General features: G+C 47.2%; 3 protein-coding genes across 39 annotated transcripts; all 3 read right to left on the minus strand.

Annotated features, from left to right (window-relative positions):
• Positions 1–8060: 8060 nt before the first annotated feature.
• GRAMD2A (GRAM domain containing 2A) lies at positions 8061–46074 on the minus strand. 5 transcript variants are annotated; one of them, XM_016927112.3, is made up of 12 exons: positions 45986–46074; positions 18098–18190; positions 17190–17247; positions 16742–16817; positions 15986–16089; positions 15244–15342; positions 14882–14953; positions 13589–13645; positions 11859–12003; positions 11512–11722; positions 10519–10623; positions 8061–10258 (listed from the first exon to the last, which is right to left on the minus strand). In XM_016927112.3, exons 1-12 carry the CDS (start codon positions 46042–46044, stop codon positions 10255–10257), a joined length of 1083 nt encoding a protein of 360 aa, XP_016782601.1. In that variant the 5' UTR covers positions 46045–46074; the 3' UTR covers positions 8061–10254. The 5 variants fall into 5 exon arrangements, with proteins under 5 accessions (XP_016782601.1, XP_016782605.1, XP_063651303.1 ...); XM_016927116.3 differs by having other exon boundaries at positions 17190–17372; XM_063795233.1 differs by lacking the exon at positions 45986–46074 and adding an exon at positions 21669–26947.
• A 1204-nt stretch (positions 46075–47278) lies between these two features.
• On the minus strand, positions 47279–79925 carry PKM (pyruvate kinase M1/2). 14 transcript variants are annotated; one of them, XR_010151781.1, is made up of 12 exons: positions 79119–79225; positions 69390–69506; positions 67165–67331; positions 65632–65723; positions 58561–58692; positions 57887–58073; positions 56891–57161; positions 55391–55541; positions 54992–55144; positions 50703–51437; positions 48723–48904; positions 47279–48004 (listed from the first exon to the last, which is right to left on the minus strand). XR_010151781.1 is itself a non-coding variant. In XM_009429480.4 (12 exons), the coding sequence occupies exons 1-12, from the start codon at positions 79208–79210 to the stop codon at positions 47898–47900; spliced, it is 1818 nt and encodes a 605-aa protein (XP_009427755.1). In that variant the 5' UTR covers positions 79211–79413; the 3' UTR covers positions 47279–47897. The 14 variants fall into 14 exon arrangements, 12 of the variants coding, with proteins under 12 accessions (XP_009427755.1, XP_003314790.1, XP_003952738.1 ...); XR_010151782.1 differs by lacking the exon at positions 79119–79225 and adding an exon at positions 76793–76950; XM_009429480.4 differs by having other exon boundaries at positions 50703–50869; positions 79119–79413.
• Positions 79926–89359: 9434 nt separating this feature from the next.
• PARP6 (poly(ADP-ribose) polymerase family member 6) lies at positions 89360–120971 on the minus strand. Of its 20 annotated transcripts, none has more exons than XM_016927132.4 (24): positions 120677–120860; positions 119197–119461; positions 115656–115852; positions 114925–115002; positions 114077–114171; positions 113593–113653; positions 113261–113351; positions 112735–112801; positions 109734–109883; positions 108714–108864; positions 107784–107837; positions 106230–106325; positions 105542–105634; positions 104659–104784; positions 102652–102717; positions 101633–101700; positions 99400–99448; positions 99038–99147; positions 98219–98291; positions 97443–97512; positions 90799–90878; positions 90336–90399; positions 90080–90164; positions 89360–89736 (listed from the first exon to the last, which is right to left on the minus strand). In XM_016927132.4, the coding sequence occupies exons 3-24, from the start codon at positions 115656–115658 to the stop codon at positions 89634–89636; spliced, it is 1833 nt and encodes a 610-aa protein (XP_016782621.1). In that variant the 5' UTR covers positions 115659–115852; positions 119197–119461; positions 120677–120860; the 3' UTR covers positions 89360–89633. The 20 variants fall into 20 exon arrangements, 12 of the variants coding, with proteins under 12 accessions (XP_016782621.1, XP_016782617.1, XP_016782614.1 ...); XM_016927128.3 differs by having other exon boundaries at positions 99038–99150; XM_016927125.4 differs by having other exon boundaries at positions 108654–108864.
• Between the last annotated feature and the right edge of the window lie 10499 nt (positions 120972–131470).

A 131470-nucleotide genomic window follows, 5' to 3' on the forward strand; every position in this document is an offset into this window, starting at 1 on the left:
AATTCTCCTGCCTCATTCTCCCAAGTAGCTGGGATTACAGGAGTGTGCCACTACCGCCCAGCTAATTTTTGTATTTTTAGTAGAGACGGGGTTTCTACTCTTGACTTCAAACGATCCACCCGCCTCGGCCTCCCAAAGTGCTGGGATTACAGACATGTGCCACCGTGCCCAGCCCTACTGTCTCATTTCTTATAAGTCTACTTAAATATCAACTTCTCTGTTGGACCTTCCCTGATAATCATCTAATGTGATGCCCTATAAGCATTTCCAATCTCCCTTTTCTTGTTCTATATTTGTTCTTTTTTCTTTATCTCTTATCACCTTCTAACAGACTATATTTATTTATTTATTTATTTATTTTATTTATTTTGAGACAGAGTCTCACTCTGTCACCTAGGCTGGAGTGGAGTGGCACCATCTCAGCTTACTGCAACCTCCACCACCCGGGTTCAAGCGATTCTCCTGCCTCAGCCTCCTGAGTAGCTGGGATTACAGGTGCCTGCCACCACGCCCAGCTAATTTTTGTGTTTTTAGTAGACACAGGGTTTCACCATGTTGGTCAGGTTGGTCTGAACTCCTGACCTCAGGTGATCCACCCACCTTGGCCTCCCAAAATGCTGGGATTATAGGCATAAGCCACCATACCCAGCCTATAATTTATTATCTTAGTTGCTTATTGTCTCTCTCCCCTCATCACTAGAATATATAGACTTCACGAAGGCAGAGACCTGTATTTGCTTTGTTCACTAATATATTCCAAGCTCTTAACACAGTGCCTAGCCCATTGTAGACACTCAATGATAATTATTTTGATGAAAAAATAAATGAAAATCTGGCCTGGAAAATCTGTAATCCCAGCACTTTGGGAGGCCAGGATGGTCGGATCACTTGAGATCAGGAGTCCGAAACCAGTCTGGCCAACATGGTAAACTCCATCTCTACTAAAAATACAAAAATTAGCCAGGCATGGTGGTGAGCATCTGGAATCCCAGCTACTCAGGAGGCTGACACAGGAGAATCACTTGAACCCAGGAGGCAGAGATTGCAGTGAGCTGAAATCACACCACTGCACTCCACCCTGGGTGACAGAGCAAGACTCCATCTCAAAAAAAAAAAAAAAAAAAGGCCGGGCGTGTAATCCCAGCACTTTGGGAGGCCGAGGTGGGAATCCAGACTAGCCTGGCCAAGACGGTGAAACCCCGTCTCTACTAAAAATACAAAAATTAGCTGGGTGCAGTGGCAGGCACCTGTAATCCCAGCTACTCAGGAGGCTGAGGCAGGAGAATCACTTGAACCTGGGGGCCAGAGGTTGCAGTGAGCCGAGGTCACGCCACTGCACTCCAGCCTGGGCAACAGAGTGAGACTCCATCTCAAAAAAAAATACAAAAATTAGCTGGGTGTGGTGGTGGGCACCTGTAATCCCAGCTACTCGGAGGCTGAGGCAAGAGAATCACTTGAACCCAGGAGGCAGAGGTTGCAGTGAGCCGAGATCACGCCACTGCACTCTAGCCTGGGCGACAGAACAAGGCTCCGTTATAAAAAAAAAAAAAAAAATCACCCCTAGGAGTCTAAAAGCATTTTTATTTAGGCCAGGGATCAGCAAACTTTTCCTTAAAGGGACAGATATGGTCAGATGATCTTTGTCATAACTACTCAACCCTGCCATTGGAGCTCTAGAGCAGCCAGAGACAATACATAAACAAAGGGGCATGGCTGAGTTCCAGTAAAACTGTATTTACAAAAAGCTGGCCAGGCTGTACAGCAGTCTGTACTTAGCTGATTCCTGCTTTAGACAAAGACACATCTTGGTAAATCAGCTTTCTTCATTGATAGGCCAGTGTCTATTCATCCCCTCTCCCAGTTGCCAAAAACAAAATTCTAGAAGGGTGAATGCAAACCTAGCAAAATTATAGATCATTAGCTTCTCTGCCTGCATGCACATTGGGGGCATTCCTTACTCAATGTGGCCCTTGAGTAAGCTGTGATTTGCGGGATGAGGTAGAGAGAGAAATCCTGCTATCAGGCACTGTCTTGCTAATGAGTCTTGAGCACATTATCTGAAGCTTTGGAGTATCCTCTAGAGGTTTCTAATAGGCAGAATGATCTACTTCTGAAGCCTCTTTTCTCTATGCCATTAAGTTCTTTGGCACTGATGATGAATTTCCTGCGGCAAGGAAACCATTTTTTACTTTTATCAGCTATTCTGAAAGTCAATAGACTGACGCAGTTATCAAAATAACTGCCAATATTATAAGGTCCAGGCCCTAACTTCCTGCCATCTAAAGCAATGATACTCAATTAGGGGCAGTTTGCCTGCTCTGGAGACACTTAGCTGTCATAACCAGGGGTGGGGGTGCTACTGGCATCAGGTAAGCAGAGACCAAGGATGTGGCCCAGAATCTTTCAATACACAAGATAACCCCCTATAACAAAGAATTAGCCAGTCCAAAATATCAGTAGTGCTGAGGTTGAGAAACCATGATCTAGACTTTTCTACTGAACTTTTAATCCACCTTGTACTCTACTGAGAAACCAATATCGCCAAACCATCACTTTTCTCCTTCACTCCTAAACTGCAGTAGCTCCTCAGCCCGGGGAGACTAAGTCTGTCCTTGTCATCCTGGCACTTAGATCCTGGGGATTCTGCCCACATACATATTCAGACTCTGCTTCTTTCAGATTTTTATCTGCACCGCCCTCAGCACTACCATACTTTAACTGATGTTACCCCGCAAACACACATTTTGGGAAGATCCTCCCCACCTCTCTCCTCAGATCCAAATCTTACTCATTCTTTGAGGCCCACGCATGCTGCATGCCCCTGTAACATTAAGTCTGCCCATACCACTGCCTTTTGCACTTACACGGATTCACCCGTCTTACACTGTTACATTGCTATTCTGTCTACCTCGCCTCCTCAGCTACTCCCTGAAGGAGTCCATATTGTATTTCTGGCCTATTGATCTCAGTTTACACAGCGTGAAGTGTGAAAACTGTATTAGTGTATTGAGATTCTCTTCAATGAGATAATGAGTATAAAAAGCACTCTATATAGTGCCTGGTACACAATTAAGTGCTCAGAAAATTATAGTGTCATAGTATCTATAGAAGCATGCATTCAGGAGCCCATAGAAGGTGCTTAATAAATTGTTTAAATGTGGTTATATATTGGGGAGAGCATGCCACACAGACTAGTCTGGTATTTGGAACTAACAGCAAATAAAAACTTGCATAGAAATCCTACACCAATTAACACGCCTTCATGCTAGACTGAATCCAGGAGCAGGGGTGTCATGTTTTCCCAGAGTGGTGCCCAACCCAACCTTTTTGCATTTAGCAAGTTAATGAACACCTTGTGAATAACACTTTGCCAACTCTGGCCCAGTTTAGAAGGCTGCCAATAGGATATCAGTATGCCACACCGTCTGCTTTCCTGGGGACCCTGCTGTCCTCTCCCTAAGTGCTTCTGCTTTCAGCCGGTGGAGAGTCTGATGTGCCTAGAGAAGTTGCGCAGTGGGATGAGGCTGCAGCGAGAGCCTGGCCTTTCCCCAGGCGGAAGAGAGCCTTGTCTCAGATCCTGAGAGAGAAGTGAGTGGGGGCATGGCATTCCGAGCAGCCCAGGTTTGGCTTTGGGCCAGGCACTGAGTGGCAAACAAGAAGGAACACATTCCGGGAAGGCAAGGAGCCTTGCCAGCACGAAGGCAGCAGCGAAAGCAGGGCTCTGCTGGGTACCAGGTGTTCCTTGGCTCTGTGGAGGTCAGGCACGCAGGCGGATGAACTCAGGTTTCTCTAGAATATCATTTCAGAGGCTTAAATGCCTCCCACCCTCTCGCTGTCAGCGGACAGGGCATGTGGAACTGTTAAACGTTAAAACTCTCTGCTCTGGGGCCCAGCCCGTGCTCTCTAAATAAAGGTAGGAGCGGAAAGAGTGTTGTTGCCATCATGAAATCACACTTCACAGGAGCCAGATTTCGGTGATTCTGTGTCTAAGAGAAAATGCTAATCCAAACAAGGGCAGGTTGGAGAAGAGCCTGGGATTTCTATGCCCTAGAAACTGCACTCTCCACCCTTGCAGCCCAGAAACACAAACACACACACACACTTGTTCTCCACGCCTGCCTTCCGAGTGGCCAGAGCTGGGGGAAGTCTGGAGAGCCCTCGGAAACGCCGTCCTTTCAGAATCAGCGCTGGCCCTTCCCCAGGTGATGAGAGAAGAGAGCGAGGAGGACCAAAGCGGAAGCGGATAGAGCCATTCTTTTCGGGGCAAATGGCCACACAAGCATTCCTGAAGATTCCCTTCTTACTTTGGATAGGTAGGTGACCGGGACTGGAAGGGCCCTGGGCCCGTTTTCCCCAGCAAGGGGACAGGGGTAGCTTTTTCTGAAGGAGGAGAACGAAGTCTTTACTCACCCCTCTGCCTCTGCGTCTTTTTGCTGGACTTTGCTGCCGCCTAGTGGCTCAGTTGTCATCACTTCCTTCTCTGAGAGAGAGACAACCAGCCTTGGATTGAGTTTGAGGATCTAGCCTCTCAGTCTAGTCCTGAGGCAACCTGGAGATCCTTCTCTGAGAAGTTTCTCTGCTCTAGGACTCCCTGGTTCTGTGGCCCAGCAGCTAGGAGAGAGGAGCACCATGGGCTTCTAGGCCTCACTCAGTCTGGCAGTCAGGTAGAGGGGCCATGGCTGGCTGGCTGGGCACCTGGGAGAGGGGGTGGGGGTAGTTTCTTATTCCCAGGACATCTCAGTGGGATGAAGTTGTCCCTGAGTCCCCCTCATTCCTGAATGCCTTTTTCGCTAATAATACTGCCCCTCCCATGACCCTTCCTTTCTGCTAAGGCCCATGCTGCAAAACTGAGGCTCTGGCATAATGTATATTTCCCTTCTGTTTCCCCAAATTTAAGGCAGCTATTTCTCCCTGATAAAGTTAGCTCATTGCCATGATAAATATATGATTATATGCCTTCTCTGTGATGCTGCTGCTATGAATCAGTCCCTGGGAATAGTGAGGAGTGGGCATACTTTAAAGAATTTTATTGGATTGGTTTCTCTAAGTCCCTGAAAAGCCTATAGACTATAAGCTATATTTTTCTGTGTATTATATCCAGGTGTTTATTTCCTCTAGCAAAGGAAAGCACTTGGTTTCAACAACCACTGATCTGCCCTACCAAACTTTCCGATCTGAGCTGTAATACCCAGGGAATATATAAAATCCAAACTCTTCTGCTTACCCCACCAAACTCTTTTCTTTTAACTTTTAAAAAATTGTGGTAAAATGACATAAAATTTACCATCTTAACCATATTTAGCATATAGTTCAGTAGTGTTAAGTACATTACACTATTGTGCAACCAATCTCCAGAATTCTTCATCTTGCAAAACTGCAACTCTATACCCATTAAACAATAGTTCTCCACTTCCCCCTTCCCTCAGCCCCTGGCAGCCACCATTCTACTTTCTGTCTCTATGAATTTGACTACTCCACATACCACCTATAAGCCAAATCATACAGTATTTGTCTTTGTTTTTTAAGAGATGGGGTCTCGCTGTGTTGCCCAGGCTGGTCTCAAACTCCTGGCCTCAAGTGATCCTCCCTCGTATGTAGCTGGAATTACAGGCATAAGCCAGCCACTGCACCCTGCCCAGTATTTGTGTGGGGTTTTGTTTTTATTTTTTTTTCTTTTTACAAGCCTGGATTCCAGAAATTTTTTTTTTTGACTGGATTATTTCACTTAGCTTAATGTCCACAAGGTTCATCAATGTTATAGCATGTGTCAGACTTTTTTTCCTTCTCAAGGCTGAATATCTTTTCGTGTATATATATATATATATATTTACATATCCATGAGTAGATGAATATACATATTTCATTGTGTGTGTGTATATATATATATAGAATATATAAACATATCTATATAGAATATATAAACATATATATATATATGTTTATTCATCCATGGGTGGACACTTGAGTTGCTTCTACTTTTCGGTTATTGTACATAATGCTGCTATGAACATGTGTGTTCAAATATTTCTTCAGTTTGGGCCCTGGAGGTCGAGGCTGCAGTAAGCTGTGATCACACCACTGTACTTCAGTCTGGGTGACTGAGTGACAGAGTGAGACCCTGTCTTTAAAGAAAAAAAAAGAAAAATTTCTTCGAGATTATTCTCTCAGTTCTTTTGGCTATATACTTAGAATTGCTGGATCATATGGTAATTCTGTTTTTAATTTTTTGAGCAGCTGCTGTCCTGTTTTACACAGTAGTTAAACCACTTTACATTCCCACCAACAGTACAGTTCTCCATATCTTCACCAACCCAGCCGAAGTCATTCCCAGGGTTACTAATTCTCCACATCTTCACCAACACTTGTTATATTCTGTTTCTTTTCTGTTCTTTGAGAGTAGCCATTCTAATGAGTGTGAAGTGGTACTTCACTGTGGTTTTGACTGGCATTTCCCTAATGATTAGTGATGTTGAAGATCTTTTCATTGGTTATTGGCCATCTGTGTATCTTCTTTAGAGAAATGTCTATTCAAATCCTTTGCCTTTTTTTTTTAAGACAGTCTTGCTCTGTTACCCAGGCTGGAGTGCAGTGGCATGATCTCGGCTCACTGCAACCTCTGCCTCCTGGGTTCCAGCAATTCTCCCACCTCAACCTCCTGAGTAGCTGGAACTATAGGTGCATACCACCATGCCTGGCTTTTTTTTTTTTTTTTTTTTTTTTTTTTGAGACGGAATCTTGCTCTGTCGCCCAGGCTGGAGTGCAGTGGCGCGATCTCGGCTCACTGCAACCTCCGCCTCCCGGGTTCAAGCGATTCTCCTGCCTCAGCCTCCTGAGTAGCTAGGATTACAGGCACCCGCCACCACACCCGGCTAATTTTTGTATTTTTAGTAGAGACGGGGTTTCACCATGTTGGTCAGGCTGGTCTTGAACTCCTGACCTCGTGATCCACCCACCTCGGCCTCCCAAAGTGCTGGGATTACAGGAGTGAGCCACAACACCTGGCCTAATTTTTGTATTTTTAGTGGAGACAGGGTTTCCCCATGTTGGCCAGGCTGGTCTCGAACTTCTGGGCTCAAAGCGATCCACCTGCCTCAGCCTCCCAAAGTGTTGGGATTATAGGCATGAGTCACTGGGCCCAGCCTTTTGCCCATTTTTCAATCGGGTTTTTTTGTTGTGTTGACCTCTATAACCTCTTTTCATGTCACTCTCCCACTTAGCATCCTAGGATACTAACATGCAGCTAGTCTCTCTGCTCCTCAGAGACAAACATGTCCTTTCCTACCTTTTGCAGTTGCTGATCCCTCTTCCAGGAATGTGTTGTTCCCAGCTCCTCTCATGACTGACTTCTCATCCTTTAAGCACCAGCTTGTCACTTTGGAGAACTTTCTTAACCATGTCATCTAAAGCCATCTCCCTCTTTACCACTGTTTATCACACTTCATCATGTCACTGTTTCTTCTTGAAAATCACTATCTGCAATTATCTTGTTTGTTTACATATTTACTTGGAATCTACCTGTACATGGAATGTCAGTTAAGTTCCATGGACACAGATATGTTTGCCATGTTCATGGCTCCAGTGCCCAGCTTAGTACCTGGCATGTAGTCTTGGCTCAATAATATTTATTGAATGAATGAATCACTACTAGAGGGGGCATCACAGGGAGAAAGAAGGAAGGTGATATGGCCCAAATTGGAATTTTACCTCCTTACATAGGCTCTGGGTCATAGAAAAGGCCACACGAGCTTTCTGGCTCTGAACTCCGTATGTTAATTCCTGGATCAGAGGCATAGTCCTGTTTGAGCCAGGGACATTGCTTTGGAGTTGCTCAGAGAAAATGGGTAAGTATTCCCGGTGTCCACCCAACAGAGGCAGAGGGCTGTGGGGGTTTGCTGTGGCCACCCTCACTCTTCCCCATATGCCAAGTCCTTTGAGATTTGCAGAGTACTTGGGATTATAGGAATGACTTGGGCTCCATCAGTCTCCTGGGGGCTGAGTATGTCAGTAAGAGTACCTGTAGTGAGTAGTCAGAGGATAAAAATGAACTTTCTATACCATAATACACCAGAAAAATCAAGTTTTTTATTTTAAAATATTTTCAAAGGCTAAGGCCATAGCAAAACAACCCAAGGGTGGTTGAATCAAACTCAGGGAATTAGAGGAGCATCAGCCAATGCAAGCAGGTCTATATAAAATACACATCATTTATAAATGCACATAGCAGAAAGCACAGTGGCCCCAGAGGACCAGGCAGGGGGACAACAGGGAGAAACAGAGCACCATCTGGAAGGACAGGCACACCCGCAACACTCAAAGCCCTGGGCCCCAAGTGCACCTCCAAAGTCACCTACGCTGCAGCATGGCTCTTGCCCTTTCTGAGCCTGGGTATAGCTGAAGACCAAGTTCGCCAGCATCTTGGCACATCCACCTATAACTGGCACCTCTCATGGCCTCTGACAACCAAGCAAGGCTCAGAGAATGGATTTTTATCTGTCTTTCAGCAAGGACCAGGGAGAAGTGCTGAAGCAAGAAGGGTTATTTTCCTAAAAAAAAAGACGGATGAAAGGGTGAAAGGGGCTGGTTCCAAAAAAAAAAAAAGGATGACCATTCATGGAACAGTGAGTTTCACCTGAGACATACAGATTTGGTGCAAGCAACACAAAAGGCCAGGCTCTAAATTTCATCCTAAAAACTGGGATGGGGAGAGCATGAAGAGACCACTTACCGGTAGTCCCTCCAGTTCTCATTTGGGTTTGTCATAAACAGGACAGACAGTCGTCTGCTCCACAATAAATAATTTCCACCTGGATTTCATTCCCTGATTAATCTCTCAGTGTCTGAAGAGGGGAAAACAGTGGCTGCTTCTGACACCGCCCACCCCATCACCAGCAACTTTCCCTGATACTTCTGGCCTCCTCACTAAGGCCCTTCCAGAACCTCCAAAGCCACTATCTTAGCAGATGGGAGTCCCAGGGCGATGAGGCCAGAGTTGTGGGACACAGAGAAGAAGAGAAGGCCTTGATAGAGGAAGAGGAATATCCAAGGCAAAGCCACCACCACGTCCAACCTCCTCATCCTCTACCTTTCCTGTCCCCAGAGGTATGAGATAGACCCCCTGGCCTGGTTCCTGCACTGTGCTAGGCCCACAGTGGACACTTCCACCTTAATGGAGAATAGGCCCCATGGAGTGGAGGTCCCTCCTCCATGGCCTGCAACCCAATGACTATGGGGGTGACACAAGTGACCTCTGCCCTGTGATGGCTCAACACCATCACACGCACCTGTCCAGACAAGCCCCCCTCAACGGGCTGCTGTTGGCCATGCCTGAGATGCGGGCAGGCAGGCAGAGAGTGGACAGCAAGACCTCAGATCCAAGCCTCCACCCTTCCCTTCCCTATTTCCAGGGCTTGGGACACCTTAGAAATGTTTGAACACACAAGGGCAAAACCCAGTACCAGGTCTGTGACCACAGTGATCAAAGGCCCTGCTCCACCTGTCTCACCGGAAAGTGACAGCTGAGGACACAGAATTCGGGTACCTCTGTTCTTCACAGCCACTGCCACCATCTCTGCCGTGGGCAGCATCTCCCCATAATGCAGCCAGCCACCTCATGAGGGGCCGGCACAGAGCCCTGGCCCAGAGCATGGAAATTCATCTCTGGCTGGAATCCTGGCCATGAGCCCTCCCTCTGCATTCACAGATTCTCAGCAGGCCCCTGCCCAAGCCTGACAGGTGCCTGGCTGCCCGCAGAGAAGCCCTGTGGGAACACAGAGTGTTGGGAGGGAGCAGAGCCCACATGGGTGGTTTGTGTTCTGACCTCTGACCCCACCATAGGAGTGAGCTGTGTGGCAGAGCCACATTCCAAATGCGAAAGCATGGCCTCTGTCCCTTGAGGTGGCCTCCAGTGTTCTGCCTGTGTGCCAGAACTGTTTCCAAGGACCCAGTTTGTTTGTTTGTTTGTTTTCTCTAAGTGTTTGCTGAAGCTTTGTGTACAGAATTCCTCAGTTGGTTCCAAAAAATCTGGCTTTTTGCTTGAGTCCAAAAATTGTAGAAGCCAGTTACTTTGTAAACACGTACTTCAGATCTCTCATAGAGGGAAGAGAAGAGCTGCGGGGAGGAGGAGGGATCTGGAATATTTTCCTTCATAGGCAGTCTTAGCACAGCAGCAGCATAAACCACAGGGATCATTGGTGGAGACTTAGCACCCAGAACATTCTTCTTGGAGAAGGAATGGGGACAAAGGCCAAGTGGCTGTTACCTGCACACAGGAAAGATGTCCACATCAGGAAAAGGGCCCAGAATGCAGACGGACGTGGGCAGAAGGGCCAGTGATAACTTTACTTCCCTCAAGAGTGGGCCAGGGTGGGACTGGTATACCCTGCATGCTGCCCAACCTTGCTTAGGGTCAGAAGCCAGCTCAAAACAGGACCAAGTCCAGCCAGCCAGCCTGGCCTGAGGTTCTTGGCTCCTGTCCTCAACCCTCAATATCAAAGGCATTAGAAAGAGAAAAGGCCTCACCTGTGCCCAGGGACTGGGCCGTCCCAACTCAAGGAGCATAACTGCTGCTCTAGCCGAGAAATACGGAACGCCAGGTAGGATGAGGACATGACCAGGAAGCAGATCCTGAAGAAAGGGGCAATACGGAGTTAAATATTTCTTCCACAGAAAGAGCATTTCTGGAAGTTCACCGGAAATAGTGGGGACCAAGCTACCCCTGCAGTTGGAAGAATTAAAGAGCCCTTTGTCCTGCAGCCAGTTCAGGCCTCAGCATCTTTCTTCCCAGACACCATGTAGGGGTCTTCAGACTTCTCCCCATGGAAGTGTCCTTACAGCCCAGCTAGAGCTCTGGGCCCTTCAGCTGAGCTCTGGGGGGAGCTCTGGCCAGACAGCCAGATCAGTCATCCTACCCTCCCTCTCACCAGCCATGGTGGTCCTTCCTGTGCCTCCTCTGGGAGGTCATGATGATGACCCCCTAGGCGGTGGGCCCATTCCCCCAGCAGGTGCTGATGTTGATGGTCAAAACCCGGCCAGCCAAGCCAGAGGAGGCTGATGAGCTAAGGTGAGGGAAAGCAGGGGCTGGCTGTTCATGTCACTTCCCACGATGCTCCCTGCTCTACTGGTCCTTAGACAGAGGTAGAGACAAGTCAGGGGTTCCCGAAGCTGCCCTAGTGGTGGGCAGTGGCGAGGCCAAGCTTTTCCTCTCTCTCTCCAATTTTCCTGGCCCTCCTTCTCCCAAATCCTTTTCCTCTTCTCAACATCTCCATATCCTGCCCCTCTCCACCAAATAGTCTTAACCCTAAATTACAGGGTTTCAAGAATAAAAACTGGAGATCCTTTCTCTTGCTACAGAAGGGCGTGCCACATGGCCTTCAGATACCACCCAAGAGCTTGAATTTGACTCAGAAACTTCCCCCTGGTTCTGAATAGTGAATTCCCCACACTCCAAGGCCCTTGTTCCAAGCACCTAGACATGCAGGTGGGTCTGTCCCCCTCCCCAGTATAGTCACTTACAGCACAAAGAAGACCTTGAGGAGCCGGTAATCCCAGAGCCTCAGCTCCCCAGTGCTCCTGGGCTCCTCCTCCAGCTCATCCTCCTCATAGACAGCATTCTTTGCAGTGGGAGAGCAGTTCGGCATCTTCTTAGGGCAGGCAGGACCCCAGCCTGGCATGGGCCATGCCCACCTCCCACCATTTTCTGAAGCTACTTGGGCTCTTGACTTTTCTTTATGGATTGGGAGAAAAAAAAAATCAGCTCTCAGAAGCCCTGCTGGCTGTGGTGAGCCCTTTTTATGGAACTGGGAAGACAGAAAGTCTGGCCTTTGCAAGTAGTTGCCATGGACAAGCCCTCCCGAACTTACCAGACATTGGAGGCTTCCTGGAGGGGAAGAAACTGTCTGTGGAGTCCACGGATGATGGAGGGACACAAGGGATGTTGTCTGGGAGAGACAGGGACCTGGAGGAAGGGCATACCTTTCTCCACTTCATCTCAGGGATGAGGACTTCCTGCAGTAAGACAGGAGAAGCTATCTTACCTTGTGATCTCACTTGCCCTAAGGAGCCCACACCAGGTTTATCAGAGTTTTCTCCAGATATTACCAAATATAGATGCCTAGCCAGGGATGGAAGCAGGTACAAGCGAGGAGGGCAGTTGCTATAGCAACCATATGCCTCTCCTCTCTGCTCCCTTGCTGTGACTAGCTATTCTGCCAGCAAACGATGTCTTTGAACACTGCTAGTGTAGAACCACAGTGGGATCTTAGATGTGAGCCAACCCAGATACATGCTCAGATCTGAGGCCAAGAAAGCTCGGCACAACATGTCTTAGGTAGGATAAGTTCCGGCTCCTATCCCAAGCCCTAACCTTGGCAGGGAGGACTTAGGGTCCCCATCCACAAAAATGGGAACTTCACCTTCTATCCGGCACATGGTATTATGCATATCACATGCTTGGCTAAACACTAATAGTTACTAAAGGAGCCTTCAAACACCCCAGGGTCATTTCTACGCCATCCCTGCCCTAGAAACTCAGTTCTGCCTACCCAGGGCCCCAGCTGCCAAAGGAAACTTCTGGAACTTTGGCAAATCTAAAATAAGTCTGTCTGGGTTCTTCAGGGATAGTCTTTGGAGTTCTTCCCTAGGGACATCTTTTATTTTTTATTTTTTTGACAGGGTCTCCCTCTGTTGCCCAGGCTGGAATACAGTGTTGTGATCTTGGCTCACTGCAGCCTTAACCTCCCAGGCTCAAGTGATCCTCCCATCTCAGCCTCCTGCGTAGCTGGGACTACAGTTACGTGCCAACATGCCCTGCTAATTTTTGTATTTTTATTGAGACAGGGTCTCACTATGTTGCCCAGGCCAATCTCGAACTCCTGGGCTCAAGCCATTCTCCTGCTTTGGCCTCCCAAAGTGCTGGGATTACAGGCGTGAGCCACCACACTCGGCTCCCAGGGTCATCTTTATCCCCTTGAAGGCCCTCTTGACTCAGCTGAAGAAAAGAGGATGGGCCACTGGTCCTGCATCTGTACAGGTGTGCAGCCTGTACAGATGTTTTGGTGCTTGGACTTCTGTTCTACTCAGAAAGTCAGCCTATCGGCTGGGCACGGTGGCTCACGCCTATAATCCCAGCACTTTGGGAGGCGGAGGCCAGTGGATCACTTGAGGCCATGAGTTCGAGATCAGCTTGGCCAACGTGGTGAAACCCCATCTCTACTAAAAATACAAAAATTAGCTGAGTGTGATGGCAAGTGTCTGTAATCCCAGCTACTTGGGAGGGTGAGGCAGGAGAATCACTTGAACCCAGCAGGTGGAAATTGCAGTGAGATGAGATGGTGCCACTGCACTGCAGCATGGGCAACATAGCAAGACTCTGTCATCCAAAAAAGAAAGAAAAGAAAGCCTATCTGCTGAGGCCCTGGTGGCTCTGCATTATGGTGTGGCAGGTTTAGGAGATGCCCTGGCATAGCATGGCCACTGACTCTTGAGCCTGGTGCCCCAGTTCTGCATTGTGGGCCCCCCTAGGAGGCCCAGAAGCCTCAGAGCTCCAGGCACTGTCAGTCCAGCAGTCTTTGCTCCCAGCTTCAGCTCTCACCAGAGACTCAGGTTCCCCTGAAAATTCTCTTACACTCAGACTCTTCTTGCTGGAAGGCTGAGGAGGAAAGGGAACAGCAGTCACTTGTCCATCTGGAACAGGCAAGGTCAGGCAGGGGGAAGCATCAGCCCTCTCCAAGAGAGCTTTACCTCCAAATAAGCCACTTTGTGTCAGGTGAAGCCCAGCTCCCAGAGTCTATAGGGGGCCCCCTATTTAATGCTGGAGCAGAGAGGCAAACCCCAGGAAACTTACTCTCCCACCTGCTGCCCCACCCCTCCCCTCTTCCTCACCATAGGCAGAGAGAGTCATAGGGCATGTTGGGGAGCAGCTATGCGCTCCTATCTGTGCATTAAGGAAGCACAAGTGAGGGCCTGGACATAGAGACGGTCCCTGACCTACGATGGTTCCACTTAGGATTTTTCAACTTTATGGTGGTGCAAAAGTGATAGGCTTTCTGTAGAAACTGTACTTCAAGTACCTATACAGCCATTCCAGTTTTTGGTTTTTGTTTTTGGTTTTTTGTTTTGTTTTGTTTTGTTTTTTTTGAGATGGAGTCTTGCTCTTGTCACCCAGGCTGGAGGGCAATGGTGCAATCTTGGCTCACTACAACCTCCTCCTCCCGGGTTCAAGTGATTCTCCTGCCTCATCCTCCCAAGTAGCTGGGATTACAGGTGCCTGCCACCACACCCAGCTAATTTTTGTATTTTTAGTAAAGACAGGGTTTCACTACGTTGGCCAGGCTGGTCTCGAACTCTTGACCTCAGGCGATCCACCTGCCTCGGCCTCCCAAAGTGCTGGGACCATACAGCCATTCTGTTTTTCACATTCAGTACAGGATTCAATAAGTTATATAAGATGTTCCACACTTTATTATAAAACAGGCTTTGCCTGAGATGATTTTGCCCAGCTCTAGGCTAATGAAAGCATTCTGAGATGTTTAAGGGAGGTGAGGCTAAGCTACGATGTTCCATAGGTGATGTGTACCTCTATTAAACACATTTTTGACTTACGATATTTTCAACTTTTGATGGGTTCATGGGACATAAGCCCATGAACAAGGAGCATCTGTATATGGGGACACACAGGGGCCCACTGGCCTCAAAGACATGCTTGCAAGCATAGACACACAATCCAAGTACTGTCTCTTGTACATTGAGCCTGAGCCTTTAACTCCCCTCTCCCTGCCCTGTTCCCTGTGCTGGAGAGATGGGCGACCTCCCCCAACACCCTTGTGCAAGACCTGCATCCAGGCCTGAGCGACTTCCCTGGCCTTCCTGCTCCCAAGCTCCATACCTGTAGGTGGGTGCAGACTCTCCTCAGCAGGTCATATACACTGTCCCGGGAGAGCAGTGACACAAAGATATACTGGGACATGGAAAGAAAACAGACAGGGGTAGGGTGAGATGAGACTCCTTGCTGTGCCAGCCAGCCCCCTTGTGGATTGGGCACAGGCCCACAGGGGTATCAGGCCGTGAGAGCCAACAGAAGCTCTGCCTAGGAACTTCTCTTCCAGCTTGTTGTACGGCCTGAAATACGTACTGGAGAGCTGCAGGGTGGGGTGAAATAAAGACCTGGGAATGTGCCCGAGTCAGACTGTAGGCTGTCAGGGCTGGGAGCGGGAGATTGACAAGGGAGCATGGGCCCAGTGCACTGACCTTCTGGCTGGTGTTGGTGGTGATGGCCAGTCCATTGGGAAGGAGCCGTGCCATCTTGTGTTTTTTGATCATTTGCACAGACACCACAGGAATGACCACCTGAGAGGGAGAGGGATGCTTCTCTCAGGACTAACCCCCAAGGACGTGGTCCCTTTGCTCCCTGCCTAGGGACCCAGCTGTGAGCCCAGCATGGCCACCATGGAGAAGCCTGGCCCCATGTGGGGAAGTCTCTGAACCTTCTACCTTTTCATCCAGGCTCCCCTTCCAGTTGTCCCTGCCACCCTGCCCCAGCCTTGGCAGGATGTGTCACTCTTGGCTGTCACGTAGGTATGATCCCTGTTTTCCAGGAGGCCAAGGATGGTGGCTCTGGTAAATCTCATACTCTAGTAATGGAGCTCCCTAGGCTACTTCTTGGCCACAGCTAGGGCTCCTCCTAAATGTGATATCCCACTCTGATTCTCAAAGCATTTCTGAAATACCCAGAGGCAGAATGATTTGGCTGTGAACTGTTCAGGCCAGCTCAGGCCAGATGTGGGGTCCAGATTGGGCCCCTGTTTTTGAAGGGGCAGGACTACTTTCCTGGACACTGGATGGGATGCCTTGAAGCTGCGCATCCAACCAGCAAGGGGCTTCACCCGGGGCCCAGCACACAGAGAGATAGGCATGACTTTGAGGCATGCCCGTGGGGCAGGAGGCTGGCTCCCCTCACAGGGTCATGGCAGCCCTCACCACTCATTACTACCTTGACATCCTTGCCAAAGAGGCTGGCATGGAAGCAGAGCCAGTTGGGGGAGATGTAGAGCCGGCCCTGGAGGAGGAGGTCCCTCTGGAGGGCACAGGAACACACTAGGATGTCACAGGAGAGAAAATGGCCATAAGCAAGGTCAGCCCAGGAAGCCCCAGGACCTGGGTCCTCACGCTCTGGAGTCCAGAGTCCAGCCTCAGGACCTGTCTTCCTCAGACTCCCCCTTCCCCACCGCAGGCCCCAAACCCCAAACAGTCCATTCCCCAGCATCGAAGCGTCCTTCTCCTGACTGCTCCTCCACTCCACCAGCCTGCTGGATGTTTCTTCCTTCTCCACCCTTGCTCCAGAGGGTCCAGGCAAGTTCCTGCCCTGATCTCCAAGCCTGCATTCTCACAACCTCAGGCAGAAACCCTGACCTTTCCCTGCTCTGCTCTGCCCCAAGGGCCTTGATTGTGCAAATGCCCCCACCTGCTCAGTGAGAGGCCAGAGCAGGTAAGAAGTCACCAGTAAGAGCAGGACACAAGATTCCAAAGCCCTGACGTTTCCCCAAGAAAACCTTCAAAAATGCAATGCTATGTCCAAACCAGCCCAGTCTTCTCACCAGCCCAGTCTTCTCACATTCTAGGGGAGTGGTCCACATCTAAAGGACAGCCAGTTCCCATTTCTAAGTCGTGCTTTGGAGGCTCCAGAGCAGAGGCCCCTGGCCCCAGGCACTCTGGATGCCTAACCAGCTATACCAGGGAGACAGCTCACCTTTGAGAACCACTTCCTCCAAGGGAACATCCTTAAACAGCTTGTGGTATTGCTGGTTGTATTTATTCAGTGTTATCTGCAAACACACAGGCTGCGTCTGAGAAGCCCTGGGAGATGAGATCGCCAAAGGGGCCCTGCTCCAGCCAACAGGAAATGCCACAGCCCCCCGGCCCATGCTGGGGACTTAGCATGAGGCAGCTAGTAAGCAGCCAGTGAGTATGGAGGGCTGTGTGCCAAGCACAGCTTGTCTCCTGGTGCTGCTAGGTCCTGACAGGCAGCTTGTACTAGCAGAGGGGGACACACTACTCCCACCCAGGAAGGGATACACACTCAGGTCTCCTGATTTCCTGATGACAGGCCTGGTGGCCAAGGAGCCAAAAGTCACTGAATTCTGGCAGCCCAGGACCCCTTCCTGGGTGAATAGTGAGAAGTCAGCCTCCAGACTTACCCCTTCTCGGCCACACTTCTTTATCTCTTCACCCTTCAAGCCTTCTGGCCAGTGCAGACTGCAAAGGAGACATTCCATTTCGGGAACAAGGAACCCCAGTCCTGCCCATGCGTCCTCAGTGCCAATTCTGCCCTGGCCTTGAGCCAGAAGCTTGAGGCAGAGATCAGAGACTAGGACCCTTCTCTAGGGGACACAGCAAAATGACAAGTACAGCGAGCACACAGCTAAACTATACAGCTCATCCCTGGGGGAGGGCACTGCGGGAGGTAGGGAGGGGTCGCCAAGGGCCCACCTTCCCCAGTGCGGGTGAGCAGCATCTCCTGGAGGTGCGCCTGGTCTCCCAGAGATGCTGAGGAGCTTCCCACCTGGGTGTCAAAGACCCTGTCCCATTTCTCTGGCCAAGGGGTAAGCAGGGGAGCAGGCAGTGCTGGAATAGGGACAGTTTGGGGTGTGGGTGAGGTGAAGGTGTCAGACTCACAGCGCCGGGGCCTGGCCACAGGCCATGATGCCAGCAGGACTGCCCTCCCTGCCACCTCCTTCCTGTGGCCTGAGCTCTGCTGCGGGGAGCTTGGCACAGACTCACCTGACCTGGCTGAGGCTACCACACTGGGAGAGGGGGATGGCACTGAGAAAAAAAGGTAAACCTTTGCCTTGGCCAGGTTGGCCCAGAGCACAGGTGAGCAGGGAGGAGGCCGGAAACCCGAGAAGCATGGACTCTGCTAGGTCCCAGTGCACTGGGACAGTCCTGAGGGGCGGAAGGAAGAAGCCTGGGGCAGCTTGTGCCTGACCTCACAGACCTGCAAAGGGGCCCCGGCTCTGCCTTGAGGTCCTCTTACAAACAGGTCACTTCCTGGGGGCTTCCCACCCTCTAGTCTGTGTGTATCTCTGACTGGGAAAGGGGTCCTCACCTGTAGTCCGGGGGCTCCTCAACTCTGTCTGGTTTCTCTTTGCAGGACACAGGACTGTTCAGAGAAGCTGTCTTTCCGTGCATTTGTTGGTTGCTAGGGAAAAACAGGCCCATATCAGGAAGGGGACTTCATGAGGACACCTTTCCCTAACAGCCCCACCATGCCCATGGCCGCTGCCTCTGTCCCCCACCCAAGACTGGCCCTGATATTGAGGGTGACACTGAAAATGTCACAGTTCAGAGGCAGCAGCGCAGGCAGAGGTTCTGGGATGGCTGACGGAGTAGGCGGGTCTCACACAGCGTCTTTCCCGAAAGCCAGAAGTTCTGCTTATGCCTAGGCTGGGAGGAAAATCAACCTGTCTACCTCATCTCCAGTGCCAGGCAGCTCGTAGGCCAGGCTGGGTGAGGCCTCTAGCCCCACCTTTGAGGAGGCACACTGAGAGGGAGGACCCTGAGACTCGCTTATGCCGAGAACAAAAGTGTCCAAAGTACCCGCGCAGCATGACTGTAAACCATCAGGTTCCGGGAAAGTAGGCTGAGCACAGGAGGCCTTATCAAAGCTCAGGAGCTGATGCGCTGAAGGTGTGGGAGGTGGACGCCCATCAGCCTACAGGTGAGTGTGGCCAGGAGGGGAGGAGCCGTCTTATACCAGGAAGTGGCCTCAGCCACCTCGGACAGTCAGGCCAGCTTGATGATGAGAGCCAAACCATCTAAAAAATGTCCCTGAGGGACAGCGTAGGAGGGAACAGATCCTCTCTCCCTGGGCAGGTCGGGCTCTCCAATGGCCTTTGAGTTCCTGCCTCCACTAATCGCTCCAAAGAATCATTACCCTGTTCCTGCTCCTCCAGGCTACACATCAATAAAGCCTGAGCCGTCAAACCAGCCCCAACCAAGTGGGCCCAGGGGCTGACCAAGAAAGAGATGGTGGCCAAGAAGCAGGGCCATGCTGGGGCAGTGTGGTGGTCAGGAACAGGTAACAAGGTCGCGTGCAGTGGTCCTGCTGCGGATTAGGAGCTGGAGCCTGGAACCTACAAATCTCAATGCTCAGTCACCCTCCGCTCTGTGACTGAGGCCAGCCAAAGTTCTCTTCGTCAAGAACAGAGTTTTCGCCTCAGCCCAAGATCTGCCAGGACCCTCAGAGATTGATTCAGCCTCACCCGCTCCCACCATACCATTGTACAGATTACGAAACTGAGACCTGCCAAGGGACAGGCTGTGTCCGGTCCTACAGTGAACAGCCAGTGACCTCACCCACAAAATCAGCCCAGCCATGGCCATGTGGCCTGGTTACCTCTGTCCTCAACCTTAGAGAGGATTTTGCCACACATATCAACATATACCTACAACAGTCTTGTGAAGTGACAGATTTTGCTAGAGATTTGACTCTCAAAGTTGATTTCTGGATATATTTGGTTCTATCATGTCACATTTCACAGAGGTTTTTTTTTCCCCCTTGATTTTTAAAGATTATAGAAAATATGAAAAATATATATAAGATCAAAATCACCTAAAGATTCCCCAAAAATCACCCAAAGAAAAAATGTATGATAAACATATAACCTATGTAAATGGTTATATAATCTATAATTTGTATACCCTACTTCTGTGGCTTAACCTGATTTCATGAGAAATTTCCCATGTCACTCACTGTCCATTCCTAGGATAGATTCTCAGAAGTGAAATTAGTGGATTGAGAATGAACAGATGCTGTTCCAGTTAACCCAGCCATCAGCACGATATGAAGGTGCCTGTTTCCCCATATTCATGCCCTTCTCTGGATATTGTCTCTCGCTCACCTTTGCAAATCTGATAGGTGAAAATACGTTGTCTTCATTTGTATTTCTGCTTACTGGTAGGTTGAACAGTTTTTTCCAAATAATTATTAACCACTGGAATTTCATTGTCTTATAGACAATTCACAGGTGAAATTCTTTCTTCATTTGTATTGAAGTTCTTTCCTCATTTGTATAAATTTTTTCTGGCTTTTTTATTTTTTATTTTTTGAGATGGAGTCTCTCTCTGTCGCCCAGGCTGGAGTCCAGTGGCGTGATCTTGGCTCACTGAAACCTCCGCCTCCTGGGTTCCAGCAATTCTCCTGCCTCAGCCTCCCAAGTAGCTGGGACTACAGGCGTGTGTCACTGTGCCTAATTTTTGTATTTTTTAGTAGAGACGGGGTTTCACCATATTGGCCAAGCTAGTCTCGAACTCCTGACCTTATAATCCCCCTGCCTTGGCCTCCCAGAGTGCTGGGATTACAGGCATGAGCCACCACGCCCGGCCTTTTTTTTTTTTTTTTTTTTTTTGAGACAGGGTTTCACTCTGTCGCCCAGGCTACAGTACAGTGGCGCAATCTTGGTTCACTGCAGCCTCAACCTCCCGAGCTCATGTGATCCTCCCACCTCAGCTTCCCAAGTAGCTGGGACTACAGGAATGCGCCACCATGCCAGGCTAAGGTTTTCATTTTTTTTGTAGACAGCAGGGGTCTCACTGTGTTGTCCAGGCTGGTCCTAAACTCCTGAGCTCAATCGTCCCACCTCAGCTTCCCAAAGTGCTGGGATTACAGGTGTGAGCCACCATGCCTAGCCTTTTTTTTTTTTTTTTGGAGACAGAGTCTTGCTCTGTCACCCAAGCTGGAGTGCAGTGGTGTGATCTCAGCTCACTGCAACCTCTGCCTCCCAGGTTCAAGTGATTCTCATGCCTCAGCCTCCCGAGTAGCTGGGATTACAGGTACCTGCCATCACAGCTGGCTAATTTATTTATATATATATAAATTTTTTAGTAGAGATGGGGTTTCATCATGTTGACCAGTCTGGTCTTGAACTCCTGATCTCAGGTGATTCACCTGCCTTGGCCTCTCCAAAGTGCTGGGATTACAGGTGTGAGCCACCATGCCTGGCCTGTAAATTCTTTATTGAGAATGTTAATCCTTAGTTTATCATTTTTGTGATGTTTTCCCCAGTTTGTCGTTTCTCTTTTGTCTGTGGTATTTCTGCTGTGCCTGTGTGTAATTACTGCATGGGAGATTCCATCTATTTCTTCCATGTATGTTTCTCACTTGGTCTCAGTCCTCTCACAGGACAGGCCTGGGGGGAGTAGCATATGCAAGTCAGACCACTGAGCCATTACAGCATGAGCCTGGCAGTGAATCCATGGGGCCACCAGGGAAAAATTCTGTGGGCTCAGCTCTGAAGAACCTGCATCCCAGACTGAAGGATGGATGAGGGATAGAACGGGATGACAATGGGAAGGAGCTTGGACAGTGCTTTCAGAGGCAGGGAGCCTGTTGCTTGAGAATGTGACTCAAATTGTCAGGACTGCAGGAGCTCAGAGGATGCACAGATCCCTGGGAACTGAAATACAGTGGGGTTCCTAGAGAAAAGGAAGCTGAGCCTTAGAAACTGGGTATAATTATAATCTTGCATGGATTATCTAATCTTGCATAGATAACCATGTCTTTGCATGGATTCTAAACCAAACACATCCTTAGGTTCAAATGTGACTGTCTCAGGGAGAGAAGCCTTCCCTCAGCCCTCCCCCAGCCTAGGTGAGTAGTCCCTGCTTCAGATACTCACTCACAGCACCCTGATCGGAAGTCTCTGCTCAGCATCTGTCACACTGTGTCTGTGTGCCATGACTGTGCATCTCCGGGGGCTCACAGACTCTGCCTGGTCCTTCATTGAATCCCCTGAGTCCAGTGCTGAGCATGCAGCAGGCGCTCACGACAACTCCGGGGAGGAGCTTTCCTGCCTTCAGACCAGGCTCAGCCACCAAACCCGGCCAACTTTCAAGTCTCTTTAAATTAAAAGCCAACTCCTGGCCAGGTGTAGTGGCTTATGCCTGTAAGCCCAGCACTTTGGGAGGCTGAGGCAGGTGGATCACCCGAGGTCAGGAGTTCAAGACCAGCCTGGCCAACATGGTGAAACCCCATCTCTACTAAAAATATATAAATTAGCTGGGCATGGTGGCGGGCACCTGTAATCCCAGCTACTCAAGGGGCTGAGGCAGCAAAATCGCTTGAACCCGGGAGGTGGAGGTTTCAGTGAGCCGAGATCACACCATTGCACTCCAGTCCAGCCTGGGCGACAAGAGTGAAATTCTGTCTTAAAAAAAAAAAAAAAAGCCAACTCCTTTACACATGATCAAGAGGATGGTTGCAAGCCATTCCTTTCTGTTTGCCCACTGAAGCCAGTTCCTCCTGTCTCTCTGCTGATAATGCTCTTGGCTCAGAGACCCTGCCTATGGCCAAAATGAGTAAACCTGCCACGCTCTCAAAACGATCTTCAGTTCACTTTCCACTCAATAGTGGTGTCTTCTCCCCTGTAGTGTTTATTTTGACGAATGAAAATAAAAAAATGGGAGTAGTGCCAACTGAAGAAGTACAGGGCAGACTGGTCACTGAGCACTCACCAGCAGAACCAGTCAGGCAGGGGACACCCAGTGACCAGCTGGGCCCCAACCCAGAGGGCCAAGAAGGAGGCTTCAAGAGCACAGGGCTCAGCCTGGTCCCCCACCCTGCAGGCAGCCGCTGTAGACTCTACTCACAGACTTTTTCTTGCGCTAGGTGTTCATGCCCTGTGGGTTGTGAACCACATCTCTTCCCGCTCTGTCCCATCCAGTCCCGTCCCATCCCCATGCCCCAGCTGTGGAATTCATGTCAGGAGTCCTGGAAGCCATAAAAAACTACCTAATTTATGTCAGGAGAGGTATGGAGCAGGGGAGTGGCAGTGTTTTGACATTAAAGGAGGTACAAAAGATTGGAAATCCTCCGATGAGGCCCTTCCCCTGGCTGAGCATGGTCTGAAGGCAGGAAGGCCCCTCCCTAGAGGGCACAGGAGGTGTCTGCCTGCTCTCCAGCCCCATGCAGCAAAAAATACTCCCTGAGCTTTTCACATCATGAGGCAGGTAGGGAGCTCCCCAGCCTGAGAAGCTGCCAGAGGGCAGGGATGGCACCAGCACAGGGAGATGTCAAGAATGGGGAGACAGGGCAGGAGAGGAGGGGGCAGTGAGTGGGAGCCCAGATACACAGGAGTCTAGGGGCCTCGTGGTGCACCTGACACAGGCACTCTGCTCTGCACACCTCCCCCAGGCTCCAAATACCCACACCAGGCAGTCACTCCCAAGTCTACCTCTGTAACCTTGACACCCACACCCTCCCGAGCTTCACACCCTGCCATCCAGACGTGTCCATGCATGTAATCTCAGTAGCGGCCCCCCAAACCCGCTTCCTCCTTGGCATCCAATGTCTGTGAAAGGCTCTCATCTCCCCACAGTTACCCAGGCCAGAATACTCCACTCATTCTTCTCCTCACCTCCACAGCCAATCAAGCCCTCAGGTCCCCCCCGAGATAACCCATAAAACCATCTCTTTTCTCATTCCCACTACACCATGCAAGCCCAGGCCACAATCCTTTTCCCAGATGCTGGCAACAGCTCCCTGACCAAAACTGCCTCCGGCTGTGTGGGTACACACTGCCTCTCTCCCACATGCACACTGCCCAGAGGGCCAGCTGGGGCCCGGGTCTGATCCTGCCACTCTCCTGCTGATGCTCCTTCTTCACTTCCCGTCACTTCTTCAGCTGGCCTCCCAGACCTTCCTGCTTTCCAGCCTCATCGCCCGTCATTCCCTCCCCTGCAGTACAGCCCAGCACCTTCACTTCTATGCCACAGCAGCCCTTCACACCTGCGTGCTTTGCCTGCATACCTGCTTACCCTTCTCATGCTTATCTACCTGGGGAGTTCCGGTCATCCTTCAAGCCCCAGGTGAAACGTCACCACCTCTGTGAAGCCTTCCTCAGTTTCCCCCAGCAGAGGGGCTCATCCCTCTTCTGTGGTCCACTGTCGCTTCTTGCAGGCTGCTGCCCCAGCACTTACCACACCAGAGTGTGCTTGTCTGTTTACACATCTGTGTCCCCCAGTTGACTCTGAGCTCCAGCAAGGGCGTGTCCCGTACATCTCTGTATCCCCAGCATACAGCCAGCACCCAGTGTTTGCTGAATGAATGAAGGAGAGACAGGGAAAAAGAGATAACACCCCAAAAGGGAGAAGGAGAGGAAAAAGCAAGGCAGTAAGAGTGAGGGGGTGCAGAGAATGACACACCCAGAAGGAAAGGAGGGGACAGGCTGGACAGGAGCTGATGGGGTCCCCCACAGCAGGGCCCTTTCCTCCAGGAGCTCTGGTTCGGTACCTCAAGGCACTCAGCCCAGGGTGGCTGACTGATCAAAGAGGAACTCAGGTGGGAGGTAGGAGGCCCAAGCAAAGAATAAAGGGTCTGGGCAGGATAGGGTATTTGGGTGAAAGCACAGGCTGGGCCCCTCCTGTCTCCAGTGGGCTGCAGGCCCCTGGGCGGGCCATGCCCTGGCAACACTCCCCCAGCCTTCCCAGCCCTTCCTAACCACAGGGCAAACCTCCCTCCAGTACTCATCCAAGCCTCTGGCAGTGGCCAAGCCTGTGGCTGATGCTGAAGCACAAATCTCAGCCGGGCCTGCGTGGTCACAGGCAGGGCCTTCCCCACAGCTGGGGTGGGGTGGTCTCCTTGGGCATCTCCTCCTCCAAGGAGGTGACCGCACTCTCCCAAGCTGACTTCTTGTGGACCCTGTGGGTCCTGCCAACTCTTCTCAAGGCCAGGCCAAAGACAGCTCCACCCTTTTGTGCAGCCAGCCAGGACGCTCAGCCCCAGTGAGCTCCAAGCAGAGACCTGAAAACACCACTGTTCTCTTCCAAACAAAAACACATCATGGCAACAGGCCCCAACAGTACAAACCCAGAAACCAGGGAAATAGCCATCCAAGGACAGGAAGCTTCGTGGACATCTGTCCTGGATAAAACTTCGCAAACTGGGGCTCAATAGGCTGGACCTGGGACTCTTCCCCCCAGTGGCTGCTCCAGATCCCCCGACAAGGTCTCTTCACTCCACCCGCACTTCTCACTCAGCTCACCTCCTACTTCGGGGGAAAGGACACTCTCCTTTTAACTCTAAAGTGTAGCCGCTGGGTGCACATTAGAATCACCTGCGGTGCTTTTTTTTTTTTTTTTTTTTTTTAAGAGATGGAGTCTTGCTCTGTTGCCCAGGCTGGAACACAGTGGTGCAATCATAGCTCACCACAGCCTCAACTTCCTGGGGCTCAAGTGATCCTCCTGCCTAAGCCTCCCAAAGTAGGTGAAACTACAGGTGTATGCCACCATGCCCAGCTATTTTTTTTTAAATTTTTTTATAGAGATAAGGTCTTGCTCTGTTGCCCAGGCTGGTCCTGGCCTCAAGCAATTCTCCCACCTCGGCTTTCTAAAGTGCTCGGATTACAGGCATGAGCCACTGTGCTCAGCCTGCAGTCCTTTAAAAAAAAAAAAAAATGATGCCTGAGCTCTGTCTCAAACCAGTTAAATCAGAATATCTGGGAATAGCATTTAAATAACTATAGATTTCTTAAATTGTTGTTGAAGTATTATTTACATATAGAAAAGCACATGTTAAGTAAATGTACAATTCAATGCATTTCACAAACGAGTACACACCTGGGAACCAGGCCCCCAGAACTACCCGCTGCTTCCTCTAGTTTCACTGGCCACACCCTCCTGGCCATGGATAGCCATCATCCCGACTTCCAGCACCACAGAGTGCTTTTGCTGCTTTTGGGACTTTAAATGAACAGAATCATACCATACATACTCGTGTATGTGTCTGCTTTTACTCAGCAATGCGTTTGAAATATGGATAGACCACAATTTATTTATTCGTTTTACTACTGATGGACATTTAGGCAGTTTCCAGTTTTTGCCTCTTATGAAAGTGCTATGAAAATTCTAGTACCAGTCTTGTGCACGCAAGTATTCACTTCCGTGGGTAAACACTTAGGATTAGAAGCGCTAGGTCATAAGGCAGGTGTATGTTCAGCTTCTTTTTTTCTTTTTGAGACAGAGTCTCACTCTTTCACCCAGGTTGGAGGGCAGTGGCATAATCTCAGCTCACTGCAGCCTCGACCTCCCAGGTTCAAGAGATTCTCATGTCTCAGCCCCCTGAGTAGCTGGGATTACAGGCATGTGCCAACACGCCCAGCTAATTGTTGTATTTTTAGCAGAGACGGGGTTTCACCATGTTGGCCAGGCTGGTCTCGAACTCCTCACTTCAAGTGATCCACCCACCTCGGCCTCCCAAAGTGCTGGGATTATAGGCGTGAGCAACCGCAACTGGCCGGCTTTAGCTTTTAAAGGCTCCCAGGTGATTGTAAACCCCCAGCCAACTAAGAAACCATGGGAAGAATCCTGCCCCCACCCCTCCTTACTTTGTGGCTTCTCTCCAAGGCCAGTCCGCCTGCCTGGGCTCTGAAACTGGGGTCCTGACCCTCCTGAGCCTTCTTCACCCTGGCCCTCTTGAGTTTCAGGAACTTCCTTGGCAAGGCAGGGAACCCCACTGTCAGTAAGATTTCCTTCATCTGTTTAAGGCCTGGGGGCCCATTTCCTAGGTTGTACCACAGAAGTCACAAGACCAGCTTTTCCAGGTGGCAGAGGCCGGCTCTGAACCACACTGTGTCCTTCCCGAGAGACTCCCTATGTGCTCTCAGGGCCACAGTCCTCACACACAGTCAGAAACTGGGTGACAAGACCTTTCCTGATGGCAAACTAGGATTCTGTGGAGAGAGGCAGGCTTATTATCATCAATGTGCTGAAACGTGAAGATAAAAGGTAATTTCCTTCTTTTGCAAAAATAATGTCATTATTGCTGTCTTGCACTTTCTTTTTTTTTTTTTTTTTTTTGAGATGGAGTCTCGCTCCGTCGCCCAGGCTGGAGTGCAGTGGCGCAATCTCGGCTCACTGCCAGCTCTGCCTCTGGGTTCGTGCCGTTCTCCTGCCTCAGCCTCCGGAGTAGCTGGGACTACAGGCACCCGCCACCACGCCCGGCTAATTTTTTGTATTTTTAGTAGAGATGGGGTTTCACCGTGTTAGCCAGGATGGTCTTGATCTCCTGACCTTGTGATCCGCCTGCCTCGGCCTCCCAAAGTGCTGGGATTACAGGTGTGAGCCACCGGGCCCGGCTGTCTTGCACTTTCATAGAAGCTGTACCTCCCTTTTTATTTTCTCAGATGACATTCCATATCTAGGACAACTGCTTTGTCCTTTCCACTGACTGGAGGAGGGGAGAAAAATCCAATAATCGAGTCTCATACTGAGTGTAAGGGGGTGAGGCTTAGTGAGTTGGGGTCCCACTCAGCTCCCCTGGCAGCGGGCTCCAGAGGGGTGGGAACTCAACCTCATCACAATCCCTTCTTCTAGGAAGGGTTCTGAGAACACCCAGGCCGGGAAAGGGCTTGCTCTCCCATCACTGCCTGTAGCAGCTTTGAGATGAAGGGGGGATGTGGAGGGCCAGAGGCCTATCTTCCCAAGACCTACCAAGTGACCCTGGCCACAGCCAGCGGAACCATGGTGTGCTCCAGGCCCAGGAAAAGCCATCACAAGCTGACCAGCAGCCTCTTTAGAGTGAAAAGATGAGCCGGCCTGTCAGATTCCCTTCCTAAGGAATCCTAACTGGGAAATCCAAGATGTGGAGGTATGCAGCCAGGAGGGAACAGGCGAGAGAGAGCCGGGCAGGTGCGAGCTGCAGCTACACTAGAGCAGAACCTCTGGGTGCCCCCGGAGACTGGCTCTAGAGCGAGGGAAGAGGGGGCAGGAGGCAGAGAGAAGCAGGGGGCCATGGGCCAGGCCTCCAGTCTAGGAGAGCACGAACTGGCTCCCCTAAGATGCCCATTAACTCCTGCATTTGTGTCTCCACAAAATGGCAAACAGAGAAAAAAATTATCCCCTCTGTGACCTGCAGATCGTCAGGGCTACTGTGAGGATCTGCAAGAGGTCTTGACTCAGTCTGGGGTGGGGCTGGGGACACCCATAACCCTGCCCATTGAGCAGGACGTCCCCGACTAGCGCTGGTGAGCGCTGTGTTAGCCTCTGTCCCATCACATCCTTGAAGGATACCTAGAGGGGCATCTACCCACGGCAAGTGAAGACGGGGGTACCACTGGGCCTCAAAGGCACCCAGAAAGCTCCATACATGTCCTCCATGCCTGAATCTTTCCACTGGGACTACAGTCCAAGGAACCAGCCGCGGCAAGGCCCTCTCTACACCTGGGCCACACCCAGTGACTGCCTCCCACCACCATGGGCTCGGAGGCACGACCCGACTTCAGCTCAGGCCCAGCCTCCCTTTCTTCTCCTCCCTCCACCAGAGGTTAGAGGCCAGCAATTGCTGCCCCCTCCTGCCCAGAGCTCAAAGGCCTGTGCAGTGAGAACAGTCGCCACGGAGACAGACAGGGACAAACAGCTAAAACCGGGAAGCTTTCCTCCTGGGGATATCCAGGATTTCCTACAAAGCATAGGCCAAATCACAGAGCCGGCTCTGCAAAGAGTGCCCTGCCGGCTGCTGGCTTCGTCCCATCATGCCCGCTGCTGGAGCGGCATCTATTTGAGCTGGCACCCCCGGGTCTGCTCATAGACCACTTTTTCTTGGCAGGCCACTTGGGGCTTGGCCATTTCCAGACAAAAAGCTGGTCATTCAGGTCTAAAAACAGACTTGCATTCATTAAGGAACAGAGCGCCCCTGTGCTCTTGGGGGCCGCCCTCCGGCCAGGCCTGCTAAGTGGGGGGGCCCGCAGACAGGCTGAGCCGCTCAGACGCCCCCACTCAGGGCTGCCAGGGGCTGTGGCTACTCTGGGGACAAGTCAGTTCTGTCCATCCATGGATACTGTCCAGACAGCCCACCCCAACCACCCTGGGATACCCACCTCAGAATTACTCTGGCTTTGTGGATCCATCAGGCTCTTCTCAGGACCACAGGCAAGTGTGAAGGGTCTTGGGGTCCTGAAAGAGCCTGGAGTTGGGGACAGGAAGACAGAAATGCAGGCCTGGAACTGCTTCTCACTGCTGAGGGGCTTTGAGTAAGCCACTCTTCCTTTCTGGGCCTCAGTGACTCCTCTGCAAAGGGGCGAGAAAGTCACAGCCCAGAAGGGACAACAAATGTTGTCTGAGGGAAAAAAGCAGAGGCCACGAACTGTATAAACTGCAGATGGCCACTGGCCCTCTGAGGTCAGATGAACCCTCATCCCAGGAGGGACCTCTATTAGGGCATCCTGACTCAACCATGGAGGGCAAGGAAGACTTTTCTGAAGACGTACAGCATTGGAGCTCATCTCCAAGGGATGCTAGCCAAATGGAGAAGGGGGATTCTGGGCGGACAGGGTCACTGTAGAGGGGTTGCCATATACAAAGGCCCCAAGGCCAGAAGTGTGCAGCATGTGTGAGAAAGCTAAATAGAGCCTTTGAGTCTGGAGGGCAGAGGTGAGCAGCGAAGTGGTAAGCAACAAGGCTGGAGGGGTTGGCAGGGCCAGATCATGCAGGGCCCATGGGCCTCTATAATGGTTTTGGTCATTATCTTAAAAGCAATGGGGAACCAATGTAGAGATTTAAACAGGAAAGTATACTATCAACTTTGTGTGTTAATAATTTGTTTCAAAGTAATCCCATGGAAGTGGGGCAGGGGAGTGGAGGGTGAATATTGGTGAAACAGGAATGACTCGTGTTGTTGGTTATTGTAGCTGGGTGATACATACGTGGGGATCCACTGGACAACTCTCTCGTCCTTTGTTATGTTTACAATTTTCCGTGGAGAGAGATCAGGTGAAAGGCTGTAGCTCAGCAGAGAGATGATGTCTTGGACTGGGTGGCAGTGGTGATGGAGGGCCAGGGATGGATTCGGAATATGTATTTCCAAATATAATAGATCTGACATGGTGATGAATTGGATGAGAGGTAAAAACAAGAAGGTGTCAAGTATGACTCCAGATTTCTGGCTTAAGCGAGTAGGATAGTGGGCTCTTTTGCTGAGACTAAATGAGGTAAAAATGGACTAGAAGAAAAGCCTAGTTGGAAGAAACAGTCACGAGTTCAGCCTTGAACATGTGTGAGAGACATTTAAGTGGAGATGTCAAACTATATATGACTAAGAAGCTCAGAAGAAAGGTTTAGGCAGGAGGGATAAATTTCTGAGTTACTGGCCCATAAGTGAGAAGAGGAGCTAGTAAGACTGTGCCAGGGAAAGTGGGTACACAAGGAACAGAAGCTATCGACAAGAATGCCAAGACTTAGGGGGAAATAAAAGTCTTTTCAACAAATCATGCTGGGACAAACTGAATATCCACATGGAAAAGAATAACATGACCTTTAGCTCACACTGTATACAAAAATTAGCCAAAATTCGGCCAGGCGCAGCGGCTCATGCCTGTAATCCCAACACTTTGGGAGGCCGAGGAGGGTGGATCACTTGAGGTCAGGAGTTTGAGACTAGCCTGGCCAACATGGTGAAACCCTGTCTCTACTAAAAATACAAAAATTAGCTGGGCGTGGTGGTGCATGTCTATAATCCCAGCTACTCAGGAGGCTGAGGCAAGAGAATTGTTTGAGCCCGGGAGGCGGAGGTTGCAGTGAGCCAAGATCACGCCACTGTACTCCAGCCTGGGCGACAGAGTGAGACTGTCTCAAAAAAAAAAAAAAAAAAAAAAAAAATTAGCCAAAATTTGCTAAAACTATGAAACTCTTAAAGAAAACATAGGTGTAAATCTTTATGACCTATCAGGCAATGATCTCTTAGATATGACACCGAAAGCATAAGAAACAGAAGAAAAAAACAGATAAATTGGATCTCATCAAAATTAGAAATGTTTATGCTGTTAATATCATCAAGAAAGTGAAAAGACAATCCACAGAATGGGAGAGAATATTTGCAAATCATCTGATAAGGATTTAGTATCCCAAATATATAGAGAACCCTTATAATCTTGAGGACATTATGTTAAGTGAAATAAGACAGTCACAAAAACACAAACACATATGAATCCACTTAAATTGGGTATCTAGAGTAGTTGAATTCATAGAAACAAAGTAGAATGGTGGTTGCCAGGGCCTGGGGGCAGAGGGGATAATGAGTTGTTCTTTGGGTATAGAGTTTCAGTTTTGCAAGAAGAAAAGTTCTGAAGATTGCACAACAACGTGAATATACTTAACACTACTGAACTGTGCACTCTGTTGCCCAGGTTAGAGTACAGTGGCGCAATCATGGCTCGCTGCAGCCTCAACCTCCCTGGGCTTAGGTGATCCTCCCACCTCAGCCTCCTGAGTAGCTGGCACTACAAGCACATGCCACCATGCCCAGCTAATTTTGGTATTTTATGTAGAGACAGGGTCTCTCTATGTTATCCAGGCTGGTCTCAAACTTCTGGCCTCAAGGGATCCTTCTGCCTCAGCCTCCCAAAGTGTTGGGATTACAGGTGTGAGCCACTGTGCCCAGATGGTAGGGTTTTGTTGTTTTTTTTTTTTCTTAACTACAATTTAAAACTGTTCTAAAAGAACTCTTGGCCGGGCGCGGTGGCTCACGCCTGTAATCCCAGCACTTTGGGAGCCGAGGTGGGCAGATCACAAGGTCAGGAGATCGAGACCAGCCTGGCCAATAGGGTGAAATCCCATCTCTACTAAAAATACAAAAATTAGCCAGACATGGCGATATGTGCCTGTCGTCCCAGCTACTCAGGAAGCTGAGGCAGGAGAATGGCGTGAACACGGGAGGTGGAGCTTGCAGTGAGCTGAGATCGCGCCACTGCACTCCAGCCTGGGCGACAGAGCGAGACCATGTCTCCATTAAAAACAACAACAACAACAACAACAAACCTGGGCATGGTGGCTCACGCCTGTAATCCCAGCAGTTTGGGAGGCCGAGGCAGGTGAATCACCTGAGATCGGCAGTTTGAGACCAGCCTGGCCAACATGGTGAAATCCTGTCTCTACTAAAAAAAATAAACAAATACAAAACAACAAAAAGTAGAAAACCAGGTGTAAGGCTGTCATGGAAGCCAAAGGAGGGTTTCAAAAGATGGAGGAGAACGCAATGCTGAAGTCTGCTGAAAGGCCAAGTAAGAGCAGGACGCAAAGGCAGTCCCTGAATTTAACACTGCAGATGAGTAACTTTGGTCAGGACAACTTTGGTGCAGTAGTGGGGTCTGCTCCTCCTCCTTTTCTCCTGGGCCGGTGACTGCATCCCAGGGATGGATGGTGAGGACAGGTCTCTGTCCACCAGCAAGGATGCTGCTGAGCACAGCTAGAAACCCAGTCCCAGTCCAGCTCAGCGCCACATCCCCTCTGAACCTGCCCTCCGCCCTCCCTCGCGGGAAAAGACCACGGAGATACTGGGAACGGGTAGATAGGATTGCATCTTTCTCTCCTGGTTCCCCGAGGGGGTTGTTTGCAGTCGGGGAGGGAGAGGGACTGCCCTCGCCCCACGGCCTCACTGCCCTGTTCCCCAGTTCCCCAAGCCACCTTCACCTGCAGCACCTCCACCCCTCGGCTAGCACAGGCAAGAGCCACAAGCCTATTTTCTGCGCCTGCCTTGGAAAGGGCTGGGAAGCTGGTGAGGCAGCCGCACCCAGCATTCCACAGCCACACTCAGTGGCTCCAAAGCGGCGCCCGCGGCGGCACTGATCCCGCCCGGCTGGCCCCAGCTGACCCTTTGCAGGAGGCTGGTGGTCACAGCCAGAGCTTGCGCAGGCCGGGGAGCTGTCAGGAGTGCCGCAGCCGTGCCCCCACCTGCTGGGCTCCCGGGAAAAGGAGCGCGCGCCCCTCTGAGCCCCTTCCTGGTGCAGTGCGTGTACCACGCGTGGTAACTAGCCTGGCTGAGGACGCCCGCGTGGGGACTGGCTGCGCGCCCTGCCCAGGCTCCTGCCAACTCGGCTCCCCCAGGCTGGGCTCGGCCGAGGGCTCAGATTCCTGACCAATGACCTCGTCTTGAGGAGCTTGCTGGGTCCTGGGACCTCCTCCTCCAGGGAGAATCCCAGATTGTCTAACTGCGGGAACGCTCCTTAGGAATGCCTGCTCTCGCCACTGTTATTCAACCTTGTCCTGGAGGTTCCAGCCACCGCACACAGGAGAGAAAAACAAATAAAAGGTTCACTTACATGTTAAAGAGGGACAATTATTGTTTGAAGATGGTCAATAAACTACCTAAACAACACATAATCAACCGACAAATCACAAAAACGTGGCGCAGATATTTTCATATTTGGGCACCAAAGTAGGCAGAACTGTGATGGGGTAGACACATAATTAACTCATGGAATTAATTACTACTTTAACGGTTACAAGATCAATAGATCTTGTCCAATAAATGGTATTGGGGCAATTGGCTACCTCCCAAACGACTGATTTTTTAACTTGTAAAAATCAATCGTTTTCCTGTAGACCTACAATACAGTTATAAAGTATATGTGGGAAAATACCTATATTCATATGACAACAAAAATATATTTTGTTCCAGTTTTTGTTTTTGTTTTTGTTTTTGAGACGGAGTCTTGCTCTGTTGCCCAGGCTAGAGTGCAATGGCACCATCTCGGCTCACTGCAACCTCTACCTCCCAGGTTCAAGCAATTCTCCTGCCTCAGCCTCCTGAGTAGCTAGGACTACAGGCACGTGCCACCATACCTGGCTAATTTTTGTATTTTTAATAGAGACAGGATTTCACCATGTTGGCCAGGCAGGTCTTCAACTCCCAACCTCAGGTGATCCACCTGCCTCAGCCTCCCAAAGTGCTGGGATTACAGGCGTAAGCCACCATTCCTGGCCTGAGTCAAAGTTTTAAAGGAGCAAATTTACCCCAAATTAATTTGTAAATGTTCCAACAGGGTGCACGTGCATGTGCACACATGTGAAAGAGAGCAAGAAAATTTTGAAAAAGAAAATGATGTAAAGGCTTTGCCTTACCAGATGTCAGAACAAATTACAAAGGTAGGATAATTAAGTAGTGAGGTATTAACTGGCCTAGGAAAGATTACTAGATCAATGGAGCATAAGACAGTCCAGAAAATGACCTATGAGTATATGAGAATTTAGTATAGCATGAAGAATGTGTTTCACACAAGTAAGGAAAGAATGAGTTGTCCAATAAATGATATTGGGGCAATTTGGCTACCTCCCACCATTCACAAAAAGATAACCCAGGGAGATAAAACACCTAAATATTTTCTAAATCTATAAATAGCTAGAATAAAAGAGAATATTTTTAAATATCAGGAAAAGTTTTTCTAAGAAAGATATAAAACCCAGAACACATACAAGATTTAATTGCATAAAGATTTAAAACTTCTGTATATCAAAATTTAAGTGGACAAAGGATTGGTATTCTTCATATGTAGGGAGCTCATCCAAGTCAATAAAAATAGGTAAATAACCTAATGGAAAAGTGAGCAAAGAATATGAACAAGCAATTTACAAAACAATCTATCTTACCTATTTTATCAGTAAACACTAAAATTATAGTGCTCAGTATTACCAAGGATGTGAAAAATAGTCATTCATTATTCCCCATTATAAGACTAAAGACTGAGTTAACCTTTCTAATATACATCAAATGCCTTAAGAAATACAAATTCTTTTTTTTCTTTTATTTATTTATTTAATTTTTTTTTTTTTGAGACAGAGTCTCGCTCTATCACCCAGGCTGGAGTACAGTGGCGCCATCTCGGCTCACTGCAACCTCCACCTCCTGGGTTCAAGCGATTCTCCCGCCTCAGCCTCCCGAGTAGCTGGGACTACAGAAGCATGCCACCACGCCCGGCTAATTTTTGTATTTTTAGTAGAGACAGGGTTTCACTGTGTTAGCCAGGTTGGTCTCAATCTCCTGACCTCGTGATCTGTCTGCCTTGGCCTCCCAAAGTGCTGGGATTACGGGCGTGAACCACTGTGCCCAGCCAAGAAATACAAATTCTTTAACCCAACAATTCCCTTTAAGACACTTGATGTAAGGAAATAAATGGACAAAAATGTATATTCATATGATTAACAATTATGGGGAAAAATGTAGAAATACCATAATGGTATTTTATCAGTATAATGGATTCCTATGCAATTGATAAAAAAGAGTAAGTTAGAGCTCCTATATGTGCTAATATGGAAAAAAAGTCCAACATGTATTGTAACTGATAAGTAGGTACAGACTGAATGCAGTGGCTCATGTCTGTAATACCAGCACTTTGAGAAGCCGAGGCAGGTGGATCACCTGAGCTCAGGAGTTCGAGACCAGCCTGGCCAACATAGTGAAACCCCATCTCTACTAATAAAAATACAAAAAAAAAAAAAAATTAGCTGGGTGTGGTGGTAGGCTCCTGTGATCCCAGCTACTTGGGAGACTGAGGCAGGAAAATCACTTGAACCCCAGAGGTAGAGGTAGAGTGAGCTGAGATAGCGCCACTGCATTCCAGCCTGGGCAACAAGAGCAAAACTCTGTCTCAAAAGAAAAAAAAAAGAAAAGAAAAGTAGATACAGATCAGTATGATATAATCTATAACATAAAAAAACTATACTTAAGGGTATATATCAATCATGACTACATCCAGGAGAATAAAGGGATGATGTTCACTCTTTATACACTGTTTTGTTTGAACTTATACTAACAGGTATAAGTTCCCATCTGCTACTTGGGAGGCTGAGGTGGGAGGATCACTTGAGCCTGGGATGTTGAGGCTGCAGTGAACTATGATCATGTCACTGCACTCCAGCCTGGGCAACAGAGCAAGACCCTGTCTCAAAAAAGAAAAAACAAAAAAGAAAACTAAAAAAAAAAAAAAAACAGTAAATTAAAGATATAAGTTATATATATATTTTGAGACAGGGTATCACTCTGTTACCCAGGCTGGAGTGCAGTGGTGTGATATAAACTCACTACAACCTCTGCCTGCTGGGCTCAAGCAATTCTCCCACTCAGCCTCCAAAGTAGCTGGGACTGCAGGCATGTGCCATCAAGCCTGGCTACTTTTTGCATTTTTTATAGAAACGGGGTTCTCGCCATGTTGGCCAGGCTAGTCTCAAATTCCTGGGCTCAAGTGATCTGCCAGCCTCAGCCAGCCTCTGAAAGTGCTGGGATTACAGGTGTGAGTGAGTCACTGTGCCTGGCCATAATATCTTTTTTCCCTAACTTTTTAGATTTTAAAGCCTTAAAGTTAATACTATCTAATGTTCATCAACATATTGTGAATGAACAGTCTCACATACTTGTATGTTACAACAGTATGAAAAAGGTACATAAATTTTATATGTAGACACCTGTCACACCTGTAAATTCCATTTCTAACAATTTATTGCTAGGAAATAATTGAGCACAAATTACAATGTATAATAAGAATGCTCACTGGCTGGGCGTGGTGGCTCATGGCTGTAATCCTAGCACTTTGGGAGGCCAAAGCAGGCAGATCACGAGGTTAGGAGTTCAGACCAGCCTGACCAATGTGGTGAAACCCCATCTCTACTAAAAATACAAAAATTAGCTGGGTATGGTAGTATGCAGCTGTAATCCCAGCTACTCAGGAGGCTAAGGCAGGAGAATCACTTGAACCCAGGAGGCGGAAATTACAGTGAGCTGAGATCCTCCTACTGCACTCCAGCCTGTGCAACAGAGCTAGACTTCGTCTCAAAGAAAAAAAAAAAAAAAAGAATGCTCATTAAAGTGTAGTTAGAGGAGAAGAAAAGGAAGTACTATAAATGTCCATCAATAAGGCACAAATTATGTTTTATTTGTAGACTAGAAGGCTATGTAACCATTAAAAATATCAATATTTATTAAAACTTATTAAAAAGTCTATATGAACATGAAAGATAGCATTATATAACATTGGAAAAGCATTCTGTAGAACAGTGTGCCTAATAATATATGTAGAAAGATGCTCACTAAAATTCTAACATTTTCCTCCAGGAATTGGGATTTTTACATGTTTTTTTGTTTTCTTCTTTATACTTTTCTGTATTTTTGGTATACTTTGCCTCAATTTTTTTTTTTGAGACAGAGTCTTGCTCTGTCGCCCAAGGTGGAGTGCAGTGGCATGATCTTGGCTCACTGCAACCTCCGACCCCCAGGTTCAAGTGATTCTCCTGCCTCAGCCTCCCAAGTAGCTGGGATTACAGGTGCCCGCCACCTCAGCCAGCTAAATTTTTGTATATTTAGTAGAGATGGGGTTTTGCCATGTTGGCCAGGCTGGTCTCGAACTGTTGACCTCAGGTGATCTGCCCACCTCAGCTCCTGAAGTGCTGGGATTACAGGTGTGGGCCACCATGCCCAGCCTTTAAGAGCTTTATTGGTTTTGATCTTAAAAGTATTATACACCTGTTAGAATAAGTTCAAACAAAACAAAGTATTCAGGCCACTTTGCCTGAATTTTATAATTAGAGTAAACATACTATTTTCATTTAGTAAAAGAATTTTTAAAAAGGAGGAGAAGGAGAAGGCAGGAAAAAGAATTGTTCCAAAGGCACTGCGATATTATTAATGAATAGACACCTCTGAAATTCAAAATTCCTAAAATCTCATTCTTCACCACATGGAAACTTTCAGAACCAACAGAAAAATAAAGCTTGGTTTTAAAAATGAACTTTGCCAAATCTACATGTGATAAAAATCACACAAGACTAAATATAGGTCCACACACATGCAGAGACACAAATGAGTGCATGTAAAACTAGTGAAATCTGACTAAGGTAGATGGATTATATTGTCAATTTTCTGGTTGTGATACTGTTCTATTGCTATTCAGGATGTTACCATTGGGGGAAACTGGGTGAAGAATACATGAGATCTCTCTGTGGTATTTTATAAAATTGAATGTGAATTTACAATTCTCTCAAAACAAAAAGTGTATTTTAAAAAGTGAACTTTGTGCCTGGAAAAGTAAAACAGAGGTAGCTTTTCTTAGAGCTGTAGCTGAATTTTCACTAAGAAGTCCCATTTTAGGTTCTCAAAGTTAGAGGCACTGAAAGGAAAGTACGTTTTAGTGAGCACCTACTGTGTACTAGGCCATTACACAGCCAGAGTACCTATGAAGCAGGTTAGATGTGAGTCTGTTTTATAGAAGGATAACGGGAGGCTCAGAGCCAGTAGAAACTCAGCAGTAACTTGTGGAGCAAGAATTTGAACCCAGGTCTGTCTGAAAGCTTAGGCTGTCCTATCACATCACATTGACTACATGGCTGGAATGGCTTAAAAGGCAAAACCGAACCAAACCCTTATTCAGTGTTATCCATATCAAGAAACTCTATGTAAAGAAATAAATATTTGAGTGGGTGGGGAAAAAAAGGTGCATTGTAACTAGGCAACAGGAATTTCAAAATGTATGCCTATACATGAATATCATCTATTAGATCTGTCACTGCAGTCCTGACTATTAGAAAGTTCTAATAGTCAATTAGCTGGGCGTGGTGGCTCACGCCTGTAATCCCAGCACTCTGGGAGGCCAAGGCGGGAGGATCACAAGGTCAGGAGATCGAGACCATCCTGGCTAACATGGTGAAACCCCGTGTCTACTAAAAAAAATACAAAAAAATAGCCGGGCGTGGTGGCGGGCGCCTGTAGTCGCAGCTACTCAGGAGGCTGAGGCAGGAGAATGGCGTGAACCTGGGAGGCAGAGCTTGCAGTGAGCCGAGATTGCACCACTGCACTCCAGCCTGGGCGACAGAGTGAGATTCTGTCTAAAAAAAAAAGGTTCTTCCCAATACCTAAATGGACCACCTTCTAGCTAATAGTCCTTCACCAAGGAACAAACCTTTGTCCTCATGTTCCTTCCTTAATAAAACTGGATCTCCACTGCTGGTGTGACCAGGGCAAAGTCTGCTCCACAACTCTCTGTTCTCTTGTGTCTTCTTATATTGCAAGACTCATTAACTTTTCCAGTTTCTGTTTTCACATGGGGACACTTGGTTATTTCCCATTCTCCCAAGTCTTCCATCATTATGGACGCAGATTGACAATCTAATGTAAATTACATGCCTCTGAGGTCCAGGCAAGAGTTGGAGGGTGGATCTGTGAACTCCCGGAACTTTGGGCAAAATTGTTGGGTCTGAACAAAGGAGTATGTTTCTGGGAAGAGAGCATTTCACTCTTATTAGACTCTCAACGTAGCCTATGACCCCCAAATGATAGAAAATACTCCTCTAATTAAGCAGCTCCTTGGGGAAATGGCTGATTCCGGATCTGAGGAAATGCAAAAAGGAGCCTAAAACGTCTAATCATACCAGAAACTAAGGAAGTCATTGAAGCCTGGAGTCATGGCTCAAGAACTCAGGAACCAACTTAAAGATGGGACCATTTGAGCATCAATAAGAATGGATTAGAACACATCAAATATGTTTAAATCCATGAGATTATAATACACCGAAATGACTCATTGGCCACCTTTGGTGGCTACTAGAGCCCATACCACGATTTTGAAAACTAAGAAATAAGAGTCAAGTATTTATTCTGCCTTTCTAGTACTGGCTACACCTCAGGATAAGCAAATAGTTGAAGAGGGAACACATCTTTTTTTTTTTTAAATGGAGTTTCATTCTTGTTGCCCAGGCTGGAGTGCAATGGTGTGATCTCAGCTCAATGCAACCTCCGCCTCCCGAGTTCAAGCGATTCTCCTGCCTCAGCCTCCTGAGTAGCTGGGATTACAGGTGCCCGCCACCATGCCCAGCTAATTTTTGTATTTTTTTTAGTAGAGACAGGGTTTCACCATGTTGGCCAGGCTGGTCTCAAACTCCTGACCTCAGGTGATCCACCTGCCTTGGCCTCCCAAAGTGCTGGGATTACAGGCAGGACCCACCGTGCCCAGCTGGGAACACATCTTTTTATAGAAAGAGTCTCCTAATAAATGATGAAAAACTGGTAGGATTAGACTAATACCATTTTTCAGTCCCTAATTAAATAATGGGTCTGCATGAAATAATCATCAATGGCTGATAACATTCTTCAAAGAGAAATAACTGATATTATATACTTCTTGAAGCATACAATACCATCAGAATCTGACCGAGACTGTAGGTCCAACTCCCAATGTATAGGAAATACATAAATCAAAGGAATGGTTTAAACAACATCAACACATCAGAAAAAGTTATAGAAAACATAGCCTGTTTTTTTCCAACAAATAATTTGCAAGGAAAAAAGAAAAGGAAGAAAAGAGGAAACCATAGATTAAAGAGATAAAGATATAGAGATTCAAAATGTCAACTCTTTGACTTTAGTCAAAGTATAAACTTCATCTGAATCCTTATTAAATGGTACAAAGACATTTATGAGACAATGGAGGGAATGTAAATGCTGACTAGCTATCTGATTAAGAAGTTACTGCCATTTTTTAGATGTAATAATGATATTGTAGAAATATTTTTTAAAGGCTCTTTTATAGATATACACTGAAATATTTTTGGATAAAATAATATAATAGCTACAATTTGCTTCAGAATAATCCAGGAGACAGGGAGAAGGAAGGTATATATGAAACAAACTTTACCCATGACTTGATTATTGCTAAAACCAGGAGATGGGTACATGCCACTTATTATACTATTCTCTCTCCTTTTGTATATGTTTGAAATTTTCCACAATAAAAAGTTAGCAATTCAGAATATAAACATGTTTCAACTTGTCTGGTAATGAAGGAAGCCCAATAGGAATACCAATTCTGAAGTACTGTCACTGGGTTATTTTAAAATAAAATTTCTAAGTAATCCTTCAAAAATTCAAAATGTATTTTAAAATAGCATTTTGTGTGGCCTGAGTGATTACTGGCAGGTTTTGAGTAATCTGATTAATTCTAACACATATTAGAAATATCTAAACTTTTTTCCTACAGAAGAGAGAAAAAAAATCCTAATAATCAGTCACAGTTGTTTGGTCAGGCATACTGCCCATGCTGCTGTGCGGTGGGTAAGGCAATGAAATGAAATACCAGTAGGATCTCGACAATTAACTACTTATACCATTGATGTGCCATGTACAGATGTTAGGAGGAAAAGCAATTCATGTTTGATTTAAACTAATTCTTCAAGTGATCTTTACTTTAGGTTAAAAAGAAATAGAGCCAGCCAAAAACTGCTTAAAAATTAACAATGTAATTACAAACATCACTGAGGAAACACTAATTTACGACAAGGCTTTAAAGATTGGTTCAGTCGGCCAGGTGCAGTGGCTAATGCCTGTAATCCCAGCACTTTGGGAGGCCAAGGTGGGCGGATCACCTGAGGTCAGGAGTTCAAGACCAGTCTGACCAACATGCAGAAACCCCATCTCTACTAAAAATACAAAAAATTAGTCGGGCGTGGTGGCACATGCCTGTAATCCCAGCTACTCGGAAGGCTGAGGCAGGAGAATCGCTTGAACCTGGGAGGCAGAGGTTGCAGTGAGCTGAGATCGTGCCATTGCACTCTAGCCTGGGCAACAAGAGTGACAGTTCGTCTCAAAAATAAATAAATAAATAGATAAATAAATAAATAAATAAAGATTGGTTCAGTTGCCACAGGTTATTAAAACACGCCTCCAGTCCTAAATGATGACCGATCATTTCTTTTTTTTTTTTTTTTTTTTCATTCTTGTTGCCCAGGCTGGAGTGCAAATGGTGTGATCTTGGCTCACTGCAACCTCTGCCTCCCGGGTTCAAGCGATTTTCCTGCCTCAGCCTCCCTAGTAGCTGAAATTACAGGTGCCCGCCACCACGCCCAGCAAATTTTTTGTATTTTTAGTAGAGACAGGGTTTCACTATGTTGGCCAGGCTGGCCTCAAACTCCTGACCTCAGGCGATCCACCCGCCTCAGCCCCCCAACGTGCTGGGATTACAGGCGTGAGCCACCACACCTGGCTTGTGCATTTCTTTTTTTTTTTTCGAGACGCAGTCTTGCTCTGTCGCCCAGGCTGGAGTACAGTGGCGTGATCTCTGCTCACTGCAAGCTCCGCCTCCCGGGTTCACGCCAGTCTCCTGCCACAGCCTCCCGAGTAGCTGGGACTACAGGCGCCCACCACCATGCCTGGCTAATTTTTTTTTTGTATTTTTAGTAGAGATGGGGTTTCGCCCTGTTAGCCAGGATGGTCTCGATCTCCTGACCTCGTGATCCGCCCGCCTCAGCCTCCCAAAGTGCTGGGATTACAGATGTGAGCCAACGCACCAGGCCGTGCATTTCTAAACTAATAAAAATGTATAGTAGTGGGAAGGAGGGGCGAGGAATCACTTTCTGCTACAGTGGCTTATATCCCTGAGAACAATGCCTGTCTTTTGGAATCTGTGCAGGTGCACCTCAGGGAGGCTGTTACTTCTTAATTACACAGGAAGCTCCATTCCCAGGGGCTTCTGCCCTCCCCCTCCTCCTTCCTTTCCCATATTAGCAAATAACTGGGGAATTAAAGCTTCAAAGGTTGGTGATGACAGGTGGTGACAGACTGATGCCCTGAAGTCCAGGTGAATAGCGCACAGTGGCCAAGGTCGACCTCAAGTGAAACTCACACTTGCATCAGAGATGGCTGCAGAATTGCGGGAAATCATTTTCACTTTCCTGGAAGAGAGAAAAATTATTTTCTGGTATTCAGGCTCACACCAGATGTCAGAGTGGAATGCTACACCGTTCTTGACTTCAAGGGCTTTCCATGGGTAGCCACAGCAAAGAAGAAATTCTGAAAATAAATGAAACATCTTCCGAAACTGGGAAGGAAATTGGAGGGATTTTTGGGGGATGGGGAATAAGTTTTATTTTATTCTTTCTCCTAAGCTTATGATTTTAGTATTCCAAGACCTTATGCTTGAATTACTTAGCAAGAGGGCATGCTTATGCAGAAGACAGGGAAATGAAGAGAAAACAGCAGGCATATACAAAAGTGAAGGTTCCTTAACAGAGTTCATGGTGGAGATAGTAGGCACCGGTGGAGTTTTTATCCAGAACTTAAAACTTAGGAAATACCTATGATGACGCTTTAGCTGGAAGTAATGGAGATATCTGATTCCAAACTCATATTTTATTTTTCTTTATTATTTATTAATTTTTTTTTTTTTGAGACAGAGTCTCACTCTGTCGCCCGGGCTGGAATGCAGTTGCGTGATCTCAGCTCACTACAGCCTCTGCCTCCCAGGTTCCAGAGATTCTCCAGCCTCAGCCTCCCAGGTAGCTGGGATTACAGGCACACACCACCACACCTAGCTCATTTTTGTATTTTTAGTAGAGATGGGGTTTTACCATGTTGGCCAGGCTGGTCTTGAACTCCTGACCTCAGGGGATCCACCTGCCTCAGCCTCCCAAAGTGCTGGGATTAGAGGTGTGAGCTGCCGCGCCCGGCTCAAATTCATACTTTAAATGCCTATTTGCAATCAGCAAAGAGCCAGGTATGCTGCATGCTGCTTGCTGTAAGGATTTGGCTTCACTGGCCCAAATTTTTTCACTCCACCAAAAGATAAGGCACAGGCCCACTTGTCCAATCACATTTGCTGAAAATACTGTAGCATGAGTGTAGACAAACTTCCCCTGAAGCTGCTAGAAGTGTCTAGTTAGGAGAATCACTGGATGACTGCATGCAGAAGGCCTTTAGGGAACCTACAGTCCAATCTCCTTACCTTATGGTGTAAAGCAGGCCCAGAAAGCGGAAGTGACTTGTCCCAAGTCGCAGCAAAACAGGAACAGCCTGAGGCTTAGAACTCACTTCTGATTCCAGAGTGAGGCTCTTCCCTCCAGCTGATAAACATGGTCCGTGGCAGGCAAGGACCAGAGCGAACCTAAGCAGGTTAGGGACGGGGTGGAGCCACCCAGGAGGCACTAACAGCGCAGCAGCTCATGGGAGAGCTTCCAAGAGGCCAGCTGGCAGCAACCCACCTTGGGTACTGCCGACCTCAACCTCAGGGGGTCACGGGAGCACCCTAGGTGGATGAATTAGCATACAAGTCTCTCTGGTCTGTGCCAAAGCTTTGGGGCCTTGCTAAATTTAGAAATTTGAGGCCAGGTGCAGTGGCTCACACCTGTAATCCCAGCACTTTGAGAGGCTGAGGTGGGCAGCTCACCTGAGGTCGAGAGTTGGAGACCAGCCTGACCAACATGGAGAAACCCCGTCTCTACTAAAAAATACAAAATTAGCCGGGTGTGGTGGCACATGCCTGTAATCCCACCTACTCGGGAGGCTGAGGCAGGAGAATCACTTGAACCCAGGAGGCAGAGACTGCAGTGAGCCGAGATCACGCCATTGCACTCCAGCCTGGGTAACAAGAGCAAAACTCCGTCTCAAAAAAAAAGAAAGAAATTTGAAAGCAGCCAGCAACATCAAGGCACAGATGGAGCTTGAGCTACCCTCTTCAGGCTATTCAGAAAATTCTCCCAAGGGGAAGTTGGGAAGGAGAACTTCTATTTGGCCCCAGCCTAAACTCTCCTGGAAGCTCGATGGGGCCTCTGTCAGCTTTCCCCTCTGGACCTGCCCATTTGTCCCAGAGGTGCCCACTGAGGCTACCTCAATGCCTGTCAAACTAAAACTTAAACCTAAGAGTGTCTGCAGCATGGTCTCCAGCCAGCCTGATCAGAAGACTATGGAGGGGGCCAGGCACGTGGCTCACACCTGTAGTCCCTGTAATCCTAGCACTTTGGGAGGCTGAGGTGGGTGGATCACCTGAGGTCAGGAGTTCAAGACCAGCCTGGCCAACATGGTGAAACCCCATCTCTACTAAAAATACAAAAATTAGCTGGGCGTGGTGGTGGGCACCTGTAATCCCAGCTACTCGGGAGGCTGAGGCAGGAGGATCACTTGAACCTGGGAGGCAGAGGTTGCAGTGAGCCAAGATCCCACCACGGCACTCCAGCCTGGGCGACAGAGTGAAACTGTCTCAGAAAAAAAAAAAAGAAAAAAGAAGGAGGGGCATACTGACTCCTCACTGAAGAATGGGATAGACACCCTCTATTCTACCTCTCCCAGCAAGGCCATAAGTCTTCGCTCTGAAAGGAGCCAGACTTTAGAGCCGGCTACAGGTGGACATGGGGTGAAGACATCAGGTTGCCAGGGTACCCTCCCTCGTTCCCTAGGAGCCTGGCCCCTGCAAGGAGGGGCACCTTTAAACAATCAAGCATAGTGAGTGGGGCGGCAAGCAGAGCAGAGACACAGACGACAGCGGGGTGGAGCCCCACCAGTCCCTCTGAGGATAAGGCAGAGGGAGCCCCGCTAGGGTCCACATCCCTGTGTGTCTCGGGCTGATTTGGACACAAGGCTCACACATTCATCCTACCTGCCCCAGTGCTAGCTGGCCGAGGATGCCAGGCTGTACCCGACCTTAGGCTGTGCGGCTTGGAACCTGGACCGGGGCAGGAATTGACAGGTTCCCCCAAACAATGTCACTCCCAGGACCCTAAGACCTCAAGCAGCAGAAACCACAATTCTGGATGTTACGTGCAGCGCCAGCTCCTGTCTGCCCTGCCTCCTTATCCCTTTCTCCCAGGGCGACTTTGGACCAGGTCTCGAGGCCGGGAGACCGGCCCCAGCCCGCCCGACCGGGATGGGCCTGGCGCCCGGGGGAGGCCGCGTCGTGCTGAGACAGCTCCGAGCTGCCTCCCCGCAGCCGCGGGCCGCTACAAGTGCGGATTCGGCGGCGAGAGGAAACAGTCTGGCCCTCCAGGGGACGCAGGGAAATCCAACCTTTGGGTCGGGGGCAATTAGGAGTGGGAGTCGATACTGCGGGCAACGAATGATGAATGAATAAATGAAAGGATGAACAGAGTGGCGAGGCGGAGATGGGCCATGCGGGGCGTCCCGAGGAGGGTGCCCTTCCTTGCCCCGATGCTGCCGGGACCGTCCCTCATCCCCCAGGTCGCAGCAGACTCAGACAGGACACCCGGTACTAGCGCGAACACCTCGCGGGCCCCGGGAGACGCCTGGGCGCGCGGTGCAGCTCTGGCCCGGAGCCCGCATTCCGGCGGCCGGGAAGTGCCTGCCCCGTGGGCAGAACGCGCCGAGTTGCCGCGGCCCCAGGAGCCGTCCTGCCCCGCGCGGCAGCAGCCCCTCGCGGCGGCCTCCGGAACCCCCGAGACCGGCCCCCGGGCCGCAACCCCTTACCTGTCCGCCTCGGTGGCCTCGCTCCGGCTTAAAGCGGTCATCGCGGCGCCTGCACCCATCGCCCCGACCGCGCGCCGGGACCCAGCCCCCGCCGGACCCCGCCCGCCCCGTCGAGAGCCCGCCCCGCCCGCCCATTGGCGGGTCGAGCGGGCCGGGCACAGCCCATTGGCCGTTCCTCCCCCTCATTCCCCAGCTTCCCCAGCTTCTCTCCTTCCCCACCTTCCCCAGGTGGGGCTCCAAGCTCTGAGCAGATCCTAGCGCTCGGTCCCCCGGACTGGAAGGTCCCGGAGGCCAGGGCCTGGCGCGGCACCTCCTGTCCCTCACGTCGAGGGTATTGTGTCCCCTCTGGACGCTTCTGTCGTCCTAGTCTTGCGGCTTGTGTCCCTCTGCAGGAACCAATTCCGGCCCCTCTCCAACCTAACCCTTCCCAACATAGAGCTCCGGATAAGTTTCAATTTTACCGTGAGTGGGGAACACCAAAGGGGATATTGAACACCATGGTCTGACAGCCAAGTCACCACCACGAACCCGGGAGCCAGGATGCTCCCACGCACTTTTGCCGGAGTTAACATTGCAGTTTCTCCAAGGAAATACACTTTTGGAGGAGTCTGCAAAGGGGCTGAAGATGGACACAAATCAAAGGCAGGGAAGCAGAGGCACAGCTCAATGTGACAATGAGCTTTTGCCTGGCCTGCAGGCCCTTTCCTCTTCCATCCCCACCAGGACACTTGGTCCTTGGGAGTGTGGTCAGGGGAGAGGAAAAGCGCAGGCCAGATTTGGTCCCATTCCCAACTCTCTCCCCCAGCCCCTTGGCACTACAGCATCATGGTGGGAGGGCACCAGCAAACAGGAGGGGTCCCAAGGGGAGCCTAGGTCCACAACTGAGGACCTGGGAGCCAAACCCAGTCTCAGGCGCCCAGAGCTGACTCCTCCTACAGCCCCCATAAGGGATACGCTAATGCAGGAAGACCAAAGTGGAAGAACCATGGCCAAGGCCACTTTGCAATTTGGGTTTATCTACCAGAGTGGGAGGGAGGCCTTGTCCCTGCTCTTTCCCATCTTTGGTTCACGTAAGCCATTAAAATCTCCCTGCAGCACTGAAGGGGGCAACCTGTAACCCTAAGATAGTAAGCTACTGCTTTCCCAGCGCCTCTGCACCAGGAGGTGGGCAGGATGGCAGGTGACACCACCATAGCTCCCACTGCGGGGCACGAGGCTGCAGCCATTCCCAGCCTGCTCAGAGGGCAGGGTTCAACCACCTCCCCCTCCCCAGCAGAAAAGAGAGGAAACAGGTGCTTCAGCTGTTGTTTATTGACATACAGGTAGGCTCTATAGCAACAGGCCTGGAGGTGCTGCAGTAGTGGGGGAAAATGGAAGGTGGAGGGTGGAGTGTTTGCTGCAGGACAGCTGAGTGGAGGGCGGGGACAGGTGCAAACTGGAGAGGCCTAGAGAGCTGGAGAAGCAAGTAAGGGCCAGGGCCAGGGTCGGCTTCAATGGAACAACAGCCCAGTGCCCTAAGGCCCCTAACTCTTGCTGGCTGTTTCTTGACCCCAAGCCAGGGTTGGGAGTCCTCTGGGCATCCATTTTTTCTAAAGGAACTGGACAGAGTACACACAGGAAAGGAAGCTGTCACCCTCTTGCCATCTGGCTCCAGGGGCCTCCAGTCCAGCATTCCTCCTTCTTCCCTTGATTGGGTGGGGCCACATGATGGGCAGCCAGGCTCTGGGCTGTCCCACTAGAGCAGGCTGCAAACACAGCCATGTTTCAGTGAGGCGTTGATCTTCCTCCCTGGTGTCCCAACCTACCAGTGCCACGTTACAGCCCAGAGTGAGTTCTACAAGCGTTGCTGGCCTAATGGATGGGCTGGGGGAAGGGGGTGGGACAGGGGCTGGAGGAGGGGCTCTGGGGTCCATCACGGCACAGGAACAACACGCATGGTGTTGGTGAAGCCGGAGCCAGGGCGCCATCCGGTCAGCACAATGACCACATCTCCCTTCTTGAAGAAGCCTCGGGCCTTGCCTGGAGGAAGAGAAGGGAGGTTGGTGAGTGAAAGCCAAGCCAGGCAGGTTTGCACCTGGGCAGCTGCCCCATAGCTTGAGTACTGAACTAGGCTGGCTGACCACTACTTCCTCACACCACAAGGTGGCACCAAACTCACAGCCCAGGCAAACAGGAGGAAGGCCCTGAAATGTCCTTATCACTCAGATGGCAGGGTTGGCAGGGACCTTTGGACATCATTCACTATCCTGGAGAGGGTGCAAAGCCTTGCCCAGGGTCAGAGCTAGCTGCTTCCTGTCATCTGATGATACCCTACCTTATACAGGGACAATGGCCACATCAGTACGTAATCTGTGTATGCCACCCCACAGCACAGGAGCTGTGACCAATTTTATTAAAAAAAAAAAACAAAAAACAAAAAAAACTCTCAGTAATGAGCAGATGCCAAAAAATGGACAATTTTGCTTTGAGCCCCAGACTAGAAGAGAAGAGGAACTGAATTGCTCAGCCCTACAACTCAAAGGACCCTTTTCCCTCCTGGCTCAGCTTAGGACTTCGGAGAATGAGAGATTCAGAACGAACATTCCCAATGAGGGAGAGGAACAGTCGCTGGGCCTTTTGCCCCACTAAGGTCTGCGTGTTCCCCTTTCTATTCCCCAAACTTTCAGGGTCCCACAGAAGCCAATGCTCAAGCATCCCCAAGCTCCTCTAGGCTCTAGCCCCTGCTCCAGCCACGTACCAACATTCATGGCAAAGTTCACCCGGAGGTCCACGTCCTCAGCCCAGGCCTCCTGGACTGGGTCCTTGCACAGCACAGGGAAGATGCCACGGTACAGGTGGGCCTGACGAGCTGTCTGGGGATTCCGGGTCACAGCAATGATGGGGGCACGTGGGCGGTATCTGGCCACCTGGTGAGCAGACCTGAGATGGGATGGGGGACATACAGAAGAGACCATTACACGAGGCCCCAGGAAGTACCCTCAGGGCGTTCACACAGCTCACCCTCTCATCCAGCTCACTGAGGGCTCTGGCCTCTTCAACATCTGCTCCCTAGGACCCCTCCCGAGGCTCGGGCAGCCCCTCATCCTATATCCCCCACAGCATGCTAGGTTACCATTTGCCCTCTACCCCCATTCCACAGGCCAAGGGCTCAGGATCACCTTGACCCAGCAAGATCAGCCTCACCCACTTACCCCACACAGCCCATGGTTGGCAGAACCCCTCCTACACCCTGAACTCTGACACAGAGAGGCAGCCCTGGCCCAATGTCACCAGCACCCATTCCTCTCGCTGCCAATGACAGTGACAAGCCAAGCAGCACGTGACTAGCACCTGACTCTTGACATCTGCAAGGAGCAGTAGCAGAGCTGACCAGCCCCCTGGGAATCAACATCAGGCTTCTCTACTTTTGTGCCCTCTCCCTGCCCCACATGGCCCCTAGCTCCTGAAACAGTCCCAGCAACTGGGCTATAAAGGCCCAGAATCAAATCTGAGTATCTAGGTGAGGCTTAGAAATCTAGGTGCTACTCAGCAGGCAAGAACAGGAAATGGGAGTGTTGCTGCAGGAGCAGCTCTGCCTGCCAAAGCTCCTTTGGAAGGCAGGGGACCCTTCTAAAGCCCCTCTGCCAGGCACTTTCTTGAACACTGACACTGCACACTTGTAGCTGCAGCTGTGTCTCAGGAGCTGGGGAGGGGCACCAGAAGGGAAGTTATGAGGACACTCAACAGGTGTCAGGGAAACTTAAGCCACATCACAGCAGAGAAGTCCCTGCACTTCACGCTTGGCCTCTATGCAAGGCCTTCAGAGGGAAGCAACTGCTGAAGCCAGGACCAGCTGAGTGAAACCCCAGAAGACTAGAGCTTAAAATAGCCAAACAGCAAGAACTGGACCTTTTAAGAAAGGTCAACCCTACGGGTTGGAGCTGTTCAGCCAAGAGTGGGAGGCTGGAGCCCTCTGCTGAGGGCATCTGCACAGAGCTTGTGTCCTGGTTCTCTGGGCTGCCCACGCCCATCTGCTGCTCCTCAGTGCATGGGCACTGCCTGTTTGCTCCTCTCTTCCAGGAAACCCTTGCTGCCCTGTGGACAGGGACAAGGAGCATACTCCCTAACTAGGAGAGTGAAGGACATTAACTCAGTGTCCTGGGCCAAGGAAGGGATCCCAAGTTGGAGGCCCAGCATAGGCCACACAGTCCTCAGCCTGGCTGCCAGGCCCCACAGAATGTCAGCCAAGATAGCACAGCAACCTCTCCTGAGCTGGAACCCAATTTGTCTTTAGGGCTCGAAAACAGCAGGGACTCGTGTGCCAAATGGAGGCACAGTAAACAGCATTTAAATAAATTCATTTCCCAACTGAAATTTTTAAAGAGCACATAGTAACTGGAATAAGCAAAAGTGGTTATCTTTTACAATTTTAGAGGACTAAATGTTCAATATCAAATAACCATTTGTAGTCAGCCTGTGCACTGTTATGTAATAAATCTCCAGCATAAATTTGCTTTTGATCCAAATGTTCTGACATTCCTTATGAGTGCTACCTAGAGTCCTTTGGGCCCAGGGAAGGGGCTCTGCTCAATCCTTCCCTGCAGGCCCAAGGTGGCAGGCAGAGGGGTCTTACCTTGGCTCAGTGCCACCTGAGCATTGTTCAATGGACTGCTCCCAGGACCCCCAAGAAGAGGTGCCACTGAGCAGGGCATTCCAGGGAGCCGCTGCCGCCTCCTACCTGCCAGACTTGGTGAGGACGATTATGGCCCCACTGCAGCACTTGAAGGAGGCCTCCACGGCACCCACGGCGGTGGCTTCTGTGGGGTCGCTGGTAATGGGCGCCAGGCGGCGGAGTTCCTCAAATAATTGCAAGTGGTAGATGGCGGCCTCTGCCTCACGGGCAATCTAGGGGAGCAACATCCGTCCAGAGGGACAAGAGGGGGACAGAGCTTTGTCAGAGCTTTGTCACAAAAGGAGAGGGAGGGGAAGAGTCACCGGACAGCTGGTGAGGAACACGTTCCTGGGGACAAAGGCCAAGAGGAGCCCAATCACTGGAGATTCTGAGCTGAGCCAAGATCAAGACTCCACAGAAACCAGTCCTTCACCAAGTGCCTGTGACATCTACTGTGCCTACTGAGCCACAGGACCCTTTGGTCCTGCCCTGCCATGACCTCCCTGGCGGTGTTCCTACAGACGAGAAGAGGCTCTGTGCCCAGATGCCAGGTTGGGCCTGGCTGTCTTCTCCTAGAGCAGGTAGAGCAAGAGGCTGGTTATCCTAACAGTGTTACCTGCCCTTAGGGCCCTACCTGCCAGACTCCGTCAGAACTATCAAAGCTGCTGCTAAACACTTATAAGAAGCCTCCACGCTGCCCATGGCCATGGCTTCCATGAGGTCTGTGGAGTGACTTGAGGCTCGCACAAGTTCTTCAAACAGCTTGCGGTGGAACATGGCTGCCTCAGCCTCACGAGCTATCTGTAAGGTTTAGGGGAAGAGGGGGCAAGGAAGAGGGAAGGAGGAGGAAAAAAACGAGACACAACACATGGGAAGACAGAATGGGGAATTTATCAGAGAGGAAGGTAACCTTAGGTTAATTGGCTAAATCTGTCCTTCAGGCAGATGCAGAGGTAGGGTGATGAAAGTCCAACTGCTTCAGGAGGTGCTGCCACTTCCCCTCCAATACAGGGGAAATTGGCTCTTCCCTTCTGGAAGGATTTTTTGATTGGGGGTGGAGGGAGACAATCTGGCAGTACGCTCTAGCACCCTGGCATGAAAACATGCCCAGGCTGGGCCCAGGCCACTCCCTGGCAGAGGACTTGACCACACTGCCTCATGACATAGCTTACAGGAAGGAACAGGCCCTCCCTCCTCACATGGCTGGTTGATTAGGCAGACTCCTGCCCAGCCTCCATGCATGCATGGAGTGAGCGCTCACTTGGCTTCAGGCACGGGGATGCACTGAGCCTTTCCAATGGCCTGCCATGGCAACAGATTGAGCAGCGCTGGAAAGCTGGGATCAAAGCCAAAGCAAGGCAGCTCAACTGAGTTTGAAGCAGGAGAACAGAAAACTTGGGCTAACTTGTGAGAGGCACACTGAACAGCCATGTGAAGAGACAGATGCCTGTGGAAGCATGCAGATATATTTAATAAGACACTTGATTAAAATCTAATAATTAAAACAGTCATGAGAAAGCCACTGAGTTATTTATAGATCACTTGCTCAGATAAGACCAAGAATCAGAAAGACAATGTAAGCTTTAGAGGATTATAATGCAATCACCAGCATCTCAGTAAATGATGAGTGAGGGAAGAATCGGTAATACCCCCTCATTAATTTCACAGTAGAAGCAGATGTGTGGCAGGATGTACTAGGTTAAAGGTATTCTTTCTGTAAGAATGGAATGCATGCAGCCCAGAGGACAGGGGACATGAACAGGAAACAGAGCCATACCTGGTACTGCTCTTAGTTATGGGTCATAAACTGCATCAGTTAGACACAGGAGAAAGCAGTGAACAGTTAATGGAAGGAACTGTTGGCCAGTGTTAACTGGTGACACAGAAAGGAAAGGTCTAGTCACCTGGAGGGGCAGCTACAGCCTAGCCCAGACCTGTAACTTATCTTCTGAGCAGTGCCATGCAATCCAAACCTTGCAGCCCTAAAGTATCTGTCTGTTCATAGGAAACACCAGGGTATGGAAGAAAGGATATGGAATTTAGAACCTGAGCCTGAATCTTAGTCTCTGACCCCACTGACAGGCTCCAAATGGAGACCTGTTCTCATCTCCTGCTAGACAGAGCATGATGTTGCAGGAGAGAAGACTGGCTTTGGAGTCAGTAGACCTAGATTCAAACCCAGGCTTTATTGGCCATATAACCTTCATCTATAAATGGAGGTAATGGGAGTTAGGAAGATTACATCCATGTACACTGAGACTTATCAGACACTTAATAATAACAGCAATGAATATTTAATGCTAAGGCTATAATTAAACATATCTAATCCATTTTACAGATTAGGTCTTAAGAGGTTAAATGACTTGCCCAAAGACACATTCAAGTCCCCACATTCTATGCAGTGATTTCATGGTTCAGTATATCTAAGTCAAGATCAGCCTCTGTTCCTCCTTTGAGACCATGAAATCACACAATTAAGTAGGGAAATTAGAGAGAGGGGATGTGTGGAGAGACCCAGAAAGGCAGCCACTTTAGTGGTGACTGGTTCAAGGTGCACCGTCTCCTGGGACACCTTCCTACCATGGTGGCAATTGTGAGACTGCGCCAAGAGTATCTAAGCATCAGAACAGCAATCACATCACACGAATGGTGAGGTGTCAGCCAGGCCCAGGCTACGTTAAGTGGGCCTGGGAGAGAAATCACTCTCTACCGATTTTTTTGTTTTGTTTTTTTTATGTTTGTTTGGTTTCTTTTTTGAGACAGAGTGTCACTTTGTCACCTAGGCTGGTACCATCTTGGCTCACTGCAACCTCAACCTCCTGGGTTCAAGCGATCCTGCTGCCCCAGCACCACCCCCTCTCCAAGTAGCTGGGACTACATAAGTGCATCACCATGCCCAGCTAGCTAACTTGAATTTTTAGTAGAGACAGGGTTTCACCAGGTTGCCCAGGCTGGTCTTCTGAGCTCAAGCAATCCACCTACCTTGGCCTCCCAAAGTACTGAGATTACAGGTGTGAGCCACCATCCCTGGCCTCTACCAATTTAAATATGGGGAAACCCACTAAGGATGCTGATGACAGACAGTCCGGAAAATATCCTTAGTCAAGTATGAACTCAGTTCGCTACTGAAAGAGCATTTAATAGAAATGTCATCTCTTATCTGAAAGCTGTTTGAGCCCAGTAACAGGATACATAGTGAAAAAGGAAAGGAAGATGCCCAGACCAGATGGGTGTTTTAGTTTTTTTTTGTTTTTTTTTTTTGTTTGTTTGTTTTCTGTTTTTTCCGGTGGCAGGGGGTGGCGTTTTAAATTTGGGGGCTTGGAAGGGCTGAGGTCAAAGGGCAGCGGGTCTTTCACTGGCTAGAAAGGGAATAGAAAGGCTGAAGGAAAACCATATCCGGATAAAGTTTAAGTTCACTGAGCATGACCTAAGACTACTGGGAGAAAGTTAATTTCCAGCACTCATTTTACCAAACCTATGTAACCCTGATCAGGGATCCCTGAGTTAGCTCCAGAGCTGGAACAGACAGGGCAAAGGGACTGAGCCTCCAACCCTGAGCAGTGGCCAGGCACTCGACATGACAAGCTGGAAGAGCCTGAAGAACGAGCTCTCAGAGGAGAAAGAAGGGAAAGAGCCTCCACGACTCCTCCAGACGCTCAGTCCAGGGCCGCCAGGGTCAGCCACCCTCCCCGCTGTCTCTATCTGTGGCCCTGCCACCAGTCACTCAACCCGACTTTTTGGTCTAGAGTAAGAGCAGCAGCTGTACCCCAATGGCACAGCAAAGCAAATCCCCCTACAGGCACCATGCAAGGCCAGCACAGGCAGCTCAGTGAAGGCAACAGACTCCAGTGCAGGTCCACAAGGGCCCCCTGCGGGAGCGCCTGTCTGCAGGATGCGGGGCAGGGGGAACTGAATTGGAAGCCAAAGGAAGAGAGCAGCTGGGAGCAGGAGCCCCTAGCCCTTTTCAGAATAGGGCAAAGGTACTCAGAACTTCTGACTCTGAGGAAGAGGTACAAGACCTCCTTTCACTGCAGAAGTATCCCAGGACTTAAGCCATGGGAAGAATTCACAACCTTGAGGTCAGAAGTGAAATAAACTGTGTGGTGTCCAATGAAGGAGGATGCCTCCAGAGCAGAAGGAAATGGAGGGGTGGGGGTGTGGGCAGAAATGCAGAACAGGAGAAAAAAAAAAGCCACCTCCACTTCCACCCCCACCCTCTTGCTGCTGTAACTTGGAGGATAATGAAAGGCTGTGCGTAAGAGGATGGAGAAACCTAAAAAGCTCTGCACCAGAGCTTGCATCCATCCCAGGCCCAGTCCGAAGCCCTGGGGGATGAGGCAGGCCCCAGAACTCACCAGGTGCTGCATGCGCACAGCCTCCAGAGGATAGTCCCCTTTGGCTGTTTCTCCAGACAGCATGATGCAGTCGGCTCCATCCAGGACTGCATTGGCCACATCACTGCCTTCAGCCCGAGTGGGGCGGGGCTTCTTGATCATGCTCTCCAGCATCTGGGAGGGGACAGAGCATTAGTGAGACATGGCTTGAGCTGTCTTCAGAGACAAATGACAGCAAGCTGATCCTCTGGATAGTGAGTAGGTACACAGAGTATGGCTTTGTGTAGGTACATGGGGGAAGGGGATTATCTGTGTGTTATGTGCGACAATTCCATGGGAAGAGATCAGACAGCCTCCAGAGCTTTCCCATACAAACATGCGAGTGTGCACAGGAGAATGTGGGGAAGGGTGGGCACATGCCTGAGTAGCACAGATGACAGGCTTCCCAGCTCGGTTGCACCGTCCAATCATCATCTTCTGAGCAAGGAAGACCTTCTCTGCAGGAATCTCAATGCCTAGATCACCACGAGCCACCATGATCCCATCACTGGCCTCCAGGATTTCATCAAACCTGATGGACAAAGTTGGGGGGAGAGAGGTTATATAGAACAGGGGCCACAAGTATGGCAGTAGACAAGAAGTTTCCCTGGGATTCCCTAACTTAGATGTCCTTGTACCAGGACAGACATCCATCCATGATATCATCATGGATGCACACAGATGGCAAGGCAGTCCAGCTACCTTAGGCCCCCAGAGTGGGCCAACAATTCTGCCTGCTTGGCTTCAACACCAATATGGATGCTTCATTGACGGAAGAAAGGGGAGAGGGCAAATCCAAATGGGCTCATTCCCAAGGTCTCCTCTCCAAATCCCATGCATGTTAGGGGTCTCTCTAGGGCCTCCATTCTCCAATCAGCACTTCAAGACAGGGAACCTGAGGCCTGATGACTGCTTCCACCACAAAGACCCATGGCCTCATCTAGTCAAGGACACTTGAGGACTGCCCTTTGAGGTGGCCCACTCCAACCTGCTGAAGGCAAGAGGGAATGTGGCTTTGCCTGGCCTAGGGCCAAGTTCAGCTAGCCTATGGCTTATCAGGATGGCAAAGGGGAGGACCCCAAATTGCCTGGTACAGAGGATTTCTACACAAAGCTCAGACAGTAAGGCCACTACAGTGGGTGCACAGGGTTGCTCCCCCACCCTCCCCAAACACACTTCTAATCCACAAGAGTATGTCTAGCATCTTAGTTGTGCTGAGTTGTATTCCTAGCAGGATGCCAAAAATGGTGGCCATGCCCACTGGGCTCTACCTTGTGAGCACTGGGGAGGGGGTAAGCTAAGTTGGGGCAATCTGAAACTGGAGAAGAACCACACATCTTCCTCTGAGAGTGGAATGGACCATACCAGAGTTAGCATGATCACTGAGCCAGCTGCATTCTAAGTGAAGACCAGGAGGCCATAAGCTTTAACATGGACACCAGGCCCTGAAATTCCACATGGCTCCCCAGGAAGGGCCAAAAAGAGCCCTTTCTTAAGTGTCTGCTGTCATCTTTCCCCCTGGTCCCCCCATTCCAGCAAACACTGGTAGTGTTTCTGATCAGGAACAGAACATCATGGCCCCTGGTCCTGTGAGCAGTGACCCTGTTCTCTCAAATGTTGGTCCCCAGGCCCAGGGAACAATGTCAAGCTGCCAGCATCTCAATTACCTGGGAAGCTTTTTTTTAAAAAAAAAACAAAAAAACAAAAACAAAAAAACATAATGCCTTCTACTCTCCTAAGATATTCTGATTCAGCAGGTTTGGAACTGGCTTGGGAGTCTACATTCTGATGGGCTAGGGGGTGGGAATCAGACATTCACAGGATGGACCATGCCCTTCAGAGAGCTGCGCTGGGACTGGAGCAGGGACAATGGGGACTTGCCTCCGAACCCCCTCATGATTCTCGATTTTGCTGATAATCTTGATGTTCTTTCCCTTCTCTCCCAGGACCTTCCTAACTTCATGGACATCAGATGCCTTGCGGATGAATGACGCAAACACCATATCAACATCCTGCTCGACCCCAAACTTCAGATCCTGGATGTCCTTCTCCGACACAGCAGGCAAGTCCACAGCAGCCCCAGGAAGGTTCACACCCTTCTTGCTGCCCAAGGAGCCACCATTTTCCACCTCCGTCACCAGGAAGTCGGCACCTGTATGAAAAAGGGTAAGCAGGGGAGGCAGAGCACGAGGGCACAGGTCAACAGGAAGCAGGCACCTTTCCCGCAAGGACAGTGAGCTGGGAAGTGGTGCATTATGGGTGCTGGAGCTGTTCTACCAGAGTTGAAAACCTACTACACTGTGTAATCCTGGGCAAGCCATTTAACCTCTCTGTACCTCACTTTCCTCACCCATAAATAAGGATAATTAAGACTGTTCTGACTTTGGGAGGCCAAGGCAGGCAGATCACCTGAGGTCAGGAGTTTGAGACCAGCCTGGCCAACATGGCAAAACCCCATCTCTACTAAAAATACAAAAAAATTAGCCGGGTGTGGTGGCGGGTGCCTGTAATCCCAGCTACTCGGGAGGCTGAGGTAGGAGAATAGCTAGAACCCTGGAGGCAGAGGTTGCAGTGAGCCAAGATCATGCCACTGCACTCCAGCCTGGGCAACAGAGCGAGACTCTGTCTTGAAAACAAAACAAAACACAACAAAACAAACATATATATATATGTTCCTGTGTTCTCCAGAACCAGAAGAATGTAACTATGCTGGATTAAAGCCTGTCTTTGAGGATAAATGAGTTATAAAAGGGATTCCTGAGAACACACAGACTCAATCTCACTGCCAGGCAACCAACCTTCCCATCTTCCTTGTGTCAAGGAACTTTAGAGACAAAAGACTGTTTTAGACAATTGGACTCCAGCTCCCATACGTACCTTTCTGCTTCACCTGGAGAGAAATAAGCCCATCATCCACGTAGATCTTGCTGCCCACTTCCACCACCTTGCAGATGTTCTTGTAGTCCAGCCACAGGATGTTCTCGTCACACTTTTCCATGTAGGCGTTATCCAGCGTGATTTTGAGAGTGGCTCCCTTCTTCAGCTCCACCTCTGCAGTGCCGCTCTAGGGACAAGAGAGTAAGCAAGAGTCCAAACTAGAGACACCAGTAGCAGCATCACCTCAGAAGGAATGGAAAAGCTCTTTCCTCCAGGGAACAATGCTCAAGTCACTGCTAAAAGTAATACAGTTTTTTGCTCTTATTCTCTAACTCTGTATACTTCACGGAAATAATCCAAGAAAAGAATATGTTTCAGTTATGCTACTTAATGATGGGGAAAAAGATACAAAGAGATGGTTCTCCAAGTTAGAAAGCCTAAAGTTTAGGTTTTTAGGGTTAAAAAAAAAGGTTCCTTTGTGGTACCATTTCCTAGCAAAGTAGATCAAATCAACATTGTTTACAGTGATGAATAAATCCTCATTTGTAGACCTCAACTCCTCTGCAGTCCTTCATAGTACTGGGAAGAAACATGGCAACCCAGCGCTTTGGAGGACATGTCTCTGGGGCATATTGCCTACTGAGCTTTCCCCTCGCTCTCCGCAGAATACTCACGCCCTTGATGAGCCCAGTTCGGATCTCAGGTCCTTTAGTGTCTAGAGCCACAGCAACGGGCCGGTAGAGGATGGGGTCAGAAGCAAAGCTTTCCGTGGCTGTGCGCACATTCTTGATGGTCTCTGCATGGTACTGGGGGAAAAGAAGGAAGATGACAAGCGTGCTCCCACACTAGAATCCAGCTCCAATTCCCCTGCCCAGGAGCCAAAGCTGATCACTCAGGAAAGGCCTGTGGATGTCTTAGAGCTCTATCTCCATCCTCAGCACGATCCATGCACTGAGAAATCCTCTACCTGCTTAATCCAACCTCCTCAGCCTCCACCCACTTCTACTACAGCACTAATTCACCCAAAGGGCAAATCTTTGAAATGTTGGTGGCAAATTTCAGAATATTGCCACCAAAACCCATTAAGGTATGGGTGCAAACATGTCTCATCATAAAAACAGCTGTGTCCCCAGGGCTGTTCTTTTTTCCCTAAGACTCATCAAATACCCTCAGCATATAAAGCTCATAAACAGGGCAAAAAGCCTAGGACTTGTGTTTGGATAAGGCTGGTCTGGCAATCAATGTCACATTCTGATATATGTGGTAATGCTGAGAGCTTTTCCTCTATTGATTCCAACTACAACGCAAACTTGAAGTTATTGACTTAAGCTAACAGTGGCCCAAGCTAAATAACTTATTGCTAAGGTCACACAGACCTGATTTTCTCAATCGCTTTGTTTTTTTTTTTTTTGAGACAGAGTCTTGCTCTGTCGCCCAGGCTGGAGTGCAGTAGCACTATCTAGGCTCACTGCAAGCTCCACCTCCCAGGTTCACGCCATTCTCCTGCCTCTCGCCTCCCGAGTAGCTGGGACTGCAGGCGCCCACCACCACGCCTCGCTAACTTCTTCGATTTTTAGTAGAGACGGGGTTTCACCATGTTAGCCAGGATGGTCTTGATCTCCTGATCTCATGATCTGCCCACCTCGGCCTCCCAAAGTGCTGGGATTACAGGCGTGAGCCACTGCGCCCGGCCTCAATCACTTTCTAGATTCTGATTGGAGGGGGAAAGGTGGTCATATGCCTTTCTCTAAATGAACTGCCCTTTATTACTCCTTGCTTACAACAAATCCTGGCTTCAATCTTTTTTCTTAAGCCTTTCCTCCTTTCCATTTACCATTTTGTTTGTTTAAAAGAGGGACTCAGGCTAAGCACAGTGGCTCATGCCTATAAACCAAACACTTTGGGAGGCTAAGGTGGGAGGACAGTTTGGGCCAGGAGTTTGAGATGAGCCTGGGCAACATGGCGAAACCTCGTCTCTACAAAAAACACAAAAATTAACTGTGCATGATGGTGCGTGCCTGGGGTCCCAGCTACTTGTGAGGCTGAGGTGGGAGGATCACTTATGTCTAGGAGGTCAAGGCTACAGTGAGCCATGATGACACCACTGCACTCCGGCCTGGATAACAAAGCAACACCCTATCTCAAGAAAAAAAAAAAAAAGACGCAGAGCCAAGATGTCAAAAGAGCTCTAAGATAGTGTCATCAATATGACATTAGCGGTAACAAGGGCACCTAATTCAGCACTTTCTGGGCCTTGTCCTTTAACCACCACTGTCCAGGAAAGCGGCACCTGCAAGTAAGCCTGCCTGTTATTCACAGGAGGCTGGAGGGAGCTGGAGCCAGAGCCTAGCCTCTAAAGACAGTGTTGCCTGAAACCTGTGTCTAAAAATCTTCAGCTTCTTATTCAGGCATACTCCCTAATGACAGACCCTTGGCTTGTCTGTTTTTTATAGGGTTCCTTATAAATTATGATATTTTCTTGCTTACTGGCTTGTAATAGAAATAGAACAAAATAGAATAGAATAGAGGCTGGGCGCGGTGGCTCACACCTGTAATCTAAACACTTTGGAAGGCCAAGGCGGGTGGATCATGAGATCAAGAGATTGACAACAACCAGGCCAACATGGTGAAACCCTGTCTCAACTTAAAATACAAAAATTAGCTGGGCGTGGTGGCGTGCACCTGTAGTCCCAGCTATTCAGGAGGTTGAGGCAAGAGAACCACTTCAACCTAGGAGGCAGAAGTTGCAGTGAGCCGAGATCGTGCCACTGCACTCCAGCCTGGGCGACAGACAGAGTGAGATTCCGTCTCTAAAAGAAAAAAAAAAGAATAGTAATAGTTGTTTTCTTTTAAGGGGATAGGCGGTGCCTTTCCTTCAGAGTTGACGTGAGGAGTAAAAGAATACATGAAGTATTAGGACAAAGTACATGGTAATTATCTAATAAATGTTACCTATTATCATCTTATAATGATAAGACTCAGGTGTACTGAGTTCCACTACAGCTGTGGCTTTGTTGGGATGTTATCATGTGGATAAGAGTTCCACACATCAATGCTGTCCTGCGGAAGGCTCTATATTTAGCTATATTTAGGTTGTTTAAAAGTCAACCTTAACTCAGGCCAGGCGCGTGGCTCACGCCTGTAATCCCAGCACTTTGGGAGGCCGAGGCGGGGGGATCACAAGGTCAGGAGATCGAGACCATCCTGGCTAACATGGTGAAACCCCGTCTCTACTAAAAGTACAAAAACAAAATTAGCCGGGCGTGGTAGCAGGCGCCTGTAGTCCCAGCTACTCGGGAGGCTGAGGCAAGAGAATGGTGTGAACCCGGAAGGCAGAGCTTGCAGTGAGCCGAGATCGTGCCACTGCATTCCAGCCTGGGTGACAGAGCGAGACTCCGTCTCAGAAAAAAAAAAAAAAAAAAATGTCAACCTTAACTCTACTTAATCCTGATGTAGAATTTTGTTCTCCTAGAATAAAATCTACTTGGTCATGGATCAAGACATTCCTTTCATTCACTACTGGATTTGGATTATTAAATTTTATTTGTTTTCTGCATCTAAGTGAGACTGGTCTAGCACACTAACTGTTAGTACCTGCCTGGTTTTGGTACTGTCCTTGTTTGATCTCAGTATCAGCGTATATTGGTTTCAAAGAACACAGTGGGAAGATTTCTATATTTCTCTAGGCTCTGGAACAGTTTAACAATGTAACTGAACTTTGAAGGGGAGACAATTCAGCCACTAAAATCATTTGGACTTAAGTGTTCTGAGGTGAACCAGATCTTAATCACTTTTTCAACTTTTTGGCTGGAGTGCAGTGGCGCGATCTTGGCTCACTGTAGCCTCCACCTCTCAGGTTCAAGCGATTCTCCTGCCTCAGGCTCCCGAGTAGCTGGGACTGCAGGCATGTGCCACCATGCCCAGCCAATTTTTGTATTTTTAGTAGAGACAGAGTTTCACCATGTTGGCCAGGCTGGTCTCGAACTCCTGACCTCAAGTGATCCCTCCACCTTGGCCTCCCAAAGTGCTGGGATTGCAGGTGTGAGCCACCACACGCCCAGCCCACTTTTTCAACTTCTTATGGCCACTGGTCTATTCATATTTTCTATCTTTTGGATATTTATCTTTTCTTTGAAAATAGCCAGAGTCATCTCTCTATATAGGAATTAAGTTATAAGTCTTTCTTGACTTTTAAAATCTCCAATGTGTAGGAAATATTCTCTTTTCTATTCATACTCTTATTTGCACATCCTCGCATTCTTCACCTAGCTTCTCAGAACTTTCTATTTTACTATTTTTTCCCCACAAAGAATCAGCTCTTAGCTTAATCTGTCAAATTTATTTTCATTTCATTGAGCTATAATCTTACAAAATTATTTTCTTCACCCTTTTTAGGGTTTTCCTCCCCTAGTGTTCTGAGTTAAATATTTATTTCATCTACCTTGAGATCTTTGCTTTCTAAAGCAAGCACACTTCAGTTTTCTTGACTTTGTTCTTAATTTCCACTAAAAAATTTTATCAGAGAATGTGTCTGTATAATTTCTACTTTATGAAACGTGGGGGTTTTTTTGGTGGCCTAATATATTTTTGTAACCATGAGTGTTTCATGCAAACATGCATTTTTGGTCTTGGGGATGTAAAACCATATATTATAAACATACCAATTATTAGGTATATTATTCAAATCTACGTCATATATCATAATCTCTTAGAGCATCTCTGGGAGGTGTACTGAGTCTTCCACTTCAGCTGTGGCTTTATTGGGATGTTATGTGGTAAAGCATCCATCAATGCTGTCCTGTGGAAGGCTCTACATTTAGGTTGTTTAAAAGTCATTATTTCTAGGCCAGGTGCGGTGGCTCACGCCTGTAATCCCAGCAATTTGGGAGGCCAAGGCGGATGGATCACTTGAGGTCAGGAATTCGAGATCAGCCTGGCCAACAAGGTGAAACCAAGTCTCTACTAAAATACAAAAATTAGTCGGGTGTGGTGGCAGGTGCCTGTAATCTCAGATACTTAGGAGGCTGAGGCAGAAGAATCTCTTGAACCCAGGAGGCAGAGGTTGCAGTGAGCCAAGATCGTGCCACTGCACTCCAGCCTGGATGACAGAGCGAGACTCCCTCTCTAAATAAATAAATAAATAAATAAATAAATAAATCTGGAAAACATGGCATATGGAACCACATGTTCAGCAAGAATGCATCTTGCCCATGTGAACTGCCAAAAGTGAGGGCTGAAGACTAGTTGCCAAAGCTGTTAAAAGAGGGCTGGGCGTGGTGGCTCACGCCTTTGGGAGGCCGAGGCAGTCGGATCACCTGAGGTCACAAGTTCAAGACCAGCCTGGCCAACATGGCGAAACCCCGTCTCTACTAAAAATATAAAAAAATTAGCTGGGCGTGGTGGCACAGGTCTGTAATCCCAGCTACTCAGGAGGCTGAGGTATGAGAATCGCTTGAACCTGGGAGGCAGAGGTTGTGGTGAGCAGAGATTGTGCCAGTGCACTCCAGCCTGGGCAACAGAGCAAGATTCTGTCTCAAAAAAAAAAAAAAGCTGTTAAAAGATCAGATGCAGACATTTGATGTCCCTCTGTCAGAGTGAGAGGGAAGACAGTAATCTCAACGTTCTGCTCAGAAGAGCATTTAAAATAGTCAGAAACTGGAAAAGTACGCCCCAGCCCCTAGTCAAAGGTGCACATGAAACAATAGCCCTGACGTATGGTAAGGCTGAAACTGTTTACATTACATTATATAAATTAGAATAATTTCAGATCAGTTTCCAAGCTGAGCCCACACACAACCTCATCTTGGTCTAAAACTTCAAAATAAACACACAAGAGGGACATCTTTAAAAAATAAATAGATAAAAAATAAAAAATAAATCTTAATTATAATCTGGGAATAGGAGTGAAAGTAGAGATAATCTCCAAAAGCCTCTTAAAGTTTAAAAAACCAAAATCGGAGCCAGCTCTCATCCAGCAGGTGTGGCAGGTATCACTCGCCCTTGCCATGTTAGAGCTATGTGGTGTTATTTTACTGGATGAAGGAACCATAAAGCCTACTTAAAGGTCAACTTCTTAAAAATCTATTTCTGCTTCTTCCCCTGAACGCAGGAGCCCATGGCAGACTACAGCAGCAGGGATCAACAGCGAACAGACCTCCAGCATTGTCTTCAGCTCTCTCTAAGCTAAGCTAACACTTAATTCTCTAACAAGTAATTCTCGGTGACTCCTGCTAAGGACCCCTTGCTTTTGGAAAACTACAGAATTTTCCAAAAGGTATAGGGACATGTCTTAACCTACATGGTATGTCTGCTGGACTTGGTCAGGTCCCCATGACATTTAAGGGCCAGCCACTAGCCAGGCCATAGGCTGTTTATGAACACAGGTTAGGGAATCTATGATGAAGAGTCTCGTGTTTCCCAAAAGGAGGAATTCACTCTTGGATTGCATTTCCTGAGGCTTTATTTTTAGTCCAAACTTAATACCAACTTCCAAATGCCAGAGGGCAACCTCTGTAAGGCAATTGGCCTTACAGGATAGCATTCTCTTTACTCTCAACAGGAAATACAGAAGCCAAGACAGGTGCAAAGTTTGCCTCTTCTGTAATTCCTCTTATCAATGCCATTACAAAATCCCATGATCTATGGGAAACCTATGGTTAAGTCTGAAGGTTTTAAAAAGGCACAATCCCAGGCTGGGTGTGGTAGCTCATTCCTGTAATCCCAACATTTGAGAGAATCACTTGAGCCCAGGAGTTTGAGACCAGCCGAGGCAATATAGTGAGACCTCATTCCACAAAAAAATTTTTAAAATTAGCCAGGTGTGGTGGTGCATGCCTGTATTCCCAGCTACTTGGGAGGCTGAGGCAAGAGGATCACTTGAACCTGGGAGGTCAAGGATCCAGTTAGCCATAATCATACCACTGCAGTCCAGCCTGGATGACAGAGCAAAATTTTGTTTTATAAAATAAAAAAATAAATAAGTCATGGTACCTCAGGGAACCCCAAGCTCCTCAGAATGGGTTAATTCTAAATCTGGCAACGGAGGCAGGAATGGAGCCATCCCAACAGCTGCTACCTGGCTCCTGGGCAAGGCCTCTGTCCATAGGTAAAGCCAGCTAATAAAGAGCCCAGCACAAATACAGTCCTACTAGGCTCCTGAGGAAGAGTGCTAACTGGTGTTATTTTAATGTACCAGAAACCGTGGGAAGGCACAGGCTGAGAATACAGTGCTGAGGAAGTGGGGTATTATACCCCAGATAGTGCTTGTGCATTAGGCTCAGTCCCTCAAAACTTAGAATAGTGGAAACCCTTCTCATGGACCTGCCCAGTTATTTTGGTTCTAAGCTAGAATCAATCTGCTAGATGGTTTACCATGGCAATACAAGCTGTAGCAGAAACCCTGGGACAGGAGAGTCAAGCGCTGTGGCCAGGACACCTAAGGCTTAGAGGGTTTTCCAGTAGAACCTTTCCATATCTTCCTTTGTGAAAGCTAAGGGTAGGAGAGGTGTGTGGGAGAACCACAGCCAGCAACAAAGGGGGTCTTTTTTGCTAAAAGAGACTCAGCCAGTTGCTTTGTCAGGACAAGAGGGAAGGAGAGTAGGGATGGGCTAGTAAAGACAAACTTCACACTGACTGTGAAACTCAGACTCATCCTTGTCTAGTCCACTGTGGCTAAACGAACACTGCACCCCCTCCCTGTTTCCTACAGGCCATCACAATGGCCATAGGGTCCAGCCACAGCTCACCTCATGAGTTCCATGAGAGAAGTTCAGACGAGCCACATTCATTCCAGACTTAATCATCTCCTTCAACGTCTCCACTGATCGGGAAGCTGGGCCTATTAGGTAAAGTTTTAAAGCCATAAGTATTAATTATTCAAAGAAGGAAAAACATTTAAGTTTGCTTAAGTTTAAAGAATTTTTTTCCCTGAAAACTTTTCATCTCCCAAATAGCTCAAAAGTCTTTAAAAAGTGCATGGAAGGCTACTACCGTGCCAGCTTACTTTCTTGATCTACTGGGACACTTCGACCATTTCCTTCAAATTCTGCAGGCTCCCACTGTATCAGAAAAGCCTAGGTTAAGACTTGGCCACCCTTCTCCACCCTCATTGAAACCCAGCCAGATGTCCAACCACAGAATCTTGGTAGCACAGAACATGTTAGAAAGATCCTTCCTAGGTCTTTAAGTTGCTCCTACAAAGACCTGCTAAGGAAAACATCCTCTTAATTTTGCCTATAGCATAAAACCTAAACCATATGGACTCTTTTTGCAACAAATTATTTTTTATTATAAACTGGTAATTTATAATTTGGGTTACAAAGTTATGTAATCCAATACATACAGTTTGGATACAGTGTGGAATAATTAAATCAGGTTAGTTAACATATCCATGACTTCAAATACTTAACATTTTTGTGGTGAGAACATTTGAAATTTACTCTTAGCAATGTTTTTTTCTTTTTTCTTCCTTTTTTTTTTGAGGCAGAGTTTCATTCTTGTTGCCAAGGCTGGAGTGCAATGGTCAGATCTCAGCTCACTGCAACCTCCGCCTCCCAGGTTCAAGCAATTCTCCTGCCTCAGCCTCCCAAGTAGCTGGGATTATAGGTACCCGCCACCACCCCCGGCTAATTTTTTTGTATTTTTAGTAGAGACGGGATTTCACCATGTTGGCCAGGCTGGTCTCGAACTCCTGACCTCAGGTGATCCGCCTGCCTCAGCCTCCCGAAGTGCTGGATTACAGGCATGTGCCACTGCGCCCGGACAATTTTTTTTTCTTAAGACAGGATCTCGCTCTGTTGCCCAGACTGGAGTGCAGTGGTGTGATCATGGCTCACTGCAACTTCAATCTCCTGGACTCAAGTGATCTTTGTCTCAGCCTCCCATGTAGCCAGAACTACAGGTGCATGCCACCATGCCCAGCTAATTTTTTTTTTTTTTCCCACTTTTTGGAGAGACAGGGTCTAAGTTGCTCCGGCTGGTCTCAAATTTCAAGGCTCAGGCAATCCTCCCACGTTGGCCTCCCAAAGTGCTGGGAGCCACCATACCTGGCCATCTTAGCAATTTTGAAATGTCTAATACTCTCTTATTAACTGTATTTGCCATCCTATGCACATACTAATTCTTTACTGCAACTTCCTATGACCTGAGTCCTTTCCTAAGAATCTGTGTAATATCCCATGTAGCACCTAGGTTTGTTAGGACATTTAGTTACTCTTTTCAGGAGAGAAAGGTCACTGCCCATGAAGCCCTTTTTTGGGGGAAGGGGCACACCCACTCACCAATGGTACAGATGATGCCAGTGTTCCGGGCTGTGATGGGTGGTGAATCAATGTCCAGGCGGCACATGTGCTCCAGGAATGTGTCAGCCATGGCTGCATGCAGCTGCTGGGTCTGAATGAAGGCAGTCCCGGCTTCACTATGGGGCTTTGACATGGCTGCTGAGGTCCTGGGTCGAGACAAATTGAAAGAGAGTGGTAAGACTGAGAAGTGGTTAATATACCATTTAGCACAGAAGGCTGTCTCCTGCTTACACATTAACTCAATAAGCACGCTTTGTACACAAGCCACAGGGAAGCCAGACATGATCTGGTTATGTGGGTGCTCCTCATGTTAGAAAAAGGGTTCACAAGATTGTGAACAATGGAAAGGACCTTACTGAACAAGTTAAAACCTCCCACCCACTCCACATAGTCCCAAGCACCCACAGTAAGCAGGTCTCTCTTACACTGGGCTGACTGACATCTACCTAGACAGCTTTCCCACCACCCTATCTATAAATAACATCATTTAACATGCACTGAAGGAGCTTCCAATGAAGGAAGTTGTAACCAATCTTCCAGTGATACAAACAACTGACTCCTAGCTTAGTGCCTTGATAAGCCTAGATCTCTGTATGTCAAGCTGTCACAAAGCTACAAATAGCTGCTTTGTCGTGGGGCACCCATATTGCCTCTTTACAATCCTCACCCAAACCCAAAGTCATTCCCCTGAATGCAAAAGCTTAGACTCCCAGGAGTCTAAACCTAAAACCACATCTACTGTTGGCCAGAAGGATGTTAGGACACGCAAAGCAATTTGCAATTTGCAAAGCAAGGATAACATAAGGGTACTGGTATAATTCTAAAACTATCACAACTACATTAACAGGATAGTTGCAACATAGAGAAATTAAAGTTGCTGGTCAAATCTTTTCCCCAAATGATTTTTGATACACATCCTGATTTCTTTTCTAAGCCTGACAAGTATACCACCACTCTGTAACACAGACCATCAGTTCCAGGTAATTAACTAGCCCAGGTCACAACCCTGACAATGGCCCCAACCTTTGCTTTCTTCATTAATGACTTACAACTAAACTCACTCAGCCTGTTAGTTAGCTGATTAGAGACAAAGACTCAGGAGAAGCTTCCAGGCAGTGTTTGAATAACTATCAGGTAAGGATGTGAACCAGACCAGGCAGTGTTTGAAGAACTATCAGGTAAGGATGTGAACCAGAAGCTTGCTACACGTCTCATCAGAAAGCTGTTTCCTTGAGTTCTCAGACCAAGGGCTACTCTTTCTAAAACCCTTGAGCCTAAATGCTTCGGCCAAGCAAGGCTTAGGAACAAGCTCCTCTTTAGCCCTTCCCCACCTCATCCTAAATCTCAAAGTTCCAAATCAAGGCATCTCACACATATGACCCTTACTCCTTTACCCTGTTCCATCCCTGACTTTGTGGGCTCTCTGGGTGGCTCGAGTAGAGTATGCATCTAAATCCATCTCTGCCATCTCCAAAGAAGGCCCGCTGAGGTCCAAGGAGCTCTGAAGGCAGTAGCGAACAGTCTGTTGGCTATGGAAAACTGATGGCCACAAGCCCTCAACCACAGATTCTAAAACTTTTAAAATGGGGAAATAAGATACCGGCTAACGGTTCAACATGGCAAATGCACTCTTCATTTCGATGTGTATTTCCTAAGCCCCTAATATCTACTACGTACCAAAATGAAAAAAATCAATCCTCCCTTCCAGGACCTATATGGTTTTGTATCTCCTAGCACCTAGTATGTGGAAGCATTCCAGTGTTTGTTAAATGACCTTTCAGTCTCTCTGAATGCCTCTCTGTCAGAATCAAAGTTATGCCTCTGCTCCCCCTTCCCTAAATCTGAGGAACTTCTGCATTACTGACAGGAAAGCCTGGGGCCCCTGGTCCCCTTCCCTACACTCATGGTTGAGGGAGGGCTCGCATACCTTCAGAGCTCCCAGCTGGGCTTAGGGAAGTCTGGCTGTTAAGGGAACATTACTGAGAGATGGCACATCAGGCCAACTGGAACACAAAGGCTTTGCTGTGGCCTCCAATGGGCCTACAATCTAGGGACTGTATTGTGAACAAAATAAGATCTGAATAAGTGGGTTGGAGTAACTAATTCCACTCTTTTTAAAAACCATCAGCTGGCTCTTCTTAGACCTGAGATATCAGGGTCTTCCTATAAAGACCTGGCTGGGGCCACTGAATATCAGGTCATACCTTTGGTTCTCTGGGCTTGGGCTTCCGGTGACATAATGCTCCCCTTTTGGCTCAGGGTGGCTCCTTGGCCTCACTTGCAAAGACCGCTCAGAGCTGAATAAGGTGTGCCCTGGAGAGCTGCACAAGGATTAAGGTAAAAGCTGAGTGTAACTAAAGCTCTTTGGGGTAATGGAAAAATTACCTTAATAACCAGGTATCCAGGTGACAGCTGCTCTAGAGATTCCGCTGTTATGTCTCTTTAAACCTGTGATTTACTAACATTCCACTATTCTATACGAGAACCTGGTCCCTCCCCTTTTGGGAGCAGGGAAGGGACACCAAATTAAACATACCTAAAAGACCTGGGAGGATACATACTGAAATTTTAATAGGACGTCATTGGGGTGGTAGGATTACAGAAAAAAAAAATCCTCTTTATTAACAAATTTACTGATATAAATATAAAAATACTTTTATAGTAAGAAATTATGTGTACCTCTTTTGGAAATATTTATATGCATCCTATAAAATTGTTGGGAGGAAGTAAATGAAATGTGAAGACACCAATTCCATTAATCAATTGCTGCTCTATGCACTTCAAGAATAATCTGCTTTTAAAAGGTGGCAGAGAAAAGATGCATGTCTCAAGTTCTGTACACTGGGTTGTGATTAAAAAAAAAAAACAATACAAGTCTTAGGCCCTACATCACAAATGTACTGCAGAACAGTTTCAACGGCTTAAGAAGGTCAACCTTAATACATTCAGAACCTCAAAGCAAAAAAAAAAAAAAAAAAGTCCACAGGATAATCCCATGCCTCAAACCTGTTAGTTACATGCCCAAATCCAGCAAACTAGTTTGTTCTCAAGCTTTACAGTAAAAGCTTTTGACAATGTTCTGGTACAGAAGGGCTGCCTCCAAGTCCACGAGATGCCATTAGCAGATAAAATTATATTGGCCTCAAACACAAACCCTATTTCAACTATCTCAAATTAAATCTGATGCCTATAAGCTCTAATTTTTTGCCAATAAGTACAAAAATGACAAATGAAAATTTCTATAGTGGATTTACACATTAGCAGTCAAAAAAAAGCTTGCTTGTCAGCAAGCTCATCCAGACTCCAGATCTCATGTGTCCTTCATGCTCTCTACCAAGCCAGAGACCTCATATCTCATGCCCAGGTCTTTCCTCAGGCTCTGACCTGAAGCCTCCCTTGCAGGGAGGGCCAGAGCTCTCCTGCCTTCTCCAAAATCCTCCACAAGCCTCTTCCCAGCACAAACTGCCCATCCCACCAACCACGTACCTAGAGTTGTATGTAAAACACTCACTGGACTCCCCTGGCTCCAGGAGAGCAGCCCAGCCTTGGTTTCTCAGGGCGGACTTCTGGGAAAGACTCCTCTCCCTCATGCCAGCTGCCTGGACAGTGCCTGCCAGGACATGTGGCCCCACCCATGCCAGTCTGACTCACTATTGCATCCTCCTCCTAGGAAGGCACAGACATGCAGAGCCAACCTCCAGCCAGCAGTGGAAGCCTGGCGTATCCACTGATAGCAGCACACACCATGCCCAGGTCCAGGAGCCTTATTCCTGAGCCTGAGCCCCTGCAGTAAGATCTTCCTCAGAGCCATGTCTCCTCTGTGAGAAAGGAGACACCATCTCTAAGAGGCCTTAGTCTGGAGTGACAGGTTGGAACAGGCACAATCACAGCTCAGCTCCAAGTGCCCTATTCTCCCTTTCCTTTCTCATCTCAGACAGCTCCTGGCTTTTTATATTAGTTTCCTTTGTGTCAGACACAATTTTTTGGCCATTCTTCAGAAATCAGGAGACAAAAATCATAAAAAATACCCAACACTCCTCCCTCCAACTTTTTTTTTCTTTTTTTTTTTTTTCAGACAGGGTCTCACTCTGTCACCCAGGCTGGAGTGCAGTGGTGTGATTATATTATATTATAGCTCACTGCACCCTCAAACGATCCTCCAGCCTCAGCATCCCAAGTAGCTGGGACTATAGGCACGAACCACACCCAGCTCCCATGCTCCACTTCTTAGGGCCAGGACTGTTGTTGGGTTGTGCTGGGAAAGATTCATGCTTCACTCCACCAATTCTTCCACAAAGGACCAAATCATTCTGCCCTAATAAAATAGCCTGGCCCGTGAGTCTGCATCTGCCTAAGTCATTTTTCCTTTGTACCAATTATGCTCCGATACCAACCTCATCACATAGATCAACTATAAAATGATGGCACCTGATGCTCACTTTCTCCCTCCAACGTTGCCAGTAGGTACCCAAGATTGTGTTCCTTCCTGTGACGTCAGTTTGCTACCTACACCTCCAAGCCATCATGAAGGCCTTTCGATCCACAACTCTTCCGAACACCTGCATCCGTTAGAAAGTCTGCATCATGATACGCTGGCATTCAGGTCAGCCTGCTCTCTAGTTCTCTTCCTCAACAATGGAAATGGAGTTTCTAAGATTCGCCCTAATCAAACTAGGCCAGCAACATGATCAAAATGGGTGACGGGCCAGCAGAACCTAGTAAGGTCTGGAATAGGCACTGTTCATCTTCATCTATAGTTAAGGGTAATGACAATAATGTATTTGCATATAGGTGCAGGATACAGAGGATAAGATATCTTCTAGCTAAGAGACCTGGGTCTGAAGCCCACACTTTAACCCCAGGAGGCCCCACAGCAGAAAGCAGTATGGTGTTACCAGGCTACACAGAACAAAATGAGCCCACTTGTAGGTTCTAGTAAAATTCCCTGGCTTTAAAAAAAAAAAAAAAAATCTTGGCTCTTTTATTTCTTCGGGGCTGAAAGTAAATGACTTGTCAACAGGAACCTAAGGTCCTATTTCCAACTAGAGTGTGGAATAGGGAAGAGCAGCTGATGCTAAATGGGCCTACTTCCCTCAAAGACCACTCAACTTCAGGTGAAGAAGCCCTAAGTCAGAGAACCCTCAATGTCCTCAGATGCCGAGGATTTCCTGGTTCCATCCCAGCTGCTCAGTGCAGAGAACTGGTTTCAGCCTGAAGGAGGTGGTTTGGGGGAAGCATTAGTTGTCCTGGGACATGGTGCCTCCTTACTAGGATTAAAAGTAGGGCGGTGTTTCTGGGTATGATATCCACACTCTAAAATCAGCAAGGAACCTGGGAACCTGATTTAGGGTCCTCTTAAGTGCAACTAAGGTGGGTGATGGCCTCAGCAAAGTGAGGCACTGGCTCAACATTTACTGGAAGGGCTGCCCTGCATTCTAGTCGGGGGGATAAAGGAGGAAAGGCAGTGCCAACTCTCCAAGAGCACTGAACTAGTTACTACGACTGGTCTTCCTACGGCAGCCTTTATAGGTTTGCTTCTATGTTACAAATTAAAGAAAAAAAAGTTTTAACATCTGCCTCTCTACCACCCAGAACTGACCATTAACACTGAGCCATGGCTGGCTGTGATGGCTCACGCCTGTAATCCCAACAGTTTGAAAGGCTGAGGCGGGCAGATCACTTGAGGCTAAGAGTTCGAGACCAGCCTGGCTAATATGGTGAAACACCATCACTACTAAACATACAAAAATTAGCCAGGCACGCACCTGTAATCCCAGCTACTTGGGTGGCTGAGACACAGAATTGCTTGAATCCAGGAAGTGGAGGTTGCAGTGAACGGAGATCGCACCACTGCCCTCCAGCCTGGGCAACAGAGTGAAAAACTCTGTCTCAGAAAAAAAGGAAAAAAAAAAACACAAATAAAGGCTGAGCTGTATTTTCTTTAATTTCTTTTTCTTTTTTTTTTTTTTTTTTGAGATGGAGTCTCGCTCTGTTGCCCAGGCTGGAGTGCACTGGCGCGATCTCAGCTCACTGCAAGCTCCACCTCCCAGGTTCAGGCCATTCTCCTGCCTCAGCCTCCTGAGTAGCTGGGACTACAGGCGCCCGCCACCAGGCCTGGCTAATTTTTTTTTTTTTTTTTGTATTTTTAGTACAGACGGGGTTTCACCGTGTTAGCCAGGATGGTCTCAATCTCCTGACCTCGTGATCCGCCCACCTCAGCTTCCCAAAGTGCTGGGATTACAGGCATGAGCCACTGTGCCCGGCCCTCTTTACTTTCTAAAAACAAAAACAAGAATTTTAATTTTATACAGTTCATTTTTTCTCCATCCCCAAGCTCCTCCAACCCTTTCCACCTCCATCTTAAACTTTTTTTTCTATTTTATTTATTTAAATAGAGATGGGAATCTTGCGATGTTGCCCAGGCTGGTCTCGACCTCCTGGCCTCAAGTGATCCTCCTGCATCAGCCTCTCAAAGTGCTGGGATTACAGGTGTGAGCCACTGCTCCCAGCCACATCATGCATTTTGACACCCAATCACTGTCATGAACTCTATATCCTTCCAGTTCACTGAAGTCTATGTACAGTGTATCTATGTCTATACTGAACCCTATAATATTGTGGTTTTCTTAATGCCCTAAGTGGTATACTGTATATATCACTGAGTAACTTGTTTTTCACTCAGCAGCACATTTAAGATCCATCCAGTGGGTATATGGATCTAGCTAATTCATTTAAGCTGTTACACTAGTCCACTGTACAACAGACCATTTTATTTATGGACTGTCTTACTGGTGACCACTCTCCCTCCCCGTTAAACTAAGTTTCTTCTATTAATCAATACTCTTGTAGTACATGTCTCCCTGTACTGTGTGAGTTTCTATATATCCAGAAATTGAAGTCTTAGGTCATGGAGTATGTTTATTTCTATTTTTACTAAATAAGGCTGAATTGCTCTCCAAAGTGGCTATATCAATGAACGCTGAGTTGCTGCCTTCCACACCTTTTTCCACACTTGGTACTGCCAGACTTTTTAAATGTTTGCCCATCGGTGACATTTGTTTTTCTGCTCATCTAATGTTAATAACCAAAGAGGGATACCCAGATAGTTTCAACGTTTACAACATCTCTATTTCCCTGCTTAACTCAATCGAATCTCCTCTGAAATGGCATGGTGGACACAGTGTGTCTTATGTGCCCTGACTGACTCCACTGATGGGCAGTTCTTTTTCGTTCATGGCCAAGGGAGATATCAGTTGTTTAAAATTGAAGAAACATGGCCAGGCGCGGTGGCTGACGCCTGTAATCCCAGCACTTTGGGAGGCCAAGACGGGTGGATCACGAGGTCAGCAGATTGAGACCATCCTGGCTAACACAGTGAAACCCCGTCTCTACTAAAAAATACAAAAAAAATCAGCCAGACGTGGTTGCGGGTGCCTGTAGTCCCACCTACTCAGGAGGCTGAGGCAGGAGAATGGCTGAACCCGGGAGGCGGAGCTTGCAGTGAGCTGAGATTGCACCACTGCACTCCAGCCTGGGTCATGGTGCGAGACTCCGTCTCAAAAAAATAAAATAAAATAAAATAAAATAAAAAATGAAGAAACATTATCTGCAAGTAAACTGAAGATGTTTGGAAGGGATAGGACTCCCTTCAGAGAATCTTGACTGCAGTATTCAGCCAGCAGCTGTGCTGGTCCACAGTGTGAAATGCTAGGACTGGCAACCTCACTGTCCTTGAATAACTGGTCTTGGCATCTCTCCCACTGCAGCCCCAGCCTGCTTCCAAGACTGCTTGCTGGCATGAGGAAAGAGGCTTAGGGCTCCCCAGGAGCTTTGTCTATGGACAGAAGTGGGGGAGGTGAGTCTCAGAGGCCACCGAAGGTACTGCAGCCGGCTTGTTCCCTCCTACGTGCAGACAAGCACAAACCACTGCAGGGGCGGGGCTTCACCGCACTGCATGGTAGGGGCCCTAAAGCCCCCAACTCCTGAGCTGAGCAGTCATACCAAGAGGCGGGAAGGCCCAGCAGATGCTGCACATCACCCTCCACCACTCACCCAGGCTCACCTTCCCCCAACAGCTTCTTTAACAAAGCCCCAAGTATTCAAATTACTCAATTATCCAGTCTGCCCCTTGGTAAAAAAATGCAAGCTCCCCGCAAGTATGGTGGTATCAAAAATGGTCTTCATATATCTGGTTGTTTAGCTCTATTCCCATCTGTATCAGAACTGATGCTTAAAGGGACAACTTAAAATCCTTAAGACCTCATACCAAATAAACCAATCTCACGAAGACCCTTGAAGTTGCAATAAAACTCTGCTCACAGGGGCAACGCATTCTTGTGTTATACCAGCTAATTGAGATTTGACTGTGGACTTTTGGAGTGATTCAGAAAGAAGGGTAATGTCAAATGAGTCATTTTCCTCTACTCCAGTCTCAGTCTTAGCTCTTGGCCAAGATAACACATCCTGACTTGCCTTCATAAAAGCTGAAGCAGGCCAGGTGCAGTGGCTCATGCCCGTAATCCCGGCACTTTGGGAGGCCGAGGCCGGTGGATCACCTAAGTCAGGAGTTCAAGACCAGCCTGGCCAACATGGTGAAACCCCATCTCTACTAAAAATACAAAAATATTAGCTGGGCGTGGTGCAAGTGCCTGTAATTCCAGCTACTTCGGGAGGCTGAGGCAGGAGAATTGCTTGAATCCAGGAGGTGGAGGTTGCAGTGAGCCGAGATCACACCATTGCACTCCAGACTGGGCAACAAGAGCAAAACTATCTCAAAAACAAAAAAAAACAAAAAAAAAACAAAAAAAAAAAAACTGAAGCAAAATAAACTAAAACCCAAGTAAAGTGAGTTTGTAATGTAAGTGCTGCATTTTCTTCTACCTTCCTGCCCACGGCCATTTCCTCATTTCTTCCATTGCCTCAATATTAAGAAATAAACAGCTTTAGGAAATAAAATGGTTTTTCCTGTGACCCCACATCAGTGTCACAACATTCAAGGCACAGAAGCAACTCCCATAAAGTGCTAGCTGTTTAGAGTCACCGCCACCAAATTTGCTAAGTCACTGGGGGTACGGTTCTTAAAGAGCTAATGATGCTCTTTGTTAAAATATGAATACAACATTATTTCTAATGCAATGCTTAAAATGAAAGCAGTTGTGCTAGACAGGAGACCAACATCCATACATTTTGGCTCAAGTCAGTAACTGAGAAATGAGTTCAAGAACCTTCTTTAAGTCATCATTAATCGAGTCCCAGGAGAGGCGGCTGTGCCCGCTACAAAAGGGCCAGGAATGAAGCTGCACAGACGGCATTAGCTGGGCACCGGGCTCTGCCAGTCTACACTTAAGCTCTTAAGGCAGTACAGAGAACCAGGTGACCCGGACCAATCATTTTTTAATTAGTTGTGGCTTTTTTTTTTTTTTTTTTTGAGAAGGAGTCTCGCTCTGTCGCCCAGGCTGGAGTGCAGTGGCGCGATCTCGGCTCACTGCAAGCTCCGTAGTTGAGGCATTTTTAATTAGGGGAAATGCATGCTTCATTATCTGACTCACTGAAAGGGGAGAAGGGACTTTTAAGCCTGCAAGAACCACAATGTAGTTTCCCCACTCACCCAGCGAAGATAATTCTCTCAAAAGCAGAATAATTGAAAGGTTGAGTCATCTTCCCCACAGAGCCCCACTCCCCCACAGATTTGGTGATACGTTACATTTCCCTTCCCCACAAGACAGCCCACTCCTGCCCCCACAGCACCTCAGGCCACCAAAGGGCAAATTATTTGCTAACAACGCTGCAGCAGTGGAGTCCTGACCTCCATCTCCTCTGTGACCTAGGGAGTGGCCACACCCTCAAGACGGCCAACTGGGGGCTACTGACCCTGGCTCCAATCCTAATCTCACCAGCAAGCAGAGCAAGTCAAGGGCTGGAATGTTCCTCTGGTAAGTAGTATTCCACTTACAGCGGAACACCAAAGGCTTAACTCAGCCCCTCCTTGCCTGCCTTTGTCTACAGGTCCCAATCTCAGATGACCAAAAAGCATCTGCTCCAAGCAGAGAGTTGGAAAGTTACATTATCAGTTACTTTGTCAATATTAAACCAGATCCCTGGGGGAACTGGTTTCCAGGAGACACGTGGTTATTCAGAGAGCCTGATTCCTCACGATTAGCTGTAGGCGTTTGGGGACAGTAGGAAGACAACGAATCAAGGCCCTTATGCTCAACTGTGGACTAAGTAATTGTGCTCAAAAATAATATATTCAGTCACAGGCTTTTCTTCTGGGTATTTCGCCAGAGATTAGACACTTAACTGAGTGTGCCACATCCACGTAAGCATGAATCCTTTCAACCATCATGAGGAAAATGTTACTCCCAGTTTTCCCAGGGGAAACTGAGGTGTAGAGGCTGAACTCCTTCAGAGTCTCTGGAAATTAATGAGTCAAACCTGATTCTAAACGCCTTTTTGACAACTTCCCAATGTCTCTCTCCACGTGGACCTTCACTGTCGGCCTCACTTTAACCCGTACCAGCAAAGGTCCAAGCCCTGGGTCTGGAGTACGTAGATTAAGAAGCCAAGGGATGCCCTTACATGACTGAGTCTTTAAATGACCTTCAGACTGGAAGGTGCTTTCCTGCATCTTCTAATCCAGTGTGCTTGCCACCTGGTGAGACCTTACGAGGCTTCCTGTCCCCCTCCCTCCCACAGCAGGAAGCTCGTACCCCACTCCCAGCATTACAGGAGATACATTTTAAGATTGTGAGCTCGGTGGGCTATGACTCGTCTAGTCATCCTGGTCTCTAACTCCGACCCCCAAACAGCCCTTGACCCACACCGTTTGCGTTCAGTGAACGCGACAGATTTCCTGTCCCCTCCGTAACCAGATCCCCACCCCACCCCGCGGCCTCCGCGTTCCACAATCAGGACGCATTTGTTAAAAAACGTGCCGGATAATTTTAAAAAAAAAAGAAAGAAAGAAAGAAAAAAGAAAGGAAAAGAAAGAAACGTGCCGGAGAGGCGCGGAACGGGCGACGGCCAGGAGGCCCCAGCAAAGCCTGCAGAGGTTTATCCCGCCCGTTACGAGGCCCAAGGCCATCGCCCGGTGAAGCGGAGTGGGCCCTGGGCGCGGCCGCTACGTGCAGCCCGGCAGCGGCGAGATGGAGCGTGGTCCCTGGCGGCCACCCGGCAAGGGCCGGTCGAGCTCTCGGGCCCCGAGCCATTCCCAGGCCCTCGCAGGCCGCCCATCTAATCCCGGCCACATGGGACGGCACCGCGCCGCAGGGGCAACCGCCCTGCCTCCCGGCAGCGGGGCAGGCCAACGTTACGTAAGCCTCCAGCTGCCCCCGGGCCGCCGCATCCCGCCCGCCGCGCGGGGCACCCAGCCCAGCCCTCCGCCCGCCCGCCCCGGACACGGGGCCTCAGCACCGCCCGAGCCTGCTGGGAGCTGGGAGGCAGTGATGGAAAAGGGGCGCGGGACCGCGCTCGGAGACCGGAGCAAGTGGGCGGGCGCGACCAGAGCAGAGAGGGAGGGAGGGAGCGGACACGCCAGGCGAGGAAGGGGATGCGGGGGAGCGGACGTGACCAGCGAGCAGGGGGAGGGGCGGCGAGAGGGAACTGGGGCGCGGGAAGGGCGGTCGCGCATGAATGGAGAATGGACGCGGGAGGGGAACCAGAACGCAGTTTCAATGAGTTACACGGAAAGCATTAGAATCAGGGGACACGCACAGCTTGAAGAGGAGGGGGTGGAAGGACCGGACTTAAGGAGGAAGAGGGGAAAACGAGCACGGAACAGGCGGCGCGGAGAAAGGGGAGGCAAGGGTGGAATCAATCACGAGGGACCGAGAGAAGGCAGGCGAGGATGGAGGCGCATTGAGGATTGGGGCAGGAGGAAGAGGATGGGACCAGAATGAGGGGGTAGGGCTGGGGCGGGAAAGGAGCCGGCGGACCCGCCTGATCTGGAAGGAACGGCGCTGGGGACTTCTGAAGAGCAGGCCCCAGGCGTGAGGAGCCGTTCTCCTCTCTCTGAGCTCCACTGCATCCCAGACGCCCCGGATCCTGCGCCGCCCTGCCTGCGTGCCCGGGGCCGGCCGGCGCGCCGGGATTCGGCACTAGCGGGGCGACTGGCCCTTGGTGGGGACTGATGGCGTAGCCTCCTGCACCGCTCACCTCCGGCGCTGACCGACTCGGGCTACGCTGCAAAGACGAAGAGCTCCGGAGCCACGGCGCGTGCAGCTGCTGTGCGAGGAGCCACTGCCTCAGCCTCAAGGTTATCCCGCTGCGGGCCGCCGCAATCCCTCCGCCGCCCCGCCCTCTGCCCAATCCCGGCTCCGGGCGACCCGGGCCCCGCCCCCTGCGTCCCCGCGGGCGCAGTCACCTTCAGGAGGAAGCGCGGCGGCGGTGGCGGAACGCGCGGGCAGGTTGCCCTTTCGGTGGGACTAAATTCTGCGGCGGAAGGACACAGATTCAGAGTCACAGTTTAAGGAACCTGATGACCAATGGGGACGCGGCGGGGCAACGGGGCCCGCCCCCGGAGCGACTTTCCTCCCAGACCCCCGGGCGCCGGGCCACCTGCTGCCGCCAAGTTGGGCTGCCAGATGGGGTCTCTTTTCTTGGCTCTCGGCCCAGGCCACCCCAGCTGTCCCGGCCTACCTGGGCAGGGCCCAGATTTATGGGTTCCGGGGCAGCATTCTCCCGGCCCCGCCCTGCCACTCCCCACTCCTCCGGGTGTCTGCTCTGGCGCACCCTCGGAGACTGAGCTGAACGGGAAGTTGGGGAGAGCTGCAGACTTGTGCGTGGTTGGAGGTCCTGGCCGCCTTCGGAGGGGCTCTGGCACTGGAGCGGCAGTAGGGAGAACTAGGGACTGCGAAGTGGGCCTGGAGCGGGAGCGCGAGGCCGTTTTCCTCTTAGGACCATTCATTGTGGTAGGACCCCGGAACAAGGAAGGACCGGTTGGGGCCATGTGAATAATTTAGTAGGGTCTGGAATCCTGCAGAGCGAATGCCTGAGAGTAGAAAGTAAATAGACGGTGTTGATATTAGCGCAGAGCTGGGCATCTGGAAATATCAAGTCAGAACATTAGAGCCGATAACCTATGCAGGAGTCAGCATTTCTGTTTTCACCTTTGTCGTGTTTAAGTCAGTATTGTTGGAACTTTTCTTACGTTTTTCTACAAGACATTTTCTGATTTCCCAGTTGTTAGCCAGCAACTAATGATGCGAGCAGTTATCAATTAAACAGCTGTTAACTCTTGCCTTCATTCACAGATACAATGTTGCGCATTCAAAATGTGAAGACCGTTCTCTTAGGTTCTTTTTTTATTTTCCTGGCAAAAGAGACCAAATGGGTGTGACCTGCTCAGGCATACCCGCTGCCTGCAGCTGAATCACAGGCCTTCATTCGCTTCCTGTTAGCTCAGATAAGCTGGGAGGAGACAGTGACAGCCTAAAAGTAAATTTCTGTTTGAAGTGAGATAAAAATCTTTCACTTTCTTCTGTAAGTCTTTCCTGGTCCCTTTAGTTGTTGTTGGGAAGGAAATGCTTGATTATTAAGGTGGTGAAAGAACATGAAGTTGTTGAGAAGGAAAAAAGACATGCCCCCCTAGGGAGGGTTAGATTCCTCTCTATCAGAGACAGAGGGATGGCATAAAAGTCCCTCCCTGGCCCCTGAGCTGAGGACAAACTAAGAACAGTGGTGGACAACACTGGGATGGCAAGGATCTGGCCGATGCTGGACTGTATTGTATTTTAAAGTTCTAAATTGTCTGGGTGCAGTGGCTCACGCCTGTAATCCCAACACTTTGGGAAGCCGAGGCCGGCGAATCACATGAGGCCAGGAGTTGAGACCATCCTGGCCAACGTGGCGAAACCCCGTCTTTACTAAAAATACAAAAACTAGCTGGGCATGGTGGTGCACGTCTGTAATCCCAGCTACTCGGAAGCTGAGGCAGAATCGCTTGAATCCGAGAGGTGGAGGTTGTAGTGAGCAGAGATCACTCCACTGCACTCCAGCCTCCGTGACAGAGCCAGACCTTGTCTCAAAAACAAACAAACGAAAAAGTTCTAAATCTAGATATGTTCACAAGGCTGAAATGCACATGTAGAGTTGATGGCAAACTAACTCCTCAGTTGCAGATTTTGATCTGACAGTTCTAGAAATGCTGTCCACGAGCCTCTGGCAGAGACAAATCCAGCGAATCGTTGCTCACATTAGGTGCATAGTAGGCCGGGTGCGGTGGCTCAGGCCTGTAATCCCAGCACTTGGAGGCAGAGGCGGGCGGATCACGATGTCAGGAGATCGAGAGCATCCTGGCCAACATGGTGAAACCCTGTCTCAACTAAAAATACAAAAATTAGCCGGGCATAGTGGCGGGCGCCTGTAGTCCCAGCTACTCGGGAGGCTGAGGCAGGAGAATCGCTTGAACCCAGGAGGCAGAGGTTGCAGTGAGCCGAGATCGCGCCACTGCACTCCAGCCTTGGCAACAGAGCGAGACTGCGTCTCAAATAAATAAATAAATAAATAAATAAACAAGTGCATAGTAAAAATTTGTCACACTGAAGGTAATTTTGTTTTTGCCGATAAGTAGCACAGTATAGAAGATCAAGCTTGGAGGCCTGGTGCCAGCCATTGGCTCACGCCCGTAATCCCAGCACTTTGGTTGGCCGAGGCGGGCAGATCACGAGGTCAGGAGATCGAGGCCATCCTGGCTAACACAGCGAACCCCATCTCTACTAAAAATACAAAAAATTAGCCGGGCGTGGTGGCATGCACCTGTAGTCCCAGCTATTCGGGAGGCTGAGGCAGGAGAATCGCTTGAACCCGAGACGCGGAGGTTGCAGTGAGCCGAGATTGTGCCACTGCACTCCAGCCTGGCTAACAGCGAGACTCTGTCTCAAACAAACAAACAAAAAAAAGATCAAGCTTGGGTTCCATCATACCTTAGTTCCAGTTCCCTATGACCAAATATTGTAATTTAATGTGTAGAAGTCCAGTTCCTCAAAAGTAAATTGAGGACAATTTACTTTTATGGTGGGGTTTGATGATGTATGTGAATGATTCCAACACTGCCCAATAGGCATCCTCTTTCTTTGGGAATTGACTAGTCCTGGAGGGCTGTCCTTGTGACACACACACACACACACACACAGAAGTTTTCATCCAAAGTTCCTTGCTTATAACTCCCACAGCTCTTGTTAGTCTTTTGTTTATAATGTTGGGGGCACTTTAGGCTCAGAAGCAGGCCTCAGAGAACAGAATTCTCTCTCTCTCCCTCTCTGACCTTCTTCTGCCTTCCTTTCACCTGTTCCTTTTCCCCCAAGGCAGAAATCTTCCCCCAACTTTGTGTCTTGGAGCTGGCTATAAATAAGTTATTTGTCATACCTTTTCTGATTGTAGGTTGCAAGACCCCCATTTCAGAAGGGGTCCTGCCCTGTACCTTGGAGGAAGGGATGCTGCACAGAGGCCAAGACAAATCTCGACAGTCCTTGCTGGGTTCCCTCACTCAGTCTAGAGTACCACTATGAGATCATACCTTTTGGTCCAAGCATATTTCTACATGGTTATCAATCATGCCTATCCAAGGAAGTTTCAATAAAAGGCCTACGAGGACATGATTTGGAGGGCTTTCAGATAGGAGGTTCCTGGAGGATGCCACTCCCAGGGAGGGCATGGAGCTTCCATGCCCCTTCCCCCATACCTGGCCCTGTGCATCTCTTCATCTTTATTCATTATAATATCCTTTGTAATAAACCAGTAAATGTGTTTCCCTGAGTTCTGTGAGCCTCTGTAGCAAATTGATTGAACCCAAAAAGGGGATCATGGGAATCCCAAATTGAAGTTGGTCGGACAGAAGTTCTGGAGGCCCATACTAACTACTGGGGCATTCTTGGGGACTGGGACCTCAACCTGTGGGATCTGATATTATCTCCAGGTACAGTGCCAGAATTGAATTGGAGGACACCCAGATGATGCCCGCAGCAGAACTGATTGCCTGTTTGGTGTGAGGGCAAATCCCCCACATATTTGGTCACAGAAGTCTGTGTTGATTGTTGTAGTGGTGGCATGAGAACAGAGGAAAAATACAGTCTGAGTTGGCTTTTCCACAAACACCTTCTGACCAGAGCCAGAATGTTTTCCTGAATTTAAGCTTGCCCTTCTCTGGACCATCACTCCTTTGACCCAGTAACAGGTCGGGACTACAGGAAACTGGGGTTGCTGAAGGAGGACACAGGCTTCTCCCCCTAGAGCCAGCCCTTCCACTGTGTTCCTGGACTTGACCAGGATGGGATGGGAAACTGCTAGGTTCACTGGATTTGGGTGTGAGTAAAAGTGGAAATTGGTATGTTTTCTGTTTGGATTCTTGACCACAGAATCTGCAGTTTAATGGTTTAACTCTCTAAAATCATTGGGAGTCCTTGGAGAAGGGGTGGTAAGTGTGTCAACAAACTGTAATGAACCTAATCCTGGAGCCTAAAGACAAGCTTTGGCCCTGATGAAGAGGGTGAGATTACAGGCTTTACATCAATTATGTGACATCTTAGCCTCTATCTGAAATGGCAGTGTTCTCTCAGGACAATACAATTTCCAGGGCAGCCTACCACGCCCGGCCTCTATGTGAAATTTAAAAATTAGCCAGGGCCAGGCTTGGTGGCCCACGCCTGTAATCCCAGCACTTTGGGAGGCTGAAGAGGGCGGATCAACTGAGGTCAGGAGTTCGAGACCAGCCTGGACAACATGGCAAAACCCTGTCTCTACTAGAAATAGAAAAAATTAGCCAGGCGTGGTGGCGGCTGCCTGTAATCCCAGCTACTCAGGAGGCTAAGGCAGGAGAATCGCTTGAACCCAGAAAGCGGAGGTTGCAGTGAGCTGAGATTGTACCATTGCACTCCAGGCAGGGCGACAAGAGGGAGACTCCATCTCTAAATAAATAGTATGTAGAGATGGGGTCTCACTGTTGCCCAGACTGGTCTCAAACTCCTAGGCTCAAGTGATCTGCTTGCCTCAGCCTCCCAAAGTGCTGGGATTACAGGTGTGGGTCACTGCACCGAGCCCAGGTGAAATTTTTTGTTTTTTTGAGACAGAGTCTTGCTCTGTCGCCCAGGCTGGAGTGCAGTGGCGTGATCTCAGCTCACTGCAACTTCCGCCTCCCGGGTTCAAGCGATTCTCTTGCCTCAGCCTCCTAAGTAGCTGGGATTACATGCACCCGCCACCATGCCCAGCTAATTTTTGTATTTTTGGTACAGACGGGGTTTCGCCATGTTGGTCAGACTGGTCTTGAACTCCTGTCCTCAGGTGATCCACCTGCCTCGGCCTCCCAAAGTGCTGGGATTACAAGCATGAGCCACTGCCCCCAGCCTCAACTTTTTTTCTAGGTCTTCCTTCAAACTCCTACAATTTCTTCAGGCCTATGAGGGTGGCATATCAGTTTCCCCAGACAAATCCTGGAAGATAAAGTTAGACTTTGGAGTTAGGGATAAAGAGAACAGGCTGTGTGTGTGGAAAGGGCATGCTTCATGGAGGAGACATTCAAGCTAGGCATGGAAAATTGGTTAGAATAGAGATAGGTATGGCAAGGCCATGGTGTGGGGGGCGGCCGTGGGGAGGGACAGTTAAACAAATACTGAGTGTTTTCTGAATGCAACTGTGTATCTAGGTTTCCCCAGGCTCCTGCAACCTCATCAGTGCTTAGAATGGAAGGGAGAAGCTTAAGGAGTCCTTGGTCACTCTGATGGAAGTATAGTCTTAGCCAAGGTGACCCTGTCAACCAATGTGACCTCCAGCAATCTTTCTCCAGCCCAGAAATGCTGGGCTCACTGGACAAAGCCCCGTTAGAGTGATCTAATCCTATCCACCAAGCAACTGCCTTCGAGGCCCTGTGCTCTTTTTTTCCCTGTAAGTGTAGCCAGAGCTCAGGTCCCCAAAGATGCAAGTGGCACTATAAACAGACCCTATCCCCCCAGAGTAATCTGCCTGGATATACTTTGGCACTTTCCATCCCAAGGAGAGGCAGAGACTGGAGCATCCTGACACATGGCATATGGGGATGAGATGGGGCATCAATCAAGATTTGGAAGAACAAGAAGGCATCAGTGAAGCCCTGATCAAGTGACTCCCTCCCAAGGAGCCCTCTGGCTTCAGTTCCACCAGTCTGCTTTTTCCCTGATACACTTCCACTCTCCACCTGTGTCTGCCCTTGCTCATTGGCTGCCAGCAATCTGACCCACTTATCCCAGGAAGGACAGCTAGGACTGAGGAGACTTTGGGTCTTCTCCTAAGCAAAATAATTTTTAACTTAAAGAGTGGCATCTCTGGCTCACTGTGAGAGGAGGAGAGGTCTGATGCATTTGTGGCAAGTCCTGTGCTCCAAAGGAGCCAGTGAATCTTCAAATGAGCTGCAGCCTACCTTATTCCCACTTCTCCTGGGGTAGGAGGGCTCTACAAGGAATTACACGATCCATAGAGCTTCCTCTACACCACTCCTGAATTAGTCCCAGAAGCTGTGGCATCCCTCAGACCTCCATCTCAGAATCCATCCTGTGAGAAGCTGGTAAGAAACCCAGTAATGACTCAGCACCAGACTCTTCTCCCCTCTCCCCACCAGCCAGAATGAAAGGCAGAATCGAGCAGGCTCCTCCCCAATGGATGGCCACATCCTCACCACAAACTGAGTCATGGTCACACCCTGCCTGATGGAAAATTACCAGGAGGAGGGAAACGGAAGGTTAAACTCCAGGGGTTTGTAATTTCTCAACCTAAAAATCAGATAAATGTTCGAGGTGATGGATACCCCATTTACCCTGATGTGATTATTGTTCATTCCATGCCTGTATCAAAATAACTCAAGTAACCCATAAATATATATACCTACTATGTACCCACAAAAATAAAAAATAAAATAAAAATAGCCATCTACTCTGTACCCGGAACTAATGAAGAAAATAGTTCTTTTCCTGACCCTAGTCCTAACCAAGCATGTCCAGGTCTATGAAGTGAGACTGCTTGAGCCCAGGACTACATGAAAAGTAGGAGGCCGCTGTCAACCTGTATGTATGGTATTTGTAATAGGCTTGGCCCTGTGGAGGATGCCTTGTTGCTCACACCTGGGTTTCACAGGCTCCAGCTTCCCCACCTCCAGAAGAACCAGGCCTGGGCAGAGAAAAGGGGCAACTTTACCTCAATTCCCCCTCCAGGCTGTGGGAGGATTCCTCTCCAGAAACTCAGGGTCCCACCCAAGTTTCCCTACAATGAAGGCATTCTTGTGTTTGTGGGGTTTTAATTATATTTGTTTTACCTCATATATGTTAAGATATTATCATTTGTGGCTTCTAAACTTCTTAGATCCAAAAAGTCCTATTGCTTTTCTGTGGCACTATGAAATGATGTATTTAACTTTATTACAATTTTATTGGCATAAAAAGATTATTACACAGACGATTTTTTTTTAAGTGACACCCATAAGGCTAGCTCAGCTATTTGAGTTTTTCTGGTAATATACACCATTTGTTCCTTCTCATTCCATCATTTGCTAGTACTGCTATATTGGATGTCAGTGATACAGAGAAACTATAAGAAATGCTTACGACTGAGAAAAATCTATTAACAATCTTTGAAATTGAACAGAAATGTTGTTATACCATTTGAGTAGCCACACACCAAAGTTCAGTTGCTGGAACATCAGTGAGAACAGTTGGAGACCATCTAGGATAACAGAGTGGTTAGAAGAACTCAGGTTCTGGAGTTGGTCAGATCTAGTTAAAAACAGCACTGGCTGCGCACAGTAGCTCATGCCTGTAATCCTAGCACTTTGAGAGGACTGCTTGAGGCTAGCGATTCAAGACCAGTCTGGGCAACATAGCAAGATCCCATTTCTACAAAACAATTTTTTTTAATTAGCCAGGCATGGTGGCACATGCCTGTAGTAATAGCTACTTGGGAGGCTGAGGCAAGAGGATCACTTATACTCAGGAGTTGAAAGTTACATGAGCTATGATCACGCCACTGCACTCCAGCCTGGGTGACAATGAGACCAAGTCTCAAAAAAAACCAAAAAGCAAAACTTAACATTGCCAATAACCAGCTGTGGGACCTTAGATACATTATTTAAGATCTCTGAAGAAAACCTATCTTCCAGCTTTGTTGTCAGGATTAAATGAAAAAATATTTGTAAAGTTTGAACACTTTTCAGCATAGAACCAGAACAGCAATCTGGAGTCAGGCTGCCTGTCACTAGCTGTGGAATATGTTACTTATGCTCTGTGTCTCTGCTTTCTCATCTACAAAATAGGAATAATCATGCCTACTTCATAGGCTTGTTCTGAGAATTACGAGTAAATATATGTAGAAAACTTATAATACTGGCTGGGCGCAGTGGCTCACACCTGTAATCCCACTACTTTGGGAGGCCAAGGTGGGTGGATCATCTGAGGTCAGGAGTTCGAGACCAGCCTGACCAACATGGTGAAACCCCATCTCTACTAAAAATACAAAAAATTAGCTGGATGTAGTGGTGCATGCCTATAATCCGGCTACTCGGGAGGCTGAGGCAGGAGAATCACTTGAACTCAGGAGGCAGAGGTTGTAGTGAGCCGAGATCACACCACTGCACTCTAGCCTGGGCAAAAAGAGTGAAGCTCCATCTCAAAAAAAAAAAAAAAAAAAAAGAAAAGAAAAAAGAAAATTTTTAATACCAAGCACATAGTAAGTAATCCAAAGTGTTAGCAAATTATTAAAGTGCTTAGCATAACATCAGCACCTTCTTAGTAAAAACTAAAGAAAAGGTCAGCTATCTCTAATACTACAGAGATGGGCACAAAGTCCTCTCAGGAGGCAGGTATTTCAGTCAGAGTGGGCTCAGTGATGAGGTCATTTACTTGGTGAAGAGGTTATTTCCTAGACCTGAAACCAGAATGGGAGAAGAGGGCTTAGGAGACTTGTAAATTAGAATGTATTAGTGTTGATCAAGAATGAGCAAAGTTTAAGAAACAGCTTCTAGAGGGATGGACCTTAAGAATGGTACTTGCATGTTAAAGCAGGTCAGGAACTGAAAACCAGGGTAAGGTACCCAGGCAAGAAGGTACCTCTAAAGTACGGTGAAGGTAATGAAAGACAACAGGTAGCCTAGAGTGTGCTTTGTAAATCAAGCTATAACAGATTTAAAAAACCCTATCCTTGAAATGCCAGGCTTATTTAATGCTTTTTGTATTCTCTGTGCTTATATTCCTGTTTTTCTTCATTAATATTTCATAAAGTATGTAATCCCAGCACTTTGAGAGGCTGACACAGGCAGATGGCTTGAGCCCAGGAGTTGGAGACCAGCCTGGGCAACATGGTAAAACGCCATCTCTCCAAAAAGTATGGAAATTATCCATGTGTGGTGGCACCTGCCTGTGGTCCCAGCTACTTGGGAGGCTGAGGTGGGAGGATCACCTGAGCTTGGGAGGTCAAGGCAACAGAGTAAGACCCTGTCTCAAAAAAAAATTTTTTTTTCACAAAATATTTGGAAATGTCCAACTGACACAGCTATGCTTATAACTAAGGATCTGGGGCACATGAAGCACAGCCTGAAAGGCCAGCAAAAGGCTGAAATGGGAATTTCAACAGGGAGAAGAAAAAATTCACTACAACAATTAGGCTTCCTAGAAAGAGCTGCCTTCCTTTACCACCTTGCTAAACTTGGTGAAATTGGGTTGTTTCATTAAGTGAAGCTGCATTCCCTTAGGATGTCTTTATAGATTTCGACTTAGAGACAAACCCCACTTCCTGCTCCCACCAGTTCTCCCCTAACCTCACTTACCCTGAAGAAACAGGTTGGAGGAGAAAGAGAGTAGGGGCCCAGTTCCTGAGATATAGAGCAAGGGAGACTGGGCAGGTTTGTGCAGAAAGCAATAGGCCCTAAAGGCAGTAAATCTTAGCTGCTCTGGCCTCAATGGCCCTTTTAAATTTTGACTAATAGTCATTAGTGGTATTCTATATTCTCGGTTTGTTTCATCTGCATAACTGATAAGTTTCCCTTTAATCCACTGATTAAAAAGCTGACACATCTGTAGTATACTACAATAAATGGACACAACTTTGATACCATGCAACATAAACAGTCCCAATCCGCAGGATATTCCAGTCTCCCCACCCCCTGCCCCTTGTGAGGGCTTGGGGCAGGTGCTGCTCCAAGGCTAGTCAAACCACAGTGATCATATCCAGTCCACAGCACCTTCCATTTTATTGTTTTATTTACAAACAGGGTGAAGTCAAAGGGAAAGTCAGGGGATGGAGTCAGTCTGGGCCATCCGAATGTGGAGTAGTTCTTGGGTCAAGCTCTACCATGAAGGCCACCTCTTACATATCCTTTTCCTGCCCCTTGGTAATGGCCCCTTGATTCCTCAGGGCAGCCTCAGCTGCTGTACCTGAACACTTTTATGAGGGCAGATGGATCCTGGGGTAACAGGGGTGGTACGAGGGCTGGGGCCCCCTCAGTTTGTGTAAACCTGAGTTCCGATCACACGCATGATTTCCTTCTGTATCTTGGGGTCCTGAGTATTAATGTTGGCATCGCCCACCTGACCATCCTCATATCTGCCAAAGATAGGGCAAGTGTGAGCATAAGAGGGAGAACAATACCAGAATAACATCAATCAGTGGAACTGTATTTCAAGGTACGGCCATCCCATCCCAGAAGTCAAAGCCCTTTCTCACTGCTTCATAGTGGAAGATATTCAGCTTATCTGGTTTCCTCTAGATAGATCCCAACCATCTATACCCATTCCCATCCTCCAATGGTAAAGTCCCAGTGACAGCTCCACTCAGGTAGCCAAGGACATGTCTCAGATAACAGAAATAGACTTTTCCCAGTAGCCACACACCATCACACCCCCAACCTCACTCCTCAAGTAATCCCCAGAGTCCCTCCGACACTTACACAAAGAAGAATCTTGTGCAGACATGGTCGGACACAGGGCACACCCAGATGTTCCCATGCTTCTGGAGGTCCTTAGATGTAATCACTGGGAGAAAGAGGGCCAGAAATCATAGATACAATGCTTAAGGCACGGAGTCCAGGCAGGAGAAGGAAGCCATGCCACTTCAACATCACTCATGGCCAGATCATGTGCCAAAATTACATCAGAAACAAAGGTTAGAGACCCAGAAAAACAGGACATGGGCAAGCTACCTACCTTCACAAAGTGCTATACAGTTTAGATTCCGACTCTGCAGGAACCTTGACTGAATGGATCGGGTCTGGAAGAGAAGGAGGCAAAGGAGACCAGAGCCAGGAAGATGGGTACAGCTTTCCCTAGAGAGGCTGGTTAGCTGATGATTGGGAGTGGGGATCAGAGATATCCTGGGCTCCCAGCAACACCCCCCACCGCCCAGAAAATTCTTCTTTCCCATAATCAGTCTGGATAGGGTCACAGCTTCCATCTTTACATTTTCATCTAAACTCAGCCTCTGCTTTTATACTCATGACTTCAGCTACATAGGACTCCAGACGTGTGTTCACTTTAGAACATACCTGACTCCTTTAAATGATCTCAAATCACTCCCCAACCCATTCTCACCCCACTGTTTCCCTGTCCAGCTCTGGAGCCTAAATTAGCCCCAGGGAAAGGTCCTGCCTCATTAGAATAGTTCCAATACCTGGGGGATGGTATTCATCCTGTTGTATCTCTGGACCAGCTCATCCTTGGAGGGCATCCTGTGCTGTCCTTTTCCCATTCCTGTCACAGAACAATATACCCACTTCATTTATCAAAAATTTACGAAAGTGCCTACTATGTCCCAGCACTGAGCTAGATGCTCATCAAAACAGCAGAGAATAAAACAAACAAGATTATTTTCCCCCACAGAATTTAGTCTGCTGGAAATTACAAGCAAGAACAAGTAATTAACAACACAGTATGGTAAGAGGTTGTGATGCAGATTATAGAGCATGGTGTGAGCCTAGAGGAGGGCAACTAGCCTAGCCTAAGAGTTTAAAGAAGTCATGTGGTGACAGCTAGACTGAGAACTGCAGGATTAGGAAGAGTTAATTAAATAAACAGCGGGGAAGTGTCTGGGAAGAAGTAATAGGATACAGAAGGCCTGAAGGAAAGATAAGGTAGTGTGTGTTAGTTGCATAGAGAACAGTGAATTGCAGAGGAGTGGCGAGAAATGATGTAGAAGAGGCAAGCTAGGATCAGATCAAGCCGGCTTTGCAGGCCATGTTAAGGCAACTAAAGTCTATCCTCAGAACATTAGGGAACCACTGCAGGGTTCTAAGATAGGGGAGCAGCACATGAAATCAGCCAGGAATGAGGGGCCCAGGAGAGTGGGACATCAATACCTTGGTGTCAAGTGCCTGGATGAGTAAAATGAATGGAAAGGAAGCAAGCAGAACAAGTCAGATTTGCTCTAGTCTCAAAGTTACATTAAAAATCTGACCAGTCATTCAAGAGAAAAGCATCAGCAGTTAAGTGATGAATAATTTTGTACAGGAAATCACAATGGCAACTAACTTGAAGAATCCTACTTCAAACAGTCTTCCCAGGCTTGAGAAAGAAGTGCCCATTCCTTCTAGTTTCCACATTATCTAAATCCATAAACTCTCTACCTTCCTTACCCGTTTATAACATTTATAGACTCAACTTGGACTTTTCTTATTTAGATATGAAAATGTGCTTGTGTGCTCCCACTCCTCACTCTTTTTGGTTTGAGGATAGGACGTTAAGTCTCTGTACTCAGCTTTATCATAGGCCCAATCTTACCACAGTTAGGGATAAAAATGTGTACCCATGTGTGGACACACGTGCCTGTGTGTGTCCACCAGGGAGAGAGATGAAGATGGAGATGATGCTATCATTATAGGTCATAAGCACTCTCACCACTCTACCCTGGAACTTTCTATTATTATTAACTCCACTCTGATCAGTTCTTGGTTTTCTCATAGCCATGGTGTAGAAATAGACTGATAGCTGTTGAACTGACATTCTTCACTGCTCAGGCTGTCAATTCATCATGCATTTACACTCAAGTCTCATGACAGATTTAGGTAGGGCCTGAACAAAACTCAGGATACCAAGAGCCTCAAGGCTTGAATTGCCCATTTCTTCCTTTTACAGGACAGGTACTCATAACCCCTGTTTTCACCTTCCCCATTAGCCTTAACTAGGTTCAAATCTCCACCCAAACATCATGACCTTCTCTCAAATTGGGTATGTCAGTGACAAAAAGTAAAATTCCCATTCAGGTTATACTCCAGAGGAGGCACATAAGAAGATAATAAAGAACAATCTGACTTCTCTGGCAGGTCTTAGAGATGGCCCTTATGATATAACCCAAATCTTGTCCCAACTCAATCCTGTTGTACACTATCCTTTCCACACTGATCCAATGATTGTCCATTTCCTGAGCCCAGAACCTGAGATCATGGTGGCTAGAATAATCCCTAGATGTTTTGTGTCCAGAGTATGCACTTATCAGAAGTCCCTAAACAAGACTAAACAAACAGATGGAGTATATCACCTCCTTTTTCACTGTCCCCTATTTCAACCTGAACTTTATAGCCAAGTCACTGGAACCTCTACTAGATATATGAACGCTATTTACACCAACCCTCACTTCCAGAGGGCACCCAATGCCATTAGGCTAAAGATAGTGTGAGAAAGAAAAAACAGAAAACCAGAGCAGAATAGCGTAGAAGAAAACATACAAGACAGTTGGTCAAATGCTGGAGTAACTACAGTAAGTGGAACATTTGCACACATTTCCCCCAACATCCCATTATACATACTCACATATCTATAGGGCCCTCAGAGACCCGTCATTCAAGCAAGGCCTACTCTGTCAGTCTAATATAGTGTATTAGTTCATTTTCACACTACTGATAAAGACATACCCAAGACTTGGTAATTTATACAGGAAAAAGGGTTTAATGGACTTACAGTTCCACATGGCTGGGGAGGCCTCACAATCATGGTGGAAGGCAAGGAGGAGCAAGTCACATCTTAAATGGATGGTGGCAGCCAAAGAGAGAGCTTGTGCAGCGAAACTCCCCCTTATAGAACTATCAGATCTCATGAGACTTATTCACTATGACAAGAACAGCACTGGAAAAACCTGCCCCCATGGGCCAGGCACAGTGGCTCACACCTATAATCCCAGCACTTTGGGAGGCCAAGGCAGGCGGATCACGAGGTCAGGAGATCGAGACCATCCTGGCTAACATGGTGAAACCCCATTTCTACTAAAAATACAAAAAAATCAGCTGGGCGTGGTGGTGGGCGCCTGTAGTCCCAGCTACTCGTGAGGCTGAGGCAGGAGAATGGCGTGAACCCGGGAGGTAGAGCTTGCAGTGAGCCGAGACCGCGCCACTGCACTCCAGCCTGGGCGATAGAGTGAGACTCTGTCTCAAAAAACAAAACAAAACAAAACAAAAACAAATAAAAACCTGCCCCCATGATTCAGTTACCTCCCGCTGGGTCCCTTCCACAACACATGGGAATTCAAGATGAGATCTGGGTGGAGACACAGCCAAACCGTATCATATAGTGATAACAACAATGGCCTAGAAATTAGGAGACCTGGATTGCAGCCCTATCTCTGCTACTCATAGCTGTGTGACCATAAGAAAATCATTTAACTTTTCTGTATATCAGCTTTCTTATCTGTAAACTAATAAGGGATTAAATTAGATGATCTCTAACTCCAATAGTAAAATTCAACTGCATTTTGTATCTATAATCAATTACCCTTTGAGAGAGGGAGATGAAAGGTGTCTATGATATCTTTATGTAATCGGTTAAGTGATGAAGAAAGACGAGAGGTCAACAGAGATTTCTGGCTTCATCTGGTAACTAAAGGTATTTAGGCACTTGGTAGTAAACAAAGGCCAGGGGGAGAAAAGAGAAAGAAAGGGAGGGCATAGGGAGAAAACAGAAAAGAAGAATCTCAGTGGGCACCAAGAACCATGAGAATCTCACTACTCGGAAAGACAAAAGAACTTAATCAGAGGGATGCTTAGGCTGAGACAAAGATAAAAAGTGAAGAATCCAGACAAATCAAAAAGACTATTCCAACCCTAACCCCACTTTGGATGCCAGGCACACAGAGTAAGATTCACTCATATATTCAATAAATATGTGTTGGTCACTTGCCCTGTGTGGATTAATCATAATCTTTGTTTCATAACACATTATTGTTTTTTGTTTTGTTTTTTTGAGACGGAGTCTCACTCTGTTGCCCAGGCTAGAGTGCAGTGGCACGATCTCAGCTCACTGCAACCTCCGCCTCCCAGGTTCAAGCGATTCTTCTGCCTCAGCCTCCCGAGTAGCTGGGACTACAGATGTTTGCCACCACGTCCAGCTAATTTTTCTATTTTTAGTAGAGACAGGGTTTCACCATGTTGGTCAGGCTGGTCTCGAACTCCCAACCTCGTGATCCACCTGCTTTGGCCTCCCAAAGTGCTGGGATTACAGGTGTGAGCCACCATGCCCAGCCTCATTATTATTTTTTAATAAGACAATGAATACCCAGAGACCCAATCAAAGAACTAAATTCTAAACCTAAAACATTACCAGTGACTTACATCTAACTATATGCCTCCCTTTGGAGGTAATCACTATCCTGCAATTTGAGTTATTATTCTTTTGTTTTTTCTTTTTCCTTTAGTTTTCACACACACACACATAATACACATATATATGCCTAAACAATGTTTAATTTTGTTTGCTTTTGAACAATATAAAAAAGGCATCACAGTCTCACTCTGTCTTCTGGGACTTCCCTCTTCTTATTGAACATATTTATTATTTTTTTTTTTTTGAGATGGAGTCTTGCTCTGTTACCCAGGCTGGAGTGCAATGGCGCAGTCTCACCTCACTGCAACCTCCGCCTCCCAGATTCAAACGATTCTCCTGCCTCAGCCTCCTGAGTATCTAGGATTACAGGCATGTGCCACCACGCCTGGCTAATTTTCTTTGTATTTTTAGTAGAGATGGGGCTTCTCCCTGTTGGTCAGGCTGGTCTCAAACTCCCAACCTCAGGTGATCTCCCTGCCTTGGCCTCCCAAAGTGCTGGGATTACAGGCATGAGCCACTGTGCCCAGCCAAAAAATACACTTTTATTACTAATCTTTTGTGGTTATATGTGCTGCAAATGTCTTCTGTCGGTTTGTAGCCTGTCTCTTCACTTTCTTTAGGGTGTCTTCTGAAGAATATAAGTTTTAAATTTTTTTTTCTTTTTTGAGACAGGGTCTTGCTCTACTGCCCAAGCTGGAGTGCAGTGACATGATCATGGCTCACTGCAGCTTCAACCTCCTGGGCTCAGTGATCTTCCTGCCTCAGCCTCCTGACTAGCTAGGACTTACAGGCACGCGCCGCCAGACCTGGTTATTTTTATTTTTTTGCAGAGATGGGGTATTGCCATGTTGCCCAGGCTGGTCTTGAACTCCTGAGCTCAAGCAATCATCCCACGTCAGCCTCCCAAAGTGTTGGGATTACAGGTGTGAGCCACTGTGCCCAGCCAGAAGTTTTTAATTTTAATATAGTCAAATTTATCAATCTTTTATGATTTGTAATTCCATTTTTTCTATTCTCTGGAAGACTTTAGATAAAACTAAAATAATTTGTTCCTTGAAAGTTTAAGATTAATTTGTAAAACTATCTGGGCTTGGTGAGGTTTATTTTGTGTGTGGAAATTTTTACACAATTTCTATTTCTTTTATAGTATTATGATTATACAGGCTATTTCTTGTCAGATTTGTTATCTTTTTCTAGAAATTTATCCATTTTATCAAAGTTTTTAAATTATTAGCATAGTGTAGATAACTCTCATTACTTTTTATTTTATTTTTTTTTAGGCAGAGTCTTGCTTTGTTGTCTAGGCTGGAGTGCACTGGTTTGATCTTGGCTGACTGCAGCCTCTGCCTCCTGGGTTCAAGCGATTCTCCTGCCTCAGCCTCTCGAGTAGGCGCATGCCACCATGCCTGGCTAATTTTTCTATTTTTAGTAGAGACAGGATTTCACCATGTTGGCCAGGCTGGTCTTGAACTCCTGACCTCAAGTGATCTGCCCACATCAGCCTCCCAAAGTACTGGGATTACAGGTGTGAGCCACCGTGCCCCGCCTTATTACCTTTTTAAATTCTGCTTATCTATAGTTGTACTGCTTTTTTTGGTCATTATATTATTTAATTGTGTCCTTTTTCTCTTAATCTAACCAGGGTTTATCTGTTCTGTTAGTTCTTTGAAATCATCTTTGGACTTTTTTGGTACTATCTATTGTACCTATTTTTATTTCACAGGTGTTAGTTCTTACCTGTATTATCTCCTTTTTTCTATTTTGTTTGGTTTATTCTGTTGTTAGAGATGTTTTTAGGCCTCTGATTCTGGCACTTTCTTTTTTCTTTTTTTTTTTTGAGACGGGGTCTCCCTCTGTCAACCAGGCTGGTGTGCAGTGGTGCAATCTCAGCTCACTGCAACCTCCGCCTCCCGGGTTCAAGCGATTCTCCTGCCTCAGCCTCCTGATGGCACTACATTTTCTGATCTTTGTAACAGTTACAAATTACTACAGGATATCAAGTAATAATCTATTAAGAATCTAGCACAATCCCCTTCAGGTAGTGAACATGCAACTACATGGTGACTATACCTTGTACAGAGACTACATCAAACAAGCACAAAAGCAGACTGAAAAGGAACTAAGACATAAGCCAGGAAGACTGAGAGAACTCTAAATCAGATTTCCTTTTCTGAGCTTGACTCATCTCCTCATTAGAATCTGGACCTCATCTTTAGAATAAAATGTTTTATCTTGCATTCAATGTGACTAACATAATAGTGTAAGATTATAGACAGTTTAAATTTTAAAAGATGGTTGAGAGAGAGAAGAATAGTGTCTCTAGAAATATAAGCCAATGGAAAGGATGCAAGCCTTCAGGCCTTCAGATGTTTTCACATGTAAACTTACATGTACAAGTATACACAAACACAATCTATAATTGCCAACACCAAACATGTGTTCTACAAAAAGCCTTGTTATGTCCCTGTTATTCCTCCACCCATTCCCAGGGCCAAGCCCCTGCTATGAATAAAACCATCATTTTTAACAATAACTGGACTCACCTTGTAAAGAATCTAAATTTCTAATAAGAAAATATATATATAGAGAGAATATGTATCCATGATCGGGGAGAGAGCTGACACAGACCAAGTATCCATAATGAGGGAGGAACAGACAGCACAAATCATGTATTCACAAATGGAGGCAATGTAAATAGAGTCAAGGTGGCCACAGAATATTTCTTACCTGAGTATCCAAAGGAAATACTGGAGATGGGGCTCAGGTAGATGCCTTTGCCATAGGCTGCTCCATGCAGCTTGCAGGGAAACACCAGGATGAGTAATATGAGCCTGGGCCCTCCCATGGCTATTTATTAGGCAGCAGCAAGGCTTATCCAGCCCTCTGTCCCTCCTTCTACCTTCTCATTCAAGTAACCCTAAGCACCTATTCTCGGAAAGCCAACTGGCTGAAAAGTGGATGCAGGTTAACCTGTTTGCCTATGAAGTGCTACATACTGACACATTCGAGAGTGGGAAATGGTAGAACCACTGAGTCAGTCCCTCAGCATTCATTTTCCTGTCTCCAGGCCTTGGTACATATGCAGATTCCAAAAAAGAGGAATTACAGAACGGGTAGCCAGAAGGAGGGCCAATACACACTCCCTGGAGTCTCTCAGGGCATAGAAAAAAGTCTCCCATATCTACTCCTTGAATGAATAGCCACATAAATTGAAAAGCTCTAACAGATTAATTCATCACAGTGGCTACAATCAGCAATTCCATATTCCTGCTTACAGGTACATTCCCATTCCCCAAACCACCAAAAAAACGCAGACTGAGATCAAATACACAACAGCCACGTTCTCTATTCGTACAGTTCTAACTTCCTCTCTAGGGAACTCCACAAGACAGGTTAGGCTTGAGGACACTGAGGCAAAAACAGCTTACTCTAGAGCAGCCTTCCACAAAACTGAGTAGGGAAGGGAGCGGTTAGAAATAAAGGAGAAAGGGGCACAGCCTCACCTGCAGTTTGGTGTAGGATGCATTGACCAGCCCATTGCGCAGGATCGAATGCCAGTTCTCAATGTGGGACCCACTGTAAGGCAGGGTAGAATACATGTCTCCTTATGAGGTTCCCAGGAACACTCCCAAGACTGCCATTCCCACCCATTCTCACCCACACAGGACATGAAGATGGACAGGTACACCTAGTGATGGACATGCACATGGATACGGTCACAGGCATGCAAGATGTGTGTGTGTGGTTAAACTCTACGTCTCTATTTCCAGTCCCATCCTCTCTTCGGTGCTTCAGCTACTCCCATCCTAAATCCTCAACTGCTGGTTCAGTATTTTTATTTGCCCATTATCCTGACATTTCAAATTCAATAAATTCATCTGAAAATCAACAAATTTATCACTGACCCCAAATATGGCTTCCAGTTCTGACTTCATGTTCTATTTTAAGAAAAGGGTACTACCACTCCCTATAAGTTCTCTTTAATACCTCTCTTTCTCTTTCCCTCCTCTCAAAATTAGGCATAAATTGTGGATTTTTCCATCAAAGTAGCTTTCAGATCTGTTCTCTCCAATCTATTTCTTCAGCCACATCTTTTCACATGTAAATGTCATTTTTTCTCAACTACACCATAAATAGTTTGAGAATAAAGACCACATTATATGTACCTTTTTGTCCTCTATAGCACCTACCACAATAGCATTTAGTAAGTATCTGCTGACTGGTTGATGGACACATGTAACACAAACTCATATCTCAAGGGCATCCTTCTTGCTCATCCCGCCCCCTCACCACCCCCACTGCCCAGCCCCCAGCCTCCTCACTGGAAGGCAAAGGTGCTGCCATAGAGCTTCTTGGCGGTCCGGAACCGAGCCTCCTTGGCAGGAGGGCTGCTCAGCAGGAGGAACTGGTGTGAGGTGTGCATGAACTTCAGCTGCTGCCCAGGGTGGGGGTGGAATCAGGAAAACAGAGCAGAAATCGAGATCAGGGAGGGAAGGGTTGGGGATAGGGAAAAAAATCAGGCTTGCATTAACCCCACACAAGGGAAGTATGCTAAGGCCCAAAGACTAAGTTGATGGACAGAGCAATGTAGGCAGATCTAGGACCAATATGGTTAGCTGGCTTCCAGCCCCTCCCTGCCCCTCACCAGAAATTTAAAGCATTTAGAGGGAGAATGGTCACTTACCCTGCTGAGAGGTAGTTTGACAATGTGTGACCTGTTGCTAGAGATGATCCTGGGAAGAAACAGAAAAAAATAAAAAGGATAGAATAATTATGTATTTAAGCTATCCTTCCTGAACTAGCCAGTCTTCCTCTGCCTTTGGGAGAATAAACAAGGATTCCTGGGCTGTCCAAATTGTGTGAAATGTCAAGGTCACTATCTGGATATTCCTGTGGGTGATAGTGCTTATGAATAAAAAGGTAAAAAGGAAGGTAGTGACCAGACACAAGCTAATTATTGGGGAGTTAAACAATGGATGAAAAAAAAAGGGGTGGGAGGAGTGCTGCTACAAGTAGGGAGTAAAAAGGGTAGAACAAAAGGAAGAGCACAGAGGTCACCTACAAAAAAAGAAAAGAAAAAACAGAAAGAGGTCTGAATTAGAATGGTGACAACTTATACCTGGGATTTAGACTCAGATTCAGACCTGGGCTCAGAAGCCATCCTTCCTTAGCTTAAGAGAAAACATGAAAGCTCTCAGGAATGGGGAGAAACGGAGAGAAAGTTACTGTCTAGGCTGGAAAAAGAAACAGAAGAAACTAGAATGAACTTCCTTAGGAGTCAAGGACAGACTAAGCTCTATACAGGCTGAACACAGAAGATAGAAGAGAACAGACATAAAACACTGAGGGCTCAGCAAGAGAGCACTATCTCCCATGTGGATACAGTTTGCTGTTGTCTTTGTTTTTTGTGCCTCATCTATGTACCTGTGATGCCACCTCAGATGGTCTATGCCTGGTTATTCCTCAGGCTAAGAGGGAGAAAGCTGTTGCACTGAGGAAGTACTGAAGGCTGACTAGGAAGAGGGAGGCAAACTAGAAAGGGAAAGCTATGTCAGGAAAACAATAGAAATTGAGATCAGGAATGGATGGCAGCAGGGACAGTCAAAATCTTGGCTAGGAGAAGAGCACAGCAATAGTGTCTCAAGGCTCTGGACATTCTATATCATCAAGGAGGCCCAGAGACAGGGCAAGGGGATAGCAGGAGGAGACAGACGTCTCTGGATGCAAAGAAAACTTAGTTGAAATTAACAGTGTTACTTTCTACATGCAAAGGACACAAAAACCTATTGGTGGTGACTATAGTTAGTAACAATGTGTAATATTCTTCAAAATCACTGTGGTAATAGATTTTAAGTGTTCTCGCCACAAAAAATACATATGCGAGATAATGCATATGCTTATTAGCTCTACTGAACCATTCTGCAATGTACACATATTTCAAAACATCATGTTGTACACAATACATGTAATTTTTTTTTTTTTTTTGAGACGGAGTTTCGCTCTTGTTGCCCAGGCTGGAGTGTAATGGAGCAATCTCAGCTCACGGCAACCTCCGCCTCCCGGGTTCAAGCGATTCTCCTGCCTCAGCCTCCCGAGTAGCTGGGACTACAGGCATGGGCTACCATGCCCAGCTGATTTTGTATTTTTAGTAGAAATGGGGTTCTCCATGTTGGTCAGGCTGGTCTCGAACTCCCAACCTCAGGTGATCCGCCCGCCTCGGCCTCCCAAAGTATCGGGATCACAGGTGTGAGCCACCGCGCCCGGCCCTATAATTTCTATCTGTCAATTTAAAAAATAAATTAACAAACCAAAAAAGAAAACAAACAACAAAACCTATTGCGAAACATGGAACACCTAAAGAGAACTTGAAAAATCATGTTAGCTGCACATCGTGGCTCACAGCTGTAATCCCAGCACTTTGGGAAGCCAATCAGGAGGATCACTTGAGCCCAAGAGTTCAAGACTGGCTTGGGCAACATAGGGAGACTCCATCTCTATTAAAAAAAAAAAATTAGCTGGGTGTGGTGGCACATGCCTGTGGTCCCAGCTACTGGGGAGGCTGAGGTGGATCACTTGAGCACTGAAGGGCAAGGCTACAGTGAACCATGATCGCACCACTGCACTCTAGCCAGGGCAACAGAGTGAGACCCTATCTCAAAAAAAAAAAAAAGAAACAATTAAAATAAGATTAAAAATAATTTTTTTGAAAGAAAAATCATGTCAGAATTTGTGGGGGTTTTGTAGGATGTGTTATTTTCAAGGCAAGGTATGTCAACAAACTCCAAGAAAAAGCACCCATTACTGCCTATAACCTTGGGAAGGATGTTGAAACCACCACTAAAAGAAGGTACAGGTTCCATGTCCAATAACTCCCTCCCTCCCCATAACCCAAGAAGGATGAGCCATTCTATCCATACCACTGCAGGAGAGGATGGGCCAGGGGATCCAACTTGTCCATCTGTTTCTTGATTTCCAAATATGAGCCCTGTAAGACAATGGCCATAACGTTATCTCCCTGGAGAGGTGGGAGCCTACCTGCTTTCTGCTTTTCACAGAGTGACTATTAGGGTCCAGGGCAAGGTAGGCACCAAAGGCCACACAGAGGAAAAAGGAGATAGGGTTCCCACCCTCAAGGAGCCCTAGTCAGGCTGGGAAGACTCGTAAATAAATATGAAAATGACTGAAGATGCTTACAAAACAACATGCAGGTGGGTCTCCCTCATTTTATGCAATTCCTACAGCCCTAAAAAGTTGATTATAAATCAAAAAATAAATAAAATCAATGTCCCAAGAAGATTAGGCTAAGGAATCCTGTGGTAAATCTTTAAATAAAGCAAAGCGTCCTCCTGACAAGTAAATCATTCCTCCTAGGTGTATCTTATGTGTAAATCTCAACTGTGATATACAGGATTTGCTGAGAAGAGGCCCACCTGTAAATGAGTACAAATGAATGTCTATTCATGCAGAGATTGCAGACGAGGGGTGGGGAAGTCTGGTGAGGGACAGCCTTGAGTCAAAGGATGGTCACCGCTCCATGTGGCTGCCCCACCCCTAGAAGGATAGAAGATGTAGGCCCCTGTGTCTAGTTCCTTACCTTCAAGCCCCCCTCCTCCTCACCCTCCCAACCCTGGGCAGAGGTCTTTCCTTCACTTCTTAACTCCCTAAGAATTATGGCAAAACATTAAATATGAACAACTTGTAAAGGAATTAACAGCAAAGGTAAAGATTGAGACACAAAGACTAAAGAGAATAAAGAGGAGTAACAGAGCTAACAAAACAGAGAACAGGAATTGGGAAGGTTAAAGAGGAAAGACTAAAAAAAAAAATACAGTGAGTAGCATCTCTAAATCTTCATCCCACTCCCATAAATTACAAACAGAATAGGACACTTGAACTGGGCAGGCAGAGGAGAGGGGACAGAGAGAAGGCAGAATACCTGGGTCATCTCCCGAATAGACATCACACTATCCAGAGCTTTCTGAAGCCGCTCATAATTCTTCTTCTGTGGAGAATCAATGGGAAGAGAAGAACCAAATAAAGAAAAGTAGAGGAAAGTAAGATGTGATGAAAAGGGGCTAGATGTACCAAAAAAGTCTAGGCCCTAGGAAACAATAGTATGTCATGGAAAGAGCATTAATGTCAGACAGTTCTAGGGGCACATGCTAGTTCTCTTTTACCAGCTGGGAGTAACAGGGTAAGTTATTTGGCCTCTTAGAACCTTTAGCATCCCTTTATGCAAGTGAAGATAACTCCTATCACCCCCATAGAGATGTTCTGAGGATTAAATATCATATATAAAGAACTCTGTATAGTAATGACAGTAATAGTGAGGTACTATGCTGGGTACTTGTGATGGTTAATTTTGTGTGTCAACTTGACTGGGCCATGAGGTACCCATTCATCTGGTCAACCATTATTTCTGGGTGTGTTTGTGAGGGTGTTTCTGGTTGAGATTAACATTTCAATCAGCAGACTGAGTAAAGCAAATTGTCCTCCCTAATGTGGAAGGGCCTTATCCAATCAATCGATGACCTGAATAGAACAAAAAGGCTGACTCCTCTGCCCCACCCTGCCATGAGTTTGTAGAGTTTGTAGGTATTCCTCCTGCCTGATTGCTTGAGTTGGATTATCAGTCTTTTCCAGTCTTTGGATTTGAACTAAAAAAAAAAATTGGCTCTTCTTGGATGTTAAGCGTTCAGGCTTTCAGACTAGAACTTACACCATTGGCTCTGATTTTTTGGTTTTGTTTGTTTTTTTGAGGCAGAGTCTCGCTCTGTCACCCAGCCTGGAGTGCAGTGGTGCGATCCCGGCTCACTGCAACCTCTGCCTCCTGGGTTCAAGCGATTCTCATGCCTCAGCCTCCCAAGCAGCTGAGATTACAGGCGCCCACCAACATGCCTGGCTAATTTTTTGTATTTTCAGTAGAGACAGGGTTTCACCATGTTGGCCAGGCTGGTCTTTAACTCCTCACTCCAGTCAAGTGATCCACCCGCCTTGGCCTCCCGAAGTGCTAGGATTACAGGCAGAAGCCACTGCGCCCAGCCCACTCTCTGATTTTTCAAGCCTTGGGACTGGGACTACCACTGTACCACTGGCTCTCCTGGGTCTGCAGCCTGCTAACTGTAGATGTTGGGACTTCTCAGCCTCCATAATCATGTGAGGCAATTCCTTATAATAAACCTCTTTCTCCTTCTCTCTCCATATATATCTCCTATTGGCTCTGTTTCTCTGGAAAACCCTAAAACAGTACTTTACATATATTACTTCTCTTTTCTTTTTTTTTTTTTTTTTTTGAGACAGAGTCTCGCTCTGTCGACCAGGCTGGAGTGCAGTAGTACAATCTCGGCTCACTGCAAGCTCTGCCTCCCAAGTTCACGCCATTCTCCTGCCTCAGCCTCCCGAGTAGCTGGGACTACAGGCGCCCACCACCACACCCGGCTAATTTTTTGTATTTTTTAGTAGAGACAGGGTTTCACCATGTTAGCCAGGATGGTCTCGATCTCCTGACCTTGTGATCCACCTGCCTCAGCCTCCCAAAGTGCTGGGATTACAGGCGTGAGCCACCGCGCCCAGCCTACTTCTCATTTGTATAATGATCTGCAAAATAAATATTATCCCTTTTTACAAGATAAGGAGATTGAAGTTTAGAAAGGTTAAGTGACTTGCCTAATACCCTTCAAATGGGGAGTAGCAGAATCTCAAATGGAATCCAGGTCTGTCTGGCTCCAAAAGCCCTTTTTCCCTATCATAATGTAACTAATATTAATTCTTCTCCCCTTTCTATGTCAAACTTGGCTATTTATTTACTGAAACAGCTAAATCACAGAGTTTAAGAATTCTGTCCCTTATTCCAAGCCCTGTATATACCAGAATGTCAGCCCATAGTCTGCCACTATCTTTTACCATTTCTGTTCCTTAGCCCTGACTTTCTCAAGTAACATACCTTAGGGTTAAAGGCCAGAGTCTTGGGATCAGTGGGGTCCACCACAGAGGGATAAGGCTCAAAGATGATGCTCTTTCTAGGGGACTCTAAAGCTGCCCTACACATGGCCACCAGCAGATCCACCACCTTAGGGGAAAGGAAAAAAAACAGGGCAGAAGCTAAATGATTTCCCAGTACTGGGAGTCAGAGTATCCAGTATTTCTCTCTGATGTTCTTTTAAAAAGCAAATATGTTTAAGGCTTTCAAAATAGAAAATACAAGCTCATAAAAATTCAAGTAATACCAAAGTAATTAAAGATAAAAAACCATCTTCCTGCCCTTAAACTAATCTCAATTCTCACAGCTAAGTACTAGTGAGTTTGATGTATATCCTTCCAGATAATTTTCCTACGGAAATATTTTCTTTTCTTTCTCTCTCATTCTTTTTTAAAGAGACAGGGGCTCACTCTGTTACCCAGGCTGGAGTGCAGTGGCGTGATCATGGCCCACTGCAGCCTCGACCTCCTGAGCTCAAGCCATCCTCCCATCTCAGCCTCCCAAAGTACTGGGATTACAGGTGTGAGCCACTGTGCTCGGCCCTTTATTTTCTTACATGGACAATTTTACTACATATGCTGTTGTATTTGCTTTTTTATATGACTATGTTAAAATTTTGTCTATAAATAATACCTATATAGTACATCTGCTCTAACGATATCCCATAATTTCTTTAACTGGAGCCCCTACAGATGGGGTTGTATCCATTTTTTATTTTACAAACAATACTACAGTGGTTATCTTATATACAAAAGCATTTTTGGAAGTTAAATTCCAAGAATGAAATTGCTGGGTTCCTCTGTCTTTCTTGATCCCAATTCCCCAGCCACGTTTCCCTCCCCCATACCTCTGCTCCAGTGGCCACCTCCTCTGCAGCTCCAGACATGACGCCCAGTGTGTAGAAGGAGAAAACGCATAGTTCACGAGTACAGACAGCTGGCTGAAAGGATATATTAAACAGATGGTGGTGGGATGGGGTGTGCAATAAGGTGTAGGCAGAGAGGGACAGTCCTAACCTCAGTCAACTCTAAAACAGGGTAGGAATTTGAGGCCCTCTATATCAGGAGAAAACTACCAATAAAGTCTTAATTAAAATGCCTTACTGATAAGTTTGGGAGTTAACACTGTCTCCCCTATGAAGCCTTCCCTGATCTTCCTATGAAGTCAGATGTTCTCTCACCTGATTTTTAACAATGCTAATATCTCTTCTATAAACTTACCATACATTGTGATTTGTCTGTCTCCCATCTGGACTTAGAGTCCTTGAGGACAGCATCATATCCAATCATCTTGGTCAATATCTGATCCCCATTTTTAAATGTCAGGTGGACTCTATCCTAAATAAATATTCTCATATCCTCATCTCTCTAAACAGTACTGCTGAGACTTGTTTTCTGAGAAAAATCAACAATTTCTAGAGTATCAGGGTTACAGACAGAATTTTACCTTGACCACAGACCAAGGAAGAAGGAAATAAAGGAGAGGAGTGAAGGGGACCTGGTTAAGGAAGAGGGTCATAGAGTACGGTCCTATACCTTCAGCATAGATCCATTTTGGAAGACATGCTGCTCATCACACACCACACAGTACTCATTCAATGTTGGAATCCTCTGTTCTGCATACTTCATGATCTGAGAAAACAACAGATTCTAAGTCTTTTGGAAGTACTGGCACACACAGATATGGGAAATAATTTCAGCTTTTTTTTCCAGCTACCCTCCATCCTCCCAGCCCCGTGCCTAAGGTAGGATATATTCTTAGGCTGTGTACTTAAACTGATGGCCTGACTGCAGAGCTAAGACTGTATGGTATAGTAAAAATAAGAACATGATGTTTGATTGAGAAGACCTGGGTTAACATTGTACTTCTAATACTTAATGGCATATATAACTTTAAGCAAGTCAGTTAACCTGAGCCTTGGTTTCTTTGTTTATATAGCAGAGCATTATTCACCTCATAGGGGTATTGCAAGAAATCAGACGATGTCCATGAAGGCATTTTAAAAATATAAAATGGATGCTAATCAAACTATTAAAAGTACTTGTAATTATAGGCTGTCCCTCTGGGATAGGAGAGCATTCAATCAATTAGATGGCAGAAGGTCCTGAGAAGCCATTTCAACTACCTAGAACAATTAGCCAGACCACTGGTCAAAACTACAGACAATTCTGTGCTAGGAAGATAGGAAAATCCAGAGCTAATGCAGCAATATCCTACAGCATTTTTTTTTTTTTTAATGACACCCTGTCTTAACATAGCTTTTGTGCATCAATCAAGTTGTTCCCCTTTCACATGATTTTAGGCTGGTAATGGGACATGCAAGAGACTTTATTCATTTAATGCAGATTTACTGAATGCCCATTATGTACCCAGCTCTGTGAAAGGTCTTCTTGATTATGAAATAAAATTAAAGGTTGTTTTCTCAGAAGCTGAACTTCAATAGGAGAGATGTGGCATGTTTATAAATTAATAACAATTCAAGGCAGCCCATAGTATGTGACACACAGGTGCCATATGAAACAAAAACAAATCGTAACAGTTCAGTGAGGGGAGACATCACATCTAGTTAATGCATTGGAGTAATGGCAATTTTATGGAAAAGGTGCCATCTGACTCTTGATAGCAAGAGGAGGATAGGAAGAATTACATGAACAAAGGTTAACAGAGATGCTAAAGTGAAAGCATGCCCAGGGAATAAAGAGATTTTAAAAAGCAAATGACCAGTAGTAGCTGAGCAGTGAAAGGGGGTCTGTGAAGAATACTAAAGATCATTTGAGCAAGGGCTATTGGGAATCATTAAGGAAATTAGTGTCAATCTCATTCTCATCTCATGTCATATGAGTCTCGACACTCATACACTTAAAATTGGCGGTGCCTCATTGGCACTTGATCATAAGTGGTAAGTATTGTCTTTCTAGTAATGCTGTCAGTTTCTTGAAGATGGGAACAATGCCTTCTTTCCTTCTACCATTAGTTCTGGAAGCAAAGCAATTCAGGAAGTATTTGATTGAGGAGCTGGGAGGTGTTAGGAGACCAAATGGGTCAGACAACAGGGAAGGGCTTTGGAGTGACAATTTTGACTTGATTACCTGAACGAGGAATCCATACTCCAGAGTGGGAATGTTCTTGCAGTGACCACTGACCTGGTGAGAGTAAAAAGACAGACCCCGTGAACCTCCTATGAAGCTGGGGCCTAGACAGACCTGACTCTTGCCTATCACCTAGGACTCTCCTAAAGCAGCTAAACCCTAGCTCAGAATCCCGAAGCTAGAAAGGAGACTTTTAGACATTTTTGCCAAAGGTTCTGGAAAGGGGCTCACCTGTCCTTAACCTTCCTTCAAAGTAGATGGAATAGGTTAGTACAGCAGCTACAGTTAACTACAGTCCTACTCACAAACTAATAAAATCATACATGACTTCTCCTTGAGATTCCCATCTCCAGACTCTGTGCTTCATGGCCTATCAAAGAAGCTCGCTAGACAATTTAGACATAAGTTTTCTACTGTTAAAAAATGTTTTCCAGCTGGGAGTGGTGGCTCGTGCTTGTAATCCCAGCACTTTGGGAGGTGAAGGAAGGTGGATCACTTGACCTTAGGAGTTCAAGACTACCCTGGCCAACATGGCAAAAGCCTGTCTCTACAAAAATATGAAAAATTAGCCAGTCGTGGCATGTGCCTATAGTCCCAGCTACTTGACAGGCTGAGGTAGGAGGATCATGAGCCTGGGAGGCAGCAACTGCAGTGAGCAGAGATCGCCACTGCCCTCCAGCCTGGATGACAGAGTGAGACCCTGTCTCAAAAACAAAGAAGTGTTCCATTCTACTCACTCATGGTACATACCTAGGTTTGATTTATGATGCCTAGACAACCATATCCCCACCCCATTTTGAGAAACTACACTCCCACATTTCCACTCCCACCCTCCTGATAGCCAAGTCAAACCCTCCCCAGCCCATGTACCAAAGGAGAGGTCCGTGCTGGGGGAGGGAGGCCCACGTGCTGAGGGCACAGGAGACCTGCCTGGGGGCTGGGAGGGTAGCCAAACACTTCCACTTTGGGGTTCTTCATGGTACAGGAGATGGAACGGTTCATGAGGCGCCCAACCCGAAGCTCTGGTACACCTAGTTTGCCTTTCAGCATGGAGTCCTGTATAATAGGGAAACTGGGAGACCTGCAGAGAGAGAGCAAAGAGAAGTGATAAAACTGGGGATTTCATAGGATCCCTGGAGGGGACTGGAGATAAGTGAGCCCTAAGCCAAAAGTTCTAAACCAAAGAAAGACAAACTCATATCTGAGGAAAGTTGCATTGTATCTTAAACACTATTAAAACAAGTAGATCACACATCTGAATTAAAATTTTTATGTCATCATCTGTGGGTTCTTCACATTGGGACACTGAGGGTGGGCAGAGGCAGAGGATAGGTTATTATGTTTCTAAGCCAAGTATGGAATAATCCCTTGGAAAGGCTGCCTGTTTTTCTGAGAGAGAGAAAAAAAAATAGAGAGAGAGATTGTTAAACACTGCGCTAGGCAAGAAGTAGTTGCATCCCAAAGGGCGTAATATTGACTATCTGACTGTCAACAATGATTCCTGGGAAGCTATAAATCTGGGTTTGTGTCTGCCTTTGGGAATATCAGAAGACACCACAGGGGGAAAATGTAGACCTGGGGTCAAAGAATGGAGCAATATTTATTTCCAGAACCTAGCAAGGAATTACTGCCTGTTCTCTGACACTTTCTTCTTAGGATGGGGAAACGGATCAGGACAAAAGAACAGAAAGATGGAAGATTCAGCATACATTTCTCCAAATACGTACCACGAGCTAGGTATTCTGTTTTACATAAAGGATTAGGTATTAACCTTGGATAAGGAGTAGAAAGGTAAGGACACATAGGGAACAGGACCATGTGAGTGGTGTCAGTAGTTAAAGAGACAGAATTCAGGGAAGAGAGGGGATAGAAACGTTTATGTAATCAAGAAGGTGGGGGTGGGGGCTATCACAAGGTGTTTACAGATGATCAGCTTTAGGGAGCACTTACTTGGGGATGGGTGAAAAGATGCTGAGGCCAGCTCGGAACTTCTTGATGGTACCACTTGCCTTGAACCAACTGTGCCTCTTCTCCTGCTGGGTCTTCAAGAAATCGTTGCTCAGATGTTTCCATTGTTGGGATGTAAACATACCCAGGATCCTGAGGGATCAAAAAGAATGAGCTTAGGCAAGATGAGGCAGGGTCAAGAAATAAGGACTAAAGAGAGACAAATAATCTAAAATTCAGACCCAGGGACTGCAAAGCTAGTTGTGGTAGGGGAATGTGTATCTGAAGACCCCTTAAAATGACCTTAGTAAATAAAAAACTCACCATCCCAGAGCACCCCTTCACCCTAGAGGGTACCTAGCCTAATGGCCAGAAAAATTCAGAGATGCGTTGCCTTTAGAGTGAGATTTCAAAGGTGAGCCTTCAAAGGCTGCAAACTTTGAAATCTATTGCCAAGAATGACTATACTGTTGACAGGGAAACAGAAGTGGTAGGATGGAGGTGAGTACCACTTTGTTCCTTGTGAGTCATGAAGAAAGGGAGTAGGGACATAAGGGGTACTGACATTGTTAGGAGAAAAATTATATTCTCAAATTTATGGTTTCCAATTTGAGCTGCGCCCTTAGCTAGATTTGTCAATCCTTTCACTTGTCCTTGATCAGTTCTCTCTAGCATTACTCTAAGGTATTGTTCTAAATCCTTATTACCTTCTTTAAGTTACTAACTTCATCTACAACCAATAACCTCTCTTCCTTCTTAAGCCATCAGGTATCAGTTCCCTTAATTTTCCAACCCTACTATAAAATCTACTTACATTTCCACCCTACCTTGATCCCTCCATTCTCTGGAGGTAAGGTGACCCTTCTACCTAAGATCAATCCTTCGATTGCCTTTTTAGGGACCATGATGTGTCAATCATTCCCCTTTCCTGTCAGTTCCTTTCCCAAAGTCAACAAAAAATGTCAACTTTCTGCACCTTAGTCTAGTTAACCTCTCCCTGTTGCCTTCCCATCCCCATACAAATTTCTCAACCCATACTCATTGTTTCTATGTTGTTGCCAACCACTCACCTCTCAACTTTCTGTATTCTGGTTCCTACCTTCACCACTATAATTGTTCTCATCCTGATGCTAAATCCGATGGAAACTCCCAGGTTCTTCTCTTATCTTCTCTGGCATCTGGCCCTCCTTGCAGAACCTGCCCTCCTTTGTCTTCTATGCCACCATTCTCTTCCTATTCTACTCTGACCTACCTGCAGTGTTTCTTCTTCCTCTGCCTACCCTGCTGGTTTCTTCGGGATTTCGTCTGAGTGTTTAAGGGTATTTTGTCCTTGATCCTATCTTCTTTTCCCACTATCATGCCCTCCTTTGGCAATCTCATATTCACTGACTGTAACTTCTTCCCACACACATTGATGTGTATCTTCAACCCTAACCTCTCCTTTAAGTAGCAAATTGACATATACTCTGGTAAGGAGCAAATTGACATTTCGGATAAGCATCTCTACCTGCATATCTGAAAGTTACCTTTAAATAACATGTCAAAAATGGAACTAATTACCTATCATCATCCTACAAACCTGCTCCCCTCTCATATCCCTATTTACATTGGTGGTATCACAATTTACCCAGACATCTAGGCTGGAAACCTAAATGTATTTTCCACTACTCTTTGGCCCTTATGGCTATATTCAATATATCTAAATCAGTCTTCAAGTCTTATTGATTTTATACCTCACAAATCTTTCTAATCTGTCTCTCATCTCCATTCTCACCTATAATCACACTTTAGCTCTGGCCTTTAGCATCTCTTGTCTTGACTTTTACAAAAGCACCCTACTACACTAGTTCTGGTCTCTTGTCTCATCCCCTCCTACCCATTTTGTATAATGCTACCAGAATGGTTTTTAAAAATAAATCTGACCACGTCATTTCTTTCCCTAAACCCTTCAATGTTCACACTGCCTAAAGGATAAAAGTCCAAGATCCTCTCTAACTTGAACCCTTCCCTATTCTCTGGCTTTGGCTCCTACACCCCCAGCTTGTATTTTACCAGCAATATTTAACTACCTGAAGCTCCCTACACACATACTGCTTTATGTGACTAAGCCCCTGCAAATGTTATTCACCCTCAGAATCTGTCTACATGGACAACTCTTATCCATCCTTGAAAATTACTAATCATTGGCTGGGTGCGGTGGCTCACACCTGTAATCTCAGCACTTTGGGAGGCTGAGGCAGGTGGATCACTTGAGGCCAGGAGTTTGGGACCAACCTGGCCAACATGGAGAAACCCCCATCTCTACTAAAAATACAAAAATTAGCCGGGCATGGTGGTGGGTGACTAATCCCAGCTACTTAGGAGGCTGAGGCACAGGAATCACTTGAACTCAGGAGGCAGAAGTTGCAGTGAGCCAAGATCATGCCACTGCACTCCAGCCTGGGTGAGAGCAAGACTCTGTCTCCAAAAAAAAAAAAAAAAAAAAGGAAATTATTAATCATCACCCTTTTTCAACAGACTGAGTCACTCTTCAGTGTCCTTTCTAAACCTTACATATTCACCTGTATTAGAATATGTATCCAGTGGACTCTATTTGAAACTTCACTGAGAGTGGAAAATATGCTTCATTTCTTTGCATACCAAATACCTAGCTTAATGCTCAACACATTCAATAAACTAGAGTTCCTAGAGACTTACTCTGAAGAAACCACTAGAGAAATATGAATAGCATGACTCTGATTTCAGGGTAGTAAAAATGCTAAGTAGTGATGAGCCTCTTTTATCTCTAGAAAGTCTCAGCTTCTGACACCCAAGAACCACATACTCTCTCTCCACAAGCTTAAATCTGGCTCCCTAAATTTATTTTAGCTTTTCCTGGGCATATTTCAGAAAGACATTTTTGGAAGGAGGCATTCCATCCAAGGCTCTGCCTGTCCATCCATATATTTCCACCTCTCTCTCCTTCCTTCACATGTCCATGACCAGAAAAGACCAAAGTTCTTACTTTTTCAACTGAAGACCCAGCCCAAATCCTTCCTTATTTGATGGCTGGAAAACCTCAATGGATGGTTCTGCAAAGAGAAGAGAAGGCTACTAGTAAGTACATATCTCTTGTCTTCCTGGAGTCCAAAGCTCAGTGGAATAGCTTCCATACATTCTAAAGATCATAGCTGCTGGGTACTCTAAACAGTAACGGTGGAAGAAAAAAAACATCTGAGGGAGAGGGCAGATTCTAGAAGCTGTCATATGAATCTGAAATATCCTCAGGAGGATGTTGAGAAAAGGAGGAGAAAGAAATTTTATCTTGGAACCAGAGAAAACAATGTCATTAGGCAAGAAGGCCTTTAGGGAATGGTTATTAGGTGATAGGGGATGAAGATACCAATTACAGGGGACTAAAAAGCCCCTACCAATAGCCTGCAGATTGAGCCCAAGGACCTTGTTCCTAATTTTTTTCTACCTCAGTTAACTTAGGGCTTTGGATTAGACCACACTCAGACCACCCACTTGCTCAAAGTCACTGCCTTTACCTGGTCCATCTAGGTACTGGGAGAGAGAAAATCGCAGCCTCAACACAATAGGTTCTGTCCGGAGGACCTTCCAGGCTGTAGAGACTTCCTCCTAAAAGAAGAAGGGAAATAGTTTCCAGTTTAGCAACATAGACGAATGGACCTGAAATTTCCCCTATATGACACACACATGCACATGACAGTACACACCACTGTCTGCTGATGGTCTAGGAAAGACAGAGATGAAGAATATGTGCTCCAAATACAGCACTCGGGAACAAGACTCCTGGCCTACATGACAAATTCCACAAGTCCAGCTAGACATGTTGTTGGTAGGTACTAGCCCCACTTACATCGAGGAAGCTGATGTTGATGTGGAGGTCAATGTCCACGTCATCGATAGTTCCATATTCTCTATAGAGATACAGGTGACAACAGGTGAGACTCATTAAGGGAAAAAGAAGGGAATAGAAACTGAGTTGGAAAGACAACTGAGCCTGGGGACAGGGGAAAGGGAAGAGTGGACGACAGTTTTGTACCTAGGGTCTTAGCTACAGCCTTACACCACTTACCTGATCAGGATCTACTTCCAGGCCAAAAGCATTTCTTACCTGAAAGGTGAAACTACTGGCCCAGAGGGGTCTAGGATAAGAGGGAATTCCTAAGAAAAGTGGCCTTACTCTCTACTCTCAGCCAAGATCATTTATTCTGAGCATTTTCTATCATTAAGTTCATAATTTATCCCACTATCATACCATAAAAAGAAAAACCTCTAGCCTTTTAACAACTCAGAAAGAAGTGACTTGCTCCCCTGCCACCCCTGAAGTAGAGTCCCACCTGATGGATACAGAGTTCTCACTGTAGATCTCCTTCACGGCTTCAATGTCTGCATCAAGCTGTGGGTGTCGATACAGGTCAGCTGCACAGCTCCCCTGAGATAGCAGCAAAAATGGTGGTGGAGAGAGGTGGAAAAAGACGAGGGAAAGAGAGAGATAATAAAAAGAATATGAAAAGACACCAGGAACAGGAGAAATCAGACAGCAGTATAGGGGAAGTAAAAGCCACTTATGTGAAGGGGTTCTCAGTGGTGACCCTAGCAAGGGATTTCATTAACAGAGGTCTCCATCTCATCATGACTTTAAAAAGGTTCAGCAGACCAAATGTAGGCTTTTGCTTGGAGTTCACTTCCTTAAATCTCCAGCTTTTCTCTCAGACCTTGACCAGGATACCTTCTATGACAACTCAGAACAGGCTGAAGAGTTACAGGTTTCCTAAGATTGGTTCTAAGTGAAGAGCATTCTGAGAGTCTGGGTACTTCTGCTCAGGACTGTGCCCTGGGTAGTGATGGCATTAAGCAATCGCTGGCAGAGTAATCTTTTAAGATGTGACCCTAATGAATGAAACTACCCCCACTGGCTAGTGTTATAAAAGTCAGAAAATAATTATGTCTAATTAAGATATGGGTAGTCTCCACATACAGAGGATGTAGTTTACTCTGGAACAGGTATGACTCCAAAGAAAGAGCAAGGGCACGGGATCAGCTCTGACAAGACCATGCTCAGACCACATCAACATTATAACCTCATCTCATCTGTGCTCCAGAACCTCTTTCACTCCTGATGTATCCAAAAAGCAGCACATATCTAGACCATCCAACACGGGGGTCTTGGGAGATGTAACCTCACCTGAACGCCATAGAGAAATTCCTCTGATTCATTATCTCCCTCCGAGTCGTCATCATTCCAGAACTGGCCTTTGATGTCCTAGTGGTGAGAAATAAGGATATCATGCTTTGTTAGGTCCCTATTATCCCATGGAAAGGCGTGGGATGATATGATGAGGAACAGATTCCCACAAAGATTGGGAAAAGATAGAATAACTGAAGCCCTGATCCCTTTACACCTTTCACGTCACCCTTTGTGAGAGTCTCAGTCTCTTCCTGATATGATCATATCCACAGACTAGCTCTTAGTGGGACAGAGGAAAACATCTAGGGAATTTTGGCCTTCTGAAGTCTCAGTATGATGACTGAGAGGCTCTGGTAGCCAGTAGGAAAGAAATGCAAATGACTTCAATGTCAAGGTTGACTCCTAAGCATATCTGGGTTCCAGTACAAGCTGGCCTCTTCCAGGATCATTACCTAAGACAGTTCCCAAGCACACCTAAGCTCTCTTGTCTCATTATTTTCTTTCTATCCTTTAAAGTACTTAACTCTCCTCTCCCTCCCCAAGAAAACCCACTACACAAACACACCAAGTAATACTGTTTCTGTGCCCCTTCCCTTTCCTTTAACTTCAAATAGCCACTCTATCTTCCAAAAGGGTAGAAGGGAAAATACCAAGAAAGGGTGAGATCTGCACTTTGTCTCCTCTACCCTTTGAACAATCAGTTGGAGAGGTGGGCAGTCAGTTCTCACCATTGGGTCAGTGGGTCACACACACTCTCAGGTCAGTGCTAGGCAGCACCCCTCCATACCACTAGCCGAACCAAGGCCAACGAGATGGGCATTTAGGAGACCACAAAGGGAGACAAGGTAGGGCACGATGTCAGGGACAACTGGTGATCTGTTGGGGATGGCAGGCTCTGCTGTTGCGGTGGTAACAAGTCACTGTCCTGTGGAAAGTAGATAATAATGGGTTTCATCACCACTTAATATCTGGGTGGTGTATATATACAGGCACACGTATTTATCAATACACTTTTTTTTTTGAGACAGAGTTTCGCTCTTGTTGCCCAGGCTGGAGTGCAATGGCGCGATCTTGGCTCACTGCAACCTCCGCCTCCTGGGTTCAAGTAATTCTCATGCCTCAGCCTCCCAAGTAGCTGGAATTACAGGTGCCTGCTGCCACGCCCAGCTAATTTTAATATTTTCAGTAGAGATGGGGTTTCACCACGTTGGCCAGGCTGGTCTCGAACTCCCGACTTCAGGTGACCTACCGGCCTCGGCCTCCCAAATTGCTGGGAATACAGGCGTGAGCCATTGCACCTGGCTATTAATACACTTTTATTATACATACAGATACTTGCATATAAAAAGACATGCTTGCGTGCATATATATGCACACTTGCACATGCAGTTCTTTATAGATAATGAAACACAAAAGCACTATATGCAAGATACTGCTGTTCTACTTAAACTGGAGAGCTGGGATTAGAGCAAGATCCTGCTCTAGCTCATAATGTTACAACTCCTCAAGCCAAAAGTGATGGTGGCAGGACAAGATGCTTATGTTTACTCTGTCAGTTAATTCTTCAGAGTACCAACTCACACCAGAGTTAAGATTCAGAATCGGATTATTTCTGGACTCTTTATTCTTAGTTATTTCTCCATATTAGCCAGTATCTCTCTTTAAACATCAGTATTACTAGCTATTATACGGCAACAATAGCTAACTTAAAAAGTCCTCAATGGCCAGATCACCTGAGGTCAGGAGTTCAAGACCAGCCTGACCAATGGGGTGAAACCCCGTCTCTACCAAAAATACAAACTTAGCTGGGTGTGGTGGCGCGCGCTTACGATCCCAGCTACTCAGGGGGCTGAGGCAGGAGAATCGCTTGAATCCGGGAGGCGGAGATTGCAGTGAGCCGAGATCACGCCATTGCACTCCAGCCTGGGCAGTAAGAGCAAAAACTCCATCTCAAAATAAAAAGTCCTCAACAACACTGAACATCTTTTGGCAGTTATGGTCTCAGTTGTCATTGCCAAAATAATGCCCTAAAGTCATCTTGGAACCTGCTTCCCAAAGAAAAATGCAATAATTATCCCAAAAATTGCTTAGAAAAACTTTGACTTAACCCAGAGCCCTTTCATACACAATTCCCTGCTCGCTTCTAATCCCACAGACTCCTAATCCTATACCAGCAACTTTTAGCTCCATTAAAACCTCCACATATAGCAGAAAAACAAAACAAAACAAAAAGCTCATCTGTGAAATTATGAAGGCTTTAATGGCTGAAGATGGCAAATCTACCCTAAAAGCAGGCTAAAAAAGCTTTCTGTTGCTCTCTAGACCAGCAAGTCACTGGCTTTGCACACATCGCAGCTGAAGCTACTCCAACCTCAAACAGAGGTGTTCTTGGTCTCTAACACAGTTCTTCTTCTTTTTTTGTTTTCTGACAGAGTTTCGCTGTGTCGCCCAGGCTGGAGTGCAATGGTGCGATCTCGGCTCACTGCAACCTCTGCCTCCCGGGTTCAAGCAATTCTCCTGTCTCAGCCTCCCACGTAGCTGGGATTATAGGCGCCCGCCACCATGCCCAGCTAATTTTTGTATTTTTAGTAGAGACGGGGTTTCACCAGGTTGGCCAGGCTGGTCTCGAACTCCTGACCTCAGGTGATCCACCCGCCTCGGCCTCCCAAAGTGTTGGGATTACAGGTGTGAGCCACTGTGCCTTGCAGGTCTCTAATACAGTTCTACTGAATGTCAGGTTTCCAGATTAGTGATTCTCTGACTGGGGTTGGTGGACCTACAGCATCAGTATCATCTAGGAACTTGTTAGAAATGCAAATTCTCAGACTCCTCCTAAGACCTACTGAATTAGAAACTCCAGAAATGGCCAGGCACTGAGGCTCATGCCTGTAATCCTAGCACTTTGTGAGGCCCAGGTGGGCAGGACACCTGAGGTCAGGAGTTCGAGACCAGCATGGCCAACATGGTGAAACTCCTTCTCTACTAAAATAAAAACATTAGCCAGGCATGGTGGTGCACGCCTGTAATCCCAGCTACTCGGGAGGCTGAGGCAGGAGAATCACTTGACCTAGGGAGGCAGAGGTTGCAGTGAGCCAAGACTGCGCCATTGCACTCCAGCCTGGGGGGCAACAGCAAAACTCTGTCTCAAAAAAAAAAAAAAAAAAAGAAAAAAGAAAAAAAGAAATTCCAGAAATTGGACCCAGTAATCTGTGTTTTAACACACGCTCCAAGTTGTTCTGATGCATAAAATTTGAGAACCACTGTTCTAGTTCTAGATCCTTGTGTGTTCTAAGGACCTGTGGTTCATTCCTTAGATACCAACTTAAGTCTGGTAACTAAGCCAGGATGGGGACAAAAGACACCATGCCAGAGCAGAGCCAGCATAGGAGTCTTCCAGCTGATAGTGTTGCCTGATCCTTCAGAAACAACATGCAAAAGGAAAGTATAACTAAAGTTCTTAGAGATGGAATGACCCGATTACTGAGATTTGTTTAAAATACTACCCTGGCACACACATAAAAAAAGGAGGGAGGATAACAGATGAAATAAATACAGCAAATAGCAAAATGTTGATTACTGGTGAAGCTATGTGACGTACATGATGGTTTTCTGGTAATCCCTACCTCCCTACTTTTGTGTAAAGTTGAAAAGTTTCAAAATAAAAAGTTTAAAAAAAAAATCAGAAGCTACTCTAATGGGCTCTCCTCAAAGTCAAGTCTAAATGTTAACAGGAAGATTAACCAACACTCCACAATTGCCTCATTACTGTTCTTCAAACTCATCAAGCATATTCCAACTATAGGGCCTTCATCTTCCCACCATATTCCTAAGCATATTCCCGCCATAGAGCCTTTGTCCCTGCTGTTCCCCTTTCTTGGAATGCTTTCCACCCAGATATCCACATGGCTTGTTCCTTCACTCTTCCAGATCTCTGCTCAAAGGCCACCTTGACCATCCTATTTATTAAAACAGAAACAACTCAACACCCACACACTAGCACTCTCTATCCCCCTTCCCAGCTTTATTTTTTTCCACTTACCATGTTCTAACATATAAAATGTTTATCAGAATGTAACCTCTGGTGGCAGAGGCTTTGACTGCTTTCAGTCTACATTCTTAGTCCCTTAACACATTTCTTGAATGAGTGAATAAATGAATGAACCCTCTGCTGGATACTTAAGTCAAATGGGAGATATATACAATAACCTGCATGTTTCTACACATAGACAAAAATCACACAAAAAATGATTTTAAAAAGCAAAACTTCACCTTCAAGAGCAGCTGAGATCCAGAATGTGAAGATCTTGGGGTGAGGTTCGTGAGATTTGAAAATAAACAGTCAAGTGCTGATCTGGATGATCACAGAGGAATAAAGAGGGAGGCACTAAATGTCCAGCCTGGGTTGCCCTGGGGTGAGGGGTAGGATGACGGCAGCGTTAGGCCAGAAGTGCCAACTTTTCACGGTCTTTGTTGCTGCAGAAGTCAAGAAAAATTTAGCCTCTTTCCAAGGGCTGTTGCTGCTTGGTTTCTGTTGCTATCACAAGGAGAAAAAGGTATTTCAGAGGGAGTTTTTCTTGTTCAAGCAAGAGACAGTTCAGAGATTACCGGCTTTTTCAAACCAGGCTGCTTTAGTGAAAGGGACTTGCTCCCTCTACTCTCAATGCCCTTTCCTCTGGAGAGATGGAAAGTGGATTTAAAAGGTGAAGAGTTGGAAAAGGAAGGTGGTGGGTTATGGAATTCACAGGATCACAAACACTTTTTAAAAAATTAGCCGGAAACGTGGCCTAATTCAAAGCTTTCATGTTACACACAGAATACTTAGACCTACAGAGGTCGACCAATTTGCTTAAGGTTAGGAGTACAGAAGGACTGGGATGTAAAGACATTGGACAGGTCCTAATTACATCTAATCTTCATGTGATGTGGTTATAATTAATTGAGTTGTTAATGAAGTAAGCAAGAAAGACCTATCTGATTTATCTAAATGAGGTAAAGAATGGGCCCTTTCAAAAGAAGTTGGGCCAAAAATAGACTATATGATGAGTGTCCAGAGAAGGTGTTAAAACTCAGCGGCTAATATAGAACGCTTTATGAGTTTCCACGAGAATAAGTCAAATGTAAATGAGCCTCAAGTCTGGATCACAAAAGTCTTTCCCTAGGTCCATGGGCGCTTCTCTGGGTGTGACAACTTCACGTCTAGTCAAAGCAGCTTCAGAGCTCAATGTTTAAATTGTGGGTTGGGCTCCCGGCTTTGTGGTCCTGGAAGAGGTTACTCCACTCCATCCCGTGTGCTCCCTTCTCAGGAGTAGGCCACTAAACAAAGACTACTAGGAAGAATCACTGAGGGGCGACTCCCGCAGGTTAGCGCTATCTCGGGCACCCCGCAGGGAGAGAGGACACGGCTGCCCCGCGAAAACACTCTCTGGCACCCGTGCTTCCAGGACAGGCCCTGAGGCCTCTCCCGGGGAAGCAGTTACACCTGTTCTCCGGGGCTCCCCTGAAGACCCCAAAAACACCCAACACCTGCCTCCCCAGGAAAGACGCTCTGGGCCCGATCTATGCCGCCCGGCCGCCGGGCCTGAGTGAAGCCTGTCCAGCCTAGGAGGGGCCCTCAGAACCTCCCGGTCCAAGCCTCTCACTTCGTCCACCCCTGCGGAGACGGGGCGAGCCCCGCACCCTTCCCGTGGCCCGGCCGCACCGCCCTGTGCCCGTGGTGGCGGCCACACAGGCCAGCCTGGCGAGTACTCACGGCGACCCCGGGCCGCGCGCGGCCGCAGCCGACGGAACGAGCGGCCCGGGACGCCCCGCGGGGGCGGAGCGGCAGGCCAAGGGGCGGGGGCCGGGCCTGGCGGGCGAGGTCGCGCACCCCACGCCTCGTCGTTCCGTCACGGGCGCGCTCAGCCACTCTGCGCACGCTCGCGCGGTGACACGATGGCACGTGGCCCGCTCCTGACCAACAGCCTGACGGCCTGCTCCTGGGCGCGCCTCAGCAGCCGACGCCAGCCCTGAGACGCCTGCGCGGCGGTCGCTAGTCGAGAAAGGGTGCGGAGTCGGGGGTGGCGCCTGCGCCGTGGGTAGGGGAGGCAGTGGAGAAGGAAGAGGGACTCTGGGGGAGTGCGGGGAGCCTTCCAAAGGAGAATACTTGCATTTAGCGCCCCGAGTGGTTGGGAGGAACAAGCAGGGAGGGCAACCCAGGTTGCCTGTAGGCCGGGAGGGAGTCCCCTCGCCGGAGGTTGGGGCCGGCAGGTAGAGACTGAGGGAAGTCCTGAGGCCTTGCTGACTGCAGGATTCTCTGGTTCGACAATGGAAGTCGAACACCTCGGGCTTTTAAAAATTCTGGCATTTAACTCATTTGTTCCCCGGTAGCTGCAGCGTGATGGAGAGCACCCTGGCCTTCTAGTCAATCTGGGTCTGAAGCTTGGGTTCGGCACTTATTGATGGTGCAGCCTTAAGCGATGACTTTCACTTTGGGAATCTGATTTCTCCTCTTTGAGGTGGAGACAGTAATATGTGTTTCACGGAGCCGTTGTGGTGAGGATGAACTGAGATAGTGTTAGGTTGAACCGTAGGAAAGTGCTATTTTTGCAGTTTATGAACAGTCAGATACCTTCAATTTCATACGATTCCAACTAATCCATGTAAAGTAACCAGCAGAGTACTTGGGACTAGGAAGTAGTTCATACATGGAAGCTGTAATTGTGGTTATTGTGGTTATTAACCCTAGACATGGCCAGATCTCCTTCATCCTTATTAGTCTTGGGGCTTCCACGTGACCCTCTTTTCCATCAACACTAATGGGAAAAGGCTTATCTTAGACCTACTCTGTTTCCTCACTCCCTCTTTGTAGCTGGACACAGTACACACAAAGAAGGCTTTGGCCCTGAATGATATAAACATGTCATGTCTATCCCTCCTAAGCTGGCCTCAGAAGTTTCCCAGTTAACTTTTTGTTGTTGGTTGATTTACATTTGCACATTCTCAGCCTCTTCTAACTCCTTTCCCTTTTGATGTCCCCCTCTGCTCACCTTGCCACTCAGCCTGGGCCACAACACCGTCTCGGTGTGAGTTTGTTACATTTACTGCTTATAGTAACTGAAAAAAGTGAGGGATCAATATAACCTCGGTTTCAGAGTGCAGAAGTTCAGAGTGGTAGGGGAAGGAGTCAGGCCTGCTCTCTAAAACAACTCACCATCAAGGGCCCCGTAATAGCTTTTGAGAACCAAGTATGTATGGGAGTGTTTGAACATAAGCACTGTGCCCATGAGTGACAAGTCCAACTCCAGTATTCAATAACCTTTAGGATTCCCCCTTTCCAGCATACCACCACTAGCTCTTCTATTCATCATGAATCTCAGCCACCTCATAGTTTACCAGTATCTTCCAGGCTTCACCTCTTTTCCTACCCAGTCCAGATCCTTGGTCAGTCATTTTAATCACATCTTTGTTAATATGCTTGCATTTACTCTGTAAAAATCACACTCCTGGGTCATGCCAGCTATCTACCTTCTCTACTCTCCCATCCTAAACCAGGATAAAGGAAGTCATCCAATCCTGCACACTTAAGCTGGTGAGTGGACACCATTTAGGTTAGTCTAGCCCATGAACCCTATTCTGTGGGAATTATCGTTTCCACACCCACACTATGGATCCACAGGCCCCAGGGCCATGTTCGTCTTGTGTGACCTCTAGCACTTTAGCTGCAGTTTATTGAACTGTGAGTGGATTCCTGGTCTAAGCTGTGTTAAACAGATGTTCTCCTGAAAATCTGGGATTAGAGCTGACAGATTATGATTCTAACTGGACTGGTTTCTTAAGCAAAAGAGACATAGACTTAGGAGCTATGGTACATCTACCTCCCACCTACTATGATGAATGAGAAAAGGAAAAAGACCATCTGGGGACACAGAATGAAGCATGGAGAGGCAGAGACCAGAAATGGTGAGACTACTCTCCCCTTTCTGGCAGCTTCCCAGGCACCCCTCCCTTCCTTCCTTCTTCTTCTTTTTTTTTTTTTTTTTGAGACAGGGTCTCACTGTGTTACTCAGGCTGGAGTACAGTGGTGTGATCATAGCTTACTGCAGCCTCCAAGGCTTAAGCATGCACTAACATATCTGGCTAATTAATTTTTTTTTGCGGAGATGGGGTCTCTGTATGTTGCCCAGGCTGATCTTGAACTCCTGGGCCCAAGAAGTCCTCCATCTTGTCCTCCCAAAGTACTGGGATTACAGGTGTGAGCCACTATACCCTGCCCAAGGCACTTTCTGAGGCCCTCTGATCTTGAGGGACTAGGAGTCAGTTTTTATCTGGAATAAATGGCTTAAGCTAACTTAATGTGCACTCAGTACAGAGGTCCTACAAATTCATTGTCTCCTCAGCAGAGTCCTCAGTGTACCCAGCAACCCTTCCACATGTCAGCCTCTCCCACCATCCCCCATTCTGCTTCACAGAAAAAATAAAGGCTCTGGGTGCCAGGTACTTGGGTGGCTGAGGCAGGAGGATCTCTGGAGCCCAGGAGTTCAAGGCTACAGTGAACTGTGGTTATGCCACTGCACTCCAGCCTCAGCAATGGAGCGAGACTCCCCATCTCTTTAAAAATAAATAAATAAATAAAAGGCCATGGGGGAACTGCCTCAATTTTCTGTCCCCTCCAAACATTTGAATCTCTCCAATCCTTTCTGTTTCAGAAGTGGAGAGGTCTCTCTTCAAATACAAAGTTAGTCCTTTCACTATGATCTGTATTTCATTCCTTTTTGCCTCCTTGGGAAATTTGCTCCTTACCTCTCTCTTTCATTTATATTCAACTTTTTCCTCTCCCCTACTCGTTGATCTCAGTATATAAGCTTGATCAACTAGCCCAACCTTAAAAAGAAAATCCAATTTGAATCCTATATGCCATGCTACTGATTTTTCTTGCCTTTAACCAAACTTCTAGGAGTAGCCTATACTCTCCCTCTCCACTTTCTTGTCTTCAGTTGTTCCTTAAATCTGGTGTCATCTGACCTCTCCCCAAAATTTCTACTGAAAATACTTTCACCAAAGTGACACATGACTTACAAATGGACAAATCCATTGGGAATTTTCAGGCTTCATTTATATGACCACACAGTGTCATTTGGCATTGTCAATCATCTTGCCCCTGCAATTGACTGCATGGTGTCATTTGGCATTGTTGATCATCCTGCCCCTGCAACCCTTTCCTCTGTTGGCTCTTATGGGCTACACTCTTCCAGTTTCTTGCTACACCTCATATGACTCCTTCACAGTATCCTTATTATACTCCCTTTCCTTCATTCCCTGCTTAAGTAGAAAAGCAGTTCAGCCCACGCCCATTTCTCCTATTACTCTTCCCCGTGGCCTCCATGGCCACTTGAAGGAGATCTTGATAATTTGGGGTTGCCCAGAAACAGAATCTCCTTCTTATGTTACAAGTTTTAGAAGTAAGCAGAGCCTATCTTTCATGACAGACACTAAAAAGGTTGAATCTTTGCTTTCCCAGCTCTCTAGCTAAGACAGAGGCATGTGACCTTGGCCTGGCCAAGCATCTTCCAGAAATGTAGTTTCTGGAGTGACTCAGAGAAATAGAATCATACAGAATTCATGCCAGTGGCAATGGTGACAGGAGAGCAGGGTCAGTTTTACCCCATGCCCAGGGACTTTCATGGTGTGGGTACTGGTAGTGGTGACATCCCATGTCCAATAATGATGACAGCAGCAGTGGTCTTGTGGAGCTGGTTCTGGCATCTGAATTTGGCCTGTGCTGTGGTGGACTGGCCTCTCGTTGTTCCTGCCTATTTTCCAAGCTTGGGTCTTTTGCCTGGCAATCCCGTGACCCACCTAGTGCCCTTTCAACAAAAGTCTCGTTTAAATCCACCTGAGTGACACACAGTTATAGACTGGAACTCCCAAATCTATATTTCCATCCTGTACTTCTTCTTCTTTTTTTTTTTTTTTTTTTGACGGAGTCTCGCTCTGTTGCCAGGCTGGAGTGTGGTGGCGTGATCTTGGCTCACTGCAACCTCTGCCTCCCAGGTTCAAGCGATTCTCCTGCCTCAGCCTCCTGAGTAGCTGAGACTACAGATGCACGCCACCACGCCTGGCTAATTTTTGTATTTTTAGTAGAGACGGGGTTTCACCACGTTGGCCAGGATGGTCTCAATCTCTTGACCTTGTGATCCACCCACCTCGGCCTCCCAAAGTGCTGGGATTACGGGCGTGAGCCACCGTGCCTGGCTTCCATCCTGTACTTCTTGAGTTTCAAGTTGACTTTGGTCAAGTTGTCTTTTGGACAACTCCACTTGGATGTCACATAGGCAAACATCTTCTCACTGTATTTCTTTCATGTTCCTAACTTAGTAAATCTCACCTATGACTTATTCAGACTGAACCCTGAGAAGAAAGCATCTTAGACTTCTCCCATCCTTATTTAAATGGAACCAATTTTACCTCATAAACTCTAAATTTTACATCTTAATACATCTTCTTCTTCTTTTTCTTTCTTTCCAAACTCTGGCCTCCTGCCCTCTAGCTGCCTAAAAGCACAGAGACTCAGAAGGCAGAACAGGCCACACGCCTGGGTCTGGCTTTTCCCAAGGGATATCTTAGGTGCTGAGCAGAAAATGCAAGAAACTAAAAAGCCTGTGGAATGAGCCTCAGCCTCCTGGGGAGTAGTAGACAGGGTCTCAATATGTGGCCCAGGCTGGTCTCAAACTCCTGGCCTAAAGTTATCCTCCCACCTCGACCTCCCAAAGTGCTAGGATTACAAGTGCGAGCAAATTAATACATCTTAAATCAATCCCTCCTTTATATTCCTATTCCTCCCTACCAGAACTATCGCATTCGCCTCCTAATAGACTCCTTATCCAGTATCTACTCCTGCAATCTATTCTCCACTTAGCTGCTTAGGGGATCTTTCTAAAACTCAAATCTGATCATGTCACTCCTCTATTAAAACCCTTCAATAGGCTGGGCCCGGTGGCTCATGCTTGTAATCCTAACACTTTGGGAGGCCAAGGCGGGTGGATCACTTGAGGTCAGGCTTCGAGACCAGCCTGGCCAACATGGTGAAACCCCGTCTCTACTAAAAATACAAAAATTAGCCGGGCATGGTGGCAGACACCTGTAATCCCAGCTACTCAGGAGGCTAAGGCAGGAGAACCACTTGAACCTGGGAGGTGGAGGTTGCAGTGAGCTGAGATCTCACCATTGCACTCCAGCCTGGGTGAAAGAGCAAGACTCCATCTCAAAAAATAAAATAAGATAAAAATAAAACCCTTCAATGTCTCTCTACTACTCTCAGGATAAATACACCCTTTCTATAGATATAACCCTATTTGACTCTCACCAGCCCCTCACATGCATCCTACACTCCAGCCTGGCCAGATTATACATTCTTATAGGCCATGCAGGACATACTTTGTTTTTGTTTGAGATGGAGTTTCGCTCTTGCTGCCCAGGCTGGAGTGCAATGGCTCGATCTCGGCTCACTGCATCCTCCGCCTCCTGGGTTCAGGTGATTCTCCTGCCTCAGCCTCCCAAGTAGCTGGGCATTACAGGCATGTGACACCATGCCCAGCTAACTTTGTATTTTTATTAGAGACAGAGTTTCTCCATGTTGGTCAGGCTGGTCTAGAACTCCCAACCTCAGGTGATCCACCTGCCTCAACCTCCCAAAGTGCTGGGATTACAGGCATGAGCCACCGAGCCCGGCTGCATACTTTTATACTTTGTAAGTATTAGTACTTAGTGGAGCTGACAATCACAATGCTACCTCCTGCCCCCTTCTACCCCACACAAATGGATGCATGACCCATCAGGCCAGGCAAAGGACTCCATCATCCTGACCAAAGTGATTAGTTCAGGTGTGGGTTTGTGACCTAAGCAAAGCCAATCATAATCTTCTGCTCAAAGCTCTCTTGCTTTTGAGGTTAATGTGCTAAGAGGATATGAGATTGAAGCTGCTGGCACCCAGCTCTCCCTGCCACAGGGCAGAGAATGGGGCCAAGGCATAAAGAGAAGCAGAGCTCTGAGAAATGGAATGAGAGAGACCTGATGACATTGTTTGAGCCCCTGAGATGAGCCTTGCCTGAGGTCAGTAATACCACCGCATTTCTCAGTTCTCATCTTGCTTAAGCTGGTTTGTCTTGGTTCCTATAACTTGCTACTAAATCAGACCTAATACAGAAATGGAATGAGGTATGGAATTGATGGCACTGAAGTGAAGTTGAGGCAGTGGAGATCCCCACTTGGCTGGGGAACTGGAAACCCCTGCTATTTGGCATCAAACCAGCTGGTTAAATGATCATCTATTTTATCTTGAGATTCAAGTCATGTATCCATCAAAGTGGAGATTTCCGGGATGCACTGGAAAAAAAAAAGTTTGGATGTTGGAGTATGTTGACCTCTTCTTGAGATTTTCAATAAGGTCCTCCAGTTTGACTTTCCTCCATGCTGGCAGAATCAGAACAGTATACAGCTTTGTTTAGAGTTGACTTTTCTGCATTTTTTTTTTTTTTTTTTTTTTTTGAGACAGAGTCTCCCTCTGTCACCCAGGCTGGAGGCTGGAGTGCAATGGCGCAATCTTGGCTCACTGCAACCTCCACCTCCCGGGTTCAAGCGATTCTCCTGCCTCAGCCTCCTGAGTAGCTGGGATTACAGGCACACACCACCACGCCTGGCTAATTTTTGTATTTTTACTAGAGACGGGCTTTCACTATGTTGGTCAGGCTGGTCTGGAACTCCTGACCTCAGGTGATCTGCCCGCCTTGGCCTCCCAAACTGATGGGATTATAGGCATGAGCCAGCTCGCCCGGCTGCCTTTTCTGCTTTTGACCAGCAATCCAGGGTGCTAAAGGTCAGATAATCATGCATCATGTAGACTATAAAGGCCAAATCCTTTCCCCCAAACTAAAGTGAATAAGAACAAAGGCCTAGAGGTAGAAAATCCAGTAGGAGATATTGGAGTGAGTTTAGGGTCTGGGAAGTTCCAGAGAAAAAGGGGAGAATCCTGATCCTCCAAGCTATACCTGAATGCTTCCCTTTTCACCCCCCCAAATTAAGTAAGATGTATTTGGCTTGGAATTCAGACAGTGTTGGGGGTTCTGGTGCCTGGGGACTTTGGCTGTGAATCCTGTGGGAGAGAATTGGATGTCTTGGGCACGAACTTCATGCACTTTCTTGGATTCCCTATCCACCTCCTTCTTTCTCTCTCTTAGTTGGCACCCTGCCTGTGCTAAGTAGCCCTTCTACTTCCATGTCTATAGTAGAAATGCCATACAGCAGACCATGGGAGCTGACTTCCCAACAGCCATCCAGGGAGCAAATGATGCAACTGAGAAGTGCAGGGGAGTTAGCTCCTTGTGGGGTGGAATCTTGGCCAACAGAAAACAGGAGAAGAGAGTGGAACAGAAGCATTAATTCCCTCTCATATCTCCCCTTGGTGAACTGCTCCAAGGTGCCATTTCTCCTTTCAAACACCATGTGCTTGGCAAACAAGCCTGACAAGGGACGTGCTCTCTCCTAATAGCTCATATGAAGTGGCGGCCGGCACAGTACTGTGTCATCTTGCATTGCCTTCGTCTCTTCTCCCTTTCACCATCCTGGACTTCCACCTCCCTGCAAAATGTCAGCACTTGCCTCAGAGTCTGCTTTCTAGAGACTTGGGTTAAGATATGGAGATAAAATCAAAGCCCCCATCTCTACATTAAGTCCCCATCTAACATAAAGGTCCTGAGGACACAGCTGAGTTTTCCCACTCAAATGCAGGGAATCCAGCCCAGACTGCTGGCTTCCTCTCGGGAATCCAGTGTCAGGTCACTGGGTCAGGCCATCTCGGGACTACTCCCCAGGAGGCTGAGGCTCATTCCACAGGCTTTCTTTTTACTCTCTTGCATTTTTTGCTGGTCACCTAAGATATCCCTTGGGAAAAGCCAGACCCAGGCTTGTGGCCTGTTCTGCCTTCTGAGTTTCTGTGCTTTTAGGTAACTAGAGGGCAGGAGGCCAGAGTCAGGAAGTTCAAAGTCCCCTCTACAGATGGCCAGCTAAAGGCTTTGGTCAGCCCAGGCTTCTAGAGGGCAGAGGTTGCCATAATAGCTGTGTCTGGAGTTGGGGCTAGGGAGACAAAGAGTGGCCCTCTGCCCCTTCTTAGTTTGTACTTGGCACAGACTTGGCCACCTCTTTGCAGATCCCAGCTGGCTCGGGCTGCAGGCTGGAAGGGCAGCTGAATGGCCCACATTGCCTCTTAGCTCCCTGAACTCATGCAGTTTCTTCCAAATAATACAGGGCTGTGTAACATAATTGTGCAAATATACTGGCCATGAATGAGGCTCAGAGGCCAGAAACAGCCTGTGAGTCCCTGCTGGGTTTGGCTATGTCATGATGGAGGCAAGTGCAATCAGGACAGTGGCTGCTCAAAGATTACAGCCCAAGCTGGAAAGGATCAAGTGAGATTCTGTGATCTCCACATCATAGCACCCTCTTTTGGAAGGTATTACATGCATGTTCCGCTCCACTGAGGCCGGGGTGAGCCCCCAGGTCTGGTCAGAGGACATAGCAGAACCAGAGCTGCTTCAAGGTCAGAGGTCACCAGTCCTATCTCAGACCAGAGGACTTTTCTCCCTACATCCAAGACACCCAGATTGCATCCAGCGAGAGAAATTCATTCTAGGGGATCTGCTGGAGGCTGAAGACTCTGCCCAGAGCCCCCAAGTTCTAGAGGTTGTAAGAGGGCCCCCAAAATTCAGTGTCAACTGAGAGACTCCCCTGAGGAGTCTTTCGATTATGTGGCCTCAATGTAATAATGGGCCATGGCCAGAGTTGGAGGAGTAGAGCAAGCTGCAGGTTGCTGGTCCAAGAGTGCTTGACTGGTTGCTTCCATCCTGTCCTATGCATCTCCTTGGGGCTTGAGGCCTAGCAGCCAGTACTGCTCAGGGATTTTGACTATCTGGTCAAGACCAAGGTCACTGGAGCATGAGTCAGCCAAGTGTTGAATGAGTAATCTCTCTTTGGGGGTAGTGAGCAGATTAAGGTTGACTTACCACCATAGACAGACCATTATGGAAGCCACAAAGCTGAGAGGTAGGGGAATGGCTAAAGTGACCTCTTGCTAAGACGAAGAAATCACATGAGCTAGGATTGAAACTCATGGAGCAGGACATTATCAAGGATTCCTCATGATGGTTACCAGCTCAAAGAAAGCCCACGAATCAGAGAATCCTCACAACTGACAAACTAATATCTGGGAATGCTTAATCTCTACGTCAATCTTTAAACCCAAAACTGGCTGGGCACGGTGGCTCACACCTGTAATCCCAGCACTTTGGGAGGTCAAGGGAGATGTACCACTTGAGGCCAGGAGTTCAAGACCAGCCCGACCAACATGGCGAAATCCTGTCTCTACTAAAAATATAAAAATTAGCCAGGTGTGGTGGTGGGCATCTGTAATCCCAGCTACTCAGGAGGCTGAGGCATGAGAATCACTTGAACCCAGGAGGCAGAGGTTGTAGTGAGCTGAGATCACGCCACTGCACTCCAGCCTGGGCAACAGAGGAAGACTGTCTCAATAAATAACTCAAAACCATGTCAAAAGGGAAGTGGGATGCTTCAGTTCCAAAGGTCCATCCTCTCAGGGATGTCCATAAACAACAATGGACAAAGGAGATATGTCCCAGTGGAAAGGACCAAAAACAATAGGTTTTGTTGGCCAAGAAATTCACTCCACTGTCCAGAAGGATGTGTTATATGCTGTAGATTAGTGACCATTGTATTCTCTTCTCCCTATTCCAAATGGAAGGTTTTTAAATAACTGTTATAGTGAGATGCAGTGACATGCACCTGTAGTCCCAGCTAGTCAGGAGGCTGAGGTGAGAGGATCACTTGAGCCTAGGAGTTCAAATCTAGCCTGGGCAACATAGCAAGACCCCATCTTAATTTTAAAAAAAAGAATTAAAAATTATTCAGTGGTGTGTATTTGTATTCCCAGCTTCTCAGGAGGCTGAGGCAGGAGAATTGCTTGAGCCCAGCAGTTCAGGTCCAGCCTGGACAACATTAGCAAGGCCCCATCTCTTTAAAACAAATGGTGATCTTCTTTTTCTCCTTATTTCACATTGGTTATAGGGCAAGTATGGGGTAGCTAAGTTTATCTTTTACCTATAGATGGCAAAATCTTAAGAAGTCATATCCAGACCTGAGCAAGAATTGCCCATCACCAAGGGACCCTGGACTGAGGACTTAATAAAGCAACTGGATGTGGTTCTGTTTTATCTCCCCTTGGGAAATAGGTGAATGTGGTTTTTGTTGGGTCTATGATTATTGCATTGTCAGGCAGGCACATTTTTGAAATTGTATGTTTGTCAAGAAAAGTATAGGTGGATGCAATAAAGGGTGGGATATAATGGATGCATTTCATTTATCTGCCCATCATCTCTTCCTTAGGGACCCATTTCTCCCCTTCCACACAGTCCTGATGAAGTTGTCAATTATGGTGGCCTACTCTTCTATCCTAGTGGTGGGCATGTGTCCAAAGCTGGCCAAAGTCCTCCCTGGGATT

The sequence above is a fragment of the Pan troglodytes genome, chromosome 16 (assembly GCF_028858775.2).
Source record: "Pan troglodytes isolate AG18354 chromosome 16, NHGRI_mPanTro3-v2.0_pri, whole genome shotgun sequence".
Lineage (NCBI taxonomy): Eukaryota > Metazoa > Chordata > Mammalia > Primates > Hominidae > Pan > Pan troglodytes.

Coding starts and splice junctions, on each gene's coding strand:
- GRAMD2A (XM_016927112.3), bottom strand. CDS start 46,044: ATGGGTGCAGGCGCCGCGATGACCGCTTTAAGCCGGAGCGAGGCCACC. Junction 13,646..14,881: donor GAGTCTGCACCCACCTACAG/GTATGGAGCTTG, acceptor TTTCCTCCTCAG/CCTTCCAGCAAGAAGAGTCT. Junction 10,624..11,511: donor CTCAAGGTCTTCTTTGTGCT/GTAAGTGACTAT, acceptor CCCTTTCTTCAG/GATCTGCTTCCTGGTCATGT.
- PARP6 (XM_016927123.3), bottom strand. Junction 108,865..109,733: donor ATCTTTTCACCCATCCCCAA/GTAAGTGCTCCC, acceptor CTCTCTCTGCAG/GTCTCCCAGTTTCCCTATTA. Junction 90,400..90,798: donor GGATGAATACCATCCCCCAG/GTATTGGAACTA, acceptor CTTCTCTTCCAG/ACCCGATCCATTCAGTCAAG.
- PKM (XM_009429480.4), bottom strand. CDS start 79,210: ATGCAGTGGAGCTCAGAGAGAGGAGAACGGCTCCTCACGCCTGGGGCC. Junction 65,724..67,164: donor TGGCATCATCTGTACCATTG/GTGAGTGGGTGT, acceptor TTTACCTAATAG/GCCCAGCTTCCCGATCAGTG. Junction 55,145..55,390: donor CTGTCATCTGTGCTACTCAG/GCATGTGCCCAC, acceptor GTCCCCTCCCAG/ATGCTGGAGAGCATGATCAA.